General features: G+C 38.6%; 1 protein-coding gene across 1 annotated transcript; it reads right to left on the bottom strand.

Moving 5' to 3' along the window:
- Positions 1–13,982: 13,982 nt before the first annotated feature.
- Positions 13,983–103,113, bottom strand: gfra2b (GDNF family receptor alpha 2b). Its single transcript, XM_055060792.1, has 11 exons — positions 102,464–103,113; positions 102,348–102,349; positions 96,565–96,862; positions 69,054–69,131; positions 48,915–49,114; positions 46,500–46,687; positions 27,896–28,005; positions 26,997–27,137; positions 20,967–21,148; positions 16,101–16,148; positions 13,983–14,963 (listed from the first exon to the last, which is right to left on the bottom strand). Exons 1-11 carry the CDS (start codon positions 102,501–102,503, stop codon positions 14,820–14,822), a joined length of 1,431 nt encoding a protein of 476 aa, XP_054916767.1. The 5' UTR covers positions 102,504–103,113; the 3' UTR covers positions 13,983–14,819.
- Positions 103,114–121,896: the final 18,783 nt, after the last annotated feature.

Genomic DNA, 121,896 nt, shown 5'->3' on the forward strand with positions numbered 1-121,896 from the left:
AACTCCAGACTCTCACTTCTTCAGGTATCTTCGACTTGCAAGCTGGAGTGTTATGGTGCCCTGACCATCAGGCTTAGCAAGGCTTGTGGATGAAACCTTGAAAACCCTGAAAACCCTGTTATGACTCCAGAAGATCCTTCTGTATCATTTATCCATAATGCAATATATTTTTTTAATTTACAGTTTACTGAGATGTTTGAAAACAGAACAGTTAAAACCAGAATCTTGTATACACCAAAGAAAAATATTGATTTATTTTTTATCACTGTCTGAATCTGAATCGGACCAAACGTCTTTTGTTTTAAATCACCAAGAATTACCAAATTATTTCTATTTGCTAATATCCAAAATGACCAGATACAAACATCAGAGAGTCATTCATGTTTTCAAAATAAACTGTATTTTAATGTTGTTTATAGTTCTGAAGCTCTGAATACTGAAATCAGCTTCAGCATGAAATTGTACAAAATCATTGAATTGAAATTGGCCACAAAGTCTCTGATGGATCCATTTTTGATTCTACTTGTCAAATTACGATTTACAGGTTCAACTCCTACTTCGGTGTTTCAAGCTCACTGATTAGAAGCTTTTCATTTTACTTTGTATTCCTAGAGTTTCTGAAATACGTTTGCATTTTTGGACAACAACAATAAAAAAGGTTTTTGGGGTACGAGCAGAGGGTACGGTGAATTTAGAAAACCTTCTTCTACCTTGGACTGTTTATTGTAGGTTTTTGAAAGGCTGCCTAGATGTATTTATAAGATTCTGGAACATTTTTTGTGCTGAGATGAAATGGAAAAAAAAATACAAAGTTTGTCCCAAAAAGGACAAACATCTTCCCTTCAGCAGCCTTAAAATAACTCCTTCATCAGCCCAGCATACTGTGTCTGTGTATTTTTGTTTGAGTGATTTTTTTTTTCTCCTCACTGGAGCTGCTGTCTATGATTGGCTCTGATTGGCACATTACACTGTGAGGAACACAGACTACAGTGCAAACAGATGGGCGAACTAAGCATCAAAGTGAGAATTAATGAGGCAGAGGCAGCAGAATCAGCCTGTTTAAAAAGTCGCTTTGCTCTTATTTATTGCTGCATGCCTCTGTGTCCCTCTGCCCCCCCCCCCCCTCTCTTTTGTTTCATAATTAACCCCCTTCCTCAACCACTGACTTGTTGCTATAGTGATAGCAAAGACAAAATGTTCCTTTGCTCCCAGGCATGATGAGGATACCTGCACCTAAACACATTTAATAAGGTGCATTGCAGTATGTTGTAATGTGTATTTGGAAATAAATCATTAACTATAATCGTGGTTTTGATTGTTTTTTTTCTCTTCGGTGCTGAACAGCTTTTTGTTTTTGTAATAGACTGACTCAACAGAGAAAAATCTTTAAATATTTAATATCGTATTTCCAATTAATCAGAGTTTTATCATGTTATGTAGTGAGAGAAAACACTGAATAATTTAGGAGGTAAAAGATAAAATCACTGTCTAATTAACTTAAAAACAGATGTGTTTGCAGAGAAAAAAGAACCTTGGAGAGGTGTTATCTGAAGCAATGGAAATATATTCTCCCACGAGTCACTAATCCTCATGGGAGCAGATGCTGCTGGAGCGTCAGAGCGGGCAGAGTCCAGAACCAGAACCAGAACCAGAAGATGTTTGTGTGGGTTTATTTAAAATGCAACAGACATAGAAATGAAAAGCAGGGAAAATGAGAAAAAAGAAGGAGAGTTGGGGTAAAAAGTTGAAAGAGAGACAGATAATGTTTCATTAGTTCAGTCCTTCTTGGTATTTCTAGTTATATGTATTTCTTCTAGTTATTTTAAGTCTATGCAGTTTGTTTCTTCAGTCTAGTTATTCTTTAGTGAATCTTCTGGACTCTTGGGTCAGGGAATTATTAGAATACTGTATTAGCTTGAAGGTCAGACATTTCACCGCACTGGAGAGTGTCACAGTGGATCAGCCTGTACCTGGCTGATCCAATCAAAACAAAGAATAAGTAAGGCAAAGAAAAGATAACAAATGATTAAAACTGTCAGCCTGAGGATAGTGACACACACTGGTACAAACATCCAAGAATGACAAACAGCAAGACATTTGACTATTCAGAACTGGCTGTATGAGTGCCCTGACCTAAATTCTGTTGAAAATGTTCTCCTCTAATCTGTAATTTATTGCATGTTCAGGTTCACTTTGGCAGTTATTATTGCTGTGGTCTTGCAGCAAGAAGGTCCTTCATGGTGGTTGGATGTTTTTCCAGTGCATGCTCAGCTTATCTCTGGGTACTCCAATTTCCTCCCACGGTCCAAACATTAACAAACCATTTACTCTAAACCTGAAAGAACAAACAACAGCATTTCTATCATACATCTCATTGGAACCGACACTTTTCTGTTTATGTCACAAACAAAAACAAAGAAAAAACAAAAAGGTCATTGCATGTTTGTGTAAAATGAATCAGCTCAGTGTGTCAGTTTTTTTTTCTTTCTTTCTTTCTTTTTTTTTTTTTTTTAGCCGGTCATTGATCAGAGCTGCTAATCTTCGCATGCAAGAAATTACTGACACGCTCCACTAACCACAATCATTATTCAAGGAAACAAGAATGTCTGTGGCTTACAGGGCTACAGAAGGCACTTATTGCTATTAACTGGATAAATGTGTGGACCAGCAACATTCCTCTTTCACTTTCCCTTTATTTGTTCTTCTTCATCTTCCTGGTTGCTTTCTTCATGTTTTTATCCTCTTTGTTTATATACAACAAGGCCAACTTTATCATAATGCTGCCTTTGCTTCAGGACAGGCTTGTTTTGTTGAAAGGTGACATTTGCTACAAAGGACAGAAAAGGGGAAAATGAAGAATGTCATTTGTCATCCACTTTGCAGAATATTTTTGTGAGTTTCTGAAGGTATAATCTGTGGTCAAATGAGTCTTTTTTTTTGGTATATTTAGAGAACTTGTAGTTTTGCTGAGACTTGTTATCAGTGTAATCAGTATCAGTGTTATCAGCTGCTGGGCTTAAAGGTGGGACTGTCACTTTAATCTGTTGTCCTGGAGGTGAGAATGAGAATGTCTCTTACCTACTAAATGCACTGCTGGATAAGACCAGAACAAAGAGGCAGAGGTTGCAGTTATTTCATGAAAGAGATGTTCCTGTCTTCACTTTTAATAAGATTGGTGAAATATTTATGATTTAGATGTTGAAGAATTTCCACACTTATTTTGTAATTTACTTAACAGAACAAAGGAACTCCTTCATTTTGCCATGATTTGTATAGTTTTTAATATTCATGGCTACTTGGCCATGAGATTAGTTTTAAATTAAATCAAAAATAAACTTCCAGATACCAAGAGGAGGCAGTTGAAGCTGAAGGATCTCTAATAATATCAAACAACTGATTGTGTCTTTCATGTGACTGAACCTGAAACTCCTTTATCTACAGAACCTGGACAAAGAAGTGCAGTTACTCCTCTATTTACAGTACAGCAAGTAGACTTCACAGTGCATTCTCTTTTGGCCTTTCCTTTTGTATGTATTGTAGGAATATTAAATGGACCACAGAAGCCTGAGCCTGACCAAACCATTCAGCTAATCATTTTGACTCAGACCAATTTTCAGGTCAGATTCAACTCTAAACTGTAGTGAAAAGTGTGTCTTATAATGAGTAATTTGATAAAGTATTGGAAGACTAAACCATTTTTATGTCATGCTCTATTGATGATACAAATGAACTGTAGAGTTAAAAAACAAAGAAAATTAACTTGTTTTCAAAAGTTATTGTTTGAATTACCACCTAATCAACTCCTCAAAATCTTTACTAAATATTAGCAACTGAAGTTGTTCTCAAACTGATATCCAGACTCTCCTACTAATATGTGAAGATTCATAAAGGTGCCTGTAATGTAATCCAGGTTCATCTTCAGTTTGCTTGTTGAGTAACATAGATGAAGCCTCCATGGAGACGAATTCAGGCAACATGGTCACTGCCATATGTATTGCTAAAAGAAGTATTGTCATTTACTGGAAAAATAAAACAAAATTCTCATGACACAGTACAGAAATCGTTTGTAGGACCATGTTACCCTTGAATCAGCCTGCGCTTCTACATCAAATCAATCTGTCTGGTCTCCATTTGATTCACCGTTCAAAATGGAACAAAAAAAGACCCAATATTTGAGAGAGAATGGCTCAGATTCATTGTTATGTGTTGGATCGTTTGATCCTCAATAATTAGAACTATAGAGAAGATACTGGGGGTTTGATTGTCTGTTTTTTTATCTTTGATCTGTCGCCTAAAACCAAATCAGGGTTTTTACTTTTACAACTATTGTAGCTGTTGCACTTTACAGAGACAATACCAAAAACCTCTTTCAGTCATTACTGGAATGTAAGTGCTAAAAAAAGACCATATTTGCTTTATACAAAAGGTCAAAAACTGGGTGTTTTATACTCTGGCCTTTGCCTTCCTATGAAATTCCTTCCTTTGCTCCATCAGAGCTTTTTCCCATTGAAGGTGATTCCTCCAGTAGATTTTTGATCTGTCCTATCAGTGAATAGAAGGAGAAGTTGTGAACAATGATGGTGATTTTCTGCGCTGTTTAAGAATCATAGTCGGTCTGTAGTTTTACCAATGGCAACAGAGGAAGTGAGCAAAGAGTCCAGTCTGCGTTGGCCAATAATGGATTCACATTAACAGCCTTCTTCAGATTGGCTCTTCATAGTGGAGGATGGTTGTTTACAATGTATGCAAATTCCCAAGTAAGTTCTTGAATAGAACTGGGATGTTAGCCGTTGATTGGCCACCCTCACCACTTTACCTGTAAAAACTGTTTGATATCTGGAGACCTTTGTTAATTATGAAGTTGTTGATGATTTTCTAATTCTGCAAAGCAAAAAAACGAAACAAAAAGGCTACAGGGCAGACATGTTGCTGGTGAAGCAGACAGAGCTTCTTTACCATAAATTTGCTTGTTTTAAATGTTCTTGAAAGACTTGTTAAAGTCACAATCTAATAATGGCTCAGGTAAAAACACAGCATGATAACGTGTTAAAGATCAGAGCTGCAAGCGAAGTTTCAGGGCTGTGAGATTATAAGTGAGTCAGTGGAACTTCTTTACCAACGCCAGGCCAAATTTATAGTTCATTATTCTGTTTGGAGGTGGCTGCATTGTCCGGGTGTCAGCTCTGATTAACCACAGCCTGCAGCCTCGCCTGTGCTCTCCCAACCTTATCTGGTGGCTGATTATGGCGGCTCCTGCTGTCCCCTGCCTGGCCTTTGCGTCCTGATAGAAACAAGGTGGAGCAGTGACACAGTCCCTGCGAGTCCAGCTGACATTAATCATTACAGTAAATGTCCTACACAATTAGAGTCTCACCTCTCTCCCCACCAACCTGTTCAGTGCTGCTGAAGGGGCAGAGGGACGACCAGCCAATGTTCTGAGGAGCTAGAGAACCGAAAATTGCTTTTAAAATATGCAATTAATCAACAGTTAGAGATGGAAATGGCCACAGACAGACATATGAAACAGACAATGTAGAATCAAATCACCATCTTTATGGATTTCCCATGCAGTCTTTATGATGGAGTCATAAAAATGTCTGTAAGATTAAATATGATCCAAGAAGAAAAAGAACAAAAAGTGGAATAGGAGTTACAGGAATTGAGATGTAAGTGAAGCAGAAGTGACGTGTGTTTGGTTTAGAAATAAAGACGATAGAAACGGATGGTCAGGTGAATAGATGACTGTAGGATCTAAACAAGGACCTGGGAATGGGAGCCAGGATTATACAGAGGACTGTGGGAGAATGGAGACGATGTAAAGATATGACAGACCATAAAAATCCAAGAGAAACTCTGTGAATTAATGACACACACCCACACACACATATCACATGGATGGTCATTGAAACTGTTCTTTATTTTGTTTGTCATCTCATGCCTAACCAACGCAAACAGTCCATGCCCGTCTCCTCAGTAATCAGTTTCATTGTACGCCAGTGTGACAGATTATCACATCACAGTCAGCATTGACTTACTGGGTAATTACATGCAACTAAAGTATCCAGTCAAAGGCTGGATTTTGAAAAGCGGTTTGTCTGAGAAATGGTTCACAGCTCAACTGAAACACATTTTGTAAACTTCTCACTTCTGCAGCGATATTTGTTGCCATCAAGACAACAAGATATCTTCCCGTCAGAAAACAAAACAAAACCTTATTTATTCCTGGTTTTGTGTTTCCAGAAACAGGAAAAAGTACATACGTAAATATGTAAAAAAACATCCATTTTCAGTTTTAACATTTTTTTCTTCATTTGTTTGTGCAGACTTGGTGATGCTAATGGTTCCAGTTATTATAATATCTGACATTGAGGAATCTGTAACACAAACAAGCTGGCAGAAGGCAACACCAGCTCCCTACAGAGGGTTAAAACGTTTTACTGAACTTATGTGGTCTGGAATTTGCCAAAGTGGTGAAGAACCATTTCTGACAAAAAACATCTCTGAAAAATACTCCATTTTGGCTACATCCAGGGTCACAGCATTTCTGCTGTTTCTGATCTGCATCGTTAATCTGATTCCAGTTTTTCCTATTCACAAACATTTGAAATGGCAAATTGTTATTACACGTCTGTTTTTCACAAGTGAGATTTGAGTGCTTATAACTGTTGATACAGCTGTCAAAACATCTCTAGTTTAGTTTTCTTGTGGCTTATTCCTAAAAATTTATTTTAAGCTCATGCAGCACCACTTGGATTAGAGAGATTTAATTTGAATAGTGATAAATGTATATCAGCAGATTCTATAAAAAGACATTAAAAAGCCAACATGAAACGACAAACAGCTCATTTAGCTGTAGAATGGTCTCTGCTGTCTTCCTTTCCCTCAGCCTTGAGTTGCTTCTTTTCTTTGGGCCGTGAACTTTTTAAAACAGTGCAAAAGTCTTTTGAACACAGTGACTATTTGGTCCGAAAATATTTGTCTTCTTTACCGATTTACTCTCATAAATCCTGTCCACTTTTCCTGCAGAGCAGGATCTCTGGGGAAATAGTGCTCTCACCAGAGCTCAGAGCCATGTGATATATCACCATGAGAAAAGTCAGTCACACTCTGCAGGTTCAGACAATGCTTTAACATTCATATGTGGGCATGTCTTTCTGTGAAATTTCCTTTATAAAATCTAAAAGAAGAAGAAAAAACATGATTGTGAGTTACACATTTAATTCTTTTACGATTTTCGATTTTCTGGCTTTAAAATATTACAATTGCTCTTTAGTAACCAAGTTGAAATGTCAGAAATGTCACTCCTTCCAATGTCTGGTTCCCGTTATTCCAAATAAATGTTGGATTCCCAGGATGCTGCCTCTCCTGCCCTTTGCTTCTGCACCAGGTATGTTCAAACTGCCCCGTCCTTTGTGGCTGTTTTTACAGCTTTTGTTGTGAATTTATTTATGGAAAGGAAACAAACTTCAGCTTCTGCTTTGCTTTTTAATGCAACCTTACAAAATGAATAAATAAATAAATAAAACTGTGACCATTTTTGAAAATATTTTTTTGTCATTTATTTTTATATCAGTTCCACAGAGAAGTACCAAGTGAATCACTCTGACCTAAGTTGGAACAGAGGTTCATGTGACGTGTGAGTAGAGCACATGTACTCGTGGTCTCTGCAGCACCGGTACACCTTGGGATCCAGGCAGACAAACATTGGATCAGTTAAAAAAAAAAGGACAGAGGAAAAATGAGGATAAGTCTTTTGTTGCTAAATACTTGAATAATTGTTCCAGTTCCAGTAATTTGTGTTTTTTTTTTAAATCAACATGTATAACTGCTTCCATTAGGATGAAATTACTGCAGCTAAACTAATTTGATTCAAATGACTCTGGTCTCTACTGACATTTTAATCCCCTGAAAAGATGAGAAGCTTCATTTAAATAAATATTAAAAAGTGAGAGAAAAACATAATGGAACTCCTAAAAAATTCCAAATAGTTGAGGTAAGTGAAAAACCAGAAAAGTAAAATTTAGGAATAAAAGCACGTCAAGCAGAAGGAACATGTTGCATCAATGCTGAAGTCTCTCATCCCAGTTGATGCTAATTGTCTGTAAGCTCCCTCTGTAGCATTATGTTATTATTCCTTCTATTGTCATTCAGTTTATGCTCTCTGCGGAAGAACTCACCACTTTTCTGAACATGGTTCTTCATATGATCCAGTTAGCTTTATCAAGCACCACTGAAAACTCAAACCCCAGGAGGAAAAAACACTAGCAAGATGAACAGTGCACAAGTAGAAACAGTTATGTGGAACGTCTTGACATAACATTTTTAATTAAGTCCAGAATATCTTTTTTTTTAGTGTGGGAAGAACAATGTTCCTCCATATTTTACCAAGAAAACTGACCTGAAACAGCACAACTGGAAAAAGTCAATCCTTTCACACACAAAGAAAACAGTGTTTGTTTGTTTTTTGTTTGTTTTTTCTTTTTGTTACAGATGTTACTTTATTGAGATCTCCAGACACATATTTTAGTTTACACTGTAGAGCTGTTAAAGTTTACAACAGATCAGCAAATTTACAACGTCACTGTCATTCCACTCATTGAGCCTGTGATTCCAGACAGGAAGGCCCTGCTGGCAGCCTGCAGGAACTCGGATCATTCAGACAAACTAACTTTTCTTTCCCAACATCTAGCAGTAGCGAGGCTTTTAAAATACAGTTTCATCCCAAGACCAGATCCAGAAAAAAATGTTGTAAGAGTGGTTAAAAAAACAGAATTCAAATGATGTAAACATGTCATGGCTGTAGCCGACGAAGCTGCTGACTGGTTAAAAGAACAATTGAAAATAGTTCATTATAATATCCAAAAATCACTTTTTTTTTACCATTTGCAAATAAATTATGTTTTGGCATCCCAATGTATTTTTTTTCATTTATACTTACAATTGTAGTTTTTCCTTAAACTTAAACTTATCTATTCATTTGATTTGTAAGTTTTCCATCATGTCCAAATACAAGTTAGAGTATGAATCCATAAATGTCTCATACTCCTAAAAAAAGAAAAACAACCTAAAAAATGGGGAAATAGAAAACATAGAACACTTTAAAAACATATTTTCTTCCTGATTGAAATACACTGTCAACACCTGCTGATGGTTGCCTCTGATACGTTGATTAATTCTTTAATTCCTGAGAAAGCAAATTAGAAAAGAAGATGATCCACTCTATTTTTAAAGCACTAGTTTTGAGTTTTTAAAGTAAATGTCTTCAGTAGACTATAGATTGTCTGACATTACTGAATGTCAGACATTACTCAAGATGTATTTTTTCACTTGAGGAATGGGGCTTTTTCTACTTAAACGTCTCTGACTAACACCTGGGGAGTAAATTAACTACAATATAGATTTGATTATAAGCAACAAATCAACACACAATTACTGTGGAAAAGCTTTTCAGTTCAGATTTAACGTGCTAAGGTCATTTTAAAGACTGCAATCAGCCACTGGGACTCTTAACACAGATTTTATATCTGTGAGGTGAGAAATGCAGACATGACAGGAGTTTTTCCTTTACTCTGGGGGTTTTATTGTGAAGTTCTGTGTTATCATTTGCAATTACTCCTTTGCCGATATTTTTTTTATTATGAGCTAGATGAAAAATATATAAATTCTTGGAAGCTAACAGTTGCTTTTGATCACTTCAGCAATTCTAAACACAAATTAAAAATGTTTGCATCATTGAGATTCTATAACTGTTAACATGTCAGTTGATATGTCATTAGATATTAACAGTCAGGAATGTAATTAAACAATGAGGCAACTTTTGGTCCTGTTTCATTCACTGGAATAGCAAATGTGTCTCAATGACGTTTTGGGTAGTTGAACCTGCTGGTATCAATTCGGCAAATTAGCAATAACTTCTCAGTCCACTCTAGTTCCATTAGAATGAAGTACATTTTTGGATTTGGTGATTATTGAAGATAATATGTCCTTTAGTCAAACATACATGGAGGCTACTGAATTTTTCAGTTGGGTTAATATCCTTATGTTGACCTTCTCTTACAAACTCGAGATAACAGATAATGCGAGCAGAGTAAAACAAAATTGTTCTTCTGTCATGCAAAAGCAGCATCAATTGTAAAAATATCCCAGCATTTTTTCTGAGAACCTAGACTACCACTTGTCTGAGGTGCATATAAATTCTGAGAACCTCTTCAGGTTTTTCTGCCTTCCTCCCACTTCAAGCTACTACAGTCTCAGGCTTTTCTTCTGACAGGATTTATCTTTGCATGGACCTTGCAATCTGAAAAACCAATATTTTTACGTATTCCAGCAACCAGGACAAAAGAGCTAAGGTGCAACTCAGCGGTGTTGAATCTGTACCCAGGTGGGAGTAAAAGGAAATTCAGTTCCAATTTCAATGTGAACCGGACCTGAGCAGCTACTGGGAGAGATGCTTTAAGGAGCAGGCAGTGACAGTGACACCAGGGGGATAAGAATAGCTTATGGTGCCAACATAAAAATAAACTCATGTCCTCCATTCAGAGTGCCTTTAAAAAGTATTCACACCATGTGATGTTTTACCTTTTTTTTTCTTTAACAACTCAGTTACGATCAACTTTGTTTGGCTTTTTTGACAAAAAAATTACAAGGAAATCCATTTGCAAGAAAGAACTGATTTCTACGAAATAATAAGTATTATTTTATATTGCCAAAACATAGCTTACCACTATCAACGTGTGAATGTAGTGTCAGTGGTAAATGGCCAGCACTTGTACAGCATTTTATCAGCTCCAGAGGAGCCGAAAGGGTTTCACACTGCAGTCAGTTGTTCACACACTGATGGTGGTAAGCTGCTGGATACTAGCCACTGTCAGTCTTACAAAGGCGCCACTGGCAGCAGGCTACATGGGCCGACTTGCCCAAAGACTGAGTCAGACGGTGCAGGAATCGAACCAGCAACCCCCTGATTGGAACTCCAACTACTGTTGTCTCAAGTACAACTTTGAAAATAAAATTTTATACATTTCTCTTCTTATGAAAATCACATAGACTTGCTCAGCTTAGAAATAACCAATCAATGTTAGATAACATCAGATCATTTTAGTCTAGACAACTTTCAAATTACCACCAGCGTTTTTTTGAACTTTGTATGGGAACAATAAAGGTGAACGTGAAAGAATCAGCCACTGTTTGGTCAGTCTTAGTGTACTTGTTTGAGAAATGGAGGATCACAATTCAACATAGTTCAAAACATAGGAACTAACTTCATCCAGAAGATAAAGAGCTGAAGCAATAAGAGATCTTTTTTTTATACTATTGCAAATTAATAACGAAGATCATCAAAGTTAAGCCGAATTGGCTTGTTTTTGTTTTCATAGTTATTTCAGTCTGCATGTACAAATGATGCTTATAGCTGGATAGCAGGTGGATAGTTTTTACAACTGTTGGTTAGATGTTGATAAAAACCATGAACACAAAATATGATCCTTATCACAAAATGTGGTCAATATGTTTTGTTTGCCAAATAAAACATGTAACTAGGGAAAAAACAAACAGCAGCTTTTTCCACTGTGGGTCATGAAATCTTACAAATAATATTTTTTTAAATTATTATTATGCACAAACGTCATTAGTTTAAAAAGAAATTAGTTTATGAAGAAATAGTTTTTTTTTTTCTGCTGGGGAATAGTAGTGCGGATTGCCCTATCACTTGCAATTGAAATTTTCAATAGATATGGCAAAACCAAAAAAATTATGTTCTTTAAATATTCAAGGATCACATGAGTTTTGTAGGATTCATCTGTTGGTGAGAAAAAAAAATGGTTTGACTTTGATTCCATTGTAGTGTGAAATATTAGCCCACTGTATGGAGAAAGGTAGGGGTGCACCGACTGCAGTTTTCTGGCTGATCGTTGATAGCCAATCTTCAAAAAGCCTGACCTGACCTGATTTTGACATGTTGCTAAATATAGCAAGAAAGTTGCTGAGTTGCCAACATTGGTGTGACTATTGTTTCCAGCAGACATGTAGACATGACTTGGTGGGCCAGTCTGTCAGTCAAAGCTCTCACTGGAGAGCAGAAGAGGACAGTGGCTGATTTTTAAACCTTTTCTGAGGTAGATAAGATTGGTTGATCACTGATCTCCCAAAATTAAGGAAATCGGCACCAATAAATAGGCTGGTTGATAACCAATCAATGTTAGATAACATCAGATCATTTTAGTCAAGCTTTGGTCACGATACAAAATGTTGGTCTAATAATTCATCAAAAGTCCCTCTTTGGAAATCATTCAAATGTCTTCCTAATTTAACAGCAGTGTGGCTAGCTTAGATTTCTGCCCTGGAAAAGTGTCACTTCTCTCAGAACCATTTTTACTTTTTTTAGGTAATAAAAAACAGTAAAGTAAGGCAACACCATAACAACAGAAACTGACCCCTTTCTGAAAGGGGGGACGGCCACCATGACACTGACCTGATGACCAGTCAGTAGCTTCTACAAAACATAAAAAATACTCCATACAGAGGCCAGAGGTAAAGTGCACACTCACAAACATACACATTGAACAGTTTTATGGAAGTAAGACAAAGACAAGAAATGTTCAAAATAACCAGACACGTGTTGACTGAACACAGCTGATCACAGAAATCTGAAGAATCTCTCCTTCTTGGTTGCTGTGAAATGTCAACCCATCTGTGTTTATTCACTCAACACTGGGAGCAGTTGAGGCAATCTGACAGGAAGCTCTGACGGAGTCAGGAAAGTTTTCTTTCATCATCAGCATGTTATTACTTTGTGTGTCAGCTGCTCACGACTTAATGGCATATGAAACAAACAAACAGGAACTGGTGTCAGATATCGTTTTTCAAAGGTGTGGATGTATCAAGACAACTTTTAAAATGAACTACGCAGAATTTTGAAAAAAACAAACAAAAAAACAACTACCATGTACTCCTTTTCAATCTAGTGTTTTGCTGATCATAGGATAAAAAAAAAAAAAAACATCATTTATTAAAGGAAATGTAAGTTGCTTGTTTGCATCAGTCCATGTCAGATGAGTTTGGGCCAGTGGAGCCGGCAGCGTTTATTGTGCAGAACCACAATCAAGATTTTCTCTTTGCACATTAAACATCTTGCCTTTGTAGTGAATTCAATTGAATATAGGTTGAAATGATTTGAATTGAGTTTGTATAAGTGGTGCATTGGGCCCTATCAGTATCTCTCCCAGACTATGCTGTTGGCTGAGACTTTATTTGGACTATCTTTATGTGCTCTTTCTCATCCTACTGACTCAGAGCTGATCTGCTTAGCTGTGTTTCTCTCCCAGATGAAGCCACTCCTGGTTTCTTTACTGCCATTAACTATTTACTTTCTTTAACATACAAAGTACTCCAGGATCAGTGTGTCTGTGTTCTTTGTGCCCAGTCTTCTCAAAACCTTGGAATTGCATTGCTTGAAAGGTTTGATTAGATAATTTTTGTTTGCAAAGTGGCTAAAGATGACATCTGTTTGAGAACTGGTGCAGGTGAAACCACTGCACCACAGAACCCAGTTTAAAACATACAAACTGTTTGCTTTTAAAAATAAATGTGTGTACTTGGTTAAAACACTATTTAGCCATCAACTTAAAGTAACATTTTCAAAAAAATATTTGAGTGTGAAACAGAATTAGTTCATTGATATAGTTAAATATTTCCATAAAAGAGTCAACTAACTGCTATGAATTAAATTTGAATTTAGACAGAATTTTTAAGCTGTGCACACACATCATGTTCCAGTTTGTTTGTCATTTGATTAAAGTTCCACCTGTTCCTTCCTTTATTTGCCTCCATGCACAGATGTGTCAACAATCATCATGGACATCCACACTGACGTACAAACACACACACACACACACACACACACACACACACACACACACACACACACACACACACACCCACACACACACACACCCCACACACACACACACACACACACACACACACCCCCACACACACACACACACACACACACACACGCACACACAAGGCTGAACACTGAGGTGAAGCATACACTCGTTCACTGGACTTTAACTTTTCATTTTCCACAGTAAATGAAGTTTGTACAAGATGTAGACCACAAAATGAAGATAAAGACCCACAAATAGCACACTGGTGTACAGCATGAGTGTTTGTGTCCATGTGGGGACCCTGTTTACCCGCTAAGTAGGTCTAAGGGGAAAGTGACAGGATGAATGTAGGTGGGCTTGTGTGATGTTTGTACGTTGTGTAGATTTGTTGCCACTAGGGAGGTCTGAACGAGGATAAATTGAGTTGACAAACCTCATGGAAGGATCTGTCCCAGCTGTCCTTCCCTGTCGTTTCTTTCTCCTCTCTCTGAAGCTGCCAACTCTAACACTTCTGATCAAATTGTGTGTGAGTGTGTGCACACAGTCATATGCTCGCTTCCAGTGTTTGTCGGCCCAGCTGTCTCAGATCCAGACGGGCCTGGGGGAGTGAGTCCGGGCCGGGTTGCACAGAGAGCACACACACCGTGAAGACTCAGAGCACTGAAAATGAAGTCACTGTGAACCAGAATCCCAAGAGTCTCTCATTTGTGTTTCTGATTCCTCTTTTCAATCACATACAACATGCGACAGTGCAGCTGCTTCCGTTCTCCCTCCCATGGCTGGCGTATGACTGTGTTGTGCAGAAGGACCGCTCATCTGGACCGGCTCCAGACTCTCTTCAAAAAAAAGGCCGTAGTGGATGCTTGGACATCTGTTGCTTGACATTTAGGATTGTGTGTATGTGGTTATGCCTGGAGGAGTGTGAGTTCAAATTTATGATATGAAGCGTAGAAGTGTTGGCAGAATGGACACACACACAGTCACAGAAATGTGTTGGAGTAACGGCACTGATTGCTGGCTGCTGCTTTTAGGTCCCACCGAATCCTGAGAGTCTATTGACCCCTGGGCTAACAAAGTCTGAGCAGAGAGAGAAGAAAAAGAGATGTGTCAGAAGGAAAAATGCATTTTGCAGGTCTGCTCCTTCCAGACAATTCCAAACACCAGATGCTATTTTGTTCAAAATTTGTCCTAAAGTTGAGGTTAGCCATGTTTTGTTTAGCATTCATTATCTTCTAAGTCAAGGAAAACAATTAATATTCATTGAGTTTTGATTTATTTTGTTCTGCTATGAATTAGCTGGCAGCTTTTAGCATCATAAACTCTGCTTTGGAAAGATGATCACTGGTGAAGAGTCACTTTCCACCACCAACATTAGTTTATTCTGATGTGACTCGTCTTGCTTACCCACATTAATAACTGCATAGTCCTCAGAAGCAGGCAAGATGGTAATTGTTCATTCTGGATGCTAACGCTAGATTCTTGGGAATGCTCAAACTCTGCTCTTGCTAACACAGCTGTTCATGCCACAGCCATCTTGATAGTCCATAGTGCCATTCAATCCTCTGCTGTGATGGCTTCTTAACACATCATTAACAGAATCAAATGTTAGATGTTATAGAATTCTAATTTAGCAAAAGCTTTTTGAAACATTGTTCTATTAAAGAAATTACTTTGTTTTACAGTATAAACTGATTGAACAACAAACAAATGATGTTGTTTGTTGGCTTTTAGAGCTAATTTCACCTAATTGCAATTGCTCATGTAACACCTGGTTCTTAAATATTGTAACTGCATTGTCATTTTATTAATTACTAATTTTTCAATCTTATTCATCCATCCATTTGCTTTACACTCTTATCCCACTGTGGTCAGGAGGAGTGCTGATGCCTACATACAGCTGTCAACGGGTGAGAGGCGGAGTCACCCTGGAGGACAGGTCACCAGTCCATCACAGTTCAGTTTTATTCTTAAAAATCATTTATATAAAATTTGTTCAATCCAAGGGTAGCTTAAAAAATAAATAGAACATATTTGAAAGCAAGCTGTCACAATGAGAAGAGTCAGTTCATGATATATTAATAAACATTTGAAATCAATGCTATCGGTGTGTGAGCAGAGACTAATAAGGTTTGTTCTTAATTTATGCATTATCATAAAGCATGCTGGATGCATAATTATGAGTTATCAGACTGAGGGGATGAATCAGCGACTCACCTCCTCACACACATAGTCTTCAGACGGTATGCACTTCTGACCTCCATCCTGAAAAACATCAGAACACACAGAATTGTGAATACATCCAGGTGTATCAGAGACCAGCATGAACTTCATCCACATGACTGTCTTTGGTGAGAATGACCAGAGACAGTCATGTTTAAATCCTATTTATTTTAAAAGAATAATGTTTTTTTTTTCAACAATACAATTATTAATTCAAGCTCTTTTCATTTTTTTACTCTCAGAATACTTAGCATTGCCTTTTCATGTTGTAAGTCCCAGCTAATGAACTTTACTCTTTTAACCTTTTGTCTTGTTACAAATCCTGAACTTCCATCCACAACACTGCTCTCCCTGAAACTGAGCTTCAACTATCTGACGGTTCCTCTTCTCCAGAACCCCAGATGAGACCTGACCAGGGAGGCTTTAGAGTGTGATCCCCATGTAGTTGGAACACGTTCGTTTTGATTAGAGGAACCACCACCCCAGTCTACTAGTCCAGGGAAACCTAGAGCCGGTCCGGCATGCTTCCTTTGGCTTGGAACTCTATATTTTATTTTATTTATCAACAATATAGAAGAACAAAGCTTCATTCTAAAGATTAGCAGACAAAATAGCAGAGTAGTGTGAATCTCACATTGTGCACAGCAGTGTAAACAACAGCAGCAGGCATGTTGCACCCAACCATGAAACACATATCAGGAGCATTTAAGTCAGAATGAGACGGTGGAGCTGTGAGGGTCTGTGGAGCATCAGGCACAGCAGTGGGCACATCCACACACTCCTCAAAAGGCCTGTGTATCAGTGGGTCACAACACTGATGTGTTGAGTCAGAGACGGATCAGATGCTCTTTATGGAAGCACATACTTGATCCTAGCTTAATATCCAAACAGTTTTTCCATGATCATGACAAATGGTAAAACACTCTGCTTTATTAGGCCGCCTGAGCTTAACTGATCTGGTGAAATTAGTAACAGTGATTCTTATTGTTGTAAATTTAAATATGCCAAATGAATTATTTTATATTTAGGGGATGATGCCCAGAGAAAAGAGGACAAAAGAAAAAAATGGCAGAACTTCAGAAAAGATGAGGAATCAGGTGAAAAGGTGGAAAGGAAAATGGTTTGGATGAAAAAGACACTTTTCTAAGTAGTTGGACTCCTCAGTGAGAGCCAGTGTTTCTGTCTCAGTCAGGACATTTTCTTCAGGTGTATGTGAGCACAGGGAGAAAAATCCCAGCACTCACCGTGTTTTTAAAACAAGGACTTCTATTTGAAGTCACTTCTAAATCTTCAAGTAAGAACTTTTTAGAAAAGTGCTGCTGTGATTGCTTGTGCTGTTCATGCCGCACTGCAGACTGAGACAGGCCAGAAATGACAACAGGGAAGCCATTAACTGGATGACTTTCTTTGCATTGTTTTACATTGTTTCCTTAGATAAGGTATTTGAAGGTATTTAGTGCTGGTAAATTGCATCATGCCATAGTTAATATCAAGTCATCACATATTTTCTTTCACCTTTTAGCTTCCCTCTCATGTGGTGGTATTTTCGGTAAAAAAATAAATAAATCAGTCAGTAATGTTCACATGCTTTCAAACTGATTTAAATTATTTAATCTCAAAGCCAAACAATCTTGATGGTTCGCTCAAATAAATTTCTAGATGTAGCCATCTTAAAAATGTCTATAAGTGATTATACTGAGAATTCAGGGATGGAAAAAACGTTCTCCTTTTCAGTGTTTCTGTTTTTCTCTGCTATGTCTCCAACCAGCTGAGGTCCAGATTCAGTTTATGGCTGGAGCCTTCCCAAACCAACACTGAGTTAATGAAAAACAAGCACACAGACACAGCCCTCAGTTGTCATGTTTAAAGAGACTTTAAGTGAAACAAAACACAATATATTATTTCCATAATGAGGCCCCAAAGACATAAGAGAAGCTATCAGTAGTTCATTTCATTGCATTTTATTTCTATAGCACCAATTCACAGCGAATGTCCTCTTTACACTTTACAAAAAAGTGATTTCAATTCAATCACATTTACATTCCAATTGATTCTACATATTAAACAGTGCAGTAAACTGCATTCAGCTCAGTTTATTGAGTTTAATGCAGGAAAAAACCTGCAGCAGAACCAGAACCAGGTTCAGTATGAGGGGCTATCCTTCATGACTGACTGGGTGTTAAAGAAGTCATTTTCATATTTACATTTATCTGTTAACTATTCTTTTCTATTTATAAAATAAACAGTTATCTTTCATAAAAAAACAAAACATATTACTGCATTATTGTATTCTTTGTAAAAGGTGCCATTAGGTTGTACAGCTGCATCTCGGTGATGTCAGCTGAAGGCTGGTAAAAACAATAAAAACAAATTTTATGCAGGACCAGCCTCTGGCACCTCTGTGCTCCACGATGTCAGCAGGCTGGACAGAAAAGGAAAGGCTTTCAACCCGGAGGCAGGTCTGAATTTAGACAAGCTAAACAAGAATAGAGTATGAGCTGTGAGCGGTGGGACAGAGACACAGACATCTCAGCTCCTGCCTACCAAAACACAACACAGAGACAAAACACACAGTCAGCTGCGCTGTTAGCCGACATCCAGAAACTCTCAACCGATTTGCTGGAGATCTGACTAAAACCAAGAGGATTGAGAACATCACCCAGTTCTAAGTCCTTCCACTGAGAGAATAGACTTTCTCTATTCTGAACTGAACAGTTTACTATTAATATTATTATTATTATAAGAAAACTAATATAAATGGGCAGAAAAAAATATCTAAAACATACTTACCTTTGAGCAAACTTAAGCATGCTAAGGACACTTTCCTTAATTATATTTTCATCCAGATGGTGAAAACATTCAGGCTTTGATATGTGGAAAGTGATGCCGCTGCAGAACAGAACCTTCTTCTGGGTTTAGCTACAAGTTGATTCTGATGAGTCAGCTGATTAGTTAGCTCCATCTTCATTCATCGGTTTCTCATCCAGCCACTAGTTGTCTTCATTACTGACAGACATTAATGGCAGACAGACACTAAGCTGCAACATGCACCACCGTCTTCCTCTTTTGGTGACCTTGGGGAAGAGACCGGCTACTTTTGATTCCCTGCCATACATTTGCACTTTATTTTTTGACTTTCTTAGGAACCCACACACTAACTGTATGTCTAAAGTCAAAAATCTTATTCTTTGTCACAAAATCACAGAACATAGAAAGAAATTCAAACCTTTGAAATGACCTTCACTTTTAAAAAGATGATGGATTCTGCTTTAAAACCCGTTTCAGAAGCCGACTGCATTTACATTCTGCCTGAAACTGTACATACCCTGACTGCAAACCCAGTAAATGATTACTGTAAACTTTAAACACTTTTAAAGTAATGAAGACAATTTATTCTGCAAAAGCTTTAGAAGTCAATGTTTGTGAACAAACTGTTAGTAGTTGAGCCTCAAACCCACTGTGGATCAAATAGACAAGAATCATCAGACACCCATAAGACTCTTGTTTTAAGAAATGTGAATAAAAAATGATTATCTTAATAGTGTGTGGTGAAGAATCCTCAGTTCTGAATGACTGAGGACGATGACATCATGAGCTGAGGAGTCGGTGTTCTTTTCATATTCTATTTGAGGTTCACCCAATTCAACTCCATGAGCAGATCTTTGTGAAATATTAATGACGAGCCCACAGGGGGGAGCCCCTTCCAAATCAATCTACTGTGGACAAAAGGATATTTGAGAGCGGAAGGCAAAAAAAAAAAAAAAAAAGAATTTGATTTGCAAGCATCAAGAGTTCTTACAAAACCATCAGAGCAGCCTGCTCAACTAATACACAGACACGCTTCTTTTTTTTCCTAATCTCTTGAGCAAATAGAGCAGCTTTAGTGCAGTAGGATAGTGTAAACCTGAATCACACCAGCAAATGAACCCACTTTGTGAGTCTGCCTCTTGGACACCGAGGCTGTTATCTGGACTTTTTGTAAAGAATAAAAATAAAGCGTTTCATTTATTTGGTTCCGAGGTTTTGAGAATCAGAAAACAATGTCTGCTCCCTTATAGGTGTATTAATGTCAATATGTGATCTCAGACCAACAACACATGATTTATTATTGGTGTCATATTTACTGAATAGGCAACTTATAGTGCTGCAGTAAAAGTAATTTTTAATGAAAAAAATATCCTCTGACAATATTATAGAAAAATTTGGAACCACTAATTTTTTATAGTTATTTATTGATGTTTACAAGAGTGGATAGACCCTCTTTATCTGTTAAATCAGCCTCAAGGACAGTACTTTGACTAGGCCTCTTTAACCCCTTTGTTTTCAGCCGTTTTGTTCATAACTTGATGTACGCCAGCCTTCCACTGTCAGACAAATAGCCTCACATTTGAGTCAAGAACTCTTGATCGGGTCATCCTAACGGTGCTTTTGCACCAAATGCGTTTTAAGCATCAGGCACATCTGGTTTACATTCAAAGTCTATGTGGAGCATTGGATGCATTGGAAACGTGCCTCCACATAGACTTTGAATGTATAAATCAGACAAGTAAGTCAGACACTAAAAAAGTGTTGGATGTGAAAGCACCATAACGCCACAGTATTTAAGATTCACAGGAACCTTCAACTCTTATTTCATATGGAGTTGCTGTAAATCTTTCTCGTGTCTCTTCATGTGGGCATTACTGTAGATAAATACATGGTACATCCTACAAAATTAAAGTGTTCTTTGTCTGATGATAGAACACTAACAAGCTGTGGTGACTCCTTATGAGAGAAGTCCAGAGAGGAAGAAGATCCTCCTGATTTCAGCACTGATTGGTCTCCAAGCTTTGGATGCATCAGATGAGCTTCTTTACTCACCTGCAGGTTGGCACAGGTGGAGATCATGCAGGCAGTGTCTACAGGCTTGATGGCCTTGCCGTGCAGAGAGGGAGCCAGTTTGGAGATGATGGGCTGATCAGGTGGCAGGAAAGTGGACGGTTGCTCGGTTACAGGAGGAGTGGCTCCTTCAGATCCATAACCAAATGACAGGATGGCATTTTCTGAGAGGCCAAACAGAGAGAGATGCTCAGAAAGCTTTGGCCATATTAGACACTCAGATTTGCACCACAAATATTCTTTCATCACTTGTTGTTCATGCTAAAAGCCGCATCACTGTGACAATAAAATGACTGTTTGCGCTCCGCGACACATTCAGTGTCTAGCCTCTATTTCACACAGAAACAGCCATCAGAAAGCTTTCATTACTAATCCTTTTCAAGACTTTTATCCACTTAGACGAAAAACGCAAAAAAGTCCCAAAAGTTTCAACTGATTTAAACTTTTTATCCAGTCATTGGAAATCAATGCAAATCAAAATTGAAAAGGCTACATTCAAACACAAGAATCTGTTGTTTTTGCTACTTTAATTAAATCAAATAAAAGAAGAGATTATCTCACATAATGAAACATTAAAGATTTTTAGCTGCAGTTCCTGTCTGAGATACATCCATGACGTTCTTTGAAGATACTTTAGATGGCAACATGAAATAACATTTCATATTTAAACTGAAACAAATTATGAGATTTGCATTGATTGTTGCACATTACATTTACCCTCACATGCACAGTCCAAACTGACTTAAATGTGTCAGTTGATCTATGAGAGGTTTATGGAATTAAACCCAAAAGATTTGACTCAAGTAATGCAGTTTATAAGAATATTATCCCTGACTGAATTTATGTAAACTTCTGAATTTAAAGAAAGTTACAGGGAAATGTTTTCTGGCATTTTAGCAAATTAAAATAATTTAGATAATTCTAGCTGACCTGAACCTAGTGAAGATTAGTCTGATTTAACTTCAGACAGTGAGGAAGATGCGTGTTTTTGTGGTGTGTGCAAACATCTGGTTTCAACTGCAGTAGCTGTGATATACAGTGAATTAATTCACACATGAACTTACACCGAAGTCACTGAACTGCGACTGATGCAGTAACAAGCACGATGTAAAGGTATTCATTCAGCTAATTTAAGGTTGTGGAATCCAAAGGCTGGTGCAGAAAACAGTGTGTGACCTACTTTGAAGAGCTCAGTGAAAGATTAATGATCACAATCCTTGGAGATAAAGTTAATATTGCATTAGAACACATCTCTCTGCAGCACCTGACATGTTCAAGTGTTAATGTAACATTCAGGTCACTGTGGAAAACCTCACTGACAAGTACAGTGATGGAGCACTAAATACGCTGAGGGGAAGGAACTAGTCAGTTTCCTTAGAGTCTTTGAATTTGTTTAAACAACAAAAAAAAGCAAGTAAAAAAAAAAAAAAACACTTGATCAATATTAACCCCCTCAATTTTTTTCTATGCTTTTTAAATGCCATGTGTTTTTACATAGTGATGCCCAAGGAATCAATATCAACAGGAATCAAAGAGATCAGAGAAGAGGGTTCCAAAAATGGAGCAGAATGACTGAATACACAACCTCTAACTGCTGAGGTAACAATAACAGGTGGAGTGAAGTATCTGACAAACTCAGATCATTTCCGTGGATGTCTGCATTATGAAAGAAAGAACAGAGAAGAAAGAGGGAACACAGCGCCTGGCCCAGCCTGCAGGCCTGCTGCTCCTCTTTCAGTCCATGTTTATGAGCTCATCATAGGAAGTTCATGAGGGATGCTACACACACCCTGAGCAATTATTCAGAGTAAGGTGGTTTTTAATTGTTAAGAGGTGAACGTTTTTGTGACCCTTAAAACTTTTGTGTGCCTCCATCACACAAAACTGGTTTGTGTGATGGAGGCATAACAATGAACCCATCTTCCATTTATATTGTAGATGTTTAATAGTTAATGTTAAAGAAGCATATGTACAGCTCATTTAAATAATATTGCTGGGTTTTCAACTGGTCTATTTTAGTGTGGAACTGATAAGCCTCTCAGAATTTCAATAGACTATTGGAGCTGCAATGGTACAAAAATTGTTCTAGCAAAGAGTTTGAGGACCTAAAATGTGGCAGTTCATCTTTTTCTTTTTTATCGTCACTTACCGCCACCATTTTCCCAGCAGGTGTGCACACTCTATAAAATAAAAGTCTTAAATTTACGGTAAAATCCTGGAGGTTGGGGTTGCTTTACCGTATTTTTATGGATTTTACAATATTCTCCAACTACAGCTGCTGGTATTGTACTGTAAATTAGAGACATATTTTTACAGTACAGACAAAACATTCCTGGGGGTCTGTGCATAAATCATTAGTTCGGGACTGAACAATCACAGGAAACGGTGTAGCTCCCATTTCCTTTCATGGAATGGGGATTTCATAATGGGGTTTGGAAATGTTGTGTTTTAAATAAGAAAGTATTGGGATCAGAATAAAATATTTTCGTTCATCTTGGATTGTAAATGATGAATTGTTCTGTTTGGTTCTTATTTGTCTTAAATATTCTTGGAAGACGTTCTATTTTTAAACATGCAGATGTTGCTTCATTCCTCGTATTGACTTCTTTCAAATTAGATCCAGTTGTGTTTAAGCACTTCGTCATTCTTTGTTCATATTATTACTTTGAGGATTGGGGTACACACTTTGCAATAAAAAAAAAAGGTTTCACTGATGTTATTGTCAGCATGTTTAAATCTGCCAGTTGGGTCCCACCTCCATGACCAGCATGTAACAAGAAGCAAGGAGCATCTGATCATCTGCAGCTTTTATGAGGAATTATTCTGTTGCCCAATATTTTTTTTTTTTTTTTTCAAATTGAGTAAAGTCAGGTAGTTGTATTTTAAATTCTATGTCACTGAAAGAGGTGCTTGTCCAGTGAGCCATCCAAGCCAGAACCATTTCTCAGGGTTATGGTGGCTAATTTGAGCAAACAAGGAACAGCAACAGGAGAAAAGGAGGAGAGGATTAATGCAATTATTAAAAGACAGAAACTGTCACCAGACATTGCAGCAGAAAAATGGGCAAGGCGTCGAACTGAAAAGTGGTTGTGTTTAACTGTGATTTACCCATTTAATCAGACATTTTATCAGTTTGAAAGTTACAAAAGAGAGAGAGTGGCACAGAGGTTAAAGGTTGGGTTAGTGGAAATGGTGGGAATCAGTCTCTTGTGTCTTTGATCTATTTTATTCAGAAGGTGGAACATGGATGAGGAGTAAATTATAATCATTGTCCAGCTCTGTGAAGGACAAACCTGAATGTCAAATAAAGATGTTCCAGGAGCCGTTTAGGCAGGTGGAGATGTGGAATGAACCATGATGAGAAAAATAAATAAATAAATAGAGAAATAAAATAAAAGAGGCTCTTTAGTTATCTAAATGAACTAGGCTATTTAGTGGGGAAGTAATTCATCAGTGAAATTGTTTATGTTGGGAAAGTTGTTGATGAGGTTGGTGGGATGAAGGATTGATGGACAGCACTGAAATTCCAACATTATCTTGCCTTCTTATCCACACTGATTCATGGAAGAGGTGGAAAATAAACATGTGTATCAGTAACTGTCAGAGCAGCATGAAGAACATCCACACCCAAAGATTCAACTGGTTTATATGCATTCATATCTTCATTGTGAGGCTCATTTTTATTTTCTTTTATTATTCATCAGTTATTGCCAGTTATTGTCTGCACCTTTATACAGCAAAATTAGAACCGATTCTATTTTTGCCTGTCGCCAGAACAAGCATGGAGTCAATCTAACAACTGCAAAGACAATGAGTACATCATCTGCATTTTCAAAAGAATTAACCATGACAGACTATATTTTCTTAAAATCCTTGGTATATTAATGGGTATTAATAGTGCTTAATACATAAGCACTCAAATCTGGTCAAATGTAAAGTAGTTGATCATTTATGATGTTTTTTTTTTCAAAACAGCAACTATGAAAGTATCATTAAAGCTCTTTCACTTTAATTGAACAAACTCTTTTGAAGGTTGTGGGCTGGACCATGAAGCACTTTGTATACAGATATGATATCTGAGCAGATAATCATATTGTTTCTTTATATTTACTTAAAATTTTACAATGATGATTTCCAGAGTTTGCAAAGTCTGCTTATAAATCCCTTCTGTTTGCTGTAGAAATACTATTTCTGGTGACTCCTCTAATCTTTAAAAGCTCTTTGAAGAAAATTGGATAATATGATTTACAACGTTTAATTTCCCTCTGGGATTAATAAAGTGTTACTGAATTAAACTGGATTGAATTTAACATACCTAATTTCGATTGAAAACTGTTTCTCTTTTTAATCTAAAAACTGCTGATTGCATTCAGCGTTTCACACCCGTTCTGTGAGAAACACTTCAACATTTCAGAGATGCGTGTTCATCCAGCTGCTCTGTGTGTTCAGTTGGTGTTTGATGTAGGGCCCAGAGGTCGTGCTGCAGCTACATTACTGATATTTAGAGAAAGTGTCTTGGGATCTTGAACACATTGTCTCTGTTCTGGTTTTCTTCCTCCACCTGATCTGATCTTTCTTCTCCATTATTTGCTCTCCTTGCTGATATGTCAGCCTCAAACAGAACTGAAGAATGTCTTAGGACATGAGAGGAGTCTTTAGAAATAATATTGACTAGATCAATGTTGAATTATCCTCAGTCAGTGAAGCAAAACCTATCTGAGGAAGTTTTTACCATTACCCCTCTGCAACATAGTAGATTTAGGAGTTATCCAAACAGAAATGGGATAAGTGGACAGAGCAGACCTGCTCTGTCCAGTCATTTCATCAACATCGCAAGTTCTATCACCAATAAGCTAGATGAGGTTTGGGTGTGTTATGATCGTCACCATGACAGGACTGGATGATAAAATCCCTGATGTTGTGATGGAGCTTGAGGAGCTGGACAGACAGAACTGCTCATCATCAGTCCAATTTTTCATATTTGAGCTTTTCTTACAATTACTTTTCTGTAGGTTACAAATTAACCCGTAACAATAATAGCTCACGTTCTATGTTAATCTGAAGAAAAGTTATACAAAAATCTAAAATTATATTTAGTTTAATAAAAACTACATATTATTAGTTTAATAATATTAAACTCTGGTGGGTCAAATGGGAGCCATTTTGAAAATGTGCTAATGTATCAGTCCAGTTTCCCACTGCCCCGCACTGGTGAGGTCACACTGCAGCAGTCGCAAAAGTACCCTTGTCTCAACGCTAGCTTATAATTAATATATTCACCTTCAGTCAATTTAATAGTCTCATCTGACCCTGACATTTGTAGCTTTTGTGTTTATGTTGGCGACTGGATTTGACACCTTCATTTGTCACACACAGAAACATCTACCAGCTATGTACTGCCATGATGAGCTCTGCCACCCATTTATGAAATTTAAATCCAACCACAGCCTGGCGCCCGCATTGTTCGGTCTATCTGCTCACCTGTATGAATACACTTGCGACGCTCTTTCCAGCGCTCTGAACGCTGGCCCCTGGGCAGCAGGGATATTAAACCGGACAATATCATCAATCAATAAAATCCTCTCAGACCAAACATGAAAATTTGACCATATGCTGCTAACACTTTTGTCAACAACTCTTGGGTGGAAGTGAGAGCGCAGCGCAATACAAATAATGGCCCGGGTGGAACGCGGTGCGCAAAATAATAAAACATAACTCAATGAAGCTTCGAGGCAGATACATTTTCCAAAAGGAATTTTAATAATCAAGATACTCAAACGAGTCGAAGGATTGTTACAACCCTAATTAGAGCTACATAAAGGATTGTGAATGATGGGAAGCCAGCTGAATTCTCAGCATCTCTTCTGTGTAAAGAATGTGTGCATTAACTGCTAACTACTGGAACTGTAATCCTGACTTCTCTATAAAGATGTTTTCACTCAGTCTTTGTTTAGTGACTTTGTGCTGCATTTTCTCTGTGTGGTTTTGGTTTATACCCAGCAACAGACTTACTGAGGCAAGTGTTGTGGGTGAAGTCCCGATGGAAGGCGTCGCAGTCCTGCTCCTGATGACCCGTGCCCCTGCAGGTGCACCACAGGCTGATGGTGATGTTGGTGGGGCTGTTGTCGCTGTAGTTCGGTGTTACGTCTGAGCCTGTGTTCCGACAGAGCACAGAAAGGAAGGGGGATAACTAAGATGAAGATTATCCAGGAAGAAAACTGAAGAGGATTTTAACAAATTAGGAATAACATTACCGGATAATTCACAGACAACAAATGAATCACTTGCAACATGTATGTGAACACTACACTAAAGGATCAAGAAATGGTTGAGGAATTATGCTGATAATAGGCATGCCCAAATGCAACTTTTTCACAGCAGGCTGATTTACCCATTTTGGATATGGACACCCTCTAAAAAACCCCAATTGGAGCCACTTCCCTATGTGGAACTAAATCAGATATTTACCAAAAAGCCATGTTGCAGTTAATTCACATTTGAGGCAGACATGATACATTTAGAAATAAGCAATGACTGAAAAAAAAGAGTTATGAATGTCTGTGTCACTGAAGTGCATTACATCCAAATTCCACTGCTCATGACTCTGACTACACATCTCAACAGAACTGGGGGATCAATACCTGCTGTGTGATCGTAGCCTGTGACTCACTGCTCAACACGGTAAAGACGAGCCATCTGTTACAACATAAACCTGTTTCCTACTACTTGTTTGCATGTAGTTGCTATTCATCATGGGTAGTTAATGACAGTGACGTTAGTATCTTTATGTTTACAGAGTTATATGTCTGTATTGTGGGTTAAGAAGAGGAAATACGGAGAAATGGGCCAGCAGGGAACCATTCACCCAAAGACTAGGTGTTTAGTCTCTTTTCAGTCTGAAGCAGCCTTACCAATGAGGCCCACATAGGACATGAGGCAGCCTATGTAGTTGTCATAGGGACAGCTGGTGACGGTGTGAGATGTCATCTGGCAGTTCATGTGGAAATCAGCAAGGCGAGACCTGCAGTAAGCAGACAAAAACACATCAGTCTCCAAACTACAAAGGAAATGCACATGGAGAAATGATAATGGGAGGAGTTGATACGGCATTGGTCCATCAACAGATGGAAGCACAAAGTCCTAAAACATCCAGGTAGATGGCAGGATGGACTGTGGATTCAGAAAGCATCGTGGACCAGAACCAGCAGATGATATGCTTAAACTTCCCATGATTAGTTTTCCTTCTTCAACTCCTGATGTGACTCGTGGTTTTCTATGAATGCAGTGTGTATAGCGCCACCTTCTGAGAGATCTATAATTTCTGTTGAGGGAGCCCGTCAAAGTTAGTTATGTAACTGAGTCAAAACCTGAGTCAACATTGTTTCTTCATGAGTCCACGGTGCCAGCAAACTGATTCAATCCAATCATCAGACAAAACCTGCTAATTCAGGGTTAATGAAGGTCTCAAACTTATTCAGTATTAGCTAAACTTAGACACAAATACTATAAAACATAAATGTTTCTGAAGTCAGTGTATTGAATCATATCAAACAGTCGGAATCTTTGAAGCAAGTTTCTTATTATAATTATATTATAACAAAAACCTAGCAGTACAGATTGGATCTTTTTGTTTGTTTGTTTTTTTTTTTACCTTTGACATAAATCAATCAAGTTTATTTGTATAATCACATTTAAGCAACAAGGCAGTTCAAAGTGCTTTACATAATAAAAACACAAAATAAAAAGTCATAAAAAACATCATACAGTGAACAACAAAGAAATCACTACCAAACATTACAGTTCGACAAGTGCCATCATCAAAATCATCAAATATGTTGTTCAATGTTTCATTTGTTATGGTTATAAAGCAGCTCTGAACAGGTGGGTTTGAAGGCAGTTGTTTTCCTGTTTTCTGGAAGTTTGTTGTAGATTTGTGGTGTATAGAAGCTGAATGCTGTTTCTCCATGTTCGACCTCTCAGGTCTCTGAGGTTGATGAAACTCCAGCAGATCTTTAATGTATTCTGGTGCTAAACTATTCAGTGATTTATAAACTAACAATATTTTACAGTGTATTCTCTCAGTGAAGAACTGCAGAACTGGGTGATGTTCTATCTTCCTGGGTTTAGTCAGAACGCTAGCAGCAGCATTTTGGATTTTATCAATACCAGAAGATTATTCTGGTATTGAAATTTTCATTTCCTCATCAGGGATAGTTCAATAAGATCTTCAGTAATGAGCTGTATCACTGCATAGAAAAACTCAGGTGGTGAATTACAGCCAGCTGACTTAAAAAAGTAAAAAAAACAGAAACCTGGAGATGTTCGTACTACAACCCGGTACATCAGAAACATCTGGACTGGATCTCCTAGAAGAATAATGTCTAATCCCTGCTAAAATATTCTGCTTCATTTGAATCTTTTCTTATCTGACTATAAACTTTGTCCTTATTTGATAATCTAACTTTGATAAGAAAATAGTTGTTTTATTACATTGTTAGAATATAACAGGGTAATAACTAATACAAGATGAAGTCTTCTAACATGTAGCCTTACCACATGTTAGAAGACTTCCTCTGCTTTCACAGGCCTGTCTGCATACTAACAGAATATAAACAGATTTGGGGAAATGGCTAATATTAAAATAAACAATAAAAATGGTTTCAGAATAGTGCTGGACCTCAGTTAGCAGCTAAATATACAACAAACAGCTGGTGTTGATCAACTGGGTGACATTAAATTGCTGTAGAGGGAAAAAATATCACCAAAATGATCTCTATAAGTAAGCTGCAGTCAAAGCTCAACTGATGGGGCACCATATGTTGGACATACAACATTAAACCTCTGCAGTCATTTGTTTCCCACTCTGGGTTTTATGTGTGAGCTGATGAGACATGAGGATGGGATTTATTTAAAAATAGCATCATTGGATGGCATGCAAAAAAGGGCATAAAGTTTAAAACACACAAAGGCAGCCATTCAGGGTTGTTCAATATTTGCTTTGTGGCAACTAATTACAGTTACTTAACATTGATAAACTCTCCCTGCCTCCAAGGTTTACATAAAATCCCCTATATGGGCCTCAAGATATAAAAACATTTATCACTTCATGGTTTTATCGTCTGTACCCAGGGTGTTCAAAGTGAGGCCCGGGGAACATTTGCAGCTCTTGCACTGATTTTGTGCACAGACCCCCCCTCCCTGACCACAATTCAAGAATAAGTTTAATAATTTAAAACGAAAGTTTAACTTTAAATTAGACTCTACTTAAGCAATTGTTAGATACAACACAAAAAAGTGATAGTTCTTCCCAAGCTTTCTATTTTTATTAGATTTTCTTTTCCTCATCAATTTAGGCTTTAAAGGGAAACAATAGACTTTACTTGATAAATATTTATTTTAGATGTAAAAAACAATACAAAAAATACTGTAGGCTGTTTGGTTTTTATGGATATAAATGAATTATTGTCAGACAGACGTTGCCATGTTGTTTACTCTGCAGTTCATTCTGGGTAAATGGCATATGCAAGGTTCAATTGTGCTAGCTTCATCCAGCCAAAACAGCGATGAGCAACATCATTCATCCTCTTCAATTTGAACCAGCAATTGATGGAAATGTAGAAATCACAAGAGGTAATGAAGCTGAGGAGGACCAAACAGAGGAAGAAGTTGGCAGAAGAAGCTGGTGTTTGTGCTGCTGCTGTCACTTTCAGCTTCATAAATGAAACAATGAATGACCAGTACCTCTGGTCAGGCTATGTGATCTGGAATGTAGTTGACATTGTCTGTGTCTGGTGTCGTCTTCCATCTGATGTCAGGTCTGTGATTTTACATTTGGTAGCACTGCTAATGGGAATAACTTCGTTGTCAATTCAAAGATCTTCCAGTGCTGCCTTTCTCTCATGTTTCTCTCTGCGTGCTTCTCTCACTAGCCAACAACAGAGTTTTGTCACTTTCTAGATAAAAATTGTGTTTTAGTTAGCTCAGATAGTGACCACCCGTTAGATCCTTCATCAATTTTGTTCATAGAAATGACTCAAAGTCTTCTGGAGAAAAATGTTGAGAGAGCCCAAATGTGGGAAATTCAGGTGTGTATCTGAATCTGGATTAAGTCATCATTTCATCTTATTTTCATGACATTGGCACATTTTGGCTGGGAATCAGAACTCAAATCTGGAAGACGACCATTTGTCCGATAAACCACCAACAGAAGGAAAAGTTAGCAATATGGAAACTTCTGCACAGTTGACATTCCTCACGATTACCTAAAAAGGTAGATTCAGTACAGCCTTAGCAGGATGTGAGACAAGAACAAAACTTGTCGAAATGAAGTTTCGACAAGTTATATCATCATGATTACATCGTATGTTTATTGCTTCCCACTATGTAATACATGTAGAGAAACAACTCAGCCTGCTGAAATCTGCTTCATTTTTGTGTGCAGATGTTGAGGAAGACGTAAAGCTTTGAAACAGATGCATAGAAAACTCTCCTGAGCTCAAAATCCTTCAGGAAATAAGGGCTGATTCAAACAGTATTTCAGAAGATTATCTGCATTTCCATTATGTGTCCTGTAGGATCCTCTACATGATGCATATGTTAATGCACAAGAAACCGTCACAGCCAATAACTGTGCAGCTGCTCTGCTTCATTTACCGCCTATCCTCTTTTTGTCTCTGTTTCTCTTACCTTTCTGCTGCCTCAAGTTTTTCTTGTGTTTTCTTTCTCCCATTTCAGATTCTGCATTTTGAAAAAGGATGAGATGAAAAAGGCGGCGACTGAAACAAGACATGGTGGAATCAGTTCAGAAGCATTCCAGCCTGTCCAGGGAGGATATGGGATGTTGAAGGTTGGACAAACAGATGTTCAACATGTGGCAGAGCTCCTCATTTAAACAAACGGCAGAGTTTGTGTTCACTACAGGCTGCAGATCTGCAGAGTGATGTAGACTGACAGGCTTGAGGGCAGACATATAGATCATTTGGCTTGTGTGTGTGTGCATGTGCATGGGTGTGTGTGTTTGAGCTATTGGTTGCACTTTATTTGAAGGGCTGTGCATTAGACTTATTCATTAAAAGTATCATTATTAACCGAATGACAACAGTCACAAGCATTAATTTTTCCAGACTGATGCACATCTTTTAAATAAAGTGCTACAGAGCAGCTTCTCTGAGCTCTCAGTAAAGTAAAACTACTTCAAGTAATATAAAAATTTAAGTTTTAGAATAACAGAATAATATAAAAACAAGATGACTTTTTCAGGATCAACAAGAAAGATTAGCAAAAAAATAAAAAATATAAAAACATACCCTAGAAAAATCATATGAACACAGTATTTACATTTTTATATTTTTTTGTTTGTCTTCCTTCTATGGGGGTCTGTTGCCCCAGAGCTTAATCCTGTAACTAGTGGGTTGCTGGTTTGAATCCCCACTTTGCTTGTCTCTGTCAGAGGGTGGCGCTACTGCATGGCGACCTCACCTCTGTGGCTACAACGTAGTTTAACCAGCATGTGAATGTGTATGTGAATGATTGGATGTAGTTTGAAGCACGTTGGACTTGATAAAGTGTTATACGAGTGCAGACCATTTACCACTTTACCATTAAAATTCCAGGTAACAGTTTTTCCCAAGTTGTCTGGCTGAGGTGGCAGGAAAGGTGTGTTCCTCCAAAGCCAAGCTCAGCTGTAGTAGGTTAGAGAAGCACTTTGTTAAATAAATGTAAGAAAAGGAAACCAGGGAACAAGCATGTCTGCTGAGGTCAGGCTTTTCCTTTTAGAGAAATTCCAGTTGAAGAGACATTGGAGGGAATCCATAAAAAAATAAACACTCTTAAATAAGTCATGATTAAAGCTAGAAGAGTGAACCAAAGGCCCAGAAGCTGTTGCAGAGATTTTGAGAGAACATCCATGACATTCACTAAGAACGTGAATGTTCTTTGTGGAGCTGTTTTAAGAGGTGGAGTGGCCTCCGCCTCAGCTCCAGTCTGTCTTCTCCAGTCATCACCGCACCGACAATCATTCAAGACCTCCACTCCCATCCCATAGGATCAAGCTGACACTCTCCGTTCTCTTTCTCCGTTCCCTCTCTGCTGTACTAGAGCAGTGTGTGTGTGTTTGTGTGTATGCCCTGTTGTGATGCTGGCTGAACCAGAAGTGAAAAATGAAGAGATGGATCATTATTGTTGCTTCATTGATTGCATTCTTCAATATTACTCATGTTGATTGACAGTAGCTGTTGTCACATCACCATTGGTTTCCCAGTAATTCTAGTGTTCACCCATCTTGGAGTTGTTCCAGGGTCTATTTACACAGATTAAGTCAGGTCCAGTTAAAAAGTCACCAACATTTCCACTGATCCAAAATTTTTCACTTCTGACAACTTAAAGCTTAAGCCAGATAAGTCCAGACTGGAATGACCTTCAGTTAGTCAACCTGCCACATCAGAGTGAAAGATACTAGACAGGAAGTGATGACTCATTCAGACTGAGGCAGATGGAAGAGACTCGGGCTGATAGAAGACCAACTGGTCCTGAAGCTGACTCCTAATTAAAGAGTCTTATCCCTCCATGGCAATCATTCCATTGTGCTGAACACCCAGTGGACCTTGCGCCACCTTTGAAGCACAGCTTCTCCTCAGAGCTGCAGCTTCCAGACTCCTCCAGCCCTGGGGCAGCCCCTCTCAGGTCCTTCAGACTAGCCAGCAGCAGTTAACAAACTCCTCTGGGAACTGTGTGTCTCATTATAAGATCTACGTCTCCTTGCAATGCTGTTGAAAGCATTGTTCATGGGCATTGTTCATGAGGAGCCCTGTTTTGATGACTTCCTGAGGGCAGAGTGTTAGAAAGAGCAGGAGTTTTTAAAGAGACTGAGGCCCAATTTCAATGAGTTAAATCACAGAAATTAAGTAAAATTTATTTTAAGTCAAGTTTGATATAGAATTTTTTTAAACACCTGAAGTTAATATACTTGATTGTACTATAAAATGGCACAATATACCTGGAAACACATAACACTGCCCCTTTAAAACAAGAGCCTTCAAAGGAGCTTTAAATATTGATCACTAGATCAGTATAGGACCTCAGAATAGACCCTAATGGAGCCAGATGTTCTTCTCCCAACATTTCATATTATTTGTGTATTAGTTGCACCAGACTTGTTGGGTAGTGTGTTCACATGTTATGTCTGTCACTCAGGCAGCGCTAAAACATGTCACATGTGGTGCAAGGGAAACCGATGACAATTAAAATGAAATTCCATGGAGGCAATGTAAATATTAATGTTCTCATCACTGAAGCTTGTGGGCTTAACTGTGAAGAATGGTTAAGTTTATGTGGAGAAGGACATGCGAACCACACGCTGATGCACTTTGTATTCGGTTTTGACAAACACACAGTGACACAAACACAAAGAGTGTGTAGAGGGGTTAAAATATTCTCCATTCAGTCACATGTCTGTCACACATCAATGTCTGTGGTGGAAAAATCACACTCATAAATCTGCTGAGATTTGGTGTGTTTAAATGCTTCTAGTGTGATGCCAGAGGAAGTGGCTCAGCTCTGTCCCACCTGCTGCTGGGCACATCTGATCAGCTGGCTGAAAACACCTTTCAGTCCCACAAAGGAAAGAAGATATCACATCTGGGAAAAAAAATTAAAATCAATAAAAACACATCATCCATCTTTGATATTAAGGTGACATTTTTTAAAGATCCAGATGAATAGGTATGTTCTCTTCCTGCTAAAACCCCCAAACAAACAGCCTGACTAATTTATCTAATAATAAGAGTTTCTTCTGACTGTAGAATTCTATGAAAAACAAAAAAGTAAAAAAGAATAACACTAGAAAAGTACTTTTGTGGGCTTTTAGTTTAATATATCAAAGTTAAAATGGATGTAAATAAATTATATACATAATATGGTGGTAATACTTTATTCTAGCAGCGGCGTAAAAAAAACATGTTTTAAATAAAGTGAATAAAAACACGTTTGTTATTTTTGCGTGAATGTTGTGATGCCCTCATCCTCTCTCTGTTTGACCCAAACTCATAAGTCCTGGTGGGAAGCAGGAGATCTCTGATTTAACTTCCACACCTGCAACAACAGAGATAAACAACGCAGATGCTCACACACAGACCCACCCACACACACACACACACACACACACACTGTGAACTACAGGAAACACACAGCCACAATAACAGTGTGTAGCATCATTTATCATTTATGACCCGCCTGCTGTAATGTTGCAATTATTCATTTGGCATCAACAATAGTGATGTAATTATGATCACAGTATGTTTAAAGTTATCTCATTGTGCTTACCTAATTTGCAGAAGTACAGCTGTGTAATGTTTATTACAACTGGGACATACATATATATATATATATATTTTGTGTGTGTGTCCATCAAATGTGGCATATACCAAGGAGATGCTCTGTCCCCGCTACTGTTCTGCATAGGCCTGAACCCCCTCAGCCAAATTATCAACAAGACTGGCTACGGATACCGACTCAAAAATGGGGCCAACATCAGTCACCTCCTCTACATGGATGACATCAAGCTGTATGCCAAGAGTGAGCGAGACATCGACTCACTGATCCACACCACCAGGATCTACAGCACTGACATTGGAATGTCATTCGGACTAGAGAAATGTGGTCGGCTGGTCACAAAGAGGGGGAAGATCATCCGCACAGAAGGAGTCTCACTCCCACAAGGAACAATAGCAGACATAGAGGACAGTTACAAGTACCTAGGTATACCACAAGCAAATGGCAACCTCGATGAGGTCACAAGGAAAGGAGCCACAGCTAAATACCTCCAACGAATAAGGCAAGTCCTGAGAAGCCAGCTCAATGGCAAGAACAAAATCAGTGCGATAAACAGCTATGCCCTGCCAGTAATCAGATACCCTGCTGGAATAATTAGCTGGCCAAAGGAGGAGATAAAAGCCACAGATATTAAGACCAGAAAACTACTAACCATGCATGCAGGGTTCCACCCCAAATCCAGCACCCTGAGACTGTACACGAGCCGCAAGGAAGGAGGCAGAGGACTAGTGAGTGTGAGAACCACTGTCCAGGACGAAACAACAAAGATCCATAAATACATCAGGGACAAAGCCTCAACAGACAATGTGCTCAGTGAATGTCTCAGACAACAGGGAACGGAGGTTCAGGTGCCAGAGATACCATCATGGGAGGACAAGCCCCTACATGGGATGTACCACCAGCAAATAACCCAAGTGGCTGATATCATGGCTTTTTCCAGCCATTTTCCTACCAATGGCTGGAAAAAGCTGGACTCAAGGACAGCACAGAGGCCCTCATCCTGGCCACCCAAGAACAGGCCCTAAACACCAGAGCAATAGAGGCCCAGATCTACCATATCAGACAAGACCCAAGGTGTAGGTTGTGCAAGGAGGCCCCTGAGACAGTCCAGCACATCACAGCAGGGTGCAAGATACTGGCAGGGAAAGCGTACATGGAGCGACATAACCAAGTGGCAGGCATAGTGTACAGAAACATCTGTGCAGAATATGGACTGGAAACCCCGAGATCAAAGTGGGAAACACCCCCAAAGGTGGTGGAGAACGCCAGAGCTAAGATCCTGTGGGACTTCCAGATCCAGACAAACAAAATGGTAAGGGCGAACCAACCAGACATTGTCGTAGTGGATAAACAACAGATAAAAGCCGTTGTGGTTGATGTAGCAATACCAAGTGATTGCAACATCAGGAAAAAGGAGCACGAGAAACTGGAGAAATACCAGGGCCTCAGGGAAGAACTGGAGAGGGCCTGGAAGGTGAAGACCACAGTGGTGCCTGTGGTCATCGGGGCCCTCGGGGCAGTAACCCCCAAACTGGATCAATGCACTAGTACAAATGATAATTCATTACCGATGTGACTAAAATTGCATCAAATGCATTGATTGTAACGCAGATCATTTTTGACCTACTTAAGGTAGAGTGGAGGGTCCTGCCATTCATACAGATAAGGGTAGAAAATATTCACTACCTCTGGAAATGTGTTCATGAACATAAAAACGGAACAAATTTATGATTAAAGAATGAATTTGCTCCTGAGCAACACCTCTGGCAAATCAGAACTTCTTGTTTGTGTGACTCAAGGATGTCGGTTACCTCCAGAGTAAAGAGGATCACTCCACACATTCCTGAGGCAAAGTAAAGTACACAAGTCGCAGAGAAGGAAGAAGTCAAATTCACTTGTCTGATCTAAACAACAGAAATCAGGCTGAGTTTGAGAATCCTGCTGACATTGTGCCACATACAACCTCTGAGACACCTTCCCTTCTAATTTAAACACTTGAATGCCTCAGCATGTGCTGCTTTTTTCTGAGTGCACTTACATTTAGATGCAGTGACACTGCATCAAATATTTATTTGAGTCTCCTTGAACACTGAAGCAGAACTCTACTTAAATATTTCTGACACCGTACCACGGAAAACTTTGAGGTTTTTAATCTGTGAAAATGAAACTCCACTTTTGTACAATCAGAATCAAATGTGAGGAGATAGTGGACTTTATCAACCCTTGACAAAAAGCAATGTTCCAATTTAGAAAAATGTGGTATGCATGCAGGTCAGTATTGAGCATACGAATGATCTGATTTGCAAGGAGCTGATGGAGTTAGAAAGGCCAACAAGTTCTTACAGGTTCATAAAGAAATCATGTAGTCTAAAACATCCCGATGTCGGGATCATGCAGGTCAACAAAAGCACAGAGTATTTCTGTAAAACGTAGAGATGGGGGAAATAAGAAGCTGGAGAGTAATGGTGAACTAATACACACAGGATAAAATGACAGAAATGGTTATTAAAATGGAAATTCAAAAGTGCAGGCAGCAGAACAGCAGAGGATAAAACAGCATCAACCCAACTGGGAGGACTGAGCAAACTGGGTAAACTGGGGAAAATCGGATCAATAACATGCTGGTGAAGCTGTTAGAACAATGTAACAATGATACTAACATGGTGGAATATTTACAAATACAAAATAAATGCATGTACACCAGAAAACTATCCAGAATGCTGTCGTTGTATTGTTTACCTTTTCCAGGACAGAGTGTGTGAATTCAGCTGATTCCAGCAGAGCTGTCAGCAAACACATTTCTCCCAGAATGCAAAGCTGTCCGTCTGCTGTCAGATACCCTGAAGCTGAGCTGAATGTCTGATTTAACACCTGATGCGGTCACAAACCGCCACTCATCTGCCAGCATGACAGCTGGTTACCATAGAGACCCAGCATGGATCAGTGGACAGACATTACTGCTGACCATGGAGTCATACCGGCTCCACCCCCAGGCTAGTTGGGCAAAGGGAGACAAAAGTATCTGTTTTTAATGTTTTTATGTGTTTTTCAATATTTCACACTCACTGCACCAAAAACTAGAGTGTGTGACATCATCACGGTGCTGATGAAAAAAAACATATCTGACTGGAACAACCTTTGTTTAATGGTTTAAGTTAATTATGCAAAAACTGTAAAATGAATCAAAATGTATTTTCCACCAGGTGCAGTTCAGTTTGGTGTGATCTGAGCATGAAAAGTTTAAACAATTCTTATGTGCTTCTTCAGTGTTGGAGGGAGAGATTCACATAAGAGAACCTGAATAGTGAAAAGTGTGTTTCCATTCTCTGCATCTGTATCCTTATTACTTTTGAGTTGTTTATTCCAGTCATTATTCAACCACTGAAATATTTAACTCAAATTATGACAGTAGTTCATTTTAATGCATTGACATTCACCAGAATGTATAATTGAAATGCACACATTCAGTGCAGCAGTGAAAACCTGCAGTGTGCGTTTTCATGTGTGTGTGGTGCTCTGAGCAGATGTAAAGGGTTAGTGTGCACAGCATGTGTGCAGCCTGTGCCATCACACACACTCCAGGAACAATGTTTTTGTAATGTGTATGAGGTGACCCTCAGAGACCTTCAGCAGGGTCGGATGAAGAACTTTACATCTAATAGACTTGTTGGAAGTTTCCATCAGGACGCATCTGGCAAATGCAAGGATTTATACGTATCGGCTTCCTTATGACCTCCATCAAACGACACACGGCGCTCTAACAACGCCGCTGTGCATGCAAACACTCTGCCCCGCGCGCTGAGGCATGCTGAGCTAAACTGCTTTTCCAAAGCTGATGGCGGCAGCGCGGGGAGCGGGCGATGAGTGTGTTTTAAGGCGAGGGAGCCAATCTAGTGACGGCAGCGCTCCATTACACGGTCAGTGAGGTGAGGTGGTGGCGTGATGGAAATAGCAGCCTCTTTTCTGTAGGTCACAGAGGACGGTGGTAACACAGCAGCTCTGCTCACTTTCTCTCAGGGTGTGTGTGTGTTTGTGGCTGTGTGGGTGTGTGTGGGAGGGGAGGTTTCAACAAAGACATCCTCTGATTCGTCTCATTTCCTCTGTGCTCATCTGAAAGTGTCCTGTTGGTTTACAGGAGCGATGATGAGCACCAGACACATTTTTAACATGAGGATGAAGACGAGGCGTTCATGTGACCGGAGCAGGAGAAGAAGAATTGGGGCAAGCAAGGGCAAGATACCCTGATGCTGAGTCAGAGCGGCAACCGGCAGCTCATAAGCTATGCAAATATGTCAATTTGCAAATAAGCAAATGCACTGTGGACTGTTAGTTAAAGACAACATGGAGTCAAACTGGTGGAGCTGATCACCAAACAGACCAACATGAACTCACACACAGCTCAGGAAAAAACAAGGTCAAACATGTAAACACACTGCAGGAATCATCCAATCACTGCAATGACATCATCAGTTAAAGAGCAACATCCATCCATCCATCCATCCATCCATCCATCCATCCATCCATCCATCCATCCATCCATCCATCCATCCATCCATCCATCCATCCATCCATCCATCCATCCATCCAATTAATTTTAAAATTAATTGCTGAGCCTTATCCAGCTGAGGAAATAAAGGTATAGATGTTCATTAGACTTGATAAGCTGCCAACTCCTCTACTTAGACTAGAATAATTAGATTAACACAACCTTAAATTGAGCATTCTTGTTGGGTTTCCTCTGTTCTGGATGTATTAAACGTTCCACAGAAGCCAGAGTCCAACATTTTTTGGGGGGGGAATTTAAACCCATTTTGTCCCACTTCTCAAGAATCACTGTTCTGATCCCTTTGAAAAGGTGGCTCAGCTTTAGCAGGCAGCATGTCTGTGATAACTCCAGGTTAGAGGCAGAGCCAGATTCTCTCACACTGTCCTTTTCTGAATTCTTGTCATTCAGTAATGACTGAACACTTTTTTCTCTGCTCACAAGAGGCAGCGACTGCTCCTCAGTCCTCCGATAATTGTGTGGGAGTGCTGCAGACTTCCCCTCAAGGTAATCAGCAGGCACTTCTGGCAGATCGCCCTCCTTTAGTTGTGTGGACAGACAAAGTCAAAAAATCTATTAAATCAACTATGAAAAGTTTAATGTCATCTTGAAAAGGGCTTCCTGTCGTCACTGAGTGAGGACGTCTCAAAGCCTGACCTGCATTCCCTGCATGGATTCCAAGATCCATTTCATCAGGTTTGAAACTTTCATTTACAGATGAGTTTTAGGTTAATTATGTCTGTAAATCTTTGTTACGTCACAGTAAGAAAATCTACCTTAAATTAAACTGTCACAACTTGATTATAAATTCCAATGTTTCCAATTTCTGTAAGAGGAGAAATTGTGCCCTTTGCAGGTCCAGATAATAGATAGACCTCCACCATACCATAATATTTATGATGGGACAAGCACAAGGACAATGTACTTCATCACTTTATCATGGGACACTTTTGGTAAATCCAACATCATCATTATCATCAATGGTATATTTTAGCACACCTTTGAACCGTGTTTTATATCATCATCTCCTCAACTTTCCATCCAACTTGCACAATGCAGAGCTAAAGCAGAGCTTCAGCTGGATTAGTATCCACCGACAGGCTGTTCTACAATACCTTCAGTATCTGCCTTTTCATAATTGTGTCGCTGGGTTAACAGGTTCAGGACAGCATTCTAGACGCCGCTCTCCTCTGTGACGTCCTTCAGCTCCTCATTAGGGACCTGAGCAGAAAGCAGGTTATCCGTCTGCAGAAGGACGAGCAGTGAACAGTCCAAACGCTGGCCACCAGGGGACAATCTGAACAGATCCCCAAGCCTCATCATCTGGTAATAACAAATTACAATATATATTTTTATATTGATATCTTTAAAGACTGTTGAGGTCACCTGACATTACAAAATTCTCAAAATAAAAATAAAAAAATGTAGTGAAAGTGGTAGTTGGAAAACAGTGATTATTTAGGATAGACAAGTCTACAGTCTTGATCAACCGTCAGGGTCAATATGCTACTATTATTATTACAGGATGTTTGAAAACAGACAGATGAGTAAATTGCCACAAACTGAAACACAATCCTCAGTATCACTCAAAAAGCCCTGATCCATTGAACTATTTCCTTCCTGCTGTCACTTTCAAACAAGATGTCAAGAAAGTTGAGCGGATTTCTTTAGAGGCAGAGGTTCATCCCTGGCCCAGAGGGAATACTGCTGCTTTTCCCAGTTTAGGACCACAGCCTGAGCCTTATTAGAGCCAACAGACACCTTCTCTGCTCCATACAGTCTGAACTGCTGAAGTGCTTGTTGATGGTCATCAATGTCCGTACCAACAATGAGACCCTAAGCTTTTCTAACCAAACATACTGCTGTGTGCTGCTCTTTGAATACACAAGTCAGATTTTTTAAGTTTCTAATTGAAAATACAAAGTGAACTGAAATACATCCATGTGCCCCAAAACTTCCACAGGTTCTCCCACAACACGTTGCACCTCTATAAATCCATAACAATTATTATGGGACAATATGGCAAGGACAAGTATTGGATCTTGTCAGCACACAAGGACAGAATTCAAATAATAGTGAGTCTGTTAGGGTAACAATAGTCCATTGTCTCATGAACAAGGTGAAGGTCATACTACTCCTCAAATATAAAAAAATAATTGATGTTCTAAAATAATTTATTCCATGTTGGAGAATAAGATATCTGCTATTAGGTCTGACATGAATGCAGAGGGTTTGGAGCTGAAAGAATACAGAGAAACAATCTCAATCGTCCAACAAACACAGACGGTTAGTGCGGTTAAGAATATGGAAGAAAGTCTTCCATAGTTCTACACAACACTGCAGCAGATGGTAATCTAAAGCAGGGTTGCCCTACATGCTGATCTTAGGAAGGTTTTGAGTCGATGTGGCAAAAACTACATTTTGCTTCATCCAGAGCCTCAGGGCCCTCAGCTGTGAGGAACAATTGCTTCCTGGAGGTCTGGTGTGTGTTGAGGTTTGTCAAAGTTAAAGTAAGATCAGGGATGTGAGAAGCTTGATTAGGAAGGTTTGAATGGTTTGGGTTGAATGGACAGCAGTAAGCAACCAGAATATGTGAAAACCACAGGAAGCTGGTTGGAGAACTGAAAATTGGTTGTCAAACAAGGAAGTTAAGGATGATAAAACTGTTCACAACCTAATTGAACCTTCTCATGCGGAACGTCGACAGCACTGCTATTTCAGGCTGCTTTTATTAAAGATTAGCAACAGGTGTGACTTAGGCTGTATTTTATTTGCTAATTGACTGCTTTCTAAAAAAAAATTAAAAAAAGAAAAAAAAAACTTTTGCTGTTCACAGGTTCCTTTTGCATTACCTCTGACAGTGATTGTATTTAATTACTGTGTGTGTCAGTCAGAGTGATTCCCACAGCTGCGACGTCCTGCCTGCTCTCAGCCTCAGCAGGAGCCGAACATCCGCCTGCACCGGGAAATCCCCACAGACCTGTAGGATTTATGCAGCTCTCCAAAACCCATTTGAGGTTAATGGGGGCTAAAAGTTGAAGGAGTTTACTTTGAGCTTCCCTTTCCAGACAATAAAACATGAGTCATTCTCCACACTGAGGGCAAAGCTGCTCTCTGTCACACAGGGCTTTGTTGTCAACCTGCTGGTTTGAGAACAAATCAACATCTGTTTTTAGCTTCTGCCTATCACTCATGTGTTTCCATTAAAAATATCCACACTGAGCAAAAAACACAAAGCAATATTAAATGGTCAACACAACACACACATTCATTTAAACACAAAGAAGAAACACTACATGAACAGCACCAAAGCTGGCAATGAAAGCCAACTCCTTCAGTTGTGTTCTCATTATTCTGAGTACTTCACTTGAATCAGGACTAGAAAAAAAACATGTTATGCTAAAAACACAAATTCAGATGTAACTAGAGATGAAATAATTGTTCAAACTAATCATTATGAATCGATTATTGAAATAATAAATAATTGCTAATTGAATAGTCAAAAAATAATGACCAGATGAGCCCTGAACTGCATTATTAAGTCAAGCAGAAAAGGTCCAGCTTGTCACATGTTATTGTCAGTAGGATTTATTTAGCTGCAGATGAATCCTTTGCCACAAATGATAAAGTGTTCACAAATAATTCATTTAGCCAATGAATTATTTTCTTAAGAAAGGAATTGAAACTTTATTAGTCTTTTTTCTTTATGTTTTTCTAATATTGTATGAACAAAACTAAAGCGATAAACTAAAACGTTTGCCAAATGTGCAAGTTTTTTTTTTTCTATCTGATTAGATTCAAATGATTGTTGTTTCAGCCTTAGTCCCAACCTTACACTAGCCCCATGTTCAGCCATAGTTTGTTGGTTATGATACATCAGAGACTTCTCTTTCCAATAGAATTGTATTTTAGTACTAAGCAGCCACTGTAACTCTTATCAGAGCTGTTTTATATGTTGCACATCGTTCAATAAACATTGCAGTACCAGTAAGTCAGTTTCACTTCATTGTCTCCACGGTAACACCAGCAATTGCATATGTCTGTGAGATTTTACAAAAACATGGCTGACATTCTTTCCCACAGTGTAGTTGTGACTGTAGTTATTGTGTTCAGTGTGGAGCTTTGCTGTGTGAATGGATGGACCCTGAGGAACACCTGTCAGGTATGTTTCCTGGTTCTCCACATGAGCTCTGCTACATTTAGCCTCATTCTTATTTTATTCTTTTATTCAGTTAAGACAACTTGAAATCATAAACACAATCAAAAGGTACTAATAAATAATAAGATTTTTTTCAAAAAATATCTATTAGTAGATAGGATTTTTCTGAATTCTATCTTCAGAAAGCACAAAATGGATGCCAACTGTGGACAGTTAGAAGAAAAGTTACCAGCTCAGTCGGTAGTGTTTAGGTGTGAACTCAACCTGGAGTAATTCACATAGAAAGTTTATTCAACAGGAGCGTATTAAAGCTTTGGCACTGCTGATAGGCTGCAGCAGAATCACATGATGCAGTGATTGGATGATGCAGTTGAGGCTTAAGTTAATCTTTCAGTTTAATTTTCACACGTCGGCTCCATGTAACCTGCCTGTGTTTAACCTTCTTCTTGTGCTGTTAGCGTTAGCTCTCCTGTCGGGTGACTGGGTCTCAAAGTTCCAAATGCAGACATCAATTTCACATATTTATATCAATACTTAAATCAAAGTCTACTCTGGAACTTGGCTGAGATGCAGTCAGTGTCCATATTTAGAAATAAAATTTGTTTCAATTCCCCACAAAGGCCAAAATGACTGGATATTACTTTTTGATCAAGTTATTTCCTGTGTTTCAAGATTCAATTATGCTTTTAATTTATTACCATGTATTTACAAAATGATGTGCAAAACTGTTAAAAATGTACCCAGCTTAAGTGTAGTCAGAAAGCGAATGTATTAAGTGCTTAACCTTCTCTGTGAGAGCAAGCCCTTTGCTGCAGGGGAGGTGATACATATTTATTCAGAAGACATTAGAAGATCACAGAGTTTGACTCTGACTCCCACACATGCTGCTTTCACATGCTGATGAAGATCCCACAGCTTTTAATGCCTGTCCTGAGTTATTAGAGCCATGAACAGCGATTGATCTGAAGCAACTAAGTGCAGACGGAAAACACATCTTTACAAGCATTTTGTGTTTCTAATTACTGACTTGAAATCTAAACACCAGAGAGCAAAATCCTGGAAATCTGCAAAGGAAAAGAGAGACAGACAGACAGACAGACAGACAGACAGACAGACAGACAGACAGACAGACAGACAGACAGACAGACAGACAGACAGACAGACAGACAGACAGACAGACAGAGGCTAAACCTGCAGACCTGCAGGCAGAATGAACATCTCACACTTCTCCAGACTTTTTAGTCATTCTGGCTGAAATTATGAAAATCTAGTTTTACCCAGTTTTAACTTTCTTCAGTAACATTTTTGAAATTACTATGACATATTCAAATGCATTTAATTTTTATTTAGTTTTATTAATGTTGGATCTGAACAAGCTGAAAAGAGATTCCACAAGGTGCCACCTCACATCACCATGCAACTTTGTTCTGCACAATGCCTGTTGTCCCAGTAGCTGCAGTTGAACAATGAAATTCTGAATGAATTTCATTGTGTGTTCAGTAGTCTGAACACACAGCCTCTGATCTTCCTCCTGGTCTGCAGGGACCTGAACTGTGTGCCACTAGTCAGACGTCTCAAAGGGATTGCTGCAGATGCTTTTGCCATGAGGTTTGGGATTTTTGCTTCACAGAAACAACTTTCTTAGAGGATTGGATGTTGATCTGGAGGCTGAATCCACACTCTGTACCCACGCTGAAGACTGAAATTACAAGCAACAATTGAGCCAAAGTTTGGAAATCAGGGAACATTTCTCCTAGTGAAGTGATCAAAAGTCGGAAAGACTCCCTGAATGAGGAGTTTCCTCTTGCACCAGATGCACTGATCTGGGACCAAAGTCTTCTGTCCATAACTCTTCAACACGTTTTCAGCAGCCAGATACCGAGAAGCACTGAGTACCGTTTCCCAATCTGACATGATACTATGATGGTACTTTTTATTTCATTTTTTGATTAATTGAAAACCTGGTCCTCTTTTAAAATCCTTCCCACTGAATTTGGAAGTTCTGGTTCCTCACTGCAACTGTTTCTCCTCTGTCAGTTTTTGTTGTCTACAAAAATAAATACCGCATTAAAAAAAAAGAGAGAACTGTGCAACTGAACAGAAATAAGCTCTTCTTTTTAAAAAGCTTTGAGGCTTCCAGTTGCTCTCCCTTTCTACCCTAATCTCATTCAGCCTATTCACACAAAGAAAAACAACCAACAGTGTTCTCAGTTGAAGGGCACCTTGGCTGCCATCACTGAGAGGTGTTGTGCTCCTTTAACTGCTCCTTCTTGTGCCTCTTCCAACCTCTGAAGAGTCATAAATCAAATGTGCAAATTTGACTTGAGAGGCTGGGACATTTTTCTGTAATTAAGCTCTTCGACTTTTGATTCTGCTGATTAGTTCCTCCCAAGACATGTTTAAAATCAGTGGGAAAGACTCAGTCAGGGTTAAGGGAACGAGTGCCGGTGTGATGACGCCTGATTGGATGCTGAGAGTGGCTCACCTGCACAGGGTGTCGGAGTGGCAGGTGCGTCGGAGTTCCAGGCAGGTGGGCTTATGCCTCTCTTGGTGGGAGCAGGAGGGGATGATGGTGCGGCGGCGGCGCTCAGCACACGCCTGGTCCAAGCAGGAGCAGAACAGCAGAGGGTAGCTCAACTCCCATGAGACCCGCTCAAAGAACTGCCGCAGGGCCTGAGATCGGGAGGAAATTCATTCACCATTCAATTAACCTGAGAGTTCTTATTTACGATAACAACCTGACAGGGAAGGGAAACACAACTAATGCTTATTACAACACACACATACGCGCATACATGGCCTTGTAAAATATTCATGGCCCTGGAAATTTTAGCCCACTTGCAAAATGGAAAACTAACCCACTTAAGACATGACAGTGGCAACACTAAAAAGTAGGGAGGCTGTCAGCAGGAAAATGAAATATTGCACAACTGATGTCAAAATATTTTTTTTTTATTATAACGCATCTAAAAATAACAAAGACAGCCAAAGTAATTTCAAAGATAAGCAACTAAAGCAAGTAGATGCTAAAGATCTGAAGAGACTGAACTGAATTAAAACACCAACCTATAAAAGTGAATTTCCTGCTGGGATTTAAAGCTGCAGTCAGTAACACTCCAGTTGGTAGCACTGCTGGCTTGCAGCAGGAAGGTCCTGGGTTCAAGTCCCAGCCGGGGGCTTTTCTGCACAGAGTTTTATTATTTTTCCTGTGCTTGTTTGTGTTCTCTCTGGGTACTCCGGCTTCCTCCCACAGTCCAAAAATATGACTGTAAGATAATTAATTTCTTAATTCTCATCAAGTGTGAGTGTGTGAACAGTTTTTTGTGCTGTGTGTCTGTGATGAAATGGTAACCTGTCCAGTTCCCCTCACAACTCTATAAGGCTAAGCGTGTTACCTGATGGATGGATAATTTTTACATATTTTGTCATGACAATATAGTATGAGGCAGATAAGCTCTAAAAACTTTGAGCTCCTCTGCCTCTCCTTGTGGGCATACTGCCATCTACAGAAATACACTGCTCAGTCAGAAACAACCTCAGAGTCAGTAGGAGGGTCTTTGTGCTGTTAATCAACTTCTGTAAGTGCTGCTCTACCATCCCCATTTGTGTCTACAATGCTACAGATTGCTCCTCACAATGAACCCATAATTGCTAAAGCTAGTTAGCATGCCCACTGATGACAGCAGATCCACAAAGGTCTCTCTATTATTAGCACGTTGAGTTACACCAGAGTGATTGTCATCACTAAAACTGAGTTCTTTCAAAGACTGCTTTGAAAGAACTCACAAAAAAGTGTGATATTAGCAAAGCAAGCTAGATGTTAGCAATCTGACTCAGCACCAACATTTCTCACCCGATCCTAATTTTTCAGATCAATTTAAGAGGTACTTTTGATCATGTTTTACATTTTATTGTGTCATAGCGTGGGACTCTCAAAGTCTTGATTTTGTCTCAGTCTTCATAGATTCTGGTTTTACCCTGAAGAAAGGAAAACATATATTGTTTGATATAAAACAATGTGAAACACAATCACAGTGATTGGTGGGAAGACATGGTGAGGTAACCTCTTGCCCTGCTCCTATTGGAGAGTTATCCATTTTTATTATCACATAAAATGACTCCACCACTTTTCTGAGAAAAGCCCCAAGAGAAGTGTTCCTTATACTTTCAATGTGTATAAAGAAAGAGTGTGGGTTGTTCACACTTCTCCCCAGTGGCATCAGACAATCAACCTTGTAGTGAATGTGAGCTACACTGAGAGTCAAAAATCCCATTCCCCAAATGCAGAGAGGCAGAGGTGGCAAGTGGTCCTTAGTAGTTTAATTTTAAAAATGAGAGAAAAAAAGAAAAACATAAATTTTACAAAAACACTCAGAACACAGGGAGCCAAAATAGAACTAAAAACATAAATCCAAGGAAAAAGGAGGCAGGAGAGTGATGGGGAACTAAATAACTTTATATAATTAAACAAAGATAAAATTTGAGATACAAAGTATTTAAAGCATGCCTGTAGTTTCAGCAGTGGCAGCAGAGGAAGTGAATGAAAGTCAGTCTGTGTTGGCCACGCTTCCAAATAATGAATTAACATCAACGGACCAAACAGCATCAAACTGGCACATTAAATATGTCCCAGTTCGATGCAATTTAAAATTTTAAAATTTAACATCTCAGAGTCCACACCTCCAATGGTTTCCCAGCAGTCGAGAGCCCAGACCCTCTGGATGAAGCAAAGTGTAGAACAAGGAGCTGGTTTTTACCAATGCAGTCCTGAATCTGAAGTTCCAGTTCTGCTTCAGGCCAGTACTGGCACTTCAGTACCAGACACCAGAGTAGTGGTGGCTAACTCAAACTGCATTGTGCACCACCTTCAGAAGCCAGCATCAAACATGTCTGTGCCTACCTTCTGACACCTCTTCCTGCTGCACGGCTCCTGGTTGGCTGCAGGGGCCTGTGGGGGCGTGACCTTGGTGCAGATAATGTTGTAGGCTGATCGCAGGCGTCTGCAGGTTTCGTTCAGGTAACAGGCTTTAGCTGCATCCACACAGGGGTTACAGGGTTTCCCTGCCTCAGAGCAGGGCCTCATCTTCAACAAGGATGAGTCTGAACAAAGAGAACGCAGATGAAAGACGATTTAGGCAGATGTGTCGACACAAACACACAGTTCTGGGCTGTCTGACAGAGTTAATGGAGGATTGAACATTTTTAGAACTGTGTTTTGGCTGACGTTAAATTGTCATTACTGGCTGCATAAATAGGGGTATTTTGTGTAAATTATCATCAGGCTCATGTCATTAGTCTAATTTATGCCTCCTCTTTCCCTTTTTCCACAGTCCTGCTGCCAGTGACCTGGAAATTATTCCCAGCAAAATATTGTGAGGGATGTCTTTATTTCTGAAATCCACAGAGAGGAGAGAATTAGTGGAGTAAAACAAAAGCCTGATTACATCCAGCTTTTAGGAGCTGTTTGAACAGCCCATCAATAAACAGAAAAAAACATGCATATGAAAAAATATGTTTTATTTAAGTCTGGCAGAATGTACCCAATAGCTCTGTTATGTAAAGAATAAATATTTGTTCATTTCTTTTAGTCAAGACAAAACATGACCGGTTGACAGGAGATGACTGAAATGTTGGTGTGTTTTTAGATTTTTGCATGATCTTTTCACACTGCTTAGGAAATACATACCAGGAAATACATGCCAATATGTATTTCCTGGTATGTGAAAACGTACCAGGAAATAAATATTGTTTATTTTCTAATAAAAATTTGTTCTGCACTTGAATCCACCTTAAAACCAAATATTATCACGGTATGTAAACATCTTATTTCAAATGTATTTGTGTTCAACTCAGTAAAAACATGTGCATTAGCACCACTTATTTTCTTCTTTTCTATTTATTAAATAAGGGTTGTACCTACACATTCATGAATGTACTATCCCTTTCATTCTTTGTTTTACTCCCTCTAAAGTTTCTGTATTTATATCTAATGTCTGTTTGCTGAGTCTTGGAAAATAAAGTCAAATGAAAGGATTTGCTCATACAGTTTTGGCCAGTAAAACTGATTCTGAATGTGAAATTAGGAAACATCAATTTACACAATTTAGATGCATATTGCAGACATTTTTTGGAACAATTCCAGGACAACATGATTGGAACAAAAGATGCATTTCCATTTTTTTCCTTTCCAAAGCGAGCACTGCATCACAATTCCCTTTTTTTTCTCCTGTGAAAGCTACCCTGAGCAGTGAAACTTTCCAAACAGCAACACTCTTTTATCCTGTTGCTCTGGCTTTAATCTAAGAGCAGACAAAATGACTCATTTAAAAATGGGCGTTAAAACAGGAAGACTTGTGATTTTTAAATGCGTACTTTTCATAGGTTCCATGACTGAACTGTCATGCAGACTGTGACTAATGAAAATCCCACCGAAATGATCAGGATCTCTGAGCTTTAATGTTGCAACAACATAAAAGCTTGATCTTTATACTGACATGTTAGTTTCATTTAAGATTTGAAATTCTTCTTGCATTTCTAGCATTTTGTTTCACTTTCCTCACAGTTAGTTTGAGACTATTCTGTTTTTAATTTATTCTTTTTTCTCTTCAGTTTATCATATGAAACTTTTTGTTACTAACGTGTGACTTTCCATGTTATTTTCTTTAAATATTCAGCAATGACAAAAAAAAAAACACATTGCCATATTTTAATTTACTTTTCTGATTTATTTTCAATTAAAAACATCACATGCAGTAATGAATTATGGATAATATACTTCGCTGAAGTCTGCCTACCTACAGTCTTATTATCATAATTGAGCTCATTTATGAGCTCTTGGACTAATTTTGATTGGTCGAAGGTTCTCTGTCTCATTGGAGTACCAAAGTCTTAGAAATAAATTTGTAACCATTCCAGATAGATGCCATTGACTTCTTTTGATTTACTTTAGATAATTGTGAAAATGAACAGATGATTAAGCAGTTATTGCATGATTTATTTAATGATTGGAAACATTTAAGGGTAAGGGGAAAAAAAAGCAAAAATAAAAGCAGGAAATCTGTTAGAGAGCAAATATCTCCTGCAGCCTCATCAATGTGCTTCACATGTTAAAACGTGAAGGAAGCCTGTGGGTTGGTGTAAATAATACACTGTAATTCATAATGCAACAGTGACAGAACTAGACAAGTGTTTTAAGATGGCAAACATCCACTTTGGTCTTGGTCCACCTTGGATTGATTAGCTGTTCTCTTAATTCCCACAGGAAAACTTGCCTTTGTCCAATCAGAACAAAGACATTGATGGAATTCTGCATTGCCGGTAAGACAGTAATTGCACACAACTACACTAGAGAACCCCATGTAAAAAATATGAACAATGCCTCCAGGTTTTGGTGTAGAGATTACTACTGGTGCTGCAAGAGGTGAAGGCAGATGGCAATGTAGTCAGTCCCACAAAACTCTCACTGTTTGAGCAAATAACAGGTTATGACTCTAACATCACTCTGTCCATCTGTCATAAAAATGACATTTGCAACATGACTGTACTGAGAGGAATCAATTATATAATTTTTTTGTGAGGGAAAAAAAATAATTATTTTCAGATGCACATAGTGAAGTGAGTCTCATCTGCCATGTAATGAGATGGATCCACTGGGCTGGATGCTATTTTAAAAGGTCAGCCTTCTATAATTGAAACCAATTAAATAATACTTTGCAATTACCCAACAGGCAGTTATTGTTTTACTGTGTTCTATTCTAAACTGCATCAAGTTCTGGTCAGGATATGGATTGACCTTATGAACGTAATCTCAGTCTGGTTTGAATTGTACTATTTGCAGCGTGGGATGAATGATAAACATAAAAAGTTTGAATTCATTGTCTTTTGTTCACAGTGTCAGAAACTCGAGATACAATTTCAAATATTGTTAAAAGCCTCTTAAGTAGAAAGTAACTTACATGTGATCAAGTTGCATCATGAGGACATGGTTAGATTTTTTAGATATTTTAGCGGAGTTGTTTACAAGCGTCACCGAAGATGAAGATTTAATGATTTGGGGTGACACTTGTCAAACTTGTTAGCATGTTATTTATGCTATAGTTATCTGAATAACTATAGCATAAATAACTTAATATGTTATTTAGATAACATATTAAGAGAATATTAAGAACTGAGAACCAGGCACATTCTCAGTTTGTTGTTTGACATGTAACATTAGCATACTGTACAATTATTCAGCCTATTGTTTCCTCTATTCTATTTTTATTTAAAATTGCCTTTCAAGATGACATGTCTGTTCTTGGTCTTGGATTTTATCAAATAAATTTCCCTCAAAAATGCGACTTATACTCCAGTGCAACTTATATATGTGTTTTCCTTCTTTATTATGCATTTTATGGCTGGTGCGACTTGTACTCTGGAGAGTGACTTACAGTCTGGAAAATACAGTACTTGGAATTGAGTCTCAAAACCTGCTGTGTGAATGTAGTTTAAATCTCAACCAGCTTCATCATTTCAAAAGCTACTGTATCTTCTACACCCATATGTGAAGCCATCTTGTGTCTGATTTGAGGAGCTCCTCTTTCTTTATTATTCAGTCTACTTTATGGAGGTAATAGTAGCACAGAGTTTTTGTACATCAGTGTGTTAGGTCGGTATATGGAATGGACTAAATGGACTAAATGATGAGCTCAAACAAAGTATATAAACCAACTTTGAAAACACCAAGCTTGTTGAGAAATATGTTTTATTGGATGTTTGTCTTGAAGACCAAAAATGCTATTGTTGATATTAAAAATGTATAAATAATTGTTCATTTAAGGTTGAAAAGTTTATCTGGTGTTTTGCAGATTTAAATGTTTGTATGTTGATGAGTATGAGAGGAGCAGGTTTTCATAAAATCTCTAATCTCACCTGCTCCTTTTTCAAACAAATCATGTAAAATTGGATCCCAAAGGCTGATTATTTGTCTTGTTTTTCTGTATTTACATTTTATTGTCTATTTGAAATAAATAAGTAAAGAGAGATATAATTGATAGGAAGAACTTTGAATATACACATTACACAGCAATAAAATAAAACATAATTTAAATCTCATTTGCATACGTAGTTGTGCACTGTAACAGATATTGATATAGTCATTTGAAGTATGTTAAATATTGACAGGTAGGGAGCACAGAACATTTTTGCCCCCTCTATATCAAATGTAAAGGGTTGTTGAGTTTCACTATAATACAGAAGAGAAGGCCAGTAGAAAGTCATCTGAGCTCAAGGTTGTTTTCTGCTGCATAACTTCTACTGTTGCCATGAAAACAATGTCTGTGCTTCTCTGGGTAAAGTGAGGATGAGTTCAGGTGAAGAAAAAACTGTTTTCCTTACACTGATTACAGAAGGTAACCACGGGTGAAATTGTTGCTTCATTTCATCTTAGAGTAATGCAAGAAGTAAATTGCTTGGAACTTTATTTATTTTTAGTCCAGAATTTAAAACAGGAGTTTTTGCATAAAAATGTGATTCAACGTGTTTGCAGTAAGCGGGGCGTCACAACTGTCATAAACTTCTCTCTTACATGTACATTTGGGAGGCAAACAAATTCTTTCTGACTGAAATATATAATAACTCATCAGACAGGCTGTCAGATTTGACTTCAAATAGACCAAAAGGAAAGATGAGGCCCAACAGAGAGACCCATCACACCTGACTGCTTTATACCACAAACAATAATATCACTCTGAATAGTCATGTGTAGAGACAAAGTTATATAGATCTACTGCAACAGAACATAGCATTTATTACAAACATGGATTCTTTAAGCATAGAACACAAATAAATAACATAGCAAAATTCCTGAGTTCTCTTCATTTCTGTGCTTCAGGTGAAAAGCCGACAGTGAGACTGCAGCTGTGAATCCTCATTCAAATTCATCTTTAAATAATAGAAAATCAACACAGTTAATGTGCGTTTGATGCATCATACACATTCACACAGTGCAAAATTCCTTAGAGTTTGTTAGGCTGATCACACACTCTCAGACACGCATACACACACACACACACACACTGCCTGACTGTGTGTTCTGAATGTAGGGATTTACTCAGTGAGAAGAAATGTAGAGTTTGGTAAAGCATTTTATCACAGTTGACAAAGTTGACTATAAAGAAACATGTTACACTAGAAATTCAAACATGTACTGGCAGATTAACATCCACACACACACACACACACACACACACACACACACACACACACACACACACACACCACACACACACACACACACACACACCCCCACACACACAAAGCTCTAAACAGTATAGTCGCTGTGTGTTCACAAGCTTGTTGAATATTAAACAGAATGAAAATGAAATGCTTTTTAATGTCATAATCATCATTTTAAAAACTGATAGGTAATTAGGACAGGAGTTTTTTTGACACTGTTGTTCTAAATGATGAACAATAAAAAAGTTCAGCACAACCTGAACCTGAAATCTAACTTCTCCCTTCTTCAGACTTTTTGGGGTCTTTGTTTTTGAAGGATCAGCAAATAACTTATTGGTGTATTTCCACCACAATAAATTGTGGTTCAGCCTTTGAATTGCACTGCAGAGACGTGGCATCTATTTGGAGTATTGGCTTGCTTTTACTATGAATACTTCACCTGAATCTGCCCAAAGCTACACAGCTTTTTCATCATGAAATCTCCCCAAAAAAACAATAAAAAGATGTTGGCATTTTTACCTCCTAACACTGGAGCACATTAGTCAAACCCAGGCTTTTCAGGAGTTGAAAAGACAGAAAAATGACTATTTTTTCTTCAGATATTTACTAACATTTCTCATGACAAAGTAGGTCTTCATGTTTGTGATCTAATAGGAACACATTCCTCAACATAATCAAAATGATTGAAATCAGTGTCCACCTCTTCCTCCTCCTCTTCCTCTGTGTAGTTCTGTCCCTTTTGACAACTCCATGAACGCAGCTGACTGTCCTTGTCTGCTACTTAACAGCAACATTAAAAAACTGTGTAGAACTTTTGCAAATTATTTATAGTGTTAAAACCCAAACAATATAAAAATTACGTTAAGAAATGTACTAAACACACACGGAGTGAATTACTGACTATTTGTATTTATCTTGATCTGGTAGAAAAAGATACAAATTAATGAAAAGAAAAAAATGGAAAATGAGAACCAGATATTTAGTCTCTACATTTTTCTAAAACACAGACTTTCTCCTAAAATGTTTTCTTTCACAACAAACATGCGTGTGCCTTCTCTGGTCAACCATGAATCGATTTTGACTGATTAAGCAGATGAATTATTTATGCACAAGTGGATCAACTGGAAGTGAGAAATGACACAGAGATCTTCTTCACGGTTGTAATGAAGAGGCCTTCATTACTGAATTAATTTATTCAATGTATTGTATAGCACTGTAAAAACATTTGCACTTTCTCACTATGCACTTTATTTAGCACTGCACTTTTAAAGTAGATCTATAAATTAATAACATTTTGCACTCAGGAAGTTTTAATTGTATTTATTGAGTATTTTAGGTATTGGTGTGTAGCCTTTGTTCTGGGCTCTGCACAGCTGCTCCTCATTGGCCAGTGGAGGTGGTTGACTGTGAAGAGAGGAGAATTGATACTCAGAGCAATGAGCTATTGGTGGATAAAACTAAATAAATGATGTGCATAATTTATTAGGTGTGGAATGTGCTAATATAGTGACTCACCTGTCTTTTTATGTGTCCTCTCAGGATGTTTGGACAAATATTGTCCTAAGGGGCTGGACAATGATATAGGTCCTGGGAGAGACCATTGAGAAGAATGGGAGAGGGGTGTATTGTTTTATGGTGTACTGTTTTATGGTGTTTTAGTAAGGATAAGGATAAAACATAAAAAATATTTATAAAAAGGAAGTTGATGTGGTTGTAGTTAAATGTTTTATTCAATTAAGGGGAACAGGGTAAGATGGGATTATCTTATGAATTTTCAGATTGTTTTAACTGTCACAGCTGGGACTATTTAAGATTGCAATTTTCACCTGTGAGACAGATATTGAGACATTGAGATGTTTGTAAGACCAAGAGTGTGACATTGTTTGTGATGCTGGGAGGAATAAACCTGCTGTTCCACCTAAACTCTGCCTGATATCATCAATCTGCACTGAAAAATCCAGCCGTAAAAGGCCAACCTGATACAACGGTGGAGGAGGAGAGGAGAGCTGCTGAGTGGAACTGGAAAGGTCCATCAGATTTCTGGATAGATATGTGAAAACAGGTGCTGTGTTTGACAACAGCGCTGATGTTTCTCAATGTTCATTAACACAGACGATGTTCACAATGTTTTCCCTGTGATTTACAGTGATATGTTATTGACTTCCCTCTTGCTACAATAAGCAGGGCAGCGATGCAGAGAAGATGTGATAGATTTTGATTGGATATTTAATCAACATTTATTTCTGAAGGTTCTTCCTCTCTAAATGATCCCAGATCTTCATCTGAATAGTTTAAGTCGACTCTCTGCTTCATTGTTCGCTCTATAGCAACAGATAGATCAGACCTGAATGTTCCTGAGATTATTCTGAATGTCAAAATGAATCGTTTTCAGTGATATTTTTGTAAATTAAATTGTCTTTCAAAAATATGAATTATCAGAATGGAAATGATCTAGCTCATTTTAACTTATCATGCGACTAATTCATTGCTTTTGGTGACAGGCTTAGCCGCCACCAGGGCAGAGATGGTTCACCATTAGTAGCAAGTGAACAAATGGGTCAAAAGAATTACAATTCTGTAAACACGTTCGCTTCATTCCAAACTCAAGCTGACGACTGAGCTGATGGAGTTATTCAGACTGATGCAGCAGCTCAAACACTCTGGAACTAACATGTTCAATTAATATACAATATTCTTTAAATTTATTCTCTTTTAGTTGAATCTGTATTTTGTCAATGTTTTCTCCCCAATGGAACCAGAACCAGAACCAGAATACACCTGTGTCCCTACAGAACCCCTGACTTGTTCCTGGCATCCGAACCAAGTCGGTTTTCCAGTGGGACCAGGCTTCCAGAGAACATGCTCCAGCACTGAGCAGCTTCAGCTCAGGAATCTAAATGAAGTCAGCTCACCACCGCCGAGGTTTGTCAAGTACTTGTTAACCAAAGCGTTGCATGAGGAGTTCAGGGATGCACAGAAAGCTTCTCCCCCAGAGCTCTTTATGTGTTCTTCCCATGAATAATTCCTGCATCCCCTTCACTGAGTCCTGCCATAATGCACTCGGTTAAATGAGCATGTTTGGTTTCTGAAGGACAACTAACACCATCTCACATCTAAGCTTATTGATTCTGTGAAATGAAGCAGGCCTTAACTGCTGGAGGCACTTAGCTTAATGCTCTGTGCAAACAGAGGCCTGCAGATGCTTCCAGGAGTGGAGAGTAATGTCAGGATATCAGCTCAGCAAAGCACATATGAGTATGATTTGTTTGTCTACCATTGTTATAATAAAGCAGGTTTTCTATGTCATGTAATAGAACTTGTTAGATTTACAATGACACTTCACTATATTTTTAAGTAGGTTAAAAGCACAGTACAGAAAAAGAATGTGGGATTTTTTTCCTACCACTTTTAAGCCAATGTCTCTGCTGTTTAAAGATTAACTGAGGGATTGGCTGGTGGCCAGAATCAATTCACCTTCACATACCAACAGCTCAGTCAAGAAATTTTTTCTCACCTAAGTATAATATTCCTAAGATTTTTCTGCTCCTTACACACAAAACACTCTTCAGTGTGGATCTTGTTCTGGCAGGAAAATGACTAAACATTAGGGTCACTACTATACATTATTACTTTCCTGAATTTCCACTCAATTTATGAGGGTAAAAATATTGAATTCAGGATTTATTAAAGTGAAATGTGACACCAAATTATTTACTGAAAATTATGAGAGCCCGTTTTTGCTACTCTGTTGGAAAATTGTCATTATATTGAGACAATATCTCGAATTAACAAGACCCTATCTCATTATTTCGAGATAGTGTCTTGTTATTTTGAGATAGTATCTCGTTATGTCAAGATAATATCTCGTTATGTCAAGATATATCTCGTTATGTCAAGATAATATCTCGTTATTTCGAGATAGTATCTCTTTATGTCAAAATGATATCTCGTTATTCTGAGATAGTATCTTTTTATTTTGAGATAGTATCTCGTTATGTCAAGATAGTATCTCGTTATGTCAAGATAATATCTCGTTATGTCAAGATAATATCTCGTTATTTCGAGATAGTATCTCTTTATGTCAAAATGATATCTCGTTATTCTGAGATAGTATCTTTTTATTTTGAGATAGTATATAATTATGTCAAGATAATATCTCGTTATTTCGAGATAGTATCTCTATGTATCTCTATGAGATATTGTCTCATTATTCTGAGATAGTATCTCGTTATTTCGAGATACTATCTCGAAATAACAAAACAGTATCTCAAAATATCTCAAAAATAATAAAATACAGTATCTCAAAATAATGAGATACTTTTTTGTTATTTTGAAATGGTATCTTGTTATTTCCAGATAACATCTCTTTATTTTGAGATAGTACATCATTATTTTGAGATAGTATCTTGTTGTTTTACAATAATTTTATGGATTTCAGTTATTAACATGTGGGTGTGGTCTCTAACCCTCACAAATACCAGAGGTTGGGCTGGAAATGTACCCCATAAAGGCCCTGCTATAGGAAGGTAGTACTTTGGATTTTATTCACCAGGAATTTTAGGATTCATTTTTTTTCCAATATTATAATTCAGTCATATCTGTATAAATCAATCTGCAGCTCCTATTTCTTTTAATCTACAGCTTTAAGGCGTTTCAAATGCTAACATCTAAAAACTTGCAACAGTTCCTGTGTGTACATAAAGGAAGAGCTCTAGGGTTTAAAATAGTTCATGTTATAAGCTGGATCATTTCCAGACCGGCTGCTTGGTTGCTCTTTGGGACATGTCTTTATTTATGTGACAAACTTCCTCTGACTTTGAAAGAATTCTAATCCAGTTTCACTCCGTTAGCCGTGTGAAATAAACTCTAGTTTATCACTAGACGACCAGGTTTTTTGTCCAGAGCTGTCCTTCCTTCTTTTATCCCACTGTAACTTCAAAAGCAGGAGAATCCTGAAGACTGACTCGCTAAAATCCTATTTAAACTGTTTGAGGTTTAATCTTTTCATGAACTGTTCTGTGGCTCTACAGAAGTTACAAACTGTAGTTCCTGTATCAAAATCATCTAAGAGTCTTTTTTTTGTTTAATTTTTTTCCTTTTTGCCATAGCAGCCTTACTCCCACAGTGAGTTCCAGAGAGAGTCGTCACTGACACTACAGAGGGAAAACTTACAGCTCAGACTCCATATTGCGCATGTTCACAAAAAAACGACCTAAGGAATTGAAATTTCAGGGGAAATGTATCTGATTACCACAGGATGTCATTGCATCTATTCGTTGGATCATTTCTCTCAACCTGAGAATGAACACACTGATCCAGAGTTCTGCAGACACCAGGAGCGCTGACCGTTTAACAGCTGGTTACCATGGCGACTCCCCATGCTTATAATATGCACTTATATGTTATTACATATAACATTTTCTTGCCTTTTTTTTGTCTTTATCAAATCTTTACAAACATTTTTTTTGTCAAAATCATATTCTTGATTGTAATTTAAAGGCAATAAAATAATAAAACTACTAAAGGTTAAATATTTTTAAAGCTACAAGTGCCAACTGCACTGTGTCCAATCAACAGAAAATCAAATTCACTTGGAGGCATAAAAGCAAATAAAGAAATCAATATATTAATTTGATTGCTACTAAAAAATAATAATTAAAAATATACAATTTTTTTGATAACTTACCCATTCCCATTTAGGCAGTAATATGAATGTGTAGAGTAACATTGTATTCTTCTGGCTGCAGCGCTACAATAACTCACACTCAGCCTCTTGCTTCCTGAGTTTCCTGATGAAACTCAGGAAGTTTGTAAAGAAGCGGTTACATGTTTTACAGTCATCTGAAGTCATCTCCTGAAAGTGTTAGTCTGCTAACATGGTGAGAACATCCAGGAAACCCACATAGGAACCCCTGGATAACGAGGCTAATATAAAAGGGTTGGTGAGAGATTATTTTTCTATGAAGCAGATGAACCTGAATCCAGGTTGCACATATACATAAGCATGAACATATGCAGCTCCTGTGCTTTGTTTGTACATCTGCATCTGGTCTTACATTGATATTTGTGCTGCCTTTTTTGGGAACATCCAGTTCATGTTCCAAAGAACAAAGGTTCCCTGCTGCTGCGGCTGTGGGTGGAAGAGTTGTCCTGACGGAAAGAGAGTAAACTCCGTAAATAGAAGTGGAGACAACTGATTATAAGTCTTGTTTATGAACTGCAAAGTGCAAGAATTTACTGTTAAACTGGAAGAAAAAAAGGCTCAGCAGACAAAAAGCATACTTCCCTCTGCCAGGAACAAGAAACTAAACCAGAGCTCCTGTTCAACGTTTAAATCCCTTTTCATCTCAAAATGCCTCCAAAGCAGCTCATACAACTGAGCGCTGAACAGAAACCAGGACCAAGTGTTGACACAAACTGGATACACAGCTGTCTGCTTAGCCTGATACTCACATTATAGTCAGTCTCACTATTTAACCCTCTCAACCCAGACACCACATCTGAGCCCCCACCCTCCACCTGTCTGTCTGCTCTCACTTCATTGTGTGATTCCCATCCAGCAGGCGCAGCAGAGGGGGAGGGCGGCTTTGAAAAGAAGCAGATATATTTAGAGAAGAAGAGACTGAGTGTTTGGGGCAGGAGTGTAGGCCAATTAGAGAGTCGCCCTGGGTTGTCCCGTTATCTTTTTCTCACACGGCCTCAGCAGGATGTGGAGACAAAGCCGTACCCCGGTGTCTATGTGGGACACACAATTATACCCATATATGCACTCACACAATGTTTTATTAAAACACTCTGAGCTTCTGTGTCTATTATAGATATATATTTACACACCGCAGAGACATGATATAACGAGGTCAGAAGCGGAACTGAGGGAGGGTTGGGCGTGAAGGAGAGCAGAGACAGGAGGACTGGAACTGGAGACGAGCGAGGACGGAGGAAATGAGGTCAGGCTGTGAAAGACAAGGGAGGAGAAGCAGCCATGTTTAACTTTTGTCCAACAACGACCCATCGGCCTCGGGTGTCACCTGCTTGCATGTCGTGGCAAAAGTAAATCTGACCTTGAACACGTCCACATTTCACCTTACAGCCACACCAACTGGGATGTTTGTGACAGACCAACAAAACGCAGCACAAACACTCTGAACTGTACTGAAAGAAAGACGACATGGTTTTCAAATGGTCCCCCCCTTTACTCTGATACCCTTAGTAAAATCCAACTGATTATGTTTAGAAATGTTCAAATTAATAAGTAAAGATCACTTACAGGTAACTTGTTCCAGTCACACATGGCAAATATTAAAACAGATTAAAGAAGCCAATCACCAACATTCTATATATGATCCGATTAGTCAAATTAACATCTGCCTAACCCCAACTCTGCCGCTAACCCGGCCCTTTCTGGTTTTGCCCTGATCTGTTTGGTCTGCAGTTTTCAGATGGTTTTCCAAACGGACATTTGAAATATTGCAAGACTCAGATGCTCCACGGATGGTCTGGACTTCACCTATGAACTTCAGGTGACTTAGCAACTTTGATAGTGACTGCTGAAAAGCTCATCCTACACAGAATCTACCGCTTCAAACAGCATCCAATGTTGACCAGGGGAAATGGCATCAGCTATCTGACTGGAACATATTTGTCTGGACAAGCATCAAAAACACAAAAAAAGATGGGATCTTTCCTGGCTCATTATCAAATCATCATACAGTCTGGTTAATTGAGATAACATGAGCTCATATATCACATTAAATCATTTTATGACATCAAAGTTCAGTTGCAAATGTTGATGCTCGTTTAAAAAATTTTTGAAATGAGCCAACCACTTGCCACCCTATTAAGTATAACATGCCAGTGCCATATTGCCATCAGAACTGCCTACTTTTTTTGTGGCATAGAAATATATAAAAACCCCAGAAAGGTTCAGCTCCTGTATTCTGTGATTCACAGTGCCAAATGTCTTTGGAAGATAGCATCTCCCTCTGACATCCCAAAAAACTGAGTGTTCAGGTCACTATGTGAACCACATCCTGACCAAACACATAGATGAAGCTGTGTCAGGAGGAAACGTCTTACCTCTCTCCCCTGTGGATAGATTATCTGCTCTGCTCTCTTTTCTGCTGCCATCAACTCTCCTTTGCTTTCTGCTTTCTCAAGCTCTTGTCTCACATTTCCTCCCGCCCTCCCCTGCTTTCCTCTCCTTCTTTTGTCCCATATTGCCTTTGTTCATTTTATCTTTTCTCCCCAACTCATTTCCACCTCTCTTCCTGTTCCTTTTCACTTCCTCTCATTTTATCATCCTGTCCCAGTCTCTTCTTGTCAGCTTTCATCTTGTCCTCTCCTTGTCCCCTTTTTTCTAAGATGTCTTTGCAGTGCTTCCCTTTGCAATCCCTTTCTTGCTTTCTAAGTAGGCTAAGATCTAGTTCTTAAGTGATCAGTTCAGGTACCTAAGAGGATCAGAATAGTGCAATTAAGTGCTGGTAATTCTGATTATTGTGGCCTTTAATCATAATACTGCAGAGGACATGCAGCATGAGTGACACAGCTGGGATTTGAACCTTTGATGGCTGCATCCAAGTCAATATCTTTGTGATGGAGCAAGTTAAAAACAGGAGAATTCACAGGATATATTAGAATTTTTATTTTTATTTTTTATTTTAACCCAAAGATTATAAATGACAAAAGATTAAAAACCGAGGTCATAAAAGAGGTCAAAAATACTAAACTGAACTCAAGCAAAAGATTTAGACAAACTGGCTGCACAAACAAACATAACTGACCTAACTAAGAAAAAAACACACAGGGGTTTATATACTGGCTGATCGACCAATTAAGACACAACAGCGACAACAAAACAGAATACAATTACAAATAACACAAAAACAAATAACAGTACAGCTAAGTTTGGCTAAACTAAAGACCCAAAAATGGAAATAAAAAATATTAAACTTTAAATACTAATATTTACTTAAATACAAACTTATCTGAACAAAGAAACTACAAATTCCCTCTGACTGCAGGACCTAGTGGTTCAGTCCAATCAGCATTAAGCCTGCTGAGTCCAGGCCCCCATCTTTTGTCTGGCAACTCCAAGGCAGGTAAGTACCAGCAGGAAAAACAAAGAATTAATCATAAGCAAACAAAATTAACTTTAAGTTCACATAAATACATATGCTAACTAAATGTGTGTGCTAACAAATAGTACAAATTTATCCAAATCAACTAATAAATGTTTTATTGAAACTAAAATGTTGTGTTTGTATAAAAAAATTAAAAAATTGTGGCCGTCAAGTCTTCAGTACAAGAGGTACCATTCGTCACACTCTGTCCCTTTATCACTTTGATAATGACTTTTTTTTACAAGTTAATTATGATTACTTAATTCAAAAAAATGTTGAAAGTAAAAACATATAAATGTTTTCTAAATATTCAATTAATATCAAAAAAGTTCAAGTCCAATTTTATTCATAGCTCAGCAGGTATATGTTTTTATTTGGGTTTAGTTGCTGTCAACTTCATTTGTCCATTGATTATTGAGGAAGGTCTCATCAATTTCAGAAGTGCACATTTTTATTGCAATGAATATTAAAACAATTTCTATTTCAAATAACTTACATTGTTTAAGCAGCTTTTGAGAGACGTCAGTCTCTAGAATGAAAATCATTTTAAATCTAAATCTATCAGAGGCGTGAATCACTTAGTGAATCATTTAGTCAACTTAACGTAGTTCACATCTTCCTTCATTCAGGCTGACAGTGATGTGATGAGAGCCACATCACTACATGAAGCTGTTATATGATTAGTAAGTGCTGGAAATGTGAATCTACATAAAGAGAAACAAGATTTTTGAAAGTAATCTTCATAGGTAAGTTTTACAGCAGTCAAAGACGAGATCTCACTCGCTGTGGGTCATGTCAGCATTGTTGATACAGACGTAATTGTTGATCATTTATGATCCAACCAGACTCATGTTAAAAAAATATGTTATTTAGTGGATGTGTTATTTTCACCAGAATGCTGTAACCGCAGTGTCTGTGCTGAGTTCAATGTCTGTCACGCAAAGTTCGACATCTCAAAGTCTTTTTAGTTTCTTCAAGCAAATGAAGGATATGTCGACTTTCCTGCAGTCAGCCAGTCAACTCAGGCTGAAACAGAGACTGTACATACATAAAATATCTTAAAACAGTATGCATTCTTTTCTTTGTATTAAAGTTTAAATATAACCTGAAGCAAGCATTGTCAGATAAGGAAGAACAGCTGAGAGTGTCACATTGACCTCAGCGACATGTGCGTTACATTTACCTCACAACCACACACCTCACTCTGAGATGTTCCACCACAGAGTGAGGTTAAGAACCTCTGAAGATAAAAGAAGATTGGAGTGGTAGTCAATATGAACCACAATGTGAAAGCAGAGCCACAATGTTCCATTATTCACTAAGTCAAGGTAGAAATTGATGAACAAAATAATTCGTATCAGAATTGTGAACAGATGGCCAATATCAGCTTAGGTTATGCAGCACTCTAATCATCTGGGTTGACAATTAATCTGCACTGATCATACCTTTGTTGTGAATATTACAAGTATGGTTGTAATGGTTGCATAATATTAGAAAATCTTGTGTTGGCAAAAACATTGTGATTACACTATCAGAGTAAAGTGAAGTAAAACCAGGAAGACAAAGAATTGGTAAGATGGCTCAGGTGAACACCTACTACATATGATTGGTGAAAATCCAATTACAGGGACTTGAGCCTCCATTCTTGCATTTTCCAGTTCAGAGGTTGTTCTCTTGATTCTCTTTACTGTCAGCCTAATCTTTTTATTTTTATTTTTTTTTTACCTCTGCAGTTTTCTGTTCAGCTTCATTTTCTGTTCTAACACAAGGCAGTGTCATATTACCTGTGCTGGCTGTCATATTCTTGGCATTAATATCTCACTCTACTGAAGCAATGCCTCTCCTGGTCACTGAGCCTTTTGGGTTCTTTCTTTTTTCTTTTTTTTTTTACATAGCTTCTATCAGCTCAGCGTCTTAACGTGTGACAATGTCACTCTGGCTAATATCCTTACACATTCCCTCTGCTGGTACGTAGACAAGACATTTCTCTTCAGGATTGGGAAATTGCTGCTGATTCCCAATGAAAAGTTCTACTAGAGTTAAACAAGGACATTTTGTATTCTACATCAATTATGATGGGAATAGAATTGATACAAATGCAGAGTGGGGCTGAGCAGTGGCCCAGGACATAGAACTGTTGCCTTGCAGCAAGAAGGTCCTGAGGTCTCCCTGTGCGTGTGTGGGTTCTCTCTGGGTACTCCGGATTCCTCCTGCCAATAACATGACTGTTAGATCAATTAGTCCCTCTAAATTACCCCTGGGTAAGAGTGTGTGCATGAATAGTTTGTGCCTCTGTTTCCCTTGTGATGAAAAATTCCCATGGTGTTTACACTTGGACATACTTGTTTAAACAGATATTACCCACGAAGCAACCAGACTAGTGGAGGCGACATCTTGGCTGATTTCTCATGTTTTCCATGACATCACATATTGAAGCTGTGTGTTTGAGGTGTTGACTTAGAATTCATACATACAAGTGGAAATATATTAATTAGCCAGATGCCCAGTTAGTGATGTAATCACAGATTTAAAACTCCATGACATCATCATCATCATCATCATCATCATCATCAAATAGCCTTTACATATGATGTAGAAGCATGCTAATGTCAGAAGATGCAAACTTCTAACTTTGGAAGAAAGCATGCAGTGTATGTAAATCTCTGGTTTCAACTGGGTGTGCTCACAAGCGATGTGAACAAACCATGAAACAATGTGTTCTGATGGGAGCTGAAACTCCATTTATTTGCTTAAGGCTGCATAGGACAACATTACGGATTCAGTGCTGACATTTAAATTTCACAGCCATGGATACAACTCTATTTATCCCTCACTCACAACTTCTAGCTGCTGCATTCAGCCCACTGTTTTTCATTAAAAAAATACACAGTAACACACAACTTCAGACTCACAAACACTTTGTCATGCCCAGCCTTGCTCTCCAATCAATTCGTGACACTCTTGTCTGAAACTTATTTCAATGTTCCGGTGCTCTTTCTTCTGCCACTGCTATTTAGCACAATTCTGCATTATCCTCTCATCTTGCCCTCCTCCCATCACACACTCCCCCTCTCTTACCGTCCCTCTTTATCCGCTTAGGTATTGGCAGACAGGCTTTCTGCGGATGCTCACATCACGCTTTCACACTCTGTTTGACAGTTGATTTGACTGCAAACAGCAACACAGTCTGCTCCAGCAACGCTCCTGCACATGCATCATCAAACATCCATGTTATGTTCTCTGAAGGTCTTTGCACCTCAAATTAATAAACATATGAAAATGTATAAAAATGAGCCTCCTGCTACTATCAATGTGTGTGCGTGTGTGTGTGTGTGTGTGTGTGTGCAGAAGATAAAAACACAAAGTGCTTTTGAAGTTGCATTGGTTGCAGCTCTCCTGCTTTGACTGTGTTTGTACTTGTGTTAATCTCAGAGAGCAAAGGCCAATTTACAGAACTGCGAGTCTATTTCACAGCTGTTTGAACACAGAAAAACACACACACGGAGAGTGTAAATGACGACGTATCGCTCGGGGCTCCTGACATTTAAACACTTTTCGAAAATGCGCATGAACCCCTTGCACATCACGAGTTGTGAAGCAGGTTCAGTGACGCACAGCCAATCAGAAAGTGAAGACCACATCCAACTCTGTCATGTCAAAACTTCACGCTTTTTAACGTTTTGCTTAGTTCAGACGAGTCTCTGTTTACCTTGGCATCACATGTTTGCTTTGGTTTAATTAGTGATGGAAAATGATGGAACCGAAAACATCAAATCTTTGAAAAGTGGCTTAATCGATGCCGCCTGACTGAACTCTGATAGATGAGATTATTATGCAGCAGGCATCATGTGGTGATAAAAACAGCAGGCTCATAAACAACAAGGCAGAATTTAGATCAATCTGACAGCATGCTGGGCTCACTGGCACCACACTTTCTCTTATTATCACAGTGTCCAGAAGTGAAATACAGCACAACACCTGTGCAGATGTTTTGTGTGACTTTGAAAGCAGCCGCAGTGTTTTAAGAAGGTCACGTTTTCAAACCAGGAAGCAAGAAAACACAGCAGGTATTCCAGAGACTGTTGTTTACTGACAAAGAAAATTAAAAAATGTCACTCCTTCCTTGGTGAACTAAACATTTGCACCTAAAATGTTTCATTTAATTAACGAGCGTTGTAGGTTAATTCAAGAAAAGTTACTCCTCACATCAAATAATGTCATGCCCAGCCACTGGGCATCATATTGACCATCATCTTCCTCAAAGACAGCAGGACATTGAGGGTTTCTAGTGATCTGATTGGTTCTGTTTCGGCCTCCACATGCTGCAGGTTTCCAGAGCCAGATGAGGCAAAGCATCCCCAAAGCACCATCATGACACCACCATGTTTCACAATATGTACAGTGTTTGTGTGTTTTTTTTTCTTCTTCCTCCAGACATCCCACTAAAATACCAAAAGCAAATCTGCTGCACAAGTAACATCCACAAACAGCAGCAATGGACGACAAAGAAGTTTCTCTCATCCCACTGAGGGTTTAGCATCTCAATGCTAAACATGTAGCAGCTAATGCTAATGTCAGCATCCACAGTCCACATTTCTGAAGAAGCTCCAGGAATGATCAGAGCTTCCTAAAACTCTGAGAAGATGAATGGAGAGAACAAGAGAACAAAACTTTGGTCCAATCTGATGGTTTTAGAACTTTGTTGTTGAGCTCTTATGTCTATTTGCTCAATTATAAAGTACTGGGTTTTTTTGTCAATATATGGCTTTTGATTAACACATGATTAACTGCAGACCCTGCAATTAACTTGATTCAAAATTTTAATCAAGACCCAGCTCTTTATAATTATAAATAGATGCTGAAATCCTAACACCGCTGCCAAAAATTGTTGCAGTGAATTTCCCCTCTGTGGGACAATAAAAGGAATTTCTATTCTACTATGTGGCACACCAAGTGCTCCCAATTATTTTATATTTGCTTTTATTGTACTGTGAACACAAATTCAAATCAGACAGAATAAAATGTCTTTTAGATGACATCTGTAACATTTCATTAGGTTGCATATTGAACAGATGTTAACATAAATCCATAACGTTCCATCATTAGTGATCAGCTCATTAACTCAAGATTGTTATGATGGTCCAGATGTGTTCCACTCTGCAGTTCTTTTTTTTTTCTCACATCAGATGTCTCATCGTCATGGCTGCAGTCTGATCACAGCTGCAACATTTAACATGTATTCACCAGGTCATAGGTCGACCTACGGATCATTTGTAAAACAAAAATCTTTCTCCTGCTAAATGACACAATGACGTCATCCCTGATGACTTTGGAAGTAAATTTTGGAAGGCTCCAATGAAAGTTTTCATTTAGCCTCACAGTCTCATTTGTCCCTCGCTGACGTTTGTAATTACAAAGTCATTCATTCAGTCGCTCCCAGAAGGAGCCAGCAGGATGAGCTGTTGGCTTATCCCAGCCTGGGGATGCCCCTTCTGCAAACAACTGCTGCATCAATCTAAACGTTGGAACGGGCGTGCATGTGCGTGAGTGTGTTTGTAAGACTCGACTCTACTGAAAAAACACAGAATCACTAATACACACACACACACACACACACACACACACACAACACACACACACACACACACACACGCACACACGCACACACACACGCACACACACACACACAAGCAGAGCAGTATTACCTGAGATGATGGAGGCATGTCTGAATTCCTCCGAGAAATGAATGGGTTCATATGGAGACGTCTCGTAGAATTCTTCACCTGAGAAACAGCAGAAACAGGAAAAGTGTTCAGCAGGTGCACAACCGAGCCAGTAATAACTGAGTCACCAAAAAATCTGGATCAGCATGGAGACGTCTTTAAAATTGCTGTGCTTTGGCATTGAAGGGTGCAGCAGTAGAGAGCTGCGCTGCAGATACAGAGGCTAACAGCTTCCTGGGTTTCATTCCCAACCATGATTCCTTTGCTGCTCGTCTCCCCTTCTCTTTATTCCTGCATCTTATCTGGTAGCTGTCAGTAAAGGCCACGAGAGCCCAAAAACATAACATAAAAATAAATTTAAAAAACACACATGCTAGTTGACCTCTGCTACACAAAAAGCACACACACATTTGGCAGATCTGTTCATCAAAAGAACAAATCTGGGAGGAAATACAGGAAACCAGAGAAACACGGCAAGATTCAGCTGCATATTAAAACAACTTGTGCTGAATTTCCTGTCAGCCTCTGGTTTTGGCCACGAATGCCTTGAAAGACCTTTGAACTGAAAAGTGTTCTTTTTTTATATATATCTTTATACTTTAGACTTTGCAAAAACAGTTTGAAGGGCAAAAGAAAAAACTAGTCCGCACTTTCAATTTCAAACGCAGTCTAAATCCACACTGGTCCTGGAGGGCCAGGTTTCCATGTCAAATATTGATGATCCCCAAGACTTTTGGAGAAACATTCCCTGCACCACTGAAACATAAGTTCAACTTTTTGAAAAACATATTTCAAGTTCATCTGAGATAAAAGTAATACCGCATTTCAGAAAAAAGAACCGACCATCAGTAAAGTACAGTAGTGGAAGTGTGATGGTCTTGGGATTTTTCCTTATTCAGGACCTGGAAGACTCACTGTGATAAATGGAACCATGAATTCTGCTTTCGACCAGAAACTCCTGAAGGAAAACGTTTGGACTTCTGCTGGAGATCTTGAACTGAAACCAACTCTGGTTCTGCAGCAGGACAACGATCAAGTCAAATAATAACTGGAATATTGATCAAAATATTTGATGTGTATTAGAAATTTTGAAAATTACTTTTACTGCTTTTTATTGCTTTCACAATCAGTGCCTGTCAGATACATGGACATTTTATCATGTTCTTATGTTTTCATGATGTAAAGCACTTTAAAATATGCCACAGCGATAAACTGAGATTTGATTTTGAAACTTTGAATGATCCAAAACACACTAGCAAGTCCACCTCTGATTGGCTGAGGACATATAAAATGAAGACTTTGAAATAGTCTAGTCAGTCTTGATATGAATCTTTTTTGAGATGCTGTGGCTGTTCATGCTAGAAAGTTATCACAGACACTTGATTGTAGTTGTTGCTGGTGTGTATATGTAAATATATTTCTGTTTTTCCAGTCAGCCATCAGAAGCTCCTGCTGCTGCTCTGTTGGTGCTTTATGTTGGTTTTCAGCAGGAAGACAAACAGAACATTAAAATGACTAAATGTCACTTCAGGAGAATCTCTCAGTAAAAGTTGATGGCTAAGAGCTTATCATCAGCTCCTCTCTTCCTGCAGAAACTATGCTGACATTAAGCAAGCAGGGAAACTCAAGCAACCAATCAGAATGACTCACAAACGCAAACGTGCTTAGTGGCTGCAGTGCTGCATGAGCAGAGAAATTGCTTTGGCAGGTTGAGGTTTTGGTTGAGATAAAAAGAAAAAATAAACATTTTAAGCAACATTTCTCTGATCTCTGTCTAATCTGACAGATTCAGCTCCTGAAACACAACCCGTATACTGACGCTGATATGTCACATATTACAATTGGTGACATAGAGTCTACAATAAACTGACTCACAGTCACAGCTATCAACATTCTCCAGAGAAGGACCATTAACCCAAAGTCCCTACTGGGTTTAAATTCAGTTTAGTTACTTTTTGAAATCCAGTTGATTCTACCATGTCTGAATATTCATCTGCTGTTATAACTTGTTTAATGTTCTTTATATGTAGGAGGAAATACAGGTTGCATGTTGTAGAACTGAGTCAGGTTCTGTGATTAAGACACGATAGATAAACCAGATGGGGCGAATGGTTAAGAAATGTGTGAGAGGGTTCTGTGAATTTAGTCTGTGTGTCTGATGACTGATGTGTTCTGGGTGTAGCTTTTGGTCTGGGGTGGAGTCGGGTGGACAGCCTTGGACTCCAAGACGTTCAGAGGTCATGTGGCTCTGCTGTTTGAGCGAGTCAGTGACCAGAAAGCAGAATTCTGGACCACTAAAAGATGGACTTCTTATTAAACCAGCATATAGTCTGTTACAATAATCTAGTCATGTAGAGATTTCTGTATTCCCAATGTCAACGTTCAACAAAATCAACATCCTGACCATTAGACGAATGTTATGAAGCATTTTCAACCCATCACAGAAAGTAACAAAGAAACAGCAACGCCCTGTTTCCTTCATCTCCGTTTAGTTCTGTTAAATTAATTAGAAAACAAGACAGATCAATGAGACCTGGTGAGATCTATTGAGGAGCTGTAACCTAGCTGAAGTTCCATCCTCAACTATGTTGTCATAATATTGGCCTGGTGACGAATCAACCCAACGATAGAGAGAAACTCATTTCCACTATCACATAATTTATGCCTGTTGTTTTTTTTATATATACTCACATAAACAGACTTCCTTCATATCACAGCACCAGGTTTCTGAAATAGAAATCAGCAGGTGATCCAGGCGACGTTTTAGTTATTTGGAATCAATTTTCCAAGCAACTTATGCAAATTTTTACAACAAAGAAATTATTATCACTCTGACAACATGAAAAAGCTTCTGTATGATCTGTGATGCTCTTTCTGCTGTTTGACATTTATGGTGTGAAAAAAACTATTTTGACCTGACCACCTCCACCCGTATATGGAATATTAGTCAAGATAACAGTAAAGGGTATTTGTTTGTTTTTTTATCATTATCATGAATCACCACTTCCTTCTGAGTTTTTCGTTTTTTCAAAGACAATTGCTCATTTCTGTATCATGGCATTTTATTCTAGATTATTTATTTAATAGCCATAGAAAGGACATAAATGTGCTTCTGTCAGTTTAGCAAGTGTCCTTTATCTTAGCTCTGAAGGCTATAATAGTTTAAAAATATTAATTTTTAAAACTCTGACAATCCAAGCAGAAAATGATGGAGGAAACAGTTTGAGAGAAAAGTTAGACAAATGTTTAATCAGAGACAGTTTTCAGTTTACTTTGGGAATTGCACTTTTGCTCATTGATCATTGACCTGGGAGAAGTGAAAGAAGAACCTGCACTTAAAAATCTTTTCAGAAACCAACAAATACAATCTGGTTTGATCAATTCGGTTCTCTTTGTTGAGCCGAGTGCCAATTAAAAAGAATTGCGATCTCAGAGAATCCAATACTACGTTCCGTTTAAAACTCAGACATTTCATTTGGTTGTGATGCTGAGAATGAGGTGACAGAAACCTTGCTTTGGGAATATTAAGAACTTGTTCTTTCTGGTTTAGGAGACTAAAACTTTGCACGTTGTAGACATCTTCATAACAGCACCCTGCAGCTTTCCAACACGTCTTGTCAGCAATTACCAGGGTTCCATTTGATATTTGGAGGCTTATTTTCAAAGACTGACTAGCTTTTTCTGTAACAGGCTCTAGCATCACCAGCTGGAGCAGCTGGAGTCTGCAGATCAGGAATGTTGTGGATAGAAATAATCATTTTATTAGGAGAAATGGAAATATAATACTTGAATGTCCTAGGCAAATTTAAAGGGTAACATATTAAGTATCTAAGATTTATAGTTCATTTCATTATCTTGGCTTCTTGTCAAACCTAAATATTTCAGATGATTTAACAACTTATGTAACATGATCAACTGTCTTAAAACTTTCTGTGTGACAAAAAAATATTTTTTACATCATGTAGTCAATCCAACAAGTGTCAGCAAGAGCTGAACTCAGAGGATGCTGCCCTGGTTTACTGGTGGACTTACAATCTAACCTGTTGTAGAAGATAAAGCTCTCTGTGTGTCTGTTTACTGTCATTGTTTTAGATCTTACATTAAACCTTGCTTTGCTCTTATTCTGGATAATTCCTTGCCTGGTCATTCCAGGCACACTCCAGACCCTCGGTGGACAGGCGGCTGACCTTGTCCAGTCCAGTCCAGTGTGTTGGCGGTGGAAGATCAGAGCGACCGAACGTCCTCTGAGCCACAGCTGAGCAAACTGCCACTTTCCCCGCTAAAATGGGCAAATCTGAGGATTCCATTAACCCACATGTCCTTTTATCCGGCAGGTAAACACTCAGCAGAGAGTCACTTATTCACTCTGCATTCAGATGACATTTCCACTGAAGTGTGTGGGAGCGTTGGAGAGCAGCCAGGACCTCCAAATAACAACTTGTGCTCATTCACAGTTTTGTCTCTAATCTTTGCGCCACACTTTAGCGTGCCAGCCAACTGCAGGGCTTGTTTACTCCGGCTTTGTATCGACGCCGGCCTGAATTCCCCCTGCAGTCATTTACCACCCGTAAACATTAGTCTGGCATTTAGCTGCACACAGCCTCCCACTGCCCCTCTGGCTCAGCTCATGCTTCTACTCACAGCGACGGGACCATCACACCCGCAGAGTTCCAGCTAATTCACTCTCACTGAGTGTTTTCTGAGGCAACAGTCCGATGGCGCTCCGGTCTTCCCTTGACTCAGACACCAGATGTCACCGAGTCCATTCTCAGAAATGTGGACTTGCGTGGACGGATTTCTGCCGCCTCTCCACATAAACGCTGACATGCAGACTTCAGCCTATTTCTAGCCGCTGAACTAATGTCCATAGATTGGCGCTGAGTGAAGATGAAAGAAGTAGGGGTATTGAGGAGAGTGCTGCTCTGAGCCTGGAATTACTGGCAGGAGCCACATTTGGAGGAGCTGCTTTTTCCCTCTTTTAGAAATGACTTTTAAAACCCAAAATAAAACGAAAAATGATTCTGCTTTCCTCAGCAACATCCAACAATCTGAAGCTTGGAGGCTGAAAAACGGCACAAACAACTCTCCATCATCACTCAAATAAGCATACAGCCTTTGTGTGTGTGTGTGTGTGTGTGTGCTCTATAAGGCAACATTTTAAAACAGCAAAGTACATTTCTACTTAGCTCTTTAATTCTTATGCCTCTAAATAAAATTCCATAACCAAATGGCTTCAGATGTTAATTAGAGTCCATCTGTGTCCATAATCTTACTATAAATGCAGATGTTCTGTTTTGGCCTTATTAAAGATCATACAATCAGAAAACCAGTTTGAAGGAGCAAAACATAAACAAAAAATATATTTATTATCTTTTACAAATACAATTTTTTTCAGACAAAGTCATTGATGCACAAAGAAAAAAATCTGAAATTATTTGCATGTATTTATAACTGCACGTTTTAATTTAGTGACACAACATTTATATACCACACACGCACACACACATTCCCATGTCAACATGCACAGGGGAGACATTCTCATTCATTTCATTCTACAAGGTTACAGAACTTCATTCACAGCACAGTCTGATTCACCAGCAACACATACTTATTACTGCAATTGAGCCCACAGAGGAATCGCTTCTTATATAAAGCCTTTGCTTTGTGTTGATATATGAAAGTAAATACATTTACGTTTCCCATCATGCTGTCACAATCACAATGAGCAAAAGTTCAATATTTTAGCATGGCGATGTATGAGGTGGTGCTGAGAAATGTTTGAAAAATAAGAGGACTGACCCTACGAGGTGACTATAGAGCTGGAATAAATAGACGTGAAGAGCAAAGGTGCAATTTAAAGCTAATTGTTATTGAAATCCTCTGCTCAGTCACACAGCAAATGATAACACTCTGTGTTTCACTTGATGAATATTTCATTTGCTCCTGAATAATGAGGCACCTTGGAACCAGCGGAGGGTCTCAGAAGGAGTGTGTGTGTTTGTGTGTATTCCAGCCTCCTCTGTAGTGATGTATCAATGAGGAGGCAGAGATGTGAGGGAGCACAGCTGATCCAGCCGAGGGCCAAGCAGCAACAGCAGAGCTGGGAAACACACAAGCTGTTTATGTATGAAGCTGTAATATGTACATTTAGCCTGTGGGCATGGGTATACACACACACACACACACACCCACACACATACACACAGACACACCCACGGAGCTCTGCTTAGTCAAGCTCTACACACCTGAAAACACAGCACTCAGGTCCGATGTGGTTGTGGAAAAGGTAATAGCTGGCGCTTTTCTGCTACCTGCAGGTCTGATTGTACTCATTGACTCGAAGTTTTTGAAGAGAATCTGCAAAACGTTTCAACCCGCAGCTGTTCGCAGGAGGATAAAATGTTCATACCGCTGGAAAAGAATGACGTTACTTTATTTTAATTGTTTGTCTGGCTAAACGACTCCGTGCTGTTTAATATTGCTGGTTTAAGATGCTGTTATCAGGTGGAATAAAATCCTTTTAAAATCTCTGATACTGACGATAGGATTCTTCCCTTAATCTTTTCCTTTTACTTCTGCTGTTAGTGCATCTGCAGAGATCAGAACTCAGATTAATGGCATCTTGTAATTTGTGTGAAACAAGCAGTCAAAGCTCCAGCTGAGCATTTTGATTGTGAAACTGTAGCAGCAAACAGGCTGAAATCATCACATTGTGAGAGTGGAAAGCAAACAAAGAAATCAGACCTTTTTCAGCCAGACACCAGGAACAAGACTTATCTAATGCTATCTGGGAACAGTTGTTTGTCTTCAGCTCAGGGTGATTCTCTCCTACTCTCTATTTAGATTGTATCTCCTGAGTTTGTGTGTCTGCAATCAAACTTGGAGACCTTCCTGGTTCACTCTATTAGCCTGTCACACATTCTCTCAGCTCGTTGTCTTTTCTGTGACACAAGAAGAGATGAGGCTTTGGAGCAGAGGCGTTAAGTCTGAACGGAAAGCCAGCTTGTTTTCCACAAAGTACAGTTGCACCTGAAGTTGTGAAAGAACCTCAGTGTTGGTTCTGTTGGACCTCACTGTCAGTTACCTACTGATACTTCATGTAGACAACTTGCATACATTGGCAGAAATTCCCCGCACACAGAAAATGACAGACGGATCTGTCATTGTGTCCTGACCCTCTGGGAACAACATGGATCTGAACTGCTGAGGACTTTGAGAGTCTGCTGGTGGTAGTAAGAGTATATGATCTTGCTCAATAGCTGGAGGAAGCAGTGGAGACTCATCATGGAGTGTTCGTTAAAATGTTTTGTACACCGCCCTGACCTCCACCCAAACTTTACCTCCAGCATCCTCAGCTGAACTGACTCAAGACCCATTAACATAGTTTTCCTGGCCGCCTGGGTCTGGACAAAGTCATTGATGCACAAAGGCTTTAGTAGCTGGTTGGACAACGGTCAGCATAGCCACCATGACTGGTCTGCAACTACACAGCTCTGTTCACACTGTGTACTGTAGAACCTTTCTATCAGAACCAGTATTAACTTCTTCAGTGGAACTTTTTTTTTCTAAAATGGGAAAGATTTGAATCATCTGCCCACATGGGAACTACATTTTAGTGGATGTTTGTGATAAAGTTGCAGCTGCTGCAGAACCTTTAATAAGGAGTCTCTACAGAAGACTCAGCTCGCCTTTGTGGTTCATCATTCATGATTTCTTGTTGTGTTTACGGCTAACTTCAGGTGAAGGCTGTAGGCCCATGTCCCAAACTCCATGTTCGGCGCCACCAACAGGTCTGAGGGAGAAATAACTGCATTTTGTCTTGTTCTCTGTTTTTCTGAGTGGATGAAAACATTTCTGGAAATGTTCCCATGTGGAAGCCAGTGCTTTTGAAACTAGCAACATGTTTTAGAAAAAAACGCTTCTGTGTTGGCTGATGATTATCTGATCCACCAAATCAGCTGATGAGGTAGTCTGTTTTACATGGATTATAAAAAGGTATTTTAAATGTACCTTCTTTTTCCCATATCTCAATTATTATATATTCAAGTTCTTTCCCGTTCCCTAATATCTGTATCCCTTGCTTTATAAATATTCCACATCCTCCTCCACTTCCTTCCTGTCCATCTCTTCTTACACCATCATATCCTTGGATCACAAAATCTAATGTTTTTAACCATGTTTCCTGAACACAAAATTTCTGGTTGTTCTTCAATACTGTCAATATAATCTTTAAGTTCTTGTCTGTTAACAATTAAACTTGTAATATTAACATGTGATACTTTCATCGGATGGTCCTGGTCTCCCATCTACTGCCAACATTTTCCTTATGTTCTCCTATGATCCCATTTTAAACACCAAAACCTTTTCAACTCCTCTCATTATTTTAATCTTCTCAGTTTTATGCGATCAATTGGCTTGGTCAGACCAATTGATAATAATTAAACAGGCCAAAACTCCAAAAAAAAAAAAAAATCTAAACAGAGAAACAAGAATAAAATTATGAATCTAATTTACAAATTCATCTACATAATGAAATGGTCTTCAGAATAAACCATGTAATACAGGATAACTCAAAAAGTTACTTGAAGGAAAAAAGTAACTAAAAAAGTAAAAAGTAACAAAGCAATACTAAAAAAAAAAAACTCTATTGGTAGAACCCAACAAGGTCATCAATGACATCATCCAGCCATATAAGCAGGAAATACTGGGCCGGCCCATCCCATAATCCTGCCCTGCTGCAGATCTACAAAGGACAAACAATGCTGAGTAAAAGGAAAACAAATACCATGAATATACTTTGAATTAAAATAAACAAGTTCAACCAATAGTCCAGATTTTCTAGCTTTAACCTAAACATATAAATAGATGGAAACTCCAACATAATACAAACACAAACAAACCCGGGATAGTAAGTGAAGCAAAGTTGCAAAGTGATATTTATTTCTAAGCATTATAACCAACTATAGAAAGTACATGAATCAGAAATAAGAGTGAGGGACAAACGGTGAACAAACTGAACCACTTTGTCACATATTTCAAAACCAGATTAGAAGACCTCATAGCTCTAATGGGTATAAAAAGGAATAAAGAAATGGTGAGAAATAAACAGGAAAGTGTGTTCTGAATGTGTGAAATGCAAGATATTTTGAATAAATATTATTGTCTATTTTAAAAGCTGTTAAATATCTGTAAACACAACTAGGGTGATAAAGACGTGATGATGCATGGCTGTAGTGTGCACGTAGAACCAACTGCATCACACATAGCCTGTGTATTAGGTTGTTGTGACTTTAGCTGTACTCCTCCCTGCTGCTCCTGCAGGCTTTTATTTAATCACTAATGAAGAATGTAAAGGAGTGTGCAGAGCAGCAGTCATGTTTTTATTCAGCAACAGACCACCTGACTGGACTGAACCAAAACCTTCCTTCATGCCCATCAAAAGCTGCTTCATCATGGTTCATAGCAATGTTTAACCAAATAACTCCAGTCAGGTCTGTCCATGGTGGCGTGTTCAGGTGTGTGCATGTGTGTGTGTAATGTTGGGAGATAATGATGAGTGTGCATGCAAAGAACAGACTGACACTCATTACTGGTCTAATCATTGTAATTACTATATTACTATGTGTGTGTTCTTATGTCACTCATGCTGTGAGCTCATATCTAAATCTTTGTGTGGGGGGGTGTGGGGGGGAGGGGGGTGTGTGCGTGTGTGTGTGTGTGTGAAGGAGCAGCTTTAATCTGCTGGTAGGATGCTGTCTGCAGGCAGAGGGTCAGTGTTCTCTGTGCGGTATGCTGATGAGTCACAGGTCAAACGGCTGACCCTAACCTTTGATGGGACACTTTCTGGGTTTGATAATAAAAAGCACGAGGTGATCTCAGATCAGAGCCTTGCTTCTTCCTTCTTCTTGCAGGGCACTCATACGTAAAGTAGATTTTGTTTTGCATCACATCATGTTGTAATGTTATTCCTCAATGGTTTTAATGAGAGAATTATTCATGTTTCACGCATGATTGAGAAATTATTTAATCTCCCATGGCAACCATTCAGCTGTGCAAAACACTTGGTGGGACAGAGTGCAACCTCCACAGAGCTGCAGTTTCCAAGCTTCTGAACCCCCACTCTGCTCCTTTAGACTAGCCAGGAGCAATTAGCAAACACCTGCCCGAACTGCAAATCTGCTGAGCTCATTGTAGGAGCTACTTCAGAGCAATGCTGGTAAAATTTAGTGAAAGAATTAATAGAGGAGCTGTGTTGTGATGACTTCCTGGAGGTGGAGTTTCAGAAAGAGCAGGAGTTTGTAAAGATTTAATGCCAATTTCAGGGCATTAAATTACAAAGTCAAAATTTTCTTCACCATACAGCATCAAACTGAAAGTACTTCATAGTACTTGATGGTGCTACGAAATAGCCCTATGTGGCTAGAAAACACATAATACTGCTATAAAATACACAATACTGCCCCTTTATGATGGCAAAGACATAGCCTACAGCAGTTAGCTACAATTCCAAATAAAACAAAAACACTTGCAGCAGCAGTTGTATTAATATGCACAAAGGCAGCCATTCATCCCTGAGACAATCCGATCATCGAGGCGTCACAGTGAGCAGCAGCAAAAGCCAGGTATCCTTCACCAGCAGCTGGTCTTCCAGACCTTATCCTCTCAGTCATGATTCATAGCTCAGGACCAGAGGAGAGGGATCCTGTCCCAGACTGTCTAGCATCCTATAATCACTGCTGAAAAGGACCCTAGCATGCTAGCTCGACTTAGGCTTAGGCTGACCCATCATACCGACAGAGCAGTCTACCATCTGGTGACTGAGAGCTGTGTCAGCCACTTCACAGTCAGCTGGGAACCCCAACGTTATCCAAGATTCAGACACAGCTCTTACTTTGTTGGTACAAGCCATCCATTAATAAAACCGATCAAAGACCTTTGACCCCAGCAGGTCTGGCAGCAGGCACATTTATGAACCACTTCATGCTTTACATTTAAAGATATATGATGTAACACTTATGGGTTAGGCAGCTAACTGCAGCTACAAAAGCAGCATCAGAAAAGTGGCATTTTAAGGAGTCTGAGGTGTGAATGAAAAACAGGAAACAGTTCTTTCAGTTTAGGTGTATATATATTAAGTGAATTGTATAAAAACAGACAATTGCAGCAGTACAACAAGACACAGGATAATTGACTCAGAATAAATTAATTCCCAAAATCATAAAGTCCATAGTCCTTCAGCTCACCATCTTCAGATCCAGATGAGGATCTGATCCATCAGGAAAAAAAAAAAATCTGACGTAAAAGGACAGAAAACCAATGAAGTATTTTATCAAAAAAATTTAAAAAAGGCATTTAGTTTATGCATATTTCCAAATGCAAATGCAATAGTTTCCAAAAATTAGACAAACATTTAAATAATTAGGTTAAATTAACCATAATTTAAATAAAGTCAAGCAAAAAGAGTATCAGTCATATTTCAAGCTTATCAATTTAAAGTTAAAGTGCATTTCCAAAATATCAAGAAAAATAAAGAACAAAATAAATTGTCAAATACTCAAGCAGAGTGAGAAAAAGAAAAAAAAATTAAAAGTACACTGCACAATATCAAACTTAAATGCAGCTACATTCTATTCAATTTTATTTTTAAAATTCACTACCTCGGCATCAATGTAAACGTGTCAGAACATGCACAAAATTCAGCAACAAGTTACCTTCTCAAACAGAGTGGAGCTACTGAGCCACAATCAGCTGTGACTGAATCTTAGTGATGGTCCAGGAGAGCAGCACTGATCATTCTAATAAAACAACCCTCCAATCAAGCAAAATCTCACATGTAAAAGCAATAGTGCTATCAAATAACAAACTCACCAGGCAATCAAATCAGTGGAATCAAAGATTTGGATGAATTTGTGAGGAAGATGATAACAGTAAGCCACAATCACAGCGGAAACTGGTGAGGATCTTTAAACTGCGTGCTGCAGTCAAGCTTTAAATAAGTTGGCAGAGTTTGAAGCAGCACAAGAAGTTTGCCCGCAAAAATAAAAGCCCTTGACTAATTGCGGGTTGCAATGACATTTAGATTTTATAACCAATGAAAAAATCAAAAATTTAGACATTTCTAAAGTTACTTTCTGATGCCTCATAAAATATGTTAAATAATTACCAAAAATGGGGTCAAGATCTGTCTAAAGCTTATAATTGTTGTACTAAATCAGTTACGTAGTTTAACATTTTATGCTCATAAATTCATTGTTTAATTTTCAAACATGAGAGCTGCCAGAGGAAAAAAGAAACTAGAAGATTTCTAATTTATAACTTTAAGCAGAAAATGTTGTTTTAATAACTCATGAAATCATGAAATGTCTTTACATCTGGTGTTTCATTGGGCTTCAAAAACCAAATGAAACCTGTCCTTAAACATAGCAAAGGCACAAAAAAACTGAGTGGTCTGGAAATATTACATTTTGAAATTCTGTGTTGAACATTTAGTTATTCTTGCATTGATTTTTGCTGCTGAAATGAAGTTCTCTCTTGATGTATTTTCAGAGCGTCTGCATTCTTTGCAAGGTCGACTGAAATTTACCAGCTGGCACTTCTAAGAACCCACAAACGTCAGTTTTTTGTTTTGTTTTTTTCCTGAGGGACATGATGTCAGCAGTAACCAGAATGAACAAGCAAACATTAATTTGGTAGCGTTCCACTGTGAGGCTGTTGGACTGAGACAAAGCTCTGTTCTGAACTCAGACTCTGAGAGCAGAAGTTAAACATCTAAGTTTGTTTAAGCTTCAGTCTCATTGAACTATTTAAACTGTTTTTGTGCAATTTGTTTCTTGCAAATATCCGAGCCTAATTTTCAGTTTTTTTGTTGTTGTTTTGTTTTGTTTTTTAAATGCAACTCTAGTGGAACCCAGTCTATCAGTGTTTCATTATTTATGGATTCACTTATTAACAGTTTTTTTCTCCTGAACGTAACTTTGGCAGAAAAATATTTGCAAGAAAATGCTGCTTGGGAAGCAGAAATACCTGGAAGCAATGCGACGAGACATGCTAACCAAGTAGAGACAATGAAGAAAACAAATGTTAGCTTCTACCATAGAGCAAAAGGGTTTCCATCAGCAGATTCAATCTGACCTCAGTATAACAAGACCACATCATGGAGAAGAGCAGAAATAAAACAAATAAAATACTGCTAGTATTTATGTCAGCATTTAATTATTTTGTTTCACCATGCATAAAACATGGAGCAGGTTGTGGGAGCAAATGATGAGCAGTGATGCTGAAGATAAGCCCCGTTTATTCTTCCTGATTCAGGTTCTATGTGTTTACTGACATTCATAAAACTATGATTAAGTAACCAGCGTGTGGCTCTTGAATGCACCATAGAAACCAAAAGGTCACCAAAGAAGCTGTCATGTTCTGCACTGAACATGACAATGCAGAACATGTTTGTGGTTGTATTTTGTCACATTAGAACCAAAAACATGAGTATATTTCATTGGAATTGAATATGAAAGACCAAGACAAAGAGGTGCACAATTGTATAAAATTATCCACCATTCAAAAAATTCTTTTACCTATAAAATATAGAAATGTTTATTCACTTTTGAACCCACGGTAAATAGTAAATAAACAGAAAATTGAGAAAAAAACACCTGCTAGAGATTTATTTCTCTAATTTATCTAGAAATAGTTTAACAACTTGTTTGTTGCAGTTCTTTTTGAAAGTTGAACACAAAACTACCTTTACTAAATGGACTAAGTAATTTATAATGAGTGTGATTTCAGCATCCACGGAGCACTCTAACTAGAATCGTTGAACCACAACAGCACAAAGTCTTATTTATCACTGCTATCCTCAACAAACACTCAGATAACCACACACACATGTATAAAACACACTCCCACTTGCCAAAATCCCAGTAACTGTTTCTCTGTGTGTATCCATCAGGCAGCTGAGAATGAGATGAGTAAACAGAACACTGGTGTGTCTCTGTGGAGCAATACTAATCAGTCTCCAGCTCGCTCATTAGCCCGCATGCTAAACACATCAGTCATTAGTCAGACTGCTAAATTAGCCATTTATTTGGCTGCATGCTAAATACCAACGTCAGAGTTAAATGTGTAATTTAACAGACTGAACTCTAAAGTACTTCTGTGATAAGGTGCTGCACAGGGCCAGTTATTGGACAGAATACTTAAAGACCTGCACATTAGCAGGCATCCCAACTGACCTGATCTATTAGCTGAAGGATTTACCAAAAGAGTTGGAGCAATTACTTAAATAAAACCTGGTCACAAGGTGTTGGAACCACATGGAGTCCTGCATATCAGCAGCTCCGCCTGAAGCTTTTTAAATCAACTCTTTTCAGTAAAACATCCAAAGTTCGATGAGCCAGCTGTCCAAATTTTACTTCTATCAGCTGGTACTTTCGAAATAATTAGAAAAATTATTGTACTTTGAAAAATGTTCTTTTTAATCTGAAGGTCGGCTGATGAAACTTCATTCTGCACATACCATTCTGAACACAATATGTGCCTGTTTTTATAATTGGGTCTATTTCTGAGAATTCATTTTTTAATTTTTCAGGCAGATTTGGCTCGATGCCACTTTGATACATTTAGATTTTAGTTTCATATTAATGTAATGCTTCATTCTAATTTGTTTGCATGCATCTTCAAACTTTCTATTTATTTTGGACAACTTTTATGTTGCCAAGCTGTTTTCATATTCTGAAGTGGCTGCAGATAAACTCGCCCCCAGTCATTCATTCATCTCTATTGCCATAAACAATCTTATGAGATATCCATGTTCTTTGTTATACATGGATTACACCAATAAATGGTCATTTAGAAGTTCCAAACTTACATACATCCTTGTATGTAGGTTTTGAACCTATATACAAATATACAAACTTTATTTGAAAAATTACTTTATAAAAACATTTAGTTTTAGTTTAGTTTTTTTTTTATGTTTACCGTTTGCAATGTCAGATGCAGAAAAGTACAACTAAATATTAATAATGGACACATAATAGATGCCCATTATTTATGTTAAAAGCACCACCAATTCCTCATCAAAGTAAAATTTGTAGCATAGCTGATGTAGTTGGTAAGTCAGGGCCTCCATCACCATGGTCTTCAGCCAGAAAAGTGGAAGACTTCCTGCCCCAAGTGGAGGATTTGAAGTATCTCTGAACTCATTTCACCAATTGGGAAAATATGGAGCAGGTGATCGACAGGTAGATCGGTGCAGCGTCTGAAGTGATGCGAAGGCTGTGCCAGTGTGTTGTGGTAAAGAGCTGAGTCACAGGTGAAGCTCTTGATCTAAGTTCCTATGTTCACCAACGGTCATGAGCTTTAGGTACTGACTGGAACAACAAGATCATGGATAAGCAAAGTGAGTTTCCAGTGCAGCTGGACTCTCCCTTATAAAATAGATGAGATGCTCAATCATCCAAGTAGAGTCGCTACTTCTCCACATCAAAAGGAGTCAGTTAAGGCGGGTCGGGTGTCTGATTAGGATGCCTCCTGCAGGCCTCCTGGTCCAGAAGGAGACCCAGAGAAAGACCCAGAGGAAGAAAAAGGACACGCTGGATGAACTATGTTTCTTGGCTGGTCCTCCATATTTAGACTGATGACCCTGCGACCCGACCGCAGAGAAGCAAAAGAAATTAAATGGATGGATGGATGGATGGATGGATGGATGGATGGATGGATGGATGGATGGATGGATGGATGGATGGATGGATGGATGGATGGATGGATTCAGTACAGAAATAAAGGAAGAGTTCTCTAAAGCACCATGGCTGTACTACTTGCTTTCACTTATGACGATAGTACACATTTCATGACTTTTCCTTAATAAGGTCAAATTAAACTTTGCTGACAAACCTTTTTCTAAACACTTTTCTTTCTAGGATAATTGTTAAAAAGGACAACAAAGAGAACGACATGACTTCAGTGCTTTCCATGAATTTGTAGTACACAGAGTCTTCTGGAAGTGTGCAAATGAAACAGGAAGTGATATCACTGATTTCAAAATAAACAAGATTGCACAAGAACAAAGTAGATCTAAAAAAAAAACAAAAAACTGCAAGTGAGTCCAAATCTCATTTTATTAACATTATAACAAAAATGTCAATCCTATTTGTTATACCTCCTTCCAAGAAAACACTGTGATATTCCCTCAGAAAGATCACCACGGACGTTAATCTCAGATATACATCTGCAGTATACAATTTTCAAGTTTCAATTTCCTAGAACATGGATCTGCATTTTAATTTAGAATCAAACTCCTTCCTGTAGGCAGATGGAAGCAAGGAATGTAAATATGATTCTGCCAAAAGATTTTCTTGCAATGACATTTTGGAAAAAGTGCCTCCTTTAATCTCACACGTTGATTTAAAGCTGGATGTTTTATTCAGCACTGTGAGCCTGTGTAATCAACTTATAACTCGCACCATGTAATAATCAGTCGGCCTTTTAATCTCCATCTTCAAACAAACACAGCTGGCTGCGATTTGAAACTGGAGCAGATTTTGGAGAAATGTGGCACCACCTGGATTGTTCTTTCTGTCATCACAGGAGCAACAAGTGGGTGTTTTAAGGTTTAAAAATGACACATAAAGTTAGAAAAATGGCACAAAATAAAATTATATTTCTGAAGCTGTGTGTTTCACAAATATCATTGCAAGTGATAATTCACTGTATGAACCCAGCTGCAGTGTATCTCCCAGTTTTATTCAATAAAAGCCCTTAGAGGCAAAACTACTTTAATAAGCTTGTGAAGTCAACAGTTGCCGCTGAAAAGGCTGCGGTACGGCTCTTTGGAACAGGCTTCGTGTTTTAAGAATTCACAAGTCTGTCTTTTACTCAATTCTTCAAAGAAAAAGGTTAAGGCTTTTTGCAGCTGTTAGAAATTTAAGAAGTAAATAATTAAATATGCAGAGGAGAATCATAAAATGAATCAAGCAAAGGATCTCATCCAAACCACAACCAAAAATAAATAAAAGCCACTAACCAGGCACTGACCACTTTCTGGTTTTAAGGTTTACGTTTCTTTAAAATGCTCTGCTTTTAAAAAAAAAAAAAAAAGCATATTCTGCAAGCCACTCGGACTCCCAACACACTGTCTGTAAATGATTGAGAGTTCAGCTGTGTACATTTCTTAGGAAAATTCCTTCATTCCCCAACAGGTAGACATTAGCAAGTTTGAAGAGCTGGTTGAGCATTTAGCTCTGTTTCTTCTCCACCAAACAGCCACCTCAGTCTGGGTGCCTTGTGACTGACTGGTTGTTGTAACTCTCAACCTTAGTTGAGCTATTTTTTAGCTCACTAAAAAAATATTACAGCTGTTCAGAAACTATGGAGTTAACTCCAGCATCTCAAATAGGTGGAGTTTTTCTAACAAACAATATTTAGATCAGATTAGATTAGCTTTAGATCATTCAATAAATTTTTACTGTAAATACTGGTTTGCACCAGTGTTAGCGTGCATTATCTGACTTAAACAGTTTGACACATGATGACTAGTCAACAGGTGGTTATTATTATGTTAACATTATTATTATGCTGTTGTTGACAGCAGACAGCGGACTCCTTTTATTGATACACCTGGTGGATTTATGTCCCTCTACAGGGAGCAAGGTGACTACTGCTGCCACCTGCTGCTTGGCCTCACTTCAATGCCCTTTATGGTACAGTTATACAATCTCTGTGCAGATCAATGCAAACCACCCTCCATCACTGACATGATCATAATTACACACTTTTTGTTGATTCGTGGATTCTCAGAGGAGCTTTTTGTGTGCATTATGTTCTTTTTCATGCTATAATGTAAACCGTTGTCAATAGAGGGCAGTCTGGGGGTAATTGGTGATGAATTTAAAATTTATGAGAAAATACTAAAACGGGACCACGGCAGGAAACAGGGGTGAAATACAGTAGTTTTCTGGTCAAAACAGGAGACATGACAGGTTTGCCAGGGCCTCGTTTCAGAAAGCAGGATAAGTGAAAAGCCTAAGTAAGTTCTGGAGTGACTATGAGCGTATCCTGGGTTTTTGGTTTCAGAAAGACTGATGGCTGAGCTCCATATTTTGAAACTTATGGAGATTGAGAGACCTTCTTTAATGAGACATTCAATGTGAGAGTACACAGTCTGGTGGAGCGTGGGCCAGGCTACGTCTGTAAAATATTTACATCCCTGTGAAATGTGGTGGGGCTGTAAAAGCAAGAGCAGTCAGCGAAACCTGATGTCTTCCTCCACTGAGAACGGCTGGTCGTCTAGCCCAATGAGTACATTTTTAAATGTCATATTAAATTTGTAGTTTGAAGGATTTTGACGTGTTTCCTTTATGAGGTGCTTTTCCATTGCACGTGTTGCAGGATGCAAACATCACATCACTGTCACGCATGGTATAAAAGTTCCACAAGGCTCTGCAAAGGAAACCGGGAGCTGCACTGCAGAGAAGGACTAGCAACCTGTCCAGGGTATTCCCTGCTTGTTGCCCGATGGCCCCTGGAGACTGGCCCCCTCCAAGGATATGCAGGTACACACAATGGATGACATTTCGAGGATTAAAGGACTGATGTCTCAGCAAGATCTAGATAACCTCATCCATGGGTTTATCTTTAGTCGCACTGATTACTGCAAAATGTCTTCATTGGTCTGCCTAAAAAAAAAAAAAAAATCAACCTTCCAGCTGTAACTGATCCAAAATGCTGCTGCTGGAGTTCTGACTTAAACCTGGAAAATAGAACATCAATCAGTTCTACAGTCCTTCTCTAAGAAAAAAGCAAAGAATAGACTTTAAAATACTGTTAGTTTATGAATCACTGAACAGTTTATTACCACAATACATTGAAGATCTGCTGGTGTTGTATCAACCTTCCAGACCTCTCAGGTCTTCTGTTTCTGCTCTGCATCTCCAGCATAAAATAGCAGATACAACTAAATGCGTCTGCAAATGTTTTGCAGTGTCGTAACAGTTTCACCTGACTTTGCCTCACTGATGAAATTACCAGGTAAAGCTAAAGGTCATTTGGCACATTGAGATAAATACTTCTGCATGATGTTAAACTGAATCTTTATGGATCTAAGACATCTCATGCTTGTAACCATGCTTTGCTTTTTATTGCGATACTTTGTGGGATGATTTATCAGCCAGTAAATCTAACGTTGGATTTAACTGACCAACGAACAAACATCACACACAACATATGTAAAGCCAGAGTGATGAACCAGAGTGGGATAGTCCAACACCAGATCTCCAAACATCACCTTCATTTTTTAACAGCACAATGAAGGGGGACAGATTTATCCCAAGTTATAGTTTTTACAACTAAATGGATGAAAAACTAATAAAAAGTCTGGTTTTCTGGATGGAGTTCAAACCTCCAGCAGAGGAACAAGAAGTCAACACAGAAGGTAGTTTATAGACCAATCCTGGGTGAGACTCCCTCTGAGATACTATTCTGCCAGTTAATGAACAAGAACCAGGAAAAGGATAAAACGAGGTTCGAGCTGAGCTCCCAACACTCCCCACCCTCCATCTGATCTGATCCTTCTGATCTCTCCTGCTCTATTTTCATTTCCTCCTGTCCACATTCTAAAATTACTCCTTCTGTCATCAGCCATGTTCACATTTTCCTCAAACTCCCTGGATTTCAGGCTTTGATGTGACAGGTCATGTGAGTTCTTGTTTCCTCCTGGCATGAACACCAGCCCCGATGCTTTCTGGAGAGTTTTACATGTTCTGTGCAAACACACCTCAATAGATCAGGTTGTTTTAGTTTCAGAAATGTGCCATTTTCCAATAAAAATGCATTTTTATTATGATGGGATTTTTTTTAAGAAAGTTGTGCCTTTTTTTATTTATTCTGTTATTAATATGTACACAGCCCTAACTTAGAATATAAAAAATTAGGCAGAAGTTAAACATACAAATCCCTTTCGTTCATATTGTCAGGTTAATTAGCTGCATTAAACTATGTGTGAGTTCATGGTTGTTCGTCCTGTATGTCTTTGTGATCAACTTGCCTTTTGACTGCGCTAGATTAGGGACTAGCTCCCCTGGCTATCCTGCACCAATAGGAAAGTAGATCTTTTGTAAGCAATTATTTTAGTATTCAAATAATCAATCAATTATTCTGACAATTAATCAATTAATAAATTCTGCCATAGCAGCGCTATTAACATCAGATATCAACAATGGCCCAAATGTTGGTATGTGCACATCCCTAACAATTATCTTACTTTTTTAGTTAACCAGGGCAAAAGCTACACAAAAAGTCTGAAATAATATTCAACTTAATAATGAAGCAGCAGGTTCACAAAGACACTTCTAAAAAATTGCCTATTTTCCGGTTTTCAGTCAATTTTACAGATGAACTTTCACTTTACCCAGCCATTTATAGGATTTGTGTTCATGTTAGCGACAAGATCTTTGGCATTTTCATCACACAGAAATACATCTGCGGTACACAGCACCATTCATTTTCCTTAGCACTGATTGGCTAAACCTCCAAGTGTGGAACTGAGAAAGGCTGTAGAGGTTATCTTCCACACAAGCGCCAAGCTGGATTCTACTGAGACTACTACAGTGGCAGCCCGCACATTTAGTAGCTGGGCTTTTGGGGGAGAGGCTATAGTCTTAATTTACCACTATGACATTACAATTAAGGCATCAATACTAGTGAACAAAAACAATGCACTCTAACAATGTCTGATGGACTGAACACAGGTTGTTAAGCGTAATCCTCTAAATGTGTCATTCAGACAAGATATTGAAATGCATTCTAACTAATTGTGCTGTATGCAAACAAACACAGAGAGAAGACAGATAAGACTTTATTATGGAGATTTCCTTCTGATGTATTTTTTTTTATATGATCGTCATTATACAAGAGAAGGATGCTTATGAGGAGCGCAGAGAGATGAGGGAGGAGGGAAGACACTACGTACTTTATGCAGCATTTTTTATTCATCAATTAGCCTACTAATAAGTAATTATGAGTGATTTTTCATGTCTTAAGAGTCAATACTATTGTCAATAAACAAATAAATCCAGTTATGACAACTCCAAACCTCTACACTATAAACACAATTGTGAGCAGTGCAGGTTGCTGATGAGCTTAGCTGTCAAGTCTCCTGGTTTAGCTGGGAAACTACCATAGTTCACCCCTCTTTCCATCTGTGCTCCCATTACACCCCCAGACACACACAAACACCCCAAAAGAAAAGTGCACTGCTTTAACACACGAGTATAAAAAGCTCTTATAGTCCCATTTTTTTTATTGAACAAATACATTTCTCAACAGACTTCCAGAGAGTGAAACAGAGAAGCTGTGCACCCTGCTGCAATTAATGTGAAATGTGTTTTAGACCTTTTCATGCTAAACCCACAGTTGGCCTTTAGATTCAAATAAGACAGAAAATGACAAGTGAGAATGTTCCTGAATCAGAAGTGACCTAGAAAAGCAGTTCACTTCTATTTGCATGTTTCAGTCAGCTGTCAGCACTTTGAATCCCACACAGCAGCATGAAAAGTGCTCCAAAATAAAGTTTCATTCTTTATATGGTATTCTATAATGCATTTTGATACTGTATATTTTTGGTTATTTGTGTAAAATAAGTATTACTGTAAAGGTGTTTCATGATTTCTGCTTCCTGCATCTCTTTTGTGTTTGCTGTCACCCTGGAGGTTTCTTCCTCTGCTGTGCCTTGCTAAATGTGTGAATACATTCCTGCAGCTGCTTTGCACTCTTCGCTCTCCTGGGAGCAGGTTGACAATTCTGATCCATCTGATTGTGCCAGTGGTCCTCTGAAATGCTGAATAACCTGTCATCAATAAGTTGGGTAGAATATTGCTTATCTTACTAGGTGGTCTCCAGACAATGCATTTTTTGGTTTGCTTGACTTTCAGGCTTCTTTAATATATTTGCAGGAATGACTTTTAGATGGAAAGCACACAACAAAACATAAAGGAATAGTTTGTGGAATAAAGCACCAAGAAATAGCTGAGCAACTCACAGCATCTAATTCCAAATATCAGTCTAACTTAGAGAAAGACAGCTGCTATGTAGAAAGTGAAAAAAACATCTATAATACTGAAAATAATGAGGTGAAAGTTGCTAGTATTACGTATTTGTCAACACTTCTGACATTGTGTACCTCATTAAAACAGTGGCACACAATGAGTGTGAATATCTATTTCTAAACATGTCTGAATGCATTGAATGGGAAAGCTTTATCAGCTTGTCATGCTAATAGTACCTATCACCAAAACAATAGAAAATGTTTTCCGAAGGACAAGAAAATACTTTAGAAAGCATGACCCACAAATACAGCGGACACACTCAAACACACACACCTGTGTGTAATTTACCTGCACTACCTAAATTTTTTGTTACAAATTATACTCAATAATAAAGACAGGGAAGTAAAGTCAACCTGTGTGATCCACGGGAGGAGGAGGACAGAGATTCCCAGGATCAAGTTGTTTGTCTGAGACTTCCAGAGGAGGAGGTGGAGTGACAATGTTTGCTTCGTTTCTTCCCTTTTTGACACATATTTTCACTAGATTAAACTGTTTTACCCTCCCTCAGCTCTGGCTTTCTCATTCTTAGCTTCTTCAGCTCAGTTATAGGTCAGTCTTAGCAAGACGCTCAGGAAGAGCACAGCAGATATCACGGTCAGTCAATGGAGAAGCGATGGGGTTGACCTGTCAGCTCACACAGACTCAGTGTAACCCCATCAGACACACACACAGGATAAGCTCAGGCAGGGACCATTTGACCCCTTAACAAACTGCAGAAGGGTCAAAAGTCTGCTTCTTCATTTTTAGCAAGCTGTCGTTATTGATTAAAAAAAAAACTTGCAAATTGTGTTAAAATATATGCTTTTGAATAACTATCACTTCTTGTCAAATACAGCTAAATATGGTAACATTCCATTGCTGCACATTCATAGGAGCTCCTAGCCCTAGTTTTAAAATATGAAATCAGCATCGAACAACCATTGATGTTCAGCCTGCAGGGTATGATACTCTCCTAATTGTTTTGCTTCACTGTGGAGGTTCCTCCAGTTTGCTGGTCGGACCATCACATTCACACACAAAAACAATTGTATTTTGATAATTACTTTTGAAAAAAAATTTTGTTAATATTTATATACTATTTTTTGAAAAAAAGGAAAAAAGAAAAGTCAATATGCATGATTCTACAATTATACTAATACTAGCTTTACTGACTTCCATTCCTTGGTTGCCTCGTGTATCTAAAAAGCTTCAAATCCAAAATGAGAAATTAGTTTTACAATTTTGGCCATGTGTTTACTCAGTATATACATTTTTATTTCACAACCTGGCTCAGGGTAAATATTATTTACGTAGTTTATCATTAAAATTCCATGCCATCAACCCACTGCACACTTCCACTACCATGAACTATGTGTAGTTTACACTTTGACCCATAGGTTGACATCAACACACTTCTCCTACCTTATTGTGAAAAGTTTTTCTATCAGCCAATATTTGTAGTATTAATTTTTGCCTTGGCTGTATTAACAGAGCTAATTAGTCCCACTAATGTTGAATCAGTCAGAGGGCAGAGGAAACCAAAGACATACACAGTGAGCATTTTAAGCAAAATGTGATTCTGCTCCATAAACAAATTTTAGCATGATATTTTCAGGGTTCCTTCCTCCCTTATGGAAGATGCTATGATCCACATTACTCATCTGCACAGAGAAATAATAAGTCTGTATTCCCCAGCTATGGTTCTCCTGCTGCATCTCAAGCTATAAATTAGTGTTGGATGACAATAGTAAGCATATGGAAAAGGTCAAAGAGATCATTTCAGACCTCACGCCCCCAACATCTCCTACCCAAAACTAACTTCGTGTCACCTGGATCATTACTCATCTCCTCTGTGGAGTTTTGTTGGAGCGTATGAATAAACTAGCGTATTGCTGTTGAACATGGATTCTGAACTCATTCACCTGTAGAATTTGTACCACTGACATTCTGTAAAGTTTCATGGCATTATAGTACATTTATAAATAAATGGCAATATATAAACCTAGACACACAAATTTTAAAATATATCTTGTATCCATCCATCATCCATCCATCCATTGTCTTCCGCTTATCTGGGGTTGGGTCGCGAGGGTAACAGCTTAAGAAGGCCCAGACTTCCCTCTCCCTAGCCACTTCCGGAAAAACCCTCACAAGGGTCCCTGAGGGACACGGTTGAACGCCTTCTCCAAGTCCACAAAACACGTGTAGACCGGTTGGGTGAACTCCCATGCACCCTCCAGGACCCTGCTGAGGGTGTAGAGCTGGTCCAATGTTCCACGACCAGGGTAAAAACCACACTGCACTTCCTGAATCCGAGGTTTGACTATCCAAAGGACCCTCCTCTTTAGGACCCCCGCATAGATCTTGCCAGGAAGGCTTAAGAGTGTGACCCCTCAATAATTGGAGCAAACTCTCCGGTCCCTTTTTTTGAACAGGGTGACCACCACCCCAGTCTCCCAATCCAGGGTAACTGCCCCCAATTTCCATGCGATATTGCAGAGTCAGGGTTAAGGTCCCTACTATGAACAGTGTTGGTGTAGCACTGCTTCCCCCTCCTGAGATGCCGGATGGTGGACCAGAATTGCCTTGAAGCTGTGCAGAAATCTTTCTCCATGGCCTCTCCGAATTTCTCCCATGCCCAAGTTTTTGTCTCAGCAACCACCCACCAGTAAAAAGCATAAGCTGGTACCTATCAGCTCCTTCTGGAGTCCCACAGGCCAAAAAGGCCTGATAGGACTCCTTCTTCAGCCTGACAGCATCCCTCACCGAAGGTGTCCACCAACGGGTTCGAGGGTTGCCGCTTTTCACAAAAAGTAAGAATATTCATATTCTTCCACCCATCCATCCATTTTCTTACACCCGTGTCCCTAGTGGGGTCGGGAGGTGCTGGTGTCTATCTCCAGTTGCGTTCCGGGCAGTCAAAGGACAGACAGGTCGCCAGTCTATCGCATATTTATGTTCTTGTGATAATTTATTTGTTGTCTATTTTTCCTGCCACTAAATCTTGACTTTTTACAATGTTTTTTTTTTCCTTTAAAAGAGCATACATAATCAGAATGTCACTTTGTAAAGAAATTTATTTTACATATTTGTTAAAACTGTTACTATGTTCTCACAGAATGTTATGAGACAGATAATCTATGAAAAGATTGATCTCCTCTAACATCTCCCTAAGCTTCTATTGCTGTCTGAAGAAATGCAGACCAAAAACAACCAATCAGAGCCAGGAGCCGGGTACTCATGTACTCACTTCTAAATGTATTAATGATGGTGCAATAACGCAGTTACAGAGAAAAGATTTATCTGTTGTCTTCAGTGGCAATGAGTGTTAATGACAGGTTTTGCTGGCTGCAACTTAAAGAGCAAAAGAGAGCAAGAGGGGGTATGAGCAGCATCACCTGGAGAGGTGATTGACAGCACTAAGACCTTCCTCCAGGCTTTGGTTTGGTGTTTCTAATCAGCACTGGAAGCACTGGGAGAAGGCAGAGAAGCTCTTTTTTTCACAGATTATCTGTCTCAAACTGTATTTCATGACAACAAAATTGGAATCAGCATGTCTGGCTTCTTAAAGATCAGAGATTGGCGTTTGGCAAAAAAAAAAAAAAAAATCTGCAATCAGTGTATACCAAATAAAAACACTTTTCAAAAGCTATACTTTTTTTACATAAAGAATTTCAACAGAAAGAAAAAAAATACAAACCAAATACAAACTTTTATGCTTTTTATTTTGCTAAATTTGCGTTTATTTACAATACACGACCGTGATAGTAAAAGAACAGACTCTGCTGGGACTGGGCTTCCTGAGGATAATGAAGCCAGCATCCTCACAGCGCTGCGCTGTGGAACAGAGTGTGCTGACCTGCTGCATTTCACCACGGCTCTCCAGCTCCTGCTGGACTGAAACCAACTTGTATTTTTCAGTCTGAGTCACATACATTATAGAAACCCCTCAGAAGTTCACACACACCCTCCCACACACACAAACTCCAAAACGCATTACATGCGCTATTATGGAAGTGCATGAAAGCACCAAGAGTTGCAACGCTATGTATTTTCATAGCGACAAATAAAACTAGATGCGCTTCCATGACAAGTGATTGCAAAACTTGGTCAATATTTGACTAATGTTGAAAAAAACACAATTTTGCAACTGCAGTGTTTCCGTTAAATAAGAAAATAAGAACTGCTATTAAAATAACATGAATAAGTTTGTATGTGTGATAAGTCATCAAAAAACATGCCGCGCCATCATCCTCTACTTCCTGTTGTCTTCTTTGAGCCAGTGCCAACATCCGGCTGTGTATCCTGAGTCACATGTCACTAATGTGATGTGAAAAAGTGTTTCCATTGCAGTTTTGTGAAATAATCCAGTCTCCATATGCCCAAAAAACACACCTGAGCTCAGTGCCAAAACTTTTTATCAAAAGATGAGTTTTCTTGGAATTGCAGGGTTTTTATTTAGTGGATTTATTTTAAATAGCTAAATGTCAAATTGATCAAATATATGGTCAATGGAAAGCACACAGTTTGCTGTTATGGAAGCACATGAACGGACCAAGAGTTGCAACTCTTGATGGTACTCCAGGTTATTGAAACTGTTTCAGTCTTCTGAGCCTTTCTGTTGTATGTGAATGAGGTGTGTGTGAGAGAGTGCGTGTGCCTTTCCCGGCCGGCCTGCGTGTTTCTGCATGTGTGTGTTTGTCTGTGAGGACAGTTAGCAGCACAGAGGCATCCTCAGTGGAACAGGGAACAAAGAGAGAGGCTCTTAATGAGCTCTGCCACTGCTGGGACCCAAACTAGGCCAGCCAACAGGACGTGCATGAGTGTGTGTCTGTGCTGGTGCGGGTGGTGCTGCAGGAACCACCCACAGGAACATGCCAGGTGACTGCAAACGCTGCAATGATGACCAAGTCCAAAAAACAGCTGTCCTGTCACTGTAGTGCTGCTCCTGCAGCTTATAGAGACCCTGTTCAGGGGTCACAAATTTTCATGTTATTTCAGCTCCAGAACAGCTCAAAACAATTCTGACCGAGCTCTTTTTGGGAGAAACCGCTTCCATTGCCCAAAACGTTACTAGCATCTTTGATGTTGGTGTTTTTGGTCAGCGATGGCAGATATCTAGGCCTGGCCTGATGTCTATGTGAAAAGTGCTTCCATAAATGCAGCAGTTCTCCACTGTTTTAAAACTCACTCTGACATAGAAAATCCATGGAGTTCACTTGAAACAAACAAAAAAGAACAATTTTTTTTATTCCCTCTTTTTTCGTCAGGCAACAACTGCCAAGGCTCCCACACAGCAATCGATACGGAACATCTTAGACCTCAGCACAGAAAAGATGAACCACCCTGCAGCCTAAAACTTTAAAGCACATCATCAACAGGCAGCAGGAGGCCTCATTAGCTTCACTCATGCTTACCCTCAGTCAGGCCCATATGGATGCTCCAGTAGTTCTGCAGACACTGCAGCTCCTTCTTCATGCCTCTTTTGCAGCGGCAGTTGTAGAGCGGCGAGTCTTGCAACACTTCTAGCGCCCCCTGGCACTCCTTGGAGGCCAGCATGGTGCTGCGCTCCTTTTCCCCGCCAGACAGACACTGGCGCATGATCCGGTAGCGGGAGCTGCACTGGCTGTTCTGGTTGCACAGCTCTGATGCTCGCACGCAGTCCGGAGGTTCCCTCCAGCCAGGAGATCCCAGCTCCGACTCACACACACACATCTGAAGCATAAACGGAAAGACAGCAACAGCAGAATGTTAAAGTTTGCAACAGTGCAGATGGAGCGCGTCGAGCAGCAGACCAGATCTAGGTTCAGGCTGCGGTGGCGCTCAAGTCAATTAGCAGTGTCACTCAAAATCAAGTTAAACTTAAAATATACCAACATATACTAACATTTTTAAGTTTTGAAAATTGTAAAAAAAAAAAAAAAAATAGGCAATGAGTGTGATTATAATTATTAATAAATAAAATCCACTTATTGCGTTTTATAGTGCACAAACACCAGTAATGTCATATAGACTGCACTAATGTCGGCACAGTGAGTGTTGGAACACATACCTGGAAAATGACCTCATTGCTGGTTAGGCAACTCAGACAGACAGAATTATTTCCTAGTATTGAGAAACAGAAAGGTGGATTATTAATAACTCAAAGTGGCCTGCAATATGCCACACGACAGAGAAACAGAGCCAGCAAAGTGAGCAAAACTCTTCACAGTCAACCAAGTACCGGTAAACCAAGTTTTTCTTGTAAGAATAAGTTATTTTTCTGCTACTGACACATTTACACATGAGGTTGAACAACAATAATTTGGAGGTATGTTCCACAGAAAATTCTGTGAATGCTGAACAGAGTCAGCATAACCTATAATAATTACCTGTTATGAGGTAATTATGAGGTCAGTCTTTTCATTCTCAATTCTACAAAGAAGAATTGAGTCCTGTTCAACATTATAATGAAAAAATATTGCAGCACACTTTTATTGAAGCATTGAAGCTACTAAGACAAGTCAAAACAGGGACAATATTAACCTTACTAGGAGAAAAACAGAGAAAATCTGGATCTTCTATTTAAAGGGTCTATTTCCCACAGACATGAATAAAGATCTATTGATTAATGAGGTTCAATGAATGATTCTAGTTTGTATTTGATTTTATATTGATTTTTATGTTACAAAATCAGGCTTTTATTAAAGCCTTTGTTGCCTTATAGAAAAAAATATTCTAATGAAGCAAAAAAAAAAAAAAAAAGCATATTCAATGTAAAGCTGCAGAATTATCCAAGCTTGAAGCTAATAAAGCTTGGATAATTCCAAAGTCCTACACTGAAATATAAATATAAAGTAATATAAAGTATTTCAGTGTAGGACTTATTGTTTAAGAGTTATTAGCCAAAGGGCATTATATTTTGCAGTAGCGCCCCCTAGGTAAGGGGGTATATGATTTTTTTTCTTTGTATAAGTCGCTGTAGGGGGTTTCTATCAGATTTTCCTTTTGGATTTTATTCCAGTGTTTTCCGTTTCCTCTGTTACAATTACAAAAAGATTTACCACTTGGAGCCGGAAAGCCGATATTCCTAGCATTGACTATTCTCCCTACTCCATGGGTTTGGAACCCTTAAACAGCATCCAAAGTTTTGTTTCTTGTTCCACTGTTCTTCTTGTGTTCTTAACCTTGAATTAAAATCTTCATCTGAACAACCAGGAAAAAAGGCTAATACTTGTATTTTCTCCAAAGGTTTTGATCAGCAGGGAATTTGTGCTGAGCTTTTTATGAGGGATTGTTATTTCCATACTTCAAACAAAGCCAAAGTCTTACAGTACTTTACCTAAGCTGCAAAAATGCAAAAATCACTACAATAGTCATACAAAGACAACAGCTGCCTTCCTTCACCTCACCGTTCTTCGTTGTGCATCTGGCAAAAGCCAAAACAGACACCTACACAACAACCGGCTGACCTCTGTAGATATTAATAACTATTAGCAAACAGAAGTTTTACTGTTGGGTTCTGACAGCAGCTCAGATCACTGAGCAGAAATCAACAGGCAGGAGAGGGGATTAATTAGCTCTGGAGAGAGCAACTAAATCTAAATCAGCTAAATTCACCTTCAAGCTTACTGATGGTGGAAAAGATCCAATTATGCAAATTAAACGTTGGTGCATTAAATAATTGATCAACATATCAACTGTGTCGTCAGTAAGGTGATGAGTTTTGACCCCAGCATCAAAGACAGGTTTACTTGGTTGACTGTAAAGGGATTTGCTCACATTGCTGGCTCTGTTTCTCTGTCTTGTGGCATATTGCAGGCCACTTTTGAGTTATTAATAATCCACCTTTCTGTTTCTCAATTCTAGGAAATGACTCTCTGTCTGAGTTACCTAACCAACAACGAGGTCATTTTCCATGTATGTGTTCCAACACTCACTGTGCTGACATTAGTGCAGTCTGGAACCTGCTATCACACCCAGGACATGAGCCGCATGCGGCCTCTTCCAGAAACACTGCTGATATTTGAGGTAGCCGACTGTCTAATGCACACCACTCCAAACAAGTGCGAAAATGGCTGAGGAGCAAGGAGGAGATTGGCCCTAAATCGTTCTACTCCCACTGTGTTTTTTCTTATTTTTCCTACTGCTTGGACTGTTTTCAGTGAAGGCACTCTTCATTGTAATAGACAGACTGTGGAACATAAGCATACATTGAACATGTCTATTGGTGATACTGAAAGAGACAGCAATGGGTCTGTGCCAAATGCCTGCTTCATTCACTGTGTGACACAGCGCCCCCTAAGGTGAGACACAGCAGAGCACTGCCTCACCCTGGAAGTCTTCTATGCTTCAATGTGTGAATTCAGTGATTTAGATCATAAGTGATTCCATCCTTCAAGATTAGGACACGACTTCAATGTTCCACAAAATGTTCTTCATCAATTCATGCCAAAGAAACATGTTTTTAACAACGTCAGAGTACATGGTAAAAAAAGGCCAGAGTGTGATAGCAGCTTTAAATCCATCAAGTGTTCAGAACCAGGCATCACTCATTCCACCGTGTCTTTATTCAGCACAGTGAACCCCTGCCTGGAAGCGGTACAGTATTAACATTTTTTTCAGTGGAACATAACTTCCATTAATTTCAGGGTTTCACAGCACACATTATAGCAATATAAAGGCAGACTGAAACCTTTAGGTATATTGCAAAAAACATTTTGAAAAATCTAAATTTTAAGTCCCCAAGTCTTAAAATACCTGCATGTCTATATTTCCATTATCTCATACCATGATTGTATAATCCAGGTTTTTTGGAGAGGAAAAAAAAAATACTAATAATTGAAGAACATGAGTGAACATTTCTAGGTAAAGGTTGTACCAGAATGCTTACATAAAAAGAACAAGAGTGCTGAAAATTTCACAGATTTCCATTTAAACCGAGAGGGATTTAAGAACTATAGCATTCAATCATTCAGACACAGGCCACTTCAGAGGTAATACACCCCTGATAGTTACAGACAGAGCTACTGTGCAAGTGTGATATTTGTCATCGGAACAAGGTTGGACAGTAAATCTCAAGAGAGATATGCAGTAATACAAAGTCTATTTATGAGTTTTTAAAGATACAGTACCTAGAAAACATACTGAGGCCCATATTTTTGGGCCTTTTGGCATATTGCAACCACAAGGACCTCGGTAAAGATCAAGAAAAAAGCAGTACATCATTGTAAAGTGCCAGAAAAAATGATATATGGTTTGAAACACTTTTCATGAGAAATACTTTGCCAGTTCTTTCTAGAACCACTATCTGTTTCTGATATAACCACAAATGTCTTACTAAAAATTGAACATTGACTCTGCTTTACTCCTGGTCATCATGATGTTCTTTGTTTCTCTACTGTTTTTTAAAGAACCTGTGAGGCCAGAAACAGACAATTTTATATTTACTCTGACTTAAATCACACAGACAGACTCTGTTCTTCAGTTGGTTGCATCTGGAGCAAAAGCACACAACCTTTTTACTAGAAAAGGATTCTGAATATCACCTAATTTGTTTTCTTCTGTTTCAGAGTTTTTCACAAAGATTATTGTGCAGAATGAGTTGTATGGTTTGAACATAATTTGGTAAAGCTGGCAGTTCCCAAGGCATCCTACAGTTAATAAAAACAGTGAGTAACCAGATATACTTAATGTCATACTTACTGTGTGCCTGAAACACCATAACTCCACTTGGCATGTCAGTAGTTCTGCCCTCTAGCCATGTCAGCTTCTTGTAAATCAGTGGGTGGTCTGCATGTGTGACCAATTATATCTTAATGAGACAATTCCCTCTGGTGGTTACACTTAATGTTTATTTTTTTATTTTTTTGCCAGTAAACATGTTTATTTAATGTTACAATCTGTTGTAAAATCTGGAGAAGTGAAAACCTCCAGTCCCTGACGGAGGCAAAATCGAAAAAGAATCATAAAAGGAGCTTTTCAATGAGTTCTGCAGCGTTGCATGTCATGAATGTTATGCAAAATCTCAGGAACATTTTTCAGTTTTTAGGACTAAATGCCATAAAAGAGCATCATGACTGGTTTCTTAAGTGAGTGATCTATTTGGTAGTTCTGTTTTGTGTGTGTGTGTTTTAATGAACATTAAAACCATTAATCTCCATTATCCTGAGATTAATGGAGTAAAAACATGTATACGTTGTTTTTTCTGAGAAAAATCTAGATCTTATTTGTCTATTTTCTCTATTTCAAAACCAGCTGCTAATCACCTAATTCATTTAGCAGTGACTGGCTGGTGTCTGTCTCAGGGTTCCTCATAGACAGGGCAGGTGACTCGCTGTGGTCAGCTGGTTTGAACAAGGCTAACAATCATTCTGTGGTTGGTTGAACATTTTCTGGCCTGCAGGGAAACTCGTGGCATGCATCAATATAATACATAATGTAATACACCTACAAATACATTTCCTCATTCAGGTTGTAAAACTGATCTTTGATTAGATTTGTTTTTTATGGTTGAACAGGGCAATAAGTGCCCTCTGCTGGAGCGAATGGTCAACAGCATCATACAATTAAACGTGAGTCTCAGTGGGAGAAAACCAAAGCAGCACAGACTCACACTTCAATACTATGCTCTCAAAAAAAAAACACTTTTCAGTTATTTTCAGTGCTCCTTAAGTTGCTTATTTAATGTCTCATGATCATCCTGCAGAACGAAATAATCCACTCAACGTGTAAATTAGAAGGAGTTCCGCAACTGCAAGATCAGATCAGATCAGATCAGATAAGCCTGTGTTGCCTCAGAGAGAGAGAGAGAGAGAGAGAGAGAGAGAGAGAAAGAGAAAGAGAAAGAGAGAGAGATCAGGTGGGAATGATCCGCTCAGATTGTCATGAGCAACGAGACATGGAGATAAAACTGAAATGAAACCGGACAAAGAGAAGCAAAACAGACTAAAAACGGAAATGCTGCCCGCAAACATAAACATAAACATGTTTACTAATCAACACAGGATGGAGGAATAAAAGCAAAGGAAAGTTTGATCAAGTGAAGCAGTTTGCTGTTCTTAGACAGGAGTCATGTTTGCCCAACAAGCGCGTTGCTTTTCATGCAGTAACTGAAAATATTTTCAGTTGGTTTCCTGCCAGTTTTCTAAAGTGTCACAGCGCTTCCAGCCCACATCTCTCCACATGTACCAGCCCCACTGGACCCGGTCACACTGGTGACATCTTAATGGGTTTAATGTTCCTCGAGGAAGGGGAGGGGTGGTGGGGGACCAAAGTGCACGTGGGCAAGACCCAGTGCCCCCCGGTGTGTGTGCGTGTGCACGCGCCTGTACTCACCCAACACAAACACCACAGAGATGATGTTAATCAGGAACATGTCGCGTCCGGCTGTAATCCCTCTGCTCAGTTTGCTCTACTTCTTTTTCACCTTTGTCTTCTCTCTTTCTCTCTGTCTGTGTCTGTCTGTCTGTCTGTCTGTCTATTCGGGCTCCGCTGACATGGTGAAGCGAGCGCCGCCTGGATCCCCGAGCCGAACCCCTCCGACTCAGAGCAGCGCAGGACTGATGGCTCGGTCCGTCACGGGGCGAACATTCCGCTGCGCTTCTCGGGAGTCCGCTGAGAAAGACCCGGAAAGACTTTGACCGCTGAGCGTCCACGTGCTGCCTCCAGCCAACTTTTCCAGGTGGTCTGTCTGTCTGTCTGTCTGTCTGTCTGTCGGTGTGAGTTTGGACTGTCTGCCTCTTCCTTTCTCACGCGGAGTCTTGCAGAGCGCACCGACAGAATGTCTATGACTTTAACCTCCACGCGCAACTCCAAAGCAGCACGATGCGCTGTAGCACGCGCGGCTCGTATCTACTCCAGCTGCCTCGTGGGTTCAGTGGCGCAAGCAAACCGGGCGCGTGCGACTGCAGCTGAGGAACCTTCAAACGGCCCCGCTCCTTCCCTCCTGACACGCGCAGATACACTTGGAAAGGCGCGTGCCAGCGTCTCTCGCTCTCTCTCCTTCTCCAGGTATCCAACAAGCTCCTCGCGCACTCAGTGGCTGCGCGTGATGATCCAAGCGTGCAATATGAGATGCATGGAAGAAAAAGAAACTCAGGTTTTCTTTCTTTTTTTTTCTTTTTAGATATTGAATGTATAACACTACATTTTTATCATGTGCAATCCATAGCCATTGTTACACTTGTAGAAATGAACCTGTGGTGACCTTCTGGAGATCCAAACCAAAGCAATCAGCTCAAGTTTACAAGCTTTTAGATATCCAAATGATGATTCTCTCCAGTTCAGTAGTTTAGGCTGGGCCAGAAATGAATTTATTAAAATGCATCTTTCACTTTAAACACATGTATCAGATAATGCCATGAAAGGTCTGAAGTTCAAACTTTCTGGTCATGGTGACTGTCAGCAGAACAGCCTCTCCTGGGGAAGCTGGAGACAACAAAAGCTTTGTGAATGCCAGGAGTCAAGGAGGAAACTCCACCATCCCAACAGTGAAGCATGGTAGTGGCAGCATCATGCCATGGGGATTTTTGTGGCAGCAGATCAGTCAGAACAGAATGAAAGATGAATGCAGTGATGTCTGGATCAGAAAAGAATTAAGCAAAGGCTGTGAATACTTACATAAGAGGAGTTTCTGAGTGTTCTAGACTGACATCTGCATAACACTGAAATAATTTTTGACTCTTTCATTTTGGAAAAAAAATAAAAATGGATTATAATTTGTAAAAGTAGCCGATTTGCTGTTTGTAACTAAGTGTACGTTATTCTGAAACATTCATATTTCTTTTCTTTTGTTTTTTTTAAATAAGTACCTGTGTTTTGTAATTTTAAAAAAAGGTATTGCATAACAGCATTTTTGCATTTTAATCACTTAGCATAAATCATCCCTTTGATTTTTTTACATTATTTTTTTCTTCATATTTTAGATTTTGGTTTATTTGTAAAGAATTTTCTCTGTATTTTGATACAAAGAAAATAACTCTTTGTAGTTATTATTTCAGTTTAATTTTTATGTGTTCTTGTGAAATTAAATAAGCTGCTTCTCGCTGCAGTCGGGAACAACAGTTCAGATGTTGAATTGAAGGGATTATTAGCTGAATGTTGTTCAGAGCAATGCACAGTCTTTGATGTGTGAGTTCACCTTACTATAAGATCCTGGGTTTATTAGTGATTTCTCCTCTCTCTCTCTCTTTGTCTCTGTAGTTGAACGTCATCACCCGGAAGAGATGGAGATGAATCGATAAGCAGGTTTAACGTCCCAACATGTAACATTGATGTTCATCTTCGGTCCAGGATCACCTCTCAGAGGAGAAGAGAAAAACATACAAAAGCCCAAAAAGTCATGCAGCACACAGACAAGGTAATCACTCTTGTGCCAGTAGGGAATAGAAACTCTGCTTACAGGATTGACGGATTGCCTGTAAAAATCCTATAGATGCATCACTCTTCATTAGTCCCAAAAGAAAACTTAGCAATGGAAGACTCAGAAGTAACGGGACACTGTGCTGTTATGAAAGTATTACTGTGCCAAAAATCATATTTGATTGTAGATTTTTTTTACACCTTTTGGGACATTGATAATACTGTATGTATATTTGTCTCTCACATAAGAAACATTTGATGAGGAAAAGGAAAATAAAGATTCTTCAAAGCCCATTATTCAGTGTCTGATAGAGCCACATATATGTGGGATGACTGAAGGAAACCTTTGTGTGACCCTGTAATCCAGAGTTACATTGAGCTTCACGTTGGCCAAGCAAGAAAGATGTAAGAAAATAGAGGGAGAACGCTGAATGCTCCTGGCCAAGAAGCATCCATGAGGGGCTACAACACAATCTATGTACAGAATATAGTCAAATAAATCCAATTCAAGTCAGTTCAATTTATTTTATATAGCACCAATTAAAACAAATGTTGTCTCAAGGCATTTTACAAAAAAAGCTTTCAATTCAATCATACATACAACATCTATTCCAGTTAATTCTAGTTATCAAATATACAGCATGCTAAATTCATTATTCAAAGTAAATGAAAATTTTTCTATGGAAATCAAGCAGATTGTGCTATAAAATATGTATAAAAACAAGAATGTGGGTGGTATCAGTTACATTCGTCGGAGTAATGATTTAATGCACAGTCCATTTCATTTGTTCCTGAGTAATGTTGCTATTCTTACAATACGAGTAACATCAATGAAGAAAGAAAAGACGCAGTCATATTTAATTAAGTATAATACTATTAAAAAGTGCATTTAATCCAGTCATGTAATCCATCAAGTAAACCACATTATATAGACTAATTACACAATTGGATGTTTTTAAGCCTTATTAAATGCGATTTACGATTATTTTCACTTCAAGCTGATGAAAATATAACATGGGGATGATAATAGTTTTAGACTCCAGATATTGGAAACAGATTCTAAATTTCTGCAACATATGACCTTATGCTAGTCTGATGATGATTACTCAGCTTTTTCTACATGATCAATGTTTACATCATTATTGCTCATTTAGTATGAATAAACAACAAGTTAATTTATTTGAAAAGTTACATAAACATTTGTTTATGTACTTATAAAAAATAAAAAGCCAATTTTCTGTGGCCCCTAACACAAGCCATCAAATGGAGGCAGGTCTGCGTGCAGGTTCATCACACAGTCTGGTAATGACCAATCCCCCTAAAGAAGTTTGTGAAGCAGGGCAGCATCTGAAACACATCGGGTCATCAGAACTAAGACTGAGAAGTGTTGGACTCAGGCAAATCAAGTTCTGCTCTGCAAAACAGTAAATGTTCCGATCCTTCAGTTCAGCTTCCATTTTGGGTGACATTCTAGTTCTTGAATAATTTCTTCTGAGTCCATCTGACTCATGACTCAGAGCTTCATATCAATTAAAACAAGACTCAAAAGTGTGACACAATAAAAGCATCCCTGCTGCTTTTTCATGCATATTTTTAGCTAATATAGCAATTAAATGGTTTGAGAAGTGAGTAGGTCTCCCTGGGCCCCATGCGTATTGCTCATCAGCTGGCCGCTCGACAAATGAAAGGGAGCATTGAGTTGAAATCCATTTTTCACTTTGTCAAAGTGCTCATTTGACACAGAGATTCTCACAGCGTGACCCCAAAAACCTTTCATTGCACATTAGGTTTCTGGTCATTACTTCTAAGTTCAGCATGGACTGCATTGTACATTAATATTCCTTTGATTGACTCATTATTTAGTCTACAGCCAAGATCAGCTCACTCTGGCAACATTATACAGACCCATTCAGTGACTCTGTCAGTACATGAAACACCTCATATAAAGACACACGCATGCAGACTGATGTTTACAAATCTTAGATTAGAGTTAATGAAAACACATTTAAGATAAAAATATTATTTCAGACCTGTAGAAAAATTCTTTCAACAAAGAAATGTGGGCTTACTATAAGTATGTTCAGTACATGTTTCAAACATACTTTTAATCTAATAAACAAGCCTCATCAGAACACATTCTCAACCAAATAGCCTGAAAATATTCATGCACACAACACTTGTGGTAAAGCCTGGGTAAAAATCAACCTTCCAGCTGCAGCTGATCCAGAGCGCAGCTGCTGGAGTTCTGACTAAAACCAGGAAGATGAAACACATCCCTACACCGGGAGAATAGACTTCATAATACTATTAGTTTATAAATCACTGAACACTTTAACACCACAATACATGAAAGCTCTGCTGTTGTTGAATCAACCATCCAGCCCCCTCAGGTTCGGTTCTGGTTCTGGTTCTGCTCAGCATCCAGAAACAGAACCAAACATGGAGAAGCAGCATTCAGCTTCTATGCACCACAAATCTGGAACAAACCTCCAGAAAACTGCAAAAATGCAGAAATACTGAGTTCCTTAAGCTCAAGAAACAATTCCATTTAGAGTTACCTTTGATTATCAGTAACTAGAAAATAGATTCATCTCACCTGGATTCCAACTCATCATTACTTCTCATGGAAGCATTTAAACTGCCTTGTGCGATACAAAAAAAAAAACATGACTTGACTGATGCAGCCCTCACTTAGGGACAGGGTAGATCTGGAGCACATGACCTTCTCCAGAATGACCTCTCCAGTGGGTCCGGTGACCTCTGGGTCACCCTCCAAAGACTTTTCTCCTGCTTCGTCTGAATTCTGTTCTTTGTCATCATCCTAACGTCTCTGTGTTTTCTGCGGTTCTCACTTTTTATTTCCACCAGTTCTTTCTTTAATTACCACTTCATATCATTCTGCCAGGACAAACAGTCTCAGTTTGTCCTGGTCAAACTGAGAACACATAACCACTCTGTGAAAACAACAATTCTAGCTTTCTTATACGGGTTCAAATTCTTATATAATTTTCATAAGGATTTTTATTTAATTTTTTTTAAAATTTTGTTAAATTAAGCTACACAATAGGTATTACTGTCTGTTTCTTTAAACAAAACATGGACCTGGGATGAAATACAACACAAACCCCTGACATCCCCTCCCACACACACACGCACACGCACACACACGCACACACACACCTACACACAACTGGTATGAAACCTTTTATCAGCGAGAATGCATAGCAAAGCTATAACCTGGTACTGAAATGCGGTTTAGAGTGCAGCATATTTACATATGGGAACATGTTGGAAAGCAGAGCTTGAGATCAGAGGCAACAAGGACTTTTCTTCTTCTCATAAAATGGATCATCCATTCATTTTGAGATGTGTTCATCCAACCAGCAGAATTCTGCAAAGGGCTGCATGCAACTCCCTCATTAACTCAAATTTGCCTCCACAGATCAAAGGAGCTACAGCACAAACTCAGAGCTCTGCATCAGCCGGTACAAATACTACATATTTACATGGAGCAAAATAAATAAATAAACTCTGTTTTTTAGTCTCTCTTTCTATTTTAAGAGTCGAAGCAGCAGAAGCAGGACCTTCTGTTCTGGTTTTAATGAACCGGAGGTGACACAGATCCTGACTCTGAATTTATAGGTTCATTGCTTTCGCCTCAGGAGAGGATCTAAGCAATTAGCTGACTTTCTGATATATGTGTTCACTTCCTGTGACAACATTTGAATCTTGTTCCAGAAAAAGGGAATTTGTTACACGATCATGTGAAACCTTTCTGAAAGTAAGACGGGCTGGATGCAAAGAGTGCATCTGTTATATGATCGTGTTCAGTGTTGTGCCAATGAATACACACTGACTGGAGTTTTTCACATTTTGTCGTAACAAACATAGAAATTGACTGTGATTTTATGGGACAGACCAAAACAAAGTAGTACATGACAAAAATAGGAAATCAGGCATAGTTTTCCCTCTTTTTTTGTCCAACAAGAATCTGAAAATTGCGGTGTGCATTTTTCATACAGCTTCCACTTACTGCAATTACAACTGAAAATCATATAAAGTTTTGACCAGTTTTGCATCTACACCAAAACTTTTCTTTGCAAAATAAGCTCAAGCTCTGTTAGGTTATCTGTGAAGAGCAATTTTATCCCAGGGGTTCCATCTTCAGGGCCCTTTTGTTCCTTATCTTCCTCAGTTTATAGCTCTTAATAGTCACAGCTATGCAGGTGGTACATAGCTATACATTTGCCACTGCAGCATAGTTTTTCTTGCTTATTTGTCATATGATTCTCATTTTTGTTCAGTTTTTTTTGTTTATTGTTTGTATTGCGATGAGTCTTTGTGCTATATGGTGTTTTATTCTTTTTAAGTTTGTAATTCATTGTTATTTTTAGATTTAAAAAAGCCCTTTTACCTATCATTATTCTTTTATTTTCTGAAGTGTCCATATTGCAGTGTAATATAATGTATTTGTATTGATTATAGCTTGAAGTAGTAACTCTGGGACATTATGTCAGGGCCGTGCAGAGACCTTTGGAGGGGCAGGGGCTCAAAGTTAAAAAAAGGCACATTGAACAAGATCTTTAAACTCCGTACAACAACATAGCAGCACCCCATATTAATCCAGAATTTAATTGGATCATACTATATTATTGCCATCATGCGGTTACAATGCAAAGCAAATGTAATATATTTTCCCCAACAGGTGTAATGTTGCTGTTTCTGCTGCTGACAGTCCTGGAGGTCTGAGTTGATTGAGACTGTAGCTGTTAAACAGACCAGAGGAGAAAGGTCAAAGGTTATGAAGTTATGAAATAAGCAAATTTGCTGCCATTTTATTAATTAAGCCCTAATAATATCTATTTAACCTCTAAAACAACTTGGCTGCAGACTGCTTTATAGATAAAAAAAAAAAAGCTCAAAGGGGTTTAACGCTATATAATGTTTGATGTTAGCACCTCTGAGATCTATAATTGTAAGACTGGAATATCAAAGCAAATAAAAGTCAGTAGCTGCTTCTAGGGGCCTCCAGACATTCAGGGGCCCCTAGAAATGGTTTAATTGTAGCACAGACCATAGATCTAAACCTGTAGCATTCATTCATAGAGAATGACAATGTTATTACATTTTAGTTAATGCATTCAGCTGAGAAAAAAATGTACAATTAGGATTTAATCAAGAAGTTTATTTTGTAAAAGTTTCAAGATCTTGATAGTTTGATTGTTGTGTTACCATGGCTACAATATGATGTAATCTTTGTGTTTGAATCGGGTTTGTTCACAAAAACATTATGGCCAACAACGAATACTTGATTGATTGATTGATTGATTGATTGATTGATTGATTGATTTTAATGCATTTTAAACTCGGTCAATAAACCTGGTCCTCCTCACAGACTTCACCTTATCTATATTTAAACATGTTAGTGATGCTGAGGTTCTTAGTAGGAAGGATTTCTGTCTGAGGTCCCATATTACCTTGAGCTGGCCCTGCATGAACAGCTGCTGCGATCTCATTTATTTTGACTCTAAATGCTCTAATTGGGCTGAATCTTCCTTTAACACTTGAGGTTCTGCAGTAACTTCTATTTAAAGCCGTTCACCTCCAGGCCAGATCCCGCCAACAGCGGCTTTAACCCACTTGGTAGAAACGTTAAGGAGAAGCAAAGCAAACAGTCGGCAGGTGGTACCAGGTGGTACCAGGTGGTACCAGGTGGTACCAGGTGGTACCAGGGCTTAGAGGTGTGTCACGACTTGCGGTGACAGTCGCAGTACTGTGTCTAATATCAAGATGTCTGATGTAAAGACAGACATTTTTTCTATCTGTCGGTGGGACCGACTCAGTCTGCCTGTAGCCAAGCGGGCTTTTAGCAGAATGATTATGTTAAAGTCAGAAGTTTCTCTGCAGCCAAAACTTTTCTGCATTTAGGGACGAGACGGGTTTTGTCCCACCATTGCGAGGACAATTATGAAAATATAAATAGAAACAGTTTTTTTAACGTCAACATCAGACCTACATTTTTATTCTCAAACCAGCGTATGAACTGGTTTGAGAATAAATATCAATTCTTGCCCACAATTTGATATTTAGAGGGTGATGATCCTCCTCCTCCTCACCATGGACCCGAAGTCTGAACATTATGGAGGCAGAGAAACTGAGACATTGATAGACTGAGGGCAGCCAGATTAGTTTATTTTGCTAAATTATTATATTTAGCAAAAATATTATTGTTAAGGGGCACAAGCAGGCCCTCTGATGCATAGATTAAAAATAATAATAATTTAAAAAATAAATAAATAAAAAAGGGCACTAGGGGCATCAGAGGTAAAAGGGTTCAAGGCCCCTCCCTCCCTGTCTCTGCACATGTCTACATTATGTGATGTGCATTGTCCCTTTTGTAATAAATAAATGACAGCATCATGTTATGACCTGTATTCTGTTTCTATAAGTTTTCTGTGGGTCTGTTCTGCAGCTCTGCTGCGAGTCACAGCCTGAAGCAACACATTGACTGATGCCAGATTTCACACATTAACACTGGAGGATCTTTTTTTACTCGTGTTTGGCTTGGCTTCAGCACAATCACCCTTACATCACAAGACACAAGAGGCGCTTGATATAGCAGCTCCCACGAAGACGGGGCTCTGGGTTTACATCTAAACAGACAAGAAGAAGGTTGAGAAAGCAAAAGAGAATATTATTAAATCCAACAGAGAGAAGATCTGTGCTCTGAATTCATATGAGCAAAAGACAAATAATGGATGAAACTCAGCTTCAGACCAAAAATGTTCCTGTGTCTGTAATTAAAGTGGAAACAAGATGCAGTCTGCTGGGAAATCACTTTTACAAGAAACTCTTCGGATTAGTCTGCCATGATTTCCCTCTCATCAAACTTCCTGTTTCACGCCCTCCTCTTGACCACCCTCAGTCCTTCCTCCCATTTTATTCTTCTCCTCTATGATTGCAGTTTCCTCCTTTGCCACAGCTCTTTTTCTACATCCAAGAACATATTTTCTCCAAAGCTGACCTCTTTTACCTTGGTCTCCTGGTACTAATTCAATTAAGGAAAGCACTAGAAAAGGCAGTTATAATTAACACTGATTAATGAGGTGAAGTCAGAGGATACATCAGTGATCGCGTGATTGGACAACATTAGTCTGAGACAATTAATGTGAATCATACCCACATTAGTTGGAAGGAGAATTAGTGCTTGATGTGCGTCACGAAGGCTGAAGGTCTGCATTCTAGTAAACACAATTCAAATTGTTTCATCAGAACCAACAGGACCATGTGGGTGTGTGTGGGTCTGTGTGTGTGTGGGTGTGTGTGTGATGTGTGATGGACCTCATGGGGAGTCTGTAGTCCCATTATGTTCATTTTTATTACACATTCTCAGCTGTCAGTGCAGATCCAAAGTGAACTGTTGATGATCTGTAATACAACTAGATAAATATAAAAACTGCAAAGTAGGGAAACTTTGAAAAGTAGGGACAAGACAGGACACCACATTGAGCTCAAAAGAACGAGATGGGGAAAAATTTTAACATAACCTTCAGGAAACTTAACGTCTCAGACTTATGGCTCAAAGAAGGCATTCATACTGCATTTAAAAGTTTTTTGAAACAAACTCAACAAATTGGTGTCTCTTTTTTAGATATCTCACTAAAGTTCTGCCAAAACAAATGATTTTATTACAGCTTCATCAGGAGAAGACATGCTAACCGCAATTAGCTTGTGAGATAGCAGTGATGTCAATGAGGAACATTGTGATATTTTAATATGGTGAGGTCTTGTGCATTACAAAATCACAAAATCTGACCAAATAGTTTTGGTCTAGTTTCTAGTGCAAACATCTCAGTTCACTTGAGAGACAAAACTCATAGAAGTAACTTTCCAGTTTGGTGTAGGATCTTATTTTGACTCAATAATTTCTTAATATTGAGGAAAAAGTACCAGTTCCCTTGGCAGATTACTTCACTTATAACACTTGAAAAATGTCTTGTTTTAAGTTAAATGATCTGCCAATGGAACTCACACTTTCTCCATCTATATTAAGGAATTATTGACTTAAAACAACCTCCCATTTCTTCCTGAAAAGTTACTTGTAAGTTAGTTTAGTCTTATTTCAAGTGTACTAAGATATTTGCACTAAAAATTTGATAAAATATCCTTGTAAGTTTTTGCAGCGTATGCAGTGTATAACAAGATCTTGGTAGCCCCTTTGTAAAAAAAAAAAAAAATATATATATATATATATATATATATATATATATATATATATATATATATATATATATATATATATATATATATATATATATATATATATATATATATATATATATATTCTCATATGTACATTACATTATTATGAGAGAGGCAACCGATTTTAGTTTGGCAGCTGTGACTCAAAGTGCCTTATTATTATTATTTCTAAGCAGTGATTGGGAGAGTGAAAGCACAATACGGGTGAGCCCATTTTATTCACACACCACCATTTAACAAGTCAGCATAGATAATTTTATAAAATGCAATAATAACTACATCTACATACAAGGAGAGTAACAAGCGTGAAAATAGCAGATTGAATCAAAGGAATCAGTAAAGCTGTTTGTCAGATCACTGGCATTATTGCAATACTTATGTGCCATGTAGCAATCAAACAGGAGCTCTTGGGTCAATAATCAAAAGGATAAGTGAAGTTATGTTTATCTGTATAGCTCATCTCAGCAACAAGCCAGTTCAAAGTACTTTATAAGATAAAAACATAAAACAAGAACCAACTATGAAACAAGCAATAATAATCTTGCTTCTGGCGCCACAACAGGCAGCCCGCTTCAGCAGCGCTCCATGTTTTTCTTGTATTTTAGTCTATTTTAGATTTGTTGTGTTTCTGTGTTCTCCTGCTCTTTTATACACAATGGAGCTGACTTTGTCTGGACAAATATATTTTCATTTTCTTGCTTTTTACAGAATGTTGTGTAAAATAAGAACTGAAGGCTGTTCTGAAGAACTAGCTGAATCATGTACCACAGAAAGCTGACCCATCTCAGTTGAGCAGATATTGTTAATGCAAAGGCTGTTCAGCTGAGAAAAGACACGTTTTGAAACTGACCTTCTGATAACCACAGATAACAACCAGAGAAGTGAAACTCGTTTCAACTTGACACAAATTCAATCTAGGTTCAATGAGCAGAGGTTTTGCTTGAGGGCATCATCCATATTTAATTAAACAGAGCATATTCTAGACAGATAAGCTGAGTATTTATAGTTGATTGCTGTTACAATGTATGTAAAAAGGGAAAATCGCTTGGCAGAAATCTTTACAGCTGAACCTGTAAGAGGGACTTAAGTTATGATTTCAGTGTGCTCAACTGTTTGTTGGTACACATTCCTGAGTTTTGGAAGGACAGACAGTGGAGGACTAAAGAGTTGACAGAAAGTTTCAATGAAAGGTTTTAAAGCAACTTCAGTCAGCAGCTGTGGCTTTTTCACAAAGTGCTTTTGATGGTTCACTCAGTATGACAAAAGTGACAAAGTCGACTGAATATAAAGACAAAAAACTTTAAATGGCCTGTTTTGCATAGCGCTTTATCAAGTCCAGAGGACTCCAAAGAGCTCCACATTCATTCATCCACACACATTCACACACTGATGCTGGTGAGCTGCATTGTAGCCACAGCTGCCCTGAGCCAGCCTGATGGGACTGAATACAAGAAACATGAGAAACGGCTAAATTGTGAAACTTATTGACATTGCTATCATGAATCAAAGTTTTTGCAGATGGTTTGGAGTCTCCTGCTGCAAACTAAACCGCATTAATAATTCATGTGTGAGGGAATCTGTATATGACATCTTGTATATATTTCATCTTGTACAGTGGCTCATATCTCTGATAAAACATCAGGTTCATGAAAACCAGAGCGAAACATACGCAAACATTTTCCACCTTTTATGTGGCATGAGATTGTACAACTGAAAATCTTGCAAAAAGAGGTTAAAAAAAAGAGATGGTAACTTGGCTTAAGTTATGTACATAGCCTTAAAATAAAAATTTGTTGAAGCATGCTTTAAATTAACTTCAATATTCAGTCCTTTCTAGTACACAATTAAAATCAGTTATAGTCAATATCAATATCAAATCTTCCTGCTATTTTCTCATGTGCCTTCTTTAGCTAAAGTTTGCAGAGAACCTATAAAAGATTCAAACAATCTCATCTTTCAAATGTTTACTCAAGTAAGAGTAGCAATCCTTCGCAATAATAATAATAATAACACATTTAAGTACAACTTGTTATAAAAGTACATATTTTTCCAAAATGTTACTCAAATAAATATAACTTAGTAATGCTAGTTAGTGCCACCTCTGACTGTTAAAGATTTACAGCTGAATTTCTGTGTGTTACATTTTCTTGGCTTATTATGGTGATTTTATAGGATTTATCAGAAACAACTGATTGTGGACCAAATAACAATTGTTGATTTTGTTTCTGAAAACCTTCTAAGTGATTTTTTTTACAGTTTGCTTAATAACTGCAATATTTCTTTATCTGAAAAACAGATGATACCTGGCCATTATAAGACAATTCTGAACAGTTGTTTTTTTGCATTTTTGTCACTTTTACTGGAAGCTGATGTTTCCCGGTGAGACAAAGACAAAGTCCCCAAAACAAGGAGCAATAATGAAGTAATGAGCAAGCAAATTGAGTAATGAGATTACATCTAAGCAGGAGTGTTGCTGGCTTACAGCTGCAGCTGCACAAATTAATGACACATTATGTAGGTACATGATCTCCAGCTGGAGTCAGACGCTCCAACCAAACTGATTCTGCAGCTTTTCTGTCGCAGCTGTTTTTCTCAGCTGACTGTGAATTGAAAGCAGCAACTTTCCCGATCCGCTTTCATTTCCCAGCCTCATTCCTCCATGCGGACCCCCATCACGTCCATACAGCGGGAGACCAAACGGCTGATGTGCCCGGTCACATCTGTATCGCGACGTTGGATGTCACTTCCTGTTACACACTGCTTTGTTCACTTAATGAAGGTGTAATTATATCTACAGATGTAGACATCCACAGTGCGGTTCTCTGCTTGGTTAATATCTTCTCTTGTCCCATCACACTCCACCAATCTAATTTTCTTTGAAGTGAATCTAAAATCAAATCAAATAAATTAAATTTGAATGCCCAATTTATTCTTTCTTTGAGTAAGGACATCCTGTGCTGATGTGATTCTGTAGGGTTTCTTAAAGGTGAGGTGTATTTGACATGGTGTGACTCACATTGTCGTCATCACTTCCTCAGCTCTGAGGAAGAAAAAAGTATTGGCACAGATGTTTGGTGCTGCAGCTGCAAACCGTCATTTTAAGTAAAGTTAAATGAAGGACTGATTTAAGTGTGAGTATTAGTTTTATATGCTGATTTAAGTCATAATTCATTTTTGCCATTTGATTTTTTTTTTCCATTGTGACATCATTTCCCTGTGCTTCAGGGCATGTATGTAAATGGCTTATTTTATGCCATTAAAAAAGTTTGACAAATTGTCTTTGTACCCGGAGGAGGAAACAACAAACCTTTTCATCTTTACATCTGTCCAGCTTCAACATCAAGTCTTGATGGATATTTTGTATTTTGGCACCAGGAAGTTATCACTTTTTTTTTCTCTCTCTCTCCTTTTTGATTCGTCATTAATTCATGAACCTGGACTGTTTACCCAACCAACCCCAGGATTGCAGACAAAATGATCATCCATTTCCCAGTGGATGATCATCTCCAATCATTGTAGTGGTGAGTGGAAACATCCTTTGCTTCGTGCCAGAGCTCCAGCTCCCCACTGCTCCATCTCCCCTGGTTTCCCCTGGTGTAGCAATTCCTCCTCTGTGCAGTCCTGCTGGTGAAACAATTTAAGTAAATGCACAGTATTCTCTTGTATCAATCTTTTTCAAAGTGTTCCTGATGAGTTGACCAGGGAAACCACCTCTGCTGCAGCCTGACCTGAGTGCTGTGGCCAAGAATTTATTACCAATCAGAGTCAGGAGGAGGGTCACAGCGCTGTCAATCATCCCCATGTAAACATGTAAGAGCTACACACAGAAGCTCTAACCATTTCCAGAATGTGGTTTTCATTCTGCTTATGAAAACCATCACATTTATCATGTTTTACATTATCAGTTTTGTTTTCAATATACAAGAAAAAAGTCAAAGTTCTACTTTTGAGAAATAAAAAGTAGAAATTGTAACGTCATTACAATTTCACCAATGTAATGTTGATCATTACATCTGTGCTGTGAAGAAGATTTACAATCAGAGACTCCAGTGATGATCCTGTTGCTGTCATCTTCTAGAGGCTGAGTGGGCTGGAGGTTGACCTCTGACCTCTGAGCAGGACAGTAAGTGTAGTTATTTTCCAGGGCTACAACAGTCCAGTCAAAGGCCAGACTTAATTCAAACCGATGATCTACTAATTGAAAAAAAGGATGGCAAATGTCAGAAAATGCAAACTGATATAGTTTTACCCCAAAAAACCTGAAATTAATATTGCTGTAATGAGGGTTATACAAACATAACATCAACTACAAAACAAATGAATAACCAAACTAAAAAGCTTAGGGCATATTCTGATAATTCAGCATAGGACTCATCAACAGTGCATATAAAATGATGTGCATATCTCTAACTCCAGACCAGGTAATATATTCACATATTGAATAAACGATTTCCATATTTTATGGAGCTTATTAGCAGAGCCATTCATTGTGTATCTGATTTTCTTCCAATTTTAGATTTTGCATCATATCTCTAATCCAGTGACTGTCTGCGGTTTTGTGTCTTTACATTTAAACAGAATAACTGGCCGAGGCAGCAGGGAGGAAACGGCATGTTGTAGACATACTGGAGGCATTTTATGACTTTGAACTGTGTTAAAGTTTAAATACTATGAGCAGATAAATGATGTGTGAACTTTATGAAGACCTTTCTTCCATTCCACATGAGAGAATGAAACCCCCATTAATTAATTCTTCCCTTGTTTCATTTACTGAGGGGTTGACTTAGTCTATTATCTCTCTGTGTATCAGACACTCTTCCTTTGTTTAATAGATTGACCTTCAGCAAAGAGTCTGACCAGGATGTTGGAAGGATGTCTGGGAAAATGACAAATTTCTTATGTACAAAGTTCCTAATTTGTAGAGAGAAAGATAACTGAGTATTTGATGTTTTTTACAGTCATTCAAAGCAGCCAAAGGTATTTTCTACAAATACCCTTGGTTTTCCAGGCCTGAAATGTCGTATGTAGCCAAGGTGGCTGTTTATTATTGGAGAATAGATGGAGATATTTTGGATTCCCAAACATTTTGTGAATTACCATATGATGTGCAGAGATTGGCTCATGATTATATGCACAAAATAAGGCAAGGAGAGAATATGGTCTAGTTGTAGTAAATTCAATCTGAAGCCAATCTGGGGATGAACTGTTCCAGTCCTTTAACCACAGAGGAGGAACATTCATGAGGACAGCTCAGTAATGTGAGTAAAGAGTAAAGAGAGTAAAGAGAGTTCACTGAGCTTTTGGTGTTCCTAAAAATCTCTTATACATAATGGTTTATTTTTCCAAATAAATGGAGAGATTAATTAATTTTGAAACGAGATAGCAGAATGAACTCAAGTATAGCTTGAAATATGTAAAAAATATTTTGGTATTATGTCCATCTTTACAGAGTTGACTGTACCAATAAGAGATAATAGTAAAGCCAACCATCTTTTTATATCTTGTTTGGTCTGTTCCACAAGTGGCAGAAAATTAGTTTTAAGCAAATAATGAAAGGATTTTGTTACTTTTTCACCAAATTGGAAGAAGTTGATCATTTGAAAGGTAAGTCAGGATAGTTTTCAGCCAGTTTATTCCTGGGCAAAAATCAACTTTCATTAGGCGAAGCGCTGACAAAGGCCTCTTGTATTTGCAAGATTTCTCAATTTCAAAAGAAGAAATGTTTTAATTATTTTTCTGCCATTTTACATGGCAGTTCAAAAACTCACCAAAATTGTCTCCCGAGGAATTCAGGGATTCCAGTGGAATCGCAAGTGGGCGTGGTCAAACTGCTCTACAGCGCCCCCAATGTGAAATAGGGAAAACCGTAAGTCGTAGAGATCTGAAACTCGGTATGTAAGTAGATCCCCCTGAATAATAAAAAAGAGTCTATATTAAAGTCGAATGTCTGTATTTTTTAGCCCTAGTATTCTTTATTTCAGAGCAGATTGACAGGAAAATGGGTCATGAGCCATAATTTTAGACTGTGGCTGAAACCTGCAAACAGAAAGCTTATTTTGAGGATCCGTGAATAGATCTTACCTGGGAGGCTTAAGACTGTGACCCCTCAATGATTGGCACACACTCTCTGGTCCCCCTTTTTGAACAGAGGGACTTTCACTCCAGTCTGGCAATCCAAGGGAACTTCCCATGATGTCCATGCGATATTGCAGAGTCACGTCAACCAACAAAACCAAAGCGCTTTTTTGAGTTAAAGCAGTCTTTCTTTCCGTTGAAAGTGCAATTCAGATGCACTCGTGCATCATTGAGGAGCGCTGAGGAAGACATCAGTGTGTGTTGCCTGGCAGATGGGTGCGGGAACTGTACGAGAGCGTTGGCGGTGGCAAGTGCATGGTGTTGCTGGAACTCCTGCGGTTCCCACAAGGCCTTCGCTGCGAGGGCCTAAAGCTTTCAGCTTTAATTGTAGTTAGGTTTGTATCCCCAAATCCGTCAAGAACCACCAAGCTTCCAGGAATACTTAATGCAGGATTGGTTGGGAATCCGCCTGGGCCTGGTGCTGTGCCACTCTGTATGTTATTGCTCTGTAATGGGCTCTTCATCTGATTTTATCTCACAGTCGGGACTACATGTTGGTATACTCAGTTATACTCAGAGAAAAAAATTGATCCCAATGTTGATCCTGACTGGATTCCTTTGTATATATTTCTAAATGAGTCTTTAAACTGATTGTTTATTGTCAAATGATGTTCACTTAGAGAAGCGTCAGACGGTCTAATCTGAGGTACAGTCTAGGATGCAGCTCTGTGGCCGAGATAGAGAGCCAATCATTTTGAACGTTTATCCCCGTTTCATAGCATAGATTTGAATATAAGCTTCTCTGCCTCAGTGGACAATAATAGATCTGCTTGGTCTTGAAAGGTCATCCTGGTTTTCATCAAGTCGGGTGTCACAGACACTGATATGAGTTCAACAGTCTTGATCTTAAAGGACACATCTTCCTATTACATGCACTAATCTGCCCTCTGAGTTAAACTTTTAGTGCTTCCTATAGGTTTGAGGCCAATGTCTGATTGATTGATCTCCAAGTAGAAATCTATTTGCTCTGAGATGAACGTAACTAAGTTGGAATCAGCTATTAAGACTAGATGAATGTCCTAAAAAGATGAACTGAACTAAGATTTTGCAGGAGCTGCAAAATAGACTGTGACTGAGGCCAGCACCCCAAACATGCTCCGTCTCCTTTCTCCCTCCAGGTTTATTCCACAAATAATGGTAACAAACAGAGACCAGAAAGTGAATCAGATGTAGTTATTTAAAAAAATGTCAAGAAAGTTAATATTATAGGCAATCACTCAGCAATGCAGCTAAAAGAAAAGGATGAATTCTCATTTGACAGTATCTCGTCTCTTTACTGTCAGTCGCAGTTTATTTCATGCTTACATCTTTCTTCATTGGCAGTGAATGTTGAATCCACTGCACAGAAACATGGAAGCCTTTCAAGGTGAGCAGAGGAAGAAAGTTCTTTATTCAGGTTTCAGTGTGTCACATTGCAGAGCCCACCTGTGCAGCAGTATCAGTGCAGGACATGGACGTTAGGTAAAGCTCTGAGCTGTAATTGGGTCCTTTCTCGCTGTCTCCACTGAGCTGACACTGATTTAATTTAATTTAATTTTAACTCCCCTCCAAGGGGATGTTCAGATAACATTAATTAGGTTTTCTCTTTTAACTTTATAATGCTACCCTTATGTTCCCATAGCATTCCGGTGAAGTGAGCCCAGCCGCGTGACTCACTAAACACCACTTTGCTTCCTGTTTGTCTTTCAGTCTCACCTTCTGTCTGACCATGTGTCTCTCATCCTCACACATATGCATTATTCTTCACCTTTATCTCGACTCACAGTCCTGACAGCAGCTTTTTTCACTTGTGCACATGAATGTTTTCTGACACACACAATCTGGATGGCAGTTGTGGATATAGTCCAGCTTTTAAATCTGCGTCTGAGAGCCGAGGACTGATGCTGTGACTGCTGTATAATTACAGCTGACAGCCAGGAGACAGACAATAAAAGCAAAAGCTGCACTGTGGCTTTTATCTACCAACACTCAAAATACATTCAGCAGATCAGTGGAGTCATCCATGGCCTGACCAGACCAAAGCACTCTCATACTTTTACTTTATAGTCAAGATGTTTGTATGGCTAAATTGCAGCTCTTCAGTCCAAAATCTTTATTTCCTCCACGTACTACTATATTAAAATGAAAACCAGTGGCAGAAGCTGTGCACACTGCAGATTGTTGACCTCTAATTCCAATGCTAAACTCTCACAGTGGTCAGAATTTAAGATCAAAACACATGTAAATACATCTAAATGTTTTAAGTCATATATTTGTTATATCCAAACCAATTTGACCCTGTAGGACAAAGTGCTATTGCCCCTGGTGGTGGTCCTAAACATCACAGTGATCTATTTAAAATGTGGTTAACTGCGTTAACCACATTTTAAATAGTGGTTAATAGTTAATAGTGATCTATTTAAAATGCGTTAACCACATTTTAAATAGATCAAGTTCAAACTTCCTCTTTAAGTTCACTCCACTGCATCTCAGTTGGATTAAAGACTTTGATTAGGCCACTCCAAAATAGTAAAGCAAATGAGAAGTGCTTTACATGCTCACCACAGCATTATGATGTGAAGTTAACTCAGGACCATTTGGTCTCACATTCTGGTAATATAACTATATGTACAGGAAGGCAATTATAACACTAATATTCTTCCTTCTTATGGGAAATATGTCTTCTGCAAATAAGTAAAACTCTGATTTTTTTTTATGCTCAGAATTTGCCAGACATCAAAATCAAATTGTGAGCTTGTATATATGAGAGATAAAATAATCAAGTATTTTCTTTCTTTAAAGTTTCTTTCTGTATTAGGATAGAAAACCTTGTGATCTTTGTTGAGCTTTTAAAATAAAATATGCAGGCATGTGCAGAAGACAACTGGATCTAAAGTGGTTCAAACTGTCAGTGAAGATTAAAATGTATAAAAAATTGATCAAAGAGGTAAAGTTGGGAAATGATAATCTCCTTAAAACACATTTGTCTCTTCGCAACAGACTATAGCAGTCAGACAAGGACTCAATAAGAA

Source organism: Poeciliopsis prolifica, unplaced genomic scaffold, assembly GCF_027474105.1.
Source record: "Poeciliopsis prolifica strain line A6 unplaced genomic scaffold, Auburn_PproV2 SCAFFOLD061, whole genome shotgun sequence".
NCBI lineage: Eukaryota > Metazoa > Chordata > Actinopteri > Cyprinodontiformes > Poeciliidae > Poeciliopsis > Poeciliopsis prolifica.

Excerpts from the sequence above, each read along its gene's own strand:
- gfra2b (XM_055060792.1), bottom strand. The coding sequence starts at position 102,503 with ATGTTCCTGATTAACATCATCTCTGTGGTGTTTGTGTTGG. Across the intron at positions 16,149-20,966 it reads CCACCTGTGCCAACCTGCAG|GATGGAGGTCAGAAGTGCAT; the intron begins GTGAGTAAAGAA and ends GATGTTTTTCAG. Across the intron at positions 14,964-16,100 it reads AAGACTATGTGTGTGAGGAG|ACTTTGTTAGCCCAGGGGTC; the intron begins GTGAGTCGCTGA and ends CTCTCTGCTCAG.